The 144,179-nt window shown below is 40.4% G+C and overlaps 3 protein-coding genes across 5 annotated transcripts; all 3 read left to right on the top strand.

The window, feature by feature from the left end:
* Window positions 1-40,568: 40,568 nt before the first annotated feature.
* On the top strand, window positions 40,569-44,779 carry NPVF (neuropeptide VF precursor). The gene is made up of 3 exons (XM_049894662.1): window positions 40,569-40,706; window positions 42,032-42,435; window positions 44,728-44,779. Exons 1-3 carry the CDS (start codon window positions 40,569-40,571, stop codon window positions 44,777-44,779), a joined length of 594 nt encoding a protein of 197 aa, XP_049750619.1.
* Window positions 44,780-60,885: 16,106 nt separating this feature from the next.
* C8H7orf31 (chromosome 8 C7orf31 homolog) lies at window positions 60,886-121,816 on the top strand. 3 transcript variants are annotated; one of them, XM_049893764.1, is made up of 10 exons: window positions 60,886-60,970; window positions 61,763-61,921; window positions 78,519-78,695; window positions 94,636-94,707; window positions 97,448-97,477; window positions 104,739-104,920; window positions 107,418-107,506; window positions 114,135-114,309; window positions 114,602-114,693; window positions 117,564-121,816. In XM_049893764.1, exons 2-10 carry the CDS (start codon window positions 61,788-61,790, stop codon window positions 118,377-118,379), a joined length of 1,767 nt encoding a protein of 588 aa, XP_049749721.1. In that variant the 5' UTR covers window positions 60,886-60,970; window positions 61,763-61,787; the 3' UTR covers window positions 118,380-121,816. The 3 variants fall into 3 exon arrangements, with proteins under 3 accessions (XP_049749721.1, XP_049749719.1, XP_049749722.1); XM_049893762.1 differs by lacking the exon at window positions 60,886-60,970 and adding an exon at window positions 60,981-61,071; XM_049893765.1 differs by lacking the exon at window positions 60,886-60,970 and adding an exon at window positions 61,393-61,623.
* A 16,058-nt stretch (window positions 121,817-137,874) lies between these two features.
* On the top strand, window positions 137,875-140,287 carry LOC126081989 (cytochrome c). Its single transcript, XM_049894273.1, has 3 exons — window positions 137,875-138,008; window positions 138,941-139,117; window positions 139,231-140,287. The coding sequence occupies exons 2-3, from the start codon at window positions 138,949-138,951 to the stop codon at window positions 139,377-139,379; spliced, it is 318 nt and encodes a 105-aa protein (XP_049750230.1). The 5' UTR covers window positions 137,875-138,008; window positions 138,941-138,948; the 3' UTR covers window positions 139,380-140,287.
* Window positions 140,288-144,179: the final 3,892 nt, after the last annotated feature.

Below are 144,179 nucleotides of genomic sequence, written 5' to 3'. Positions count from 1 at the left end.
TAGAGGAATCCCCGTGGTCATGGTCCCCAAACCTTCTGTTGGCCCAGGACAGGAACCATTCCCGAAAACAACTCATCAGACATGGAAGCGACTGGACAATGGGTTGGAGAGAGATGCTGATGAAGAGTGAGCTACTTGTATCAGGTGGACACTTGAGACTGTGTTGGCATCTCTTGTCTGGAGGGGAGATAGGAGAGTAGAGAGGGTTAGAAACTGGCAAAATTGTCACGAAAGGAGAGACTGGAAGGGCTGACTCATTAGGGGGAGAGTAAGTGGGAGTATGGAGTATGGTGTATATAAGCTTATATGTGACAGACTGACTTGATTTGTAAACGTTCACTTAAAGCTCAATAAAAATTATTAAAAAAAAAAAGAATTGGTAATTTCCAACTCTCCTTGCCCCACTTCCACTTTCATTTGTATATCCTCCCTAAATGACTTCACATCCCCCTACACACACAGTTTAGCCGAACTCTCTATCACAAATAACTCTCAGATCTAGTATCTTTACCCCAGACTTCTCTCTCGAGCTCCAGATTCATATATCAGCAATCTATTGGGCACCTATACCTAGATGTCCCTTTGTCAATTCCAACTGGATGTATCTAAAACTGAATTGATATCTTATTCTCCAAAATGATGAATCAGCCTATATTCTGTGGCTTTATCAAATACTACGCCACCCAAAACTAAGGCCAGGGTCTTAGCATAAATTCTTGTCATTTTCTGATACTTTTTAATATATTTTAAATCTGCTCCCTTGCCTCCAACACCACTATTACTGCCCTAGTTCAAACCCTCATCATACCAAGCCTGTATAGCTGCCATAGGCTCTTAGCGCGTCTTCTGACCTCATTGTCACTTCCCTCCAGGCAATATTACCACTAGTGCCAGAGTGATCCTCCTAAAATGCAAATCTAATCACCATAGACTCCTGCCTAAAACCCTTTAATTTTTCCCTCCTTCTCCTGGATAAAACATAAACTCCTTACTATAATTTAAAAAATCCTTTAAAATCAGCCTTCTGTCTACCATCCCAAGCATATGTTCTGCTGCTTCCCTACCCTCCTTGCCCTATACTCTATGCTCTCTTGGACCTAGTTTCTCTCTCTGAAACTCACCATTCTGGCTCAACCCGTGTGCCATTCAACGTGCTCTTCTTTTATTGAAACACAACTTCCTATGTCTCTACCTGGTGAATTCTCGCTCATTCTAAAAGATTCGCCTCCTCTAAGCCCCTGGTGGATGTCCAAGATGCACCCACAGAGAATCTGCCACATCACGTTTGTGATTCTATTTATTTGTCTGGCCTTTGACTAGACTGAGAGCCCTTCGATGGCAAAGGAAAGGTCTTATTCATTTTTGCATCCCTAGTGCCTTTCAATGCCCCTGAGTGGCACAAATATTTAGTACACTCGGCTACTAACCAAAAGGTTGTAGGTTCAAGTCCACCCAGAAGTGTCTCAGAAGAAAATCCCAGCGACTTATTTCTGAAAAATCACCCAATGAAAACCTTACCGAGCACAGTTCTACTCTGACACACATGATGTCATCGTGAGTCAAAGTTAACTCAATATCAACTGGGAGTGCCTTTCAAAGAGCCTAGCACTCAAATGTTTATGAATGAAGGAAGGACAGAGTGAATGAATGAACTGTGGTAAGATCACAGTGTGTGAAGCAATACACACTAATCAGCGGCAAAAGTATTTTACAGCCGTGGTGGTGAAGACGGGAAATAGAGCTCTTCTCTCTGGCTATTAAGTGTCTTACATCAGATCCTTTCTGAAGCGTTAAAAGTTATAGCAATTTCCAGGAAAACATGACTGCTGATGTAAAATATGCCATGAGGGGAATATTTCCCCTCCTAAGATTTTCCATGCACATGAAAGGAAAAAGTGTACCTACTGCACATATAAGATGTTGTCATCTAGAAACCCGTGCCCTTACATTTCTCTAGGCCCTTATTTGCAAGCTAGTAAATGAGTTTTGTTGGCCAGGGATCTGTCCATGCACAAAGTTGGCAGGTTCTTAGCAGTGTAACAAGTGATCTCCTTGTCAGTACCTGGTCAGGCCCAGCTGTGAGACAGAGCAGGCCAGGATGGACCAGGCCAATCTAGCTGGACATGAGAACAATGTTCCATTCAAGCAAGGGAGCAAAGATGAGGACCCATGCCCACCGCAAAAGACAGATATTGGATTCTAGGAGGGCTGACGAAGAAGCCAAAAGGAGCACTAGGCCACACTTAAGGAATCCACAGGATGCTGAGAAATCTTGACAAGATGGACACCATGTTCTAGGATGGAGAACACACATGAGGGCAAAGGCAGAAGTCAAAGGCACAGGTCATAGAGGTCAAGGCACAGGTTCAAACTGGACCCCAGGGAGCAGGCGAAGAAGAGGGAGCTGCACCACAGTTTCCTGAAGAGGCCACAGAAAGACAACACCCACACCACAAGACAATGGGAATATCCTGAATACTTCCCCCTTTGCTTCTGGTAATAGAATAAATCTTTCATGTGGAGCTAATTTCATCCATCTCATCCACCCATGACTCCAGGGTGGATACATGTCCAGACCTGAGTCCCTTCCCCTCTCCAAGCTACTGGGGTCACTGAGGTGGTTGATTGAAAGTCTCAGGCTTCTGGCAGCCATGTTGCCTACCACATGGAGAAAACCTGTCTAAAGAATGAACAGACAGAGGCAAGTACAAGTGAGAAATGCAGAGATGGGCAGAGACTCAGTAACATCATTTCATCCCTAAACCAAGAGTCAGCCCTTGAATTCCTTTTAAAAGAACCTGGGATAAGAAGGAGTCATCACTCGCGGAGGCTGGCCAATATGGCCCACTCCTGAGAGCAAGCGGGACTTGGTAAGTGCTTGGAGCCAAATTTGCAGTGTGAGAAGAACAACGGAGCTTCTGAAAAATCCTCACAATTCTGTGTTTGGCCACCAAATTTTACGTTGAGATGTTTCTTTTGAGAGAGAAGACAAGTCTGTATTTTTGATCACTGCTGTTATCTTTTTTTCTACCACTTTGTTTTCTATCCTTTTTGCACCTATACTCAACCTTCTGATGAGAGGAGTGGTCGGCTTGGTCAAACACCAATACCTAAGACCAACTGAGGAGTTCCTGAGTGGTTCAAACTATTAATGTGCTCTGCTGCAAAGTGAAAAGTGGGAAGTTAGAGTCCACCCTTGAGATGCCTTAGAAGAAAGACCTGGAAATCTACTTCTGAAAGGTCAGCCACTGAAAACCCTATGGAGCACAGTTCTGTTCTCATGAACATGAGGCTGCCCATGAGCTGGTCAACTCCACGCCGACTAATTAAGACCCCTTAAAGCTACGAACCTTGATGCTAGAAGCCATCCTATGGATGCCCAAGTCCTCCTGTTTAGTGGAGGTGAAGGGCCTCCTAGAAGTCGGCAAAGGTCTAACCTGCCTAGGGGTTAACTCGGGCAAGTCTCCTTGAAACTAAAGCTGAGAATAGAGCTCTATTTAGTCCTGCTCTCTTTGGGATCACATAATGGTCCTGTATAATTGGCTTGAAGACATTCCCTGCTGTTTGTCTCGAAAACAAGTGGAAAAGAACTAGAGAGATGAGTAGTTATTTAGAGGTGAATAGCAAGGAAAGGTTGGAAACGTTTGATTTCATATATTGATACGGCCTTTGTGTTCCCAGAGTAATTACTTTGGGTTTACTTTTTTCTTAAGGTGCTTTGAGATTTTAAGGTTAATAAGAATTAATAATAAAATTAAGTACTAAAAACCAACAAGACTCTCAGGGGATGGAGTCAAATGAGAAAACACCAAAATCTTGGCGTTATACTGAATTGCAAAAAAACAAACCTCACAAGTTTTGTCAGCCCTTCTTGTGTCTACCAGAACTTCCCTGCTAATACCAATTAATCAAGGTGGGGATTCTCAAAGTTTGGGTCAAAGCCTGGAAGTTTCAGATGAGGGATCACATGAGCTTTCAGAGAAAATTACACATGTCCCAAAATTTCTTCATTATAAAACCTTCTTCTCAGTCTGTATTCCAGAAAATTTTGAATCACAATTCTGCAAGTTACAGATGAATAACCCTAATAGAGTCTGTGTCAGATATTTCATTTAAAAACATCATTAAACTGAAAAGGCTGAGACCAAATTGGAGAGGATGTTTGATTCTGTCCCAGTTTTCCACTGCTGCAAAGGCAGAGACCAATATTAAATCATTCTTTATAGTCAGTTCACCTGTTTTTTTTTAAGAACACAAAATCATTTTTGAAGGCATTTCATTTTTTTTTTTTTTTTCCTTTTCTTGCAAGAGCTTCATAGCATTGCCACACAGCTTGTGAAATAGAGGGAGAGGGTGGAAACCACATCCGGAAATAACCATCTCTCAGTCACTGTAATGGATTATAAATGTTAAAGGTGCCGTCGACTAAATTAGTGATGGCGTTTCATAAAAAGTTGTGTAAATCTTAAATGGAGGTAATGCTCTTTTCATTATACTTAGAGATGAGGAGACAGGCGAGGGGTGGGGGTGGGCAACACCTTGCTACAGTAGCTTTTCTTTTTTTTTTTTTTTTCTTGTGCCACCAAATTTAACAATTTGAGTACAGCAGTAGCCTCATATACTCACATAAACTGAGTTTTATTACTAACTGGAGCACATGGAAAATCATGAGACTAATAGAGCCAAACTTCTCACTATTATTCAATCAATTTGTTATTCCTTTCTTAAAAAAAAAAAAAATTTTTTTTAGAAGAGCCCGGTTGCATTTTCCCCGGCCCTAACCCAGCTTGTTTTTTTTTAACCCAACCAGTAGGTAGTAGGAAGTTCTTGTTGCTCCTTTTAAACTTGCAAATAGGATTCTCTGTCTCACAGGCCCAATCACCATTTCCAGGAGAAGATTTTTATTTTCAAGAGATTCTGTTTTTAATTGGCTACTTACATAGTCTATTTCAGAAAACGTTCTTATTTGCCGGCGTTCGCTTGCTCTCTATGGTTCAAAAGAGGGCAAATTCTACCTGAAGGAAAACAGCAATGGACATCTGAATGCCATTACCTGGGATAAGAATACTTCACAAATATGCGGGGGGGGGGGTGCGGGGGTGCGGGGAGGGAGGGCGGGGAGGGCGGGGAAGTGGCCCCCTTTAAGATCTCATTTCAGCCTTCCCTCCCCGGTGACTGTCGTAGTCCCATTACGTTCAGAAGCAATCAGGTGTATGCGGCGAATGCTTTTTAAGCACCACCAGACGAGCTGCAGCAATTTGGCTGTTTTCAACCATTCTCCAGATAAAAATATTCCTTTAGTATGAAGGCTCAGAGTTTAGAAAAATATATATTTTAAACTGTCATACATACTTCTAGTCACTCTTCCACCTTATGACTGAAACACAGCAGAAGCAAAGGCTAAGAAGGAGCCAGCAGATATTAAGGCCACTTTTCAATCTTGTGAGATTCCTAGAACGTGAATGCACATATAATGGATATATAAAAAGTCTGCAGTAAAGAGAAATACACACAGAAAAAAAACTCTACATTAAAACTTGGGTGCTTCTACATTTTAAATAGTAAAGTGATACATCCAAGTATTTCATTATATGTGAAATCTGTTTAACCATAATTTTATATAGCACCAAACCAAACCCAGTGCCGTCGAGTCGATTCCGACTCATAGCGACCCTATAGGAAAGAGTAGAACTGCCCCATAGAGTTTCCAAGGAGCACCTGGCGGAATCGAACTGCCGACCCTTTGGTTGGCAGCCGTAGCACTTAACCAACCACTGCGCCACCAGGGTTTCCTTTATATACCACATTATGTGAAAATCTGAGTTTGAGCAAAGTCTGCTTTTTTCTTCTTTAATTCTCCCAGAGATTCTGCTCGGAGATGGAGTTTTAGCTACTGAGAGACCTGACAGGGCCGCAGGGACTGGGCGGTCGGGTCACTATCGAGTCCCCTGAGCAGAAAGATCTCTTTTACCCTGTAGCTGTCGCAAGCTGTTGCTTTTTCTTAAGTAGAGTCTGCCCCCGCGTGGTGAAAGTGAGAAACTGCTCTTACTTCCCAGAGCCTGAATCGCCTTCCTCCTGCTTCTAGGTCATCAGAGGGCATGTGTCGGTCCCTGGCCTCTGAGGGAAACCAGAGGCTTTAAGAGGCAACCTTCAACCTTTAACCAGAATTCTATCTTTGAATGCTTTGCACTGCTTCTCACTCCTCTGTCTCCTTCGCCCTTTTTTAATTCCTCTCCTCCCCATTGCCTTCTTTCTTTTTCTTCCCCTCTACTCCTTCCCTCTTCATTGCCACCCACAGGATTATTTAGTAGCCTGATACAAACTATCTACCTGGGGAGAGGATCTAGGGTCTGATGTAGGAAATTCAGACAATATCTTTTCAATACATGATTTGAGAATGGAAACCCTGGTGGCGTAGTGGTTAAGTACTACAACTGCTAACCAAAGGGTCGGCAGTTCAAATCCACCAGGCGCTCTTTGGAAACTCTATGGGGCAGTTCTACTCTATCCTATAGGGTCACTATGAGTCGGAATCGACTCAACGGCACTGGGTTTGGTTTGGTTTAGATTTGAGAATAAACAGCTGGAGAATACCATGACATCAGAAAGAGCCTCATAGACACTGAATGAGAACTTGGGAGGCCTGGGTTTCACTGGCCTTGTCCTGTCTCTGGAGCCCTTATGGCACAAAGGTTAAGAGCTACAGCTGCTAACCAAAAGGTCAGTGGTTGGAATCTGCCAGCCGGTCCTTGGAAACTCTATAGGGCAGTTCTACTCTGTCCTATAGAGTCTCTATGAGTCGGGATCAGCTCAACAGCAACGGGTTTGGTTTTTGGTTTTGTCCTGTCTCTGGAATACTATATGAAAGCAATTTGTTTGTACCTAAACCAAGAACTATGGATATGAGCACGGCTCCACAGAGAATCAGGAGACAAGAAGACAAAGCAGATTCCTCTGCTTTCTGCAAAGAAAAGTAGCAAGGACACCTACCCATGATCTCTACTGGCTCCTCACCAGCACAAACACACAATCTGCTGTTGTTGTTAGAGTTTCTGTCGAGTTGATTCCAACTCCTGGTGACCTCATATATGCAGAGTAGAACTGCTCCATAGGGTTTTCAAGGTTGTGATCTTTCAAAAGCAGAATGCCAGGCCTTGTCTTCCAAGGCACCACTGGGTGGGTCAGAAATATCAAACTTTCAGTTAGTAGTTGAGTACTTAACCAACTGCACCACCCAGGGATTCCACCTACAATCTAAGTAATCCACAAACAGTGCTCAGTATGCAAATGCAACCTCCAGATAAGGCTTCTCATCCCCCTCATGGCTTCTTTCCAATCAATCCATCTTGGACATCATTTTCATCATGTCACTCCCTGTGGTACAGTGAATCGCTTTATATGGCCTTCTAGCCATGGTCTTGTAACTCCCACAGAAAGATTAGGTGGACTATGCAAATAGAGTGCTTGTGGGTCACCAAGGGGATTTGACCATTTTGCTAATGCAAATAAGGTGCATGGAACCTTGTAGGGAATTGGTCAGTTCTGCCATTCTGCAAGGCTTAAAGGGAGCCAAACCCAGAGACCGGAAGGGGATCTTGCTGCCATCAAGAAGAGCTAGGAGCGGAGCATATTCTTTGGACCTGGGATGCCTGCACTGAGAAACTCCTAGACCCAGGAGACAGAGAGAACTGTGATATTGGAGATGGCGCAAGAAGACGAAAAGTGATGGAAGAGAAACAGCAGCAACAGAATGATGTGGGGGGCTTTCTGGCCCATGGAGCAAGGTGGCTACAGTGGGCGTGCCAACCCACAGAGGAGAGAGCTGAGCACCTTCAGACAGGAATCTTTCTGGTGGAGTGGGGTGCCTCCAGGTACTTGTCAGTGGAACTAAAGAAAGAACAAGCAGGGCAGAGGCCAGGGCTGAGAGGAGCCTGTCATGAGGGGGCTGAGAGGAACCTGTCCTGAGGGGGCCAACAGGAGCCTATCCTCAGGGATCCAAGAGGATACCTGTCCTCAGGGTGCTGAGAGGAAGCCTGAACGGCTGAGAAGGGGTGTACATGGCAGAGAGAAAGTCCTGCTTGCTTGCATGGCCAAGAGCAGCTGAGAGAGTTGTCCTGCAGTGAAGAAGGGAGGGGATGTGCTCTCCACTTCAGGGGATACTTCCAGACTTTGCCTACATGCTTCCTAATCCTGATCCTGAGTTGTAGCCTGTTGATCCTGATTCTGAGTTGTACCTGTTACTTCCCTAATAAGCCCCACAATCATGAATATGGTCTGTGAGTCCTGTGTGGCCATCGTTAAACCCAGCAGAGAAGTAGAGAGTGCCATGAGAGGAACAGCTGGTGTCAGAAATGGTGAAAAGGTTGGAGAGTGGAAGTATGTCTGATTTCCACCTCATAGGAGTCAGCTTTGGGCTGACTGTTGTCCCTGAAGTTAGATAAGGTCTGACATCACCACACCGTTTTTATACTCCCCTACACAGAAATCTTCAAAGGTAGGGGTCCCATTGTCTTCAAAGCCCAAACAGCTTGTGCAGGATCCTCATCTCTCTCTCTCTCTCTCTCTCTCTCTCTCTCTCTCTCTCCCTCTCTCTCGGTCACATACACACGCACCTTCTCTCTGTGTGCCACTCTCTCACACACACACCCCCCATAGTTTCGATCTGTTTAAATTCTCTATTCCAGTCATATTTCTCTTCTGGCTTTGTCCTCATCTTTTTCTTGCCTCCAGGCCCACAGCCCTTGTGAAGTTTATATCAACCTGGAAGTCCCTTTTTATTTTGCAAAACTGAAACTGCATTAGTGCAGAGCTCAAGACATATCACTCAGGGAGATGTAAGTTGAAGGCACTTTCATACCCATATGAAAGCTTCATATTGAGATATAATACATATATTTTAATGCAACTGTAATTTACAGAGCTATTAATCTCCCAAGACAGGAGGTGGGTGGGGGTGGGGAGGATAAAGTGTTCATAAACTATGAAGGAAGAATTCAAGTGGCTTATGCTATTGCCAGAAACCTGAGATGGAATTATGGCCCCATAACTCAAAGCAAAGATGTCACCTTGAGGACTAAGGTGCACCTGATCCAAGCCATGGTATTTTCAATCGCCTCATATGCATGTGAAAGCTGGACAATGAATAAGGAAGACTGAAGAATTGATGCTTTGAATTATGGTGTTGGCAAAAAATATTGAATATACCATGGACTGCCAGAAGAACGAATAAATTTGTTTTGGAAGAAGTACACCCAGGATGCTCCTTGGTAGTGAAGATGTTATCGGGGGGACCAATACCTGGAGGAGGACATCATGCTTGGTAAGGTAGAGGGTCATGGAAAAAAAGAAAGACTTTCAACAGGATGGGTTGACACAGTGGCTGCAACAATGGGCTCAAACATAGCAATGATTGTAAGGATGGTGCAGGACCCAGCAGGGTTTCCTTCTGTTGTATATAGGGTCACTATGAGTCAGAACCAACTCAATGGCACCTAACAATGACATGAACTCAAATTTGCCTGCTCTTTCCATTCTCTAATGGATGTATTGGGGACTTGGGTTTTTGCTCAGTTACCCTGTTTACCCTGTAGCTTCCTCTTCCTTCCAATTGCTCCAAAAAGCCCCTAACTACCTCACGATTGGCCTCATAGGCAGCAAAATGTATTTTGTTCACCTGAAATCCAACCAAACCTATTGCCGTCGAGTCAATTCCGACTCATAGTGGCCCCATAGGACAGAGTAGAACCGCCCCACTGAGTTTCCAAGGAGCACCTGGTAGATTTGAACTGCCAACCTTTTTTGGTTAGCAGCCATAGCACTTAACCACTGTGCTACCAGGGTTTCCATTTTGTTCACAGTGGCAAGTTATTTGAGCTGTATCTTTGTTGGGAAAATGTAGAAAGCAGCCCCTATAGCCCTCTCAATCCCAGGACTCTTTCTCCACAGAGTCGGGGTAGGAAAACCTCTCTTCCACAGCAGCAGATAGAAATGCCACAAAGCACCAGCACATTACCTCAAGATTTGGCCATCATCACTCATTCTCAGGGGCAATAATATAACATATGACGTACAAAATCCCCACAGGTAAGGGAAGAACTAAATACCAGTCAAGTATTGTTCCAAATGCCCATTGCTCATCTTTTGAACAAAAATCTAAAACCGTATTGCTTCAAGTGTAATCTATATATCCCCTGCATCAGGATCATCTGGTATGAATGTTTGAAAATTCAGTTTCTTAGGCTACATCCAAGATCTACTCAATCAGAATCCTGGTGGCAAAGCCTTGGAATAAGCATGTGTAATAAGCGATTGAAGCCATTCTTCTCCACACTAACATTTGAGAACCTCTCTTCCAGGTATTCACTCTGATTTCTTTCATTGTACAAAATGCTGTATCCAGACACGTCCTACCTTAGATAAAATCATGGACTAGCTAAATGTACCTGAATTTCTGCTTCATGAACACATCTCTACCCCTGTACCTACTATCCCAAATCCCAGCCCTCTCCAACCTGTAAGCCTACAAAGGTATCAGTGCACTCATACTGCACCAGGACTCCCCTTGAGACTCTCCAGCCTGAGCTTATCCTACCTGTGTGATGGCTGTGTGAGCATCCAGGCTTTCCCCTCCACCCTTCTGTCCAACAAAATGTACCTGCTCTGTGCCTGGTTTTCCCAGGATTTGGCTATTCATTAGATGACAGTTAACTAATATAATCAGATGACTAATCCCTGCCAAAGGGTTGATAGGTCAGTATTTCTTATGCTTTGTCAGTGTTAAGAGGGATTTCTGGGGCAAATAAGGAGGGTTTGACCTTCCCAATCACACCATTTAGTCTAGCCTGTCTCTACCATTTACCAAAACCAAAAATCTAGCCCTGGTGGATGCCAACCAAGTTGGGAACAATGAATGGGACAGGTATAGCTTGTCAGCCATTGGTTTCCCAACATTTATTTGTCTAGTACTCACCACTATGAGTGCCAGTGTGGCAAGGGTCTAGTGAATGTTTTTGTATGTGACTACACATTCCAATGGATGCCACTGGCTTGATAACAATGAATGTGCCAGCGTAAGATTGCAGGCAATTTGTTAACCTCAGAATTACTTGCTGTATGTTTACCTCATGGGGTAAGTTGGAATCAATGTCCAGCATGTGATGTTGGATGTGAACACAGGACCGGGTGAGTGGCCTGTAGCTTAGGATAATAAACTTGCCAAACATAGAAAGCAAAAAAAAAAAAAAAATCCAAATCGGTTCCCATAGAGTCAATTCCAACTCAGGACAATCCAATGTGTTTCAGAGTAGAAATGTACTCCTTTAAGGTATTCAACGACTATGATCTTTCAGAAGTAGATCACCAGGCCTTTCTTCCAAGGTGCCTCTGGGTAGACTCAAAACACCAGCCTCTCAGCAGCTGAGTGCTTAACTGTTTGCACCACCCAGGGACCATTTAGTAGCAGGTCTCAAATTCTATACTACTTTATCTCTAAAATGATTGCATAATCCCCATTTATGACCAAAGAGGAGGACTTAAAAGTACTTTAACAATTGAAAAGTGGTATATAAACAAAAGAATTTATTATCATTTATCTCAAGACCAACCCTTATTCAAAGATACCATGGAAACTCTTTTCCTGGTTTTCACACTCCTGGCAGCGTGTAGAAAAAATGTGGTTAAGGTACTTCAGGCCAAGTGTGTATCAAATATGTCCTTTGATTGGTGAAGGTGGCTGTGGCTCCCAGAGATGGCCCTGCCTGCAGCAGCTCCTCCTCTGTGTCCTTCTCTGCCCATATGAAAGCTCAGAACCTTTTCTACCATGTGGATGTGGCCTATTGGGGATCATCTGGGGAGTTCTACCTCTCATTTTACCAAAAGGAAACCACTCCGGAGAAGTGACAGGAGGTACTAGTGGAGATATGACCAGAACCTGAATCTTCTGACTCCTAGCCCAGTACTTCACATCATCTTGAGGTCACAATTTCCCCGGTCCCTTAAGATGTCTTTGGGACATTTTTATGGCCCTTGGGGTTGTGCCCACCTTGCCTGCCCTAGTGCCTTGATGTCACCTATTTTCCTTATCTCCATACCTGTGACCAAATCACCCTCTGGACAGTTCTTCCCAGAAGGCTATTTCTTAAAAACAACTTGTAGGAGTGACATGACACTTCCAGATTTTGTACATGCAGAACCCACACCCTACACTTTGTTGGTTCTTATCCGTGTAGACTAATGCTTTCTCTAGTGCTTGATTCTGATATTTGGCTGCCTACTTATGGCCAAAAGCCTTGCACGTGGAGGGATAAATACTACAGAGATGGTGACATGGATGGGTGATTAGACTGTAATATATTCTGCTCTGAACTAAGCTAGGTTCTCACGTGGATAATGGGAAGAGATGGAAAGAATGGAAAAAGGCCTCGAAAGTCATGACCGACTGCTCCAGATAGGTGGTAAAGAACCCCAACATGGGGTGTCTTAACATGTTTGAGGAGTGTTCTAAAATGCATATTTCAAAAAGACTGAGCTCAAATCTTTGCCCTTTAGGCTGCATTAGAACATTGAAATGAACCCCATGGATAGTCTCTGTGCATGAACTTCTATGTACTCTGTACTCTTTTTTTTTTTTTTTAGCCTTAGAATCCGCTTGAATTTTGGGAAATGCTAATTAAACACAATGCACATGTTCTCTAGCCTGAGCCAGCCAGAGACACCTAAGAGCTGGACAATGCTGTCAAATAAATATGATGCACAACAACAATAGTGTCCATGTGTTACCAGTAAATTTGAAAACCAAATCTGAGAACATTTGGTGGCTTAATTTGCTTTGCCTATCCTCCATCTGTTGTTGTCACCAGGAGCCCAGGATGGGGAGCCTTTCTCTGTTCTGTGAACTCAGGCCAGCTGGAAGCTCCCCTTCTATAGGGAGTGGAAGGTGGAGTCTGCAAAAGAACAAAGGTCCCTGTCCCATCCTCCTCTGATTCCACCATGGGGCTGGGAAATCGGTGCTTTGCAAGAGCAGCTTGTCCCATGTGCTTCAAAACTACTTTTACATCTCCTACTTCTGTTTAAAATGTGCGCAAACTCCCAGGTTCACTTGTTTTATATCTTTCCACGCTGATGACTGTGGAGAAAAAGCGAGGTCACCTGGTAACAATCAGGCAATTGTGGTTTTTGGTTTTTGAGCTGAACTGAAGAATGTCATGTTTGAATTTTGCCCTTTTTTGTTTGTTTTTAACTGAATTAGTTCATTCTTTTCATGGCAAAACTTTTCATCAAATGCCTTGTACAAATTTGGTGTCCAGTGCCCTAGGTAAGCTCAGCTTTGCTTTCTGAACTGGGCAATGGAAGAATCACTCATCTTTGCCCCTGCCCTGCACCCCTCAGCCCATATAAACTTAACTTGCCTCATTCTTCGACAGGAATATCATGAAGGCTTCATATGTGCGGGGCAGTGAGCTAGATACCGGGGATGCAGAAATGAAAGCACTGTCCTCTGTCCTCAAGGAGCTCACAGACTGGTCAGAGCACATAAATTAATGAAACTAAAAAGCCCAAAACCCCCACTGCTGTCAAGTCAATTCCAACTCACAGCAACCCCATGGGGTTTCCAAGGCTGTAAATCTCCACAGAAGCAGACTGCCACATCTTTTTCCCTCAGAGCTGCTGGTGGTTTCGAACCACCAACCTTTCAGTCAACAGTCGATCACTTTAACCACTGTGCCACTGGGTTACAAATATTATGCTACAGATTTACATAGAGATGATGCTTTCCTGCAGCCACCAAGCCTGCTATGGGTTCAGCTAAAAGTTTGCCTGTGCTGAGGGACGTAGATTTGATTTCCTCACTTAGGAGTTAGAAGCACATTTTGCTGTGAACCTTCCTGTACAAGTCTTCAAGTCTAGAATAATCAGCCCAAACTACACATCTATTAAAGGAGAAGAGAGGTGACTCCTGGGTATGTTTATTTTAATGCAAAATTTTGTACCTCTTTTTCTGGATGCCTGCTTCCCTGAGTTATAAATGTGACAAAAGCAGATACCATGCCTTTCTTCACGCCATCTTCTTCTAACTTAAAACATTCGACACCACGGCAGGCACTCTGCAAACCTTCAATAAATATTAGATGAATCACAAAATTTTAGAGCTGAATTTTTTTGTAATGGTCTTTAGAAATAGTCCTAACTTGCCCTTGTTTTACAGATGAATTTCTTCACCCACTCATTCATTCGGTACGTATCTACCAGGCACTATAATGTACCAATGGACTGAGCTGCACTGGAGACACGGAAAATAACTAGCTCAAAGTGAAGCTATTAGAATTAGCAATAGAGCACAAGTCTTCCAACCTCACTGGCCTTCTCGCAGAGTCTTGAACACACCCAGATCTTGCCCAACATGGACCTTGGTTCTTTTGGTTCCCCGCTGCCCCAGGTCTTTGCAGAGCTGCCTCCTCAACCTTCCGGGCTCAGATCAAAGAGGCTTTGTTTGACCATCTTAGTTAAAGCCTCCGGTATCCTCCTGCCCGTGACCGATGACAAGTCAGCCCTTCCATAATTGAAATAACCAGTCCAGTATTCTAAAAATTAAAAACAAATAAAAATATCCTTAATGTTTCACTCTCTCAAAGTCTTACTCCCCTGAAGGAATGCTAGGAATACTGTGACTATCTTTCCTTTTAACTATGTCTAAATTTCCTTTCACATGGTTATTCTATCTTGTCTACTGTGGTTTTATATTTCTTTTTAAAATTTGAAATAGCTTCAAACTTTGAGAAACATTCCAAGAATAGCACAAATAATTCCCATATAATCTTGGCCCAGATTCACCAAATTTTAATGTTTTGTAACATTTATCGTTTTGTATACATACATGTGTACCTATTTGTGTTGTGTTTATGTATGTATATGTAAATTTCCCCTAAACTGTTTATGAGAAAGTTACAGACATAAATCCCTGAGTCTGTTTATGGTGACTTAGGTATTCTCTAAGGTTTTCTCTACCACGCCCCTCATTTCCTTCTCAGCCCTCACTGGCAGAATCTTTATCATCTACATTTCTACTAACAGTCTGTTCAAGGAAACCTAGGCCTTTTTTTTAATCATGCTTCTCAAAATTTTTTTAGCCTCTACTCATTACCCAATTCCGAAGTCACCACCATATTTCTAGGTATTTGTAACAGCAGCACTCCACTCTCGGTACCAAAATCCGTATTAGTATCCTATTGCTGTTGTAACGCATTACAACAAACTTAGTGGCTTAGAACAACACAAACTTATTATCTTACAGTGCTGGATCTAGTGGACAAGGAAAGCAGTCATAGTCCCCTCCACCCGGCACTTCCAGGGTCTAAGGTGTGCCTTAGATTACAAGGCGTGCAGGGATAACAAGGTGGCCGGACAGACTAGGCCGTGGTGGGGACACAGGGATGGCAGGAAGGAAACGGAATTGTCAGCCTTTATTTTTCCTCTTTCAAGCCCTTGCCCCAGGATCACTGCCTAAGTGCCAGTGCTACTTCCTTTCTCATATTCTTCCTGGTGTCCAGTGAGCACCAGGTCCCAGGGCCCCTACTGTTGGCCCTTGTACTCTCCACTGCTAGGGCGCCCCTGCTGGTCTACGTGCCTTTGGAGACCATTGTGCCTAGTGCCCCATCATCTTGACCAACCAAGTCAAGGTGTGGCAAGGGCAGGTGCATGAGTACAGTGGTTCTGCACTATGAGGCGAGGCTTTACATCCACTTTTGCTCTTGGATAGCCTCTGTTCAAGGTTTGACCAATGGCTTCCATTCACCCAAACTTCTCTATCAAAAAGCAAGGTCCTCACTGCTGACACCATTGATTTGGCTTTGGACAATCCCTGGCCCAGAATTTACTATTCCTGTCCTATTTTTGGAGCCCTGGTGGTGCAGTGTTTAACAGTTACAGTGAGTTATGGCTGCTAATCAACAGGTCGGCAGTTCAAATCCACCAGCTGCTCCTTAGAAACCATATGGAGCAGTTCTACTCTGTCCTATAGGGTTGTAATGAGTCAAAACTGACTCGACTGCAACGGGTTTTCTCCTGTTTTCAAAACATATCCCTGTGTAACTTTAAAATGTGTATTATCAGACGATTGTAATTGTTTTAAAAGTGAATAAAATTCCTCTTCTGAGAATCTCAAAATAATTTCTGGAGAAGTTTGGAAGGGAAATCTTGGATTATCCTCATGGATAAAAGAAAATCCATAAAATTAAAATGTTAAGAACTGGGGTGTTATAGTCCAGCCTCTGGCTGGCAGTCAACCCTCCTCATTTCTTTCTACATCTTTTTTCTTTTCCTTGCCATTGAATCAGCTCCAGCTCAGCAACCCCACGTGTGTCGGAGTGAAACTGCGCTCCACGGGGTTTGAATGGCTTATTTTGGGGAAGTAGATGACTGGAGCTTTGTTCTGAGGTGCCTGTGGGTAGACTTGAACCTCTAACTTTTCAGTTAGCAGCCAAGTGTGTTATCCATTTGCACCACCCAGGGACTCCTTGGCATCTTTAGTAAACTATTAGACCCATATTTTTAAATCTCTGAATCTGTGGTTGTTTCCTATATTACCTGGTTTTAATTTCTTCAAAGTGTCTATCAGTAGCTTAAATTTCATATTTATCTTTTTTTTTTTTGGCTTGTTTATTATCTCACTGCCTTTAGAATGCAAGGGCAGGAACTTGTTTGTCTTATTTACCACTTTATCCCCAGCACCTAGAACAGTTCCTGGTATGTGGAAGGTACTCAATAAATATGGAATAAATAAACAAAGGAATTCAGACTTCTGGTTTACTACCTATCCCACTGAAACCAAGCCAATGGATCCGTGCCCGGTGCGCAAGAAGCCAAACTCTCAGACGTTGGTTCTGAGAGGAAGAGCTTATTTTGCAGGCAAGCAAGTGGGAACTCAGAGGCATTGAGCTCAGGTTTGAGGAAGCACTCACATTTTGTTTATTTATTTTATACATATTCACCTAGGGATGGAGGAAGGCAGTGGGCAGGATCAGGAAGTTTTAAATATTCATAGTTTCTAGTGATTATTCATTACTAGGTGGGGCTAGGACTCAGCATGGAAGTGGCTGACAGACTCTTCACTGCAGACGACATATGTCCAGTGATTTTTGTTCCTTGATATGATCTTTTCATTCCTTGACATAAGTTCTCTAGTGTTATTGTGCACGTGTGGCAGCTCAGAGTCATCTGTCAGTCATCTTGTCTGTTCTGTGCATGTCTGATTATTCTAAGCCAGTTAGATCTGGACCAATCCGGGGCTCTCCAGAGGGTCTGCAAAACCACTTAGAGGAAACGAGAGATGCGGTGGGGGAGGTGACTAGACATGGTCTGATAATCCACGGAGTACTAACTTATTAGGTGTCTTCGGCCTCTAGGGTCCCCTAACACCACCTCATTATGCTGCGTCTGCATTCGGTAGCCTTTTGAAAAGGTAAGCATGGCAGATGGTAATGAAAATGGCAAATAGAAGCTCCAAATTTTTTGTCTTATAATTAAACCTTGATTGGGTTTCAGGACATTTGATCTCCCAATGCTTCCAATTATACACTATATAAAGTCAAACAAATCATCAAACCTTTCCATGCCTCAGTTTCCCCATTTAAAATACTCAAGGATCTCTAGAAGAATGGCTTCAGTGTTTACTGTCATCTTTGGGATCAGGCAGTGCTGGTGCACATCAATGACAGTTGTCTTGCTCTGAGGGTGACATCCTTGTCTCTGGGTAGGAGTGGAAGAGTGGTGATGAACAGTTGTAACTTTGCTTTCTTATTGCCTACTCAAGTGATTCAGAAATTCTAAAGATTCTTTGAAGGCAATTTCTCAGTTTCTCTTTAACTGGGATTCACATCATTACTCTGACGAGTTTTCCACACTCTACTCATCAGTTTTCTCATCTATAAAATGGGGCTAATAACACTTACATCATGGGGTTGTGGTGATAATTAATTAGGGAACCTAAGTCAGTGGTTCTCAAAGTGGGGTGCCTGGAGGAGAAGCATTAGCACCACCTGCAGCGTGTTAGAAATGCAGATTGTCGGGCCCCGCCCCAGACCTACTGAAGCAGAAAATCTATAATTTAACAAGTCCCTTAGATGATTCCAATGAACACTAAAGCTCGAGAACCACTGACAGAGTTAAATCACTTGCCACTCGGTTGTCCCTAAAATGCTTGCTTTTTACATATTCATTCTGATTCCTTAGCCACCCAAACCAACTTCAGCTAAGCTGCAGAATTATTTAGCCTCACCCCACCTGGCAGATGTGAAGAATGGGCAGCAGGCTTGGGAGCAGACCCTGCTTTACTAGACCCCGAGTGTAAATGCTTGTTTGGGCTGCTATTCCTCTTCTCCACAACTATCGCAATTTGTCCACGTTACCTCCATGTTTATATTTTTCTTCCTCCTTTATATTTTTATTTATCAAAGAGCTGTTTTAACACATCATTTTATGGATCCATGAGTAGATGGATGGTCACTGGCATGATCAGATTCTAAAGAAGCAGTAACACTGGGGGTGATACAAAGGGAAAAGCACATACTTGGGAATCAAACAACCCTCAACTCCCACCATCTGGATGGCATTGGTCTTGGTGGCCTTGGTGAAGCCTGAGTTTTTCACTTGAAAATGAGGTTAGCAACAGTAAAAGCCTCTGATTATTTTATTGAGTGTCTCCTAATGTGCTAGGCATTATGCTAGGCTGTTTTGATTCAGTATACATTATCTCATTTAAATCAAACCTGTGATTGTCTTAGTTTTTTTCTTTAAACATATTTTATTTAAATGTCTCTAACATTTTCATCATGATTTTGCAACACTCAGGGCCCCCCCCTTTTTTTTCAATGTGATCAAATGATAGAAAAGACATTTTGTGGGAAAACAGGATTTAATTAATAACTAGCCATTCCACGAACTCTGTTAGAATGCCTCAGTTCCATTAAGTGAGTGATATCAGTTGGAAAAAATGAGGCTAATTTTGCTGCAGGTTTAAAGAAAGTGGAAATAACGTCTAAATAAATAGTGGTGTATCTGTGCTTTGCTGTAAAAGTTCTTAGTTCATGCTTAATTGAAAAGGCAAATCACTATTGAATTTTGAAAATCCTGAAAGAGTTTTTAAAAGTAATTTAATGCAGCATTTTATGGTTGCTTTTGTAGTTTAGAATTTGCGATGGATATCGAGGGATGTATATGCCTTCTGATCCCTTAGATTTAATCAGACTTCTCGCTTGCTTGCATAATGGTTTATGGTACCTTTGATGATTTGCAGCCAACCTAGCACTTTTAATAATTTACTGTAAAAGCATTTAATTTTTAATGGACAAGAATGGGTTAGAGGTAACTTTTGGATCACTAAGTGCTCTCCTGAAGACTAGGGAAAAAGGAACAGTATATTTAAATTCCACACATTATTGGAAAACATGCGTCTTTTATTACCAAAATCAAATGCATAATTGAAGAGCATACCTAACCCAAAATTATTGTTCATGCTTTATTTAACTAGAAGATAGTACTGCTTTTGTGATTTTATCATAAGAACATTTCTCTCAAATTCTCCTTTTTTTTTTTCTTTATCTTCCAAGCTGTTTTTAATATTCTGTCCCCCTAGAAAAAGCATACCAGCCACAGGGTGAGCTTATACTTCATTTTGTTACATTTTGCTAATGAAGAAAAGTTCAACAAAAGAATGGTTTATAATGTCTGGAACGTAAAATAATATCATTTTCTATTCATATTCCTGCAAAGTTTTTCTAGGATCTCCATATAATGTGCATACCTAGGAATGATTTCACAACTAGTCTTAAAAATATCATAGTTTCCATGTGGAGAGAAAAATGGGAAGATGCCAGGATAAATATTAGTTTAAGACTTGATGGAGGACAAAACATATCTTGCCTTCAGAGGCACATAAAACAAAAAGTGTTGCAATTGCCAAATAATCCCTTTTTCAGATACACCATATGTAAAAATAAGAATGGCTTCAGAGATCTGCTTTCTGGGGAATCAACTAACAGCCTGCACTCCTGGAAACATATTCCAGTCATCTAACATTCTGCAGCTCACAGTCCCCAAGCTTACCCAGTAAAAGACTACGGAGACACGCTGATGGTCAAGGTCCAAGCCTGCAGGCTCTGTTTCTGGAGCACCTCTGGAATTTAGATTTCAGAGCAGTTGCAAGAGAATGTGAAACTCATTCTTTTTGTTTTGGCCCTCAAATAGTCTCGAGTCTAAACGCTGCTACATGGGCTTGGCTCCCAATAACCCTTGTTATTCAGCCAAGGAATTTATGTCCTATCAAAATTACCCCATCTAAAGGTGAAAGGTTGTGTCATCTGCATATCATGTTAATGAGTCTTCCTCCACTCCTGATGCTGCATTCTTCATCATATAGTACAGCTTCTTGGATTATTTATTCAGCATACAGATCGAATTAATACGGTGAAAGGATACAACCCTAACGCACCTTTCCTGACTTTAAACCAGGAAGTATCCCCTTGTTCTGTTCAAAAGATTGCCTCTTAATCTATGCACAGGTTCCTCATGAGCACAATTAAGTGTTCTGGGATTATCATTTTTTGCAATGTTATCCATAATTTGTTATGATCCACACAGTTGAATGCTTTTGCATAGCCAATAAAACACAGGTAAACATCTTTCTGGTATTCTCTGTTTTCAGCCAGGATCCATCTGACATTGACAATGATACCCCTCATTCCACGTCCTCTTCTGAATTCAGCTTGAATTTCTGGCAGTTCCCTGTCCATGTACTGCTGAAACTGCTTTTGAATGATCTTCAGCAAAATTTTACTTGCATGTGGTATTAATGATATTATTCAATAATTCCCACATTTGGTTGGATCTCCTTTCTTTGGAATCAGCATAAATATGGATCTCTTCCAGTCGGTAGCCAGGTAGCTGTCTCCCAAATTTCTTGGCTCAGATGAGTGAGCACTTCCAGCGCTGCATCCATTTGTTGAAACATCTCAATTGGTATTCCGTTAATTCCTGGAGATTTGTTTTTCACCAATGTCTTCAGTGCAGCCTGGACTTATTCCTTCAGTACCATGGGTTCTTGACCATATGCTACCCCCTGAAATGACTGAACATCAACCAATTCTTTTTGGTACAGTGACTCTGTAGATTCCTTCCATCTTCTTTTGATGCGATATGCAGATGACACAACCTTGCTTGCTGAGAGTGAAGAGGACTTGAAGCACTTACTAATGAAGATCAAAGACTACTGCCTTCAGTTTGGATTACATCTCAAAGTAAAGAAAACAAAAATCCTCACAACTGGACCAATAAGCAACATCATGATAAAAAAAGAAAAGATTGAAGCTGTCAAGGATTACATTTCACTTGGATCCACAATCAACATCCATGGAAGCAGCAATCAAGTAATCAACGCATTGCGTCAGGCAAATCTGGTACAAGAAACCTCTTTAAAGTGTTAAAAAGCAAAGATGTCACTTTAAAGACTAATGTTGCCTAATTCAAGCCATGGTGTTTTCAATTGCCTCATATGCATGCGAAAGCTGGGCAATGAATAAGGACGACAGAAAAAGAATTGACACTTTTGAACTCTGGTGCTGGTGAAGAATACTGAATATACCATGGGCTGCCAAAAGAATGAACAAATCTGTCTCGGAAGATGTACAGCCAGAATGCTCCTTAGGAGCAAAGATGACGAGACCTCAACTCACATACTTTGGACATGTTATCAGGAGGGATCAGTCCCTGAGAAGGACATCATGCTTGGTAAAGTAGAGGGTGAGCAAAAAAGAGGAAGACCCTCAATGAGATGAATTGACACAGTGGCTACAACAATGGACTCAAGCACAACAACGATCATGAGGATGGTGCAGGATTAGGCAAGTGTTTCGCTCTGTTGTACATAGGGTCACTATGAGTCAGAACTGACTCAACGGCACCTAACAACAACAACAAAAAATGAAAGGTTGAGGATCCAATCACTGTTTTCAGGCATGGTTTCCTGGGATGAATCTGTTGTTGTGTGCTGTTGAGTTGATTCCAACTCACAGCAACTCAATACAGCAGACTAGAACTGCTCATACGGTTTCCTAGGCTGTAATCTTTACGGGAGCAGATTGCCAGGTCTTTTCTCCTGAGGAGCAGCCATTGGGTTCAAACCACCGAACTTTCAGTTAGCAGCTGAGTGCTTAACCATTGCATTGCCAGGGCTTCTGGAATGAACCTACAGGTGCAATATTTAGCTGGTTAACAAGGGCTCTATTCTTCATCATCCCTTGGCTTCCTATCAAGGGTTCTATAAAGCAGCCCTTTTCTCTATTAGTCAGATTCTTATCTCAGCCCCAGCCAGTGAACAGAAATTTTTAGATCCAATCAGATGTCCCCTAGATTTGAGGAAGCTAGGAGTCCCTAGGTAGCAAAAATGATTAAGCACTTGGCTACAAACTGAAAGGCTGGCAGTTCAAACCCACCCAGAGGCACCATGGAAGAAAGGCCTGGTGATCTGCTTTGTAAAGGTCGCAGCCATGCAAATCCTATGGAACACAGTTCTACTCTGATACACATGCAGTTGCCATGAGTCAGAATCAACTTAAAGGCAACAGGTAACTGGTAAAGTAATTCATGATGAGCAGACAAGTTCAGGGGCACCTGAGTTTGGTGACCTTTACCAATCACATGCACTCATAGCTTTCTTTTCCCCACTTCCTTCTAATTCTTTCTGTCACATCACTGACACAGACTTTTGGAGGCAGAGAGTCCTTACAGACTGATCATCCAGCAATCCATAAATGTTTTGAAGGAAGGAACCACGAGCTAGATAATGTGCCCAAGGTTACATGGAACCTGGAAACTAGAATGCAGACCACTGATTTCTAAATGTTGTGCTTTTCCCATTGCATCATATGGTCTCACTCTCCTCTTGGTCCTAAGTCTTTCTTTCACTCTTACTCCCCTCCCCAGCTACTGTCCTCCCTTTTGCTTCTGTTTGAGACCTCCTATGGTGCCCAGGAGGTATCCATGAGTGTCACTTGGCTACAGTGGTAGCACTCATTACTAAAAAAGTTAAGGGAGTGGCAGGAGGTAGGGGACTAGTGGGTGCTCCCACTGTTCCTCCTCCTCTTCCAGTCTGGTACATTATCTCTTTTTTTACTTTTTAACAACTCCATCCAGCGAGCTCTGGCTTAACCCAAAGCTACAACTGCCAACCTAGTCTCTAAGAACAGAGACATAATTAAGTTCCTTGGACATAATAATTCCTCTTAATGTCCTTACTAAGTTGGAGGTTTGTGAATCATCTTCAAAAGAGAACAGAGAAATATAGAAAAGGGTGTTATAAATTTAGCCTTCTAGCCAAGCCTCCATCCTGGTGTGAGCCCTTACATCGCACAACTTTATGCCAGCCAAAAATAAAGTGGTAACCTTGGTCACTCCATGAGTATACAGCTGGAGTGGGATGGAGCTGTGGAGGGAGATTGTTATCTTTGTTCTTGTTCATCTTTTGAAAAATAAAAAAAAGGAAGAAAGGAAGGGAGGGAAAAATAATGCCCAAATCAGAATAAAATTTGTAAGCCTAAAACCTAAAGCATATAGGGAAAAAAAGTTTTAAGTATTATAAATAAAAAGGATAAAAGCACAGTATAGTCAAATCTATAATTCTATAAATCTATAATGCTAGGTTTTTAATGAAAGGTAAAGAGGTCTATAAATTTCAGTTTTTCCCTTGGCAGTTAAAAAAAAGGAAAATTCTGAGTTATAGACTATGAGTATAGATAAGAGAAATGTCTCTATTATGAATGGGTGCTAGAATTTTTTATATATACTGCTGATATCTATACAAAGGGGAAAACACACTGAATAACAGTCAATCTTGTGTTTGGGGCAGACTAAATGATTAACCATTTCATATCAGAGTCAATCTCAATCCAATCAACTGGGAGGAAATTAGTCACTATAATGGAAAAAGTGCTTAGCTGAAAAGGGTACATTCATTAATCACATATCAGCATACCATAAAGATAATTTTTCTGCTTAAGTTCCCAGGCTCTGCTTATTCACTCATTCATTCCTTCAGCAGATATTTGTTGAACTCTTACAACGAGCCAGTCACTCTACAGGGTGCTAAGATTAAAAGCATACTCTTTATAATAAAAGAGATTGTAGATTACCCATTGCCAAAAACTCATTGTCATCGAGTCATTTCCAATTCATAGTGACCCTATAGAACAGAGTGGAACTGCCCCATATGGTTTCCAAGGCTATAAGTCTTTATGGAAGCAGACTGCCACATCTTTCTCCTGTAGAGTGCCTGGTGGGTTCGAACTAATGATCTTTAGGTTAGCAGCCAAGTGCTTTAACCACTGCACCACTAGGGCTCCTTAGTTTATAGATCAGAAGGAGGAAAATTAAAAAATTTAATTAGCTCATGATCTGAACCTTGACAGAATTGTAACTGGATTGGGATGGAGCCAATGGACATTGTGAATCTATAAAAGAGGGGCAGAGTTTGCAGTGATTCCCAGGCTTAAGGAGAGCCCCTACCCCCACCCCTGCCCCCAATTTTTCTATATCAAGCTCAAGGGTTTACTTTCTGCAAACACACTTTATACCTGTATTGGCGGTCTGCACTCATGGACTTATTTTCACGCATGCATGTTTCAGGCTAAAATAAGAAAAGGCGATTGCATGTTCCACTACTGGACCTTCAAGATCCTGTTGAAAAAATTGTGGGCAAGTCTTACATTCATTATCACTGGTATCAACACTGCAATCATTCTCATTCCAAAAAGGTTGTCACTGTTTTTCACAATTCTACACTACATAGCTAAACCAAAAAACTAAACCCGTTACTGTAGAGTCAATTCTGACTCATAGCAACCCTATAGGTCAGGGTAGAACTGCTCCATTGGGTTTCCACAGTTGTAATCTTTACAGAAGCAGATTGCCACATCTTTCTCCCAACAGAGTGGCCAACCACCAACCTTTCAGTTATCACACTGGGTAGGTTCCAACTGCCAACCTTTCAGTTAGCAGCCAAATGCTAAACTGTTGCATCACCATGGCTCCTTCTTCTTTGTATAATGATCAACAGATACCATAGATTAAGAACCAGATTTCCCTTCATGCCTACTCCATGTATGTGAAATAGGATGTGTTGAATTATGTTTTTTTCTGTTTGTGAAAGAAGTACAATTTAAGTATCTTTTGTTGTTGTTGTTAGCAGCTGTCAAGTTGGCCCCAGGCTCATGGCAATCCTACGCACAATGGGATCGAATCTTGTGATCCATATGGTTTTCACTAGCAGATTTTGTAAAGTAGATTGCCAGGCTGTTCTTCCTAGTTTACCTTAGTCTAAAAGTTTTGCTGAAACCTGTTCAGCATCAGAGCAACATGCAAACTTCCACTGTCAGAGAGGCGGTGCCTGCATTTAGGGTGCAGTGGCTGGGAATTGAACCCAACCCAGGTCTCCCACATGGAAGACGAGAATTCTACCACTGAACCTCCCCTGTTCTCTAAGTATGTTAAGGAGCACTAAATATTAATAAAAAGTAAGGAAACTGAAAATGTAGATGGCCTAGATAACACAGTGAAAGATGAATCACTGACTCAGTCGGCCACCATTCCTGTGAACAGAACTTCAGAAAGTCGCAGATAAAGAAAGACTTCAGAACCCGTTACATGACGCTATTTAAAACATGTACTACCTGCATAATAGGCTGGAAAGAACTATTCAGTTGATGAAGGGAGATTTAGATCTATGACTTACATTATCATGATGAATCCTCTATTAATATTAAAGTTCTATCCATCATATTGGAAATTTTCCAAGAGAGTTTTTAACATTTCCCTGGTGGCTGCTTTAATACGTAAATTGCTGCCATTCTGAGAAGCTAGTGCAAAACCTCTACTTATAACTTTTTCTACCTTACATCTTTTTTCCACTTTATTCCTGTGCCATTTGAGTTCTTTTTACTTTTAGAAAACAAAATCCTCCCCCTTCAGATTATCTGAATTCCCATAGTTCTCACGAACAGTCAAGGTCAGCTGTTCAACATTGTTTCCTATTTACCTTTTGTTTGCTGATAGTAAAATGAGCAGTAATAAGAAGTCTGCTCTGTAGGCTTAGGAAGCTTGGCTCAAGCTGTTAGTACAAGCAATAAATACCAGGCATCTTATATTTTGTAGACTGTAAAATGTTGGATACCACAGCTCAGATTCTTTGGTCAGGGGCCACAGTCCACAAATGTCACATTTCATCAAAAACACTTGAGCAACTGTTGTTCACACACATGTCTAAAAAGAGAGAGTGATGCAATAGGGACATGTGGGAGAAGAGTTAGCATCTCTCAGTACTAATTTACCGCTTATTAAGAAAATTGCTGCTGCAGGCTCTCAAGTGTGACAATAATCTGGGAATCCCCTTGACCCTAATTACAGGATGCTCCAAATTCAACTACTTCTAAGATTTTGGGTGGGGATGGGGGAAATAGCAGGACAAGAACCATTCAGTAGGCCTGGTTTTCTTTCTGCACAAGAAAGGATAACTAGAAGATAAAAGTTCATCTTCTACCAACCTTCCAAATTTTGCTCCTTCTTCCCAGCTTGCATCCTACCCTACTCCCACTCACATACATTAAATCTTGAAGGTAGTGAGAATAATAGCAGCAGTAGTAGCAGCAACTGTCCAGGGTATATTTGAAGTTGAGAAAATACATTTTCTGCAGTGTTCTAGTATTAAAATAAGAGAGAATATATTTTCTAGCTTAGCTGTATAAGCTGTGATTAAAATCTTTAGTCTTTGAAAATGTCAATTATTTACTCTGGAATCTGTCTCATGATTGTTCCATTGTAGAAAAACAAGGTAACCAAGATTTTTGTTGTTGCTTAAACCATGCTTCTCTCTGAGGTGATAAAAACAACGAGCGATACCATCAGCACCCAAGATAATTGAGTAAAACCCAGGCCCATCCAGTGACCGAAACCAGGATGGTGTAAAGAGGCCTGCAAGACGTCAACAATAAGTCACTTCGTCATTATGTCCCCCTCAAAGAAGAATCAACATTCCTGGGGATTTCTAAACCCTGACCCTCTCCCTATAAAACCCTTTTGTAGCCCTCTTGGGGCAGACAGAATTTGGAAGAAATTTAACCCCCTCTGTCTCTTGAATACCAGTATTCAATAAAGCCTTCTTACTGCTTACCTCCTCCTGTCTCAATATTGGCTTTGCTCAGGCGGCTCGAATCCGCAATTTGCGGTAACATATTGACTATATTGTGGACTTCTAGAAGAACAAAGAACTCAGTCTTAGAAGAAATATAGTCAGAATGTTCCTTAGAAGCAAAGATGGTGAGACTTTGGCTCGATTACTTTGGACACAGCATCAGGAAAGACCAATCCCTGGAAAAGGACATCATGCTTGGTAAAGTAGGGGGTCAGCAAAAATGAGGGAAACTCTCAATGAGATGGATTTACAATGGCCACAACAACAATGGATTCAAACATACCAATGATCATGAAGATAGCGTAGAATTGGGCAATGTTTTGTTCTGTTATACATAAGGTCATCATGAGTTGGAGCCAACTCGATAATAGCAGCAACCACTAACTGACATTTTACTGGGAGCTTACTGTGATGACTTGGTCAGCCCCACTGAGCATTTGCTCCATTTTCTGTCTGGATGAACCATTCAGTAACTTCTACTGGGGCCACTGAACAGAGAGTAGTGGACACTGAGTGACTGTTCTCCCACTCCAAATTTTAGTTTGTTCCAGAATGTGACCAACCAGCACCACCCTTCTGATTCCAACTCTGTTTCACAGTTTACCCCTGTTCTCAGGCTCTCACAAAAGGGGAAGGGGTGAGAATAACCCAGAGCATCTTGTACTTTCTTGAGCCTCTGTAGTTAGAGGAGTGTAGAATCTCCCCCCCACAGAACAGCCTCAGATTTATAGATGAAGAGCACATACTGCTAGCAATGGGAGGGAGAAATTACCTGACAGATTTTTCATTCAAAAAACTTCATAAATTTTTAAATCTTACTCTTTCAAAATGAGCCATAAATGGGTCAAATGATACAGAATAGTAAAATGGATGTGATATGAATTCTTTATAATTATGGAAATGGTGGCTTCCTTATTGGTCACATGAGTCACGTAACATGTAATTCCCTGTCTTGGGTTATTAATAATGGATACGCAGTTATCAAATTGTTCTAATGAACACTTCTAAAATACTTTCTGTCACTGAAAGCAAATATTTTATTGTAGACAGATATACTTCTAGGGCTGAACTAGAATGTTTCATTATTACTGTTTCTAATTTAGTGTAAATACTGTCAAAAAATTGACAAAGAGCAATGAAGCTAATTACCAAAAGAATATATACTTATATTTGAGACTATCCACAAGAGTCTTCTTTTTACTATCTCCAAAATAAACACTCTGTGCTGATCTCTAACACGGTTCATTATAGAAAGAAATTTTTTTATTGTTTCCAAGGAAGACTACCCAAGTATCAGGCAAAAAAAATAAAAATAAAAAAGATGACAAATCTGCAAACTTAATAGGAAAAGAAACACTCTTGCTCCAAAAGCTGTGAACCATTCTACTCTGGGTCATAGAAGTTACGCACCCTTAGTAAACTCAGAGGGAAGACATGAGGTCAGCCAGGATCACCACAACAAAATAAAGGGTATGAAACATTTAGGAAAGAGACCCAAGTTAAAAAGAGTTAGGGCCATTTAGGGACCAAACCATCTGGTCTGGAAATTCTCAGGACAGTGCTTCATATCTGGTGCTGAGCAAAATGCTGGAAACAGGAGCACGTCCAAATGCCAAAGAGAAACACCTGAGCCGGGGCTTTCACCTGCTGGGGGAGAAGGGGAATCTTACAGGCTCTCAAAGCTGGCACTGTCTTTGATGGATATATGGAGAAATATCTGGGAATTGTGCCCTCAGCTGCCCCTGGGAAAGGATGATCTAGAGTTTGTATTGTTTTGTTTTGTTTTGTTTACCATCAAAGCCCCATATGAGCCACAAAAATATCACACAAGAACACCTGCCTGTGAAAACAAAAACCAAATGGCACAGATGAAAGCCCTGTCTACTGGTATCACTGGCCTAGGACAGAGACCTCCTTGGCTTCTTTAGAGAGAAATACCTGCACCAACTCAGACTGGTTACTTCGCCCTCTGACTACAAGTCAGAACTTAGTTTTTCACCAGCTAGGGAAGTAGTTTCCTTCTGCACTGGGAGTTAAATTCAAGGAGAGGAGCCCAGGTTCTCCCTCATACTCTTATCTACCCCAAATCCTTTCACAAATTTACAGTAGGGTCTTTATGTTAGCACAATGGGACCCACCCTGGCCAAGATGATTGGTTCAGGATAGGGCATTATCTAAGCTGGACCAATCAGAGTCTTTTCCTGGTATTCTGAATCTGGAACTGAGAAAGATACGACGGTTTCTCCTGGGGTGGCTGAAATTGAGGATATGTAAACTCAGAAGGTATTGGTAAATGGATAGAGAAGCAGAAAAATCCAGAGGGCTAATGAAACAGATGCATAAAGAGAAGTGAGAACTTAGGAGAAAGTCCTGATGGTGCTTTCAGTCCTGGGCTCCAGATGTTCTATAGGCCCCAATCCCACTCATAAGACACCCCAGTCTCCTTATAATAAATTCCTCGTTTTGTTTAAACACACTAGAAATTTCAACAACATGCAACCAAAAGAGTCCTGAGTAACATATCAGATAAAGGAGAGCCTAGTTTTACAGACCTGCCAATACAAAATCCCAACTACAAAACACAAGCATAGGAAACTACTCATGAGGCAAGGAGGTCCAAAGGGTGCCCAGAGTAGTTTCTCTGCTCTTACTGGGTATCAGGGCCTCTCCAGGACTCTGGGAATCCATTTCCCTGGATATTTATCCAAGTATGGGCAGGTTAAGATTTACATTAAGGGAGTTTGGAAGTGCCAAATTTAAACAAATCAACCTAAAGGATGTGAAAATATAGGGAAGACTGGTCCACTGAACTTGACCTAGAGATTGGGGCTGGGGCATGGACAGAGATGGTACTCACTGGAAGATCCACATTGCTCTCCTGGTTGAATGCCAACATCACTGGCTACGTCTATCAGTGAATCAGAAGGACAATTCTACAGAGATCACGAGCCAAGGCATGGTATTCAAACACTGCTCTGGTCATTCGAGTCTGTGTTTATGATAGGCTATTGCCCCCAGAAGCTGGTAAGCCTCCTGGTTCATCTAAATATGCTCTAAAACCCTTATCAGCTTTGCCTATATTCTTTGTATTATGTGTCTTAGTTATCTAGTGCTGCTGTAACAGAAATACCACAAATGGATGGTGTCAACAAATGGAAGTTTATTCTCTTCCAGTCTAGTAGGCTTGAAGTCCAAATTCAGGGTGTCAGCTCCAGGGGAAGGCTTTCTCTCTCTGTCAGCTCTGGAGGAAGGTCCTTGTCATCAATCTTCCCCTGGACTAGCAGCTTCTCAGCACAGGGACTCCCAGGTTCAAAGGACGTGCTATGCTCCCAGTGCTTCTTTCTTAGTGGTATGAGGTCCCCATGTCTCTCTGCTTGCTTCTCTCTTTTATATCTCAAAACAGATTGGTTTAAAACACAACTTAATCTTACAGACTGAGTACTGCCTCATTAACATAACTGCCGCTAATCCTGTTTTATCACATCACAGAGATAGCATTTACAACACATAGGAAAACCACATCAGATGGCAAAATGGTGGACAATTCACACAATACTGGAAATCATGGCCTGGTCAAATCGACACATATTTTGTGGGGACACAATTCAATACATGACATTATGGGTTCTCAGTGGAGAAATATCTGATTTCTTAAATATACCTGGTAGAAAACCCAATGTAGAATTAAATCCATTAGTTATTTAATGAGAATTACATTAATATTCATTTATCTCATTTAACCTCAATTAATACAGAAAGTTTCATTCCGGTTCTTGTCTTTTAGAATCAGAAGATTGTCAGAAAATCTTCCCCTTTAATTAAATTTATATCCAAAGTCACTGTAGGTTTAAAAGTAGGCTTTCAAGTGTTCCTTCACAGGCAGCAATAGCAACTTGGCTGAAGTTTTTCTGTTTGCTTGCTTGTTTGCTTTATTTGTCAAGGAACTGGTTGAGTTCAGCCAGCAGAACTGCCATTTCTGTATTTCCTGGCTATATCATGGACACATCGCTTTGGCTGTCCAATAAAACCAGGGTTGAAGGAAAATGTAACCCCCTCCTTGGTGATGAAGTCCAGCCAGTGTGACCCAAGTGATATAGGGACCAAAAGGGTATGAGGTAACCACATGAGGTCAGATTTGGGGCAAAAGGACAGGTTGTATTGCTAAAGCCAAAGGGCTAGTGACAAAAAAGAATAAAGTCGAAGTCAGATGTGTCAGTGCAAGGATGGTCAGAGCTAGGCCAATTTCTGCTCAGAACCCAGGCAAATACATGGCTGCTGTGAGTCTTTACAGAAGTTCTTACCAACAGCATTTAATCAGTTGCCATCGAATTGATTCCTACTCATGGCAATCCCACATGTTTCAGAGTAGAGCTACGCTCCGTAGGGCTTGATCTCAGGCTACTAACTAAAAGGTTGGTAGTTCAAACCTACCAGCCTCTCCTTGGAAACCCTATGGGGCAGTTCTACTCTGTCCTTGGAACCCTATGGGGCAGTCCTACTCTGTCTTATAGGGTCACTGAGTCGGAATCAACTCGATGGCACTGGATTTGATTTTCTTTTCGTATGATCTTTTGAAAGTAAATCTCCGGGACTTTCTTCCAGGCCACCCAGGGTCTCCTACCAGCAGCATTTAGGACCACAGAAACCACATGTCTCTCCTCCAAAAAGAAAAAAACAACAACCCGTTCAATATGTGCATTTCAGTTAGCAAAGCCCCCTTCCACTTCTCAGAGATGAAAGAGCATCTAAGCCAAAACCAAATTAACAATGAAGCCTATTTTTTTTTAGTTACACATTTGTTCTTAGCCTGGTATTTGAAATGGGAAAACAGTTGCCCTTGCAAACATCCTCTGCGACCCACATCGGTGTAAGTTTAAGCAACAGATTTTGTCCCCAGTGAAGGTGTGGCCAGGCTAGTGGAAGAGGGTGGCCTAAGGATTGGGCAAGGTCTTTCCTAAATTACTTGATGTTTTAAATTTTCTTTTTATTAAAACAACTCATCATTTGAAGAACACATTCTACATTTTAGAGGAGAATCCTTCAAAGCAAAGATAAAACAAGATGAAAAATCCAAGATATCAAAAGAGCTTTATAAGAAATTAAATTACACTTTATAAGAAATTAAATAGTTCTGTTCAAGTTGGAATGACAAGTGACTGCGTGCTTACTCTCAATATATCAAAAGCAAGACTGACCCCCCCCCCAAAAAATCAAATTCCAATAAACCTCTTGGTTTCTATTACCTATATATTTGTATAAAAAAGCTATGTGTTGTTTTAACTAAACATCTGGTTTTTGTCCCTCATGTATAGAATTCTGAGTTTTCTCGAAGCTTTGGCAAGAAGTACCACAACCCCCTGCCAGGCCAGTAAAAATCACACATTTTTCATGCAGGGAAAAAAATGTCAATAAAAATGAAACGTTAAAAAATTTAAAAGCCCAGCATAAGAAAACTGTGCTTGTAGGGGGGCTACTTCCTAAACAGCTTTCACAATTTCTTTAAAAAAAAATTAGAAAACACCATTACTCCATACCATTTGGAAGATCTAATGTGGATGTTGAGGGTTTGTTCAATATATTGTTCTAACATATGTCTTTTAGAAATAGGGACTTTGCCATTTAATCAACATTCTGGAATAAATCCTGCAAATTAATTTTTATAAATATTGAATGTTTATTATTGTATTGTACAAAGTGATTCTTTAAGTGACTTCAACTTGAATTGGATTTCAACTGCCTTTACTTCATGGGGGAATAATCTTTGTTTTGTGCTCGTGTCAGCACCTTCCAAGGCCCTGGCACTGTAATCTGTCCTAGTAAAAAGGAGAGAAGTAAATATAGTCCTGCTATCAAAATATGACAAGCTCATTAAAACAAACCACCCATAAATCTTGAAACAAAGGCACCACTACACAGTTTTAAAATAATTTCATCCAATTTGCATAGGGTGTAACAAAGGCAAGTATTTCTTTACCACATACAATGCTGAAATGAATTATGCGGTAATACCACCACCCACCTCTAAAGAGGGCTTGGAATTAGGTAGCAAATGGTTGCAAAATACTTTGCAAAGATGAAAGTGCAAAAGCAGACTATTATGCCCATAAATTCTTCTCTAGAGCACAAGAACTAGATTATGCTTGGGTGGAAAGGAAGAAATAAATACTGTAAAAAAGGCCGGTGCCCTGGAAGTGAACAGCTGAGATGAGGGTGAGGAAAACAGTTCTATAACGAGGTACCTCTGGGCATTAAAATTAACCGCCTGTTTGGTAGACTTTACCATTGTCTCAGGAAGCAGGGATCAATGTGTGGGGTGAGCTGCCCTTCCATCAATACTTAAATAGGAACTTGCAGCGCATAGCACAAAAACAACCTATTATTTTAAATATTCTACTAGTATCACCTACTCAATGCCTACAGCAAAAACATCCACAATGGTGGCTTAAAAAGACACTATTGCTGTTGTTAGCTGCCATTGAGTAGGCCTCCAGCTCACGGGGACCCCGTGCACAACAGAAGGGAACACTGCCCGATCCTACACCATTTCATGATCAGTGCGGGTCAGAATATGGTGATCCATAGGGTTTTCATTGACTGATTTTTGGAAGTAAATCACCTAGCTTTTGCTCCTATACATCTTAGTCTGGAAGCTCTACTGAAACCTGTTCAGCGTCATAGGAACATACAATCTCCACTGACAGACAGGGCATCAAACCCAGGTCTCCTGCCTGGGAGATGAGAATTCTACCACTGAGCCACCAATGTCCCTATACTGAAAGGATGACAAAAAAAAAAAGGATGTAGAGATCTTAAATCAGGTGGCAGGTGAAGAGAAGTGTCAACGATCAGTGGTGCTTGCTTATTTCTCCAGCTTTTCCAGACATGAAGCAGCCCAGTATTCTGTATTTAGCCTGAGCACTTCAGTCACACTTCTCACCTTACTCTTCCTGCCTCAGAAGAACCAAAACCAAAAACCATACCAGTTGCCATTGATTTCAGCTCAAACTGGCCCTACAGGACAGAGTAGAACTGCCCCATAGGGTTTTCAAGGAGTGGCTGGTAAATTCAAACTGCTGACCTTTTTGGTTAGCAGTCGAGCTCTTAATCACTGTGCCACAATCCCTTTTTACTTAGAAGGCAGATTATAGAGTGAGAGTAAAGGGGGAGAAAAGTTCTCTGGTTCAGGAAAGAAGCAGTACCTAACAGTGTGAGTGCAGAGTTACTGGAGGCCATGGTCTTTCAGAGTGACAGAGGAAGCAATGTGAAGAGAAAAGTGGAGACACAGATGGCAAGAGAACACCACAAGATTCATTCAAGAAGAGGGGCCAAGGAAAAGACACAGAGGAAGCTTAAACTGTCAGGCCTCGGGAGTGGGAAGGTATAAACTTTGCTTTCAGTTGTGAGCATTGGGGTGAGAAAGTTCTTTTCAACCAAGAGATGGCAGGTGGCATAGCACTTGGAAATTTCACAATTCATTTCAACAAACATTTATTGAACTTTTTACAAGGTACCTCCCTAGATGCTGGGAGTCATGTCTGAGGAAGAGATTCTAAACACAATACAGAGTCTTTCCCCAAGTTCTCAGAGCATAGTAACAGAGGCAGACAGAATTAAGTCTAACTGTGGTAAATCTTGCTATAATCATTTGAAATGAGCGCTAGGAGACCCCACCGATGGCCATATCCTACACCTCAAGGGAGATACAACTTCATTCCCCAACATCATTTGCTACTTCTCAATACCTACAAACCAAGTGGCTGCAAAAAAATTTACCATCTCCCGCTGTGTGGAATACGTACCTGCAGGGCTGACTCCATCACAGGCTAGAAATACCCTCAGTATATTCCAGAGACTTGCCAGTGAGACTCTCATCTAACTACTTGGAAATACTTTTGCTGTTACAGTTTGAATCATATCTTTCCCAAGTTGGTTCATACACATTAATCTTTAGTTTGTTCAGGAGTCCTGGGTGGTACAAATGGTTCAGAACTCAGCCACTAACCAAAAGATTGGTGGATCTGAGACATCTTGGAAGAAAAGACCCGGCAATACACTTCCAAAGTTCACAGCCATTGAAAACCCCATGGAGCTCAGTCCTACTCTGAAACACACCCATGGGATGAGGTTTGTTTAGTTTGTTTAGTTCAGTTTGTTCCTACCCAACTAGATCATAGTCTTTGCATAGGAAAATTGGGTAATTCTCAGTCTCTCCAAAATTCCTCCAGTGGCCATGTTGTTGTTATTGTCCCTTTACTCTTAGGGGATCTTCTGCATAAAATATAAAAATCATCTGTTTGGAGGCACTAAAGAGTTTCCAAGGCAGCCAGGATTTAAAAGGGCAGGCTCCCAGAGAGAAGGAAAGCTCCTCTGGATGAGTCCAACTTCTATAAGCTACTTTCTCTGGGTGGGGTTGCTGATTCTTAAGCTTTATGGCTGAAAACCTGAAGGAAGTATGCAACTAAGAGGCACAGAACCCCGCAGGGCCTTTGTCACTCCTGTGGAGCTGGGGAGGCAAAATTTGGATTTTTTGGCAGCTGAGACAGCAAGGATTTGGAGGGCTAAGGGACTGGACCAAAGCAGGATTCAAAGAAGCAAGCCCAAAAGTCTATGCTGGTTTCCCTCCAGGTATTTGCTGATTCTTAAGTAACATAGGTCAAGTGGTCAAGGAATCAAGTAAAAAACAGATCAAAACTGAGCAAGACTTTTAGTAGTCTCATCATCCTGGAAAACAAAAATTGGAGCCCAGAACCAAGAAGGAGGGGCCCTGGTAGAAAACCCCAGACTCTGACAACCTAGCGGTACAAATACAACAGAGCCTTACAAAATCCTAAGAGTCCCTGGATGGTACAAATGTTTACACGCCAGGCTGCTAACTGAAAGGTTGGCGGTTCGAGTCTACCCAGAGGCACTTCGGAAGAAAGGCCTAGTGATCTGCTTTTGAACAATCAGCCACTGAAAGCCCTATGGATCACAGTTCTACTCTGACACACATGGGGTTGTCCTGAGTCAGAATTGACAGCGACTGATTAGTTACAAAGTCTTAAACACATCCTCAAGTCAGCTCAGCCCAATTGACTGAAGTGATTTGCCCCCCATTTTAGCTGCTGGCCAGAGGCTAGGGTGCAGCTAGTTGGACATGGAAAGGTAATATGCAGCCAGAGAGGCCTTTTCTCCCCTCAACCTGAGGAGCCAGCAGGCCTCTGAAATCTGCCTGGTTAGAGACCCTAAGTTATTGTCAGCAAGCCCTCCTGAAACTGTAAGTCCCTTTTCACACCCTTCTGGTGTCTGAGGCACAACTGATGCACATCAACACAGCAAGATCCATCAGAACATACTGAACTCTTCAAGCTGCATGTTCAACTATAACAAAATACACTTAAACTCACACTCTGCTCTCTTATAACTGACTGGCCAGGCACAGTTCTCCATCCAGGAAAGCCTTGAATGTGAATCCCAAACAGGAGTCTGTTAAGATACTATGATTTCAGGATAAACCACAAGCCTAAGCTCTAATCATGTGTAAGTCACAGTAAAGAAAAAACTCTAGTCAACGACCAGAACTGGGAAAAGCAATTCACAAACTTCAGTTTTAGCTCATATTTCCAATGCTAATGAAAAATTTATTCATATATCTGAAAATAAATTTCTTTATCATCTGTAATAAAGACTATGATCTGTACAAACAAGGTCCTTCCCTCAGAGAGAGTACAGCCCAGTAGAGGGTGCAGCCAAGAAGCTGGGCAAGAGAGAGTGATGGGAGCAGTGATCTGAGAAGAAATAAGCTATTGGAGCATGCAGGGAGTTAAGAAAGACCCAAAAATGAGTAGGTGTAAGAAGGAGACAGGAGAGTGGAAGAATTAATTCCATACAGAGGAAATGCATGTGCAGAGGCCTGGAGACAAGGCAAAGCTCCCCCACTTGGAAGAACAGAAAGAAGTTTGTTATAAATAAAGCAGAAAGTTGATGCGGAGTGGTAAGAGATGACGCTGGAGAAATAGGCAGAGTACAGATTACAAGAGTGAGCTAGCTAGCTAAGTAAACCTGGCAGAAAGGGGAAGCCATTAAAAGGTTTTAAGAAGGAAAATCATAAATGTATTTTATTAAAATTCTCCTGGCTGCACTGTGGAGAATGAATTGGAAAAGACCAAGAAAAGGGTCTAAGCAAGAAATAATGGAGAAAGGCAATGGAAAGGGAGAGAAGTGAGCAGATTTAAGGGCGATTTAGAAGAGTTCAGACTTGATTGGGCAGACTAGTGCCATGATGAAGTTTTTGGACTGCTTGAGTTCAAGTCCTGGCTCTGTCACTTATGGGGAAAATTACTTAGTCCTTCTGCACCTTACTTTCTTTTTCTGAAGAGTGGGAATATAAAAGTACCTGCTCATGGAATATGAGGAAAGATAAATGAGATCATTCACAAAGTACTTAGAACAGTTCCTGAATCCCATTTAAATTTTTACTTTGTGTTGGCATTTTTTAGGAAAGGAAAACTATTCCATCAGATACTGTAATGGTGGACACATGACATTATGCATTTGTCAAAACCCATAGTACTGTAGGACACGGAGTGAACCCTAATGTAAACTTCTGGCTTTAGTTAAGAAGAATATATCAATATTGGTTCATCGATTGTAACAAATGTACCACATGATTGCACGATATTATTAATAGGAGAAACTCTGTGGAGGGAAGTGAGGGGTATATGAGAACTCTCTGTACTTTCTGCATAATTTTTCTGTAAACCTAAAACTGCTCTAAAAAGTAGTCTATTAAAAATAAATAAATAAATACTATGTGCTTTCTATCTCCTGACTGGACCTTGAGTGATACAGTTACAGTCATTGAAATGGGAAACATAGGAGGAAACACAGGTATTGCAAAGGTGAATTCCATTTGGGGCATTCTGGGATTGAGATGCTTGTGAGACATCCAAAAAGAACTGCCTGCTAGGAAGCTGAGCACTAAGGTTGGAAGCTCAATACTCAATATCTGAGCTAGAGGGAGAGACTTAGATGTTGAAGTCCTGTGACCTCTAAAATCTTAGTAAATGAAACATGTATTTAACTGTCACAAGTCAGTGAGATACTGGTTTTATGTTTAATCTTTCAAAAGCTCACATGTCTCATCAAAAGGTGCTAAACAAATTAATATCTATGTGTGTAAGTAGCAGCACATCTCATCAAAAGATTCATGGTGGTTTCAATTGTGTGTATGTTGGGTAATGTTGTTCTATATCTGTTAACGTTTTCAAGGTAAGGAAGGTATGGTTGAACAGAGCCAAGCCCTATACATATTAATAAGGTGACTCTAATCACATGCCACACTTGGAAGCCTAACCGGTGGAAGAAGGTAGTCATTAGTCATACCAGCTCCTCTGGATGCTGACTAGAATCAGAAAAACTCTGATGTGCCAAAATCCCAAATAAACCAAAAAAAACCAAACCCGTTGCCGTGGAGTCAATTCCGACTCATAGCGACCCTATAGGACAGAGTAGAACTGCCCCATAGAGTTTCCAAGGAGCGCCTGGCAGATTTGAACTGCCGACGTTTAGGTTAGCAGCCGTAGCAATTAACCACTACACCACCAGGGTTTCCAAAATCCCAAATAGTGGCATCAAAAATTGGTGAATTACAGAAGCGTCAAAGTCATTGGAGAATAACAACTAGATACAAACAAATTTTGAAGGAGACCCATGCTGGTCCCATTGCCTGTTTCTAGGATGTGAACTCAGTAAAGATAGCTTGCCCCTTGGTTCCCACATTTCTCAAAAGTTTGGATCTACTGACCACAAAAAAAAGGGAAGTTCCATCAGCAGTTTGCAAAGGAACAATTTGGAAGAGAAATATATTAAATCCCCAGGGAAATTAAACCCAAATAATCTAGTAACAGCCTTACAAAATTAACACTAGACCAAAGACTGAATTAATTGCCACCTGGGAATTTTTAGCTACCATAGACTAAAACAAATGAGACCAATGATGTAAGCTGCCGTAAAAGAAGCTGGAAAAGGTAGCGGCAAATGTGCTGTCAAGGCACCACCAGAGTCTACCCACTGTTGTTTTTAAACTTTCTGATTTGTTCTGAAGATCTTTAGTACACAGAAAGGTCTTCACAGCCCATCTCATACCTCAAATTATAGTAAGCTGGTGAGAGAAGCCAGAGGTGGAACAATGCTTAGGACAAAAGGCGTAATTTTAGGACTTGCTTATTTGTTAATTCTTCTCTGGAAGCAGCTGAGGTGTTGGAAATCAATGTGAGGCCTTTTTCCCCTGAGAAGGTTGAATGGGCCCGTGCCCGTGGGAGCGAAACATGGTTTCCCTAGAACCTAGCAGTCTAGTAATAAGGCAGGTCTTTAACAACATCAGTCACCTGCTCTGAAAGACACTCCGCTTGGCATTTCAGTAAATAAGCATTTATTTCTGCAAATTCTCTTCTTATGTCACAAAGCCAGTATGCCTGTGGCAATGATAAAAGTGGCAATGATAGATCACCTAAATAATATGGGCCAAGGGAGCAACAAAATCAGCATGTGTGTGACTTACCAAACCCCTGCTAGGGTCCTTAAGGGCTTTCAGGAAGAAGGCAGGATGCAGCATCTAGAAATAAAATCCTGGTGATTTATACAGATTCACCACATAAGGCCCACAGGGCACATTCGAAAGGCCTTGAACCGCCTCCAGCTTCTCCGGAGACAGCCAGTTTGTCAAAATGCCTATCGAATGGGCTTATGCACATCCTCCCCGTTACGGCTGACATTTACTCCTAAAGCTTTTTAATAACCAAACAGCATATTACAGAAAGTTAATTAATGGCATTTTATTTTGCTATTATGGTAACTTAGGATTCTTTTCACATTCTTAATCTTGCTTGACATTTTGAAAATGCTGTCTAACTCTTTCGTGTGAATTATAAAAAAAAAAAAAAAACTAGAACGCACTGAATATTTTTTTTCCTTCCCTCATGAATTGACGCAAACGCCAAACACAAAATAGTATTTGGTTAAGCTCAGAGAAATAAAGCATTCTGTTGGTTTGGAATCTTAATTACTATCACCCCAAACTCGCCTAATTAGAATCTCTTCCATAACGAGGAAAATTATTTTCAAAGTTAATGAATTTGCAAGCAGGAGCATTGGTGTCTTCCCGGAATAAATTACTCACATTTCTTCCATGCATATTTTCATTACCCACTCTAATTAATACTCATACCAAAAACATGTGAGCTTGATTTCACTGCTAAAGGAAACTTTCCTTTCTTTTTACACAGTATAAAAGACCACAATTTCCCCTCCTGTAGACACTGAACTGAGCATATAGACTTAATTTTGGATTTTTAGCAAGATGGAAATTATTTTATCCAGACAATTCATTTTATTGACTTTAGCCACTTCAAGCTTGTTAACATCAAACATCTTTTGTGCAGATAATTTAAGGATGTCCAATCTTCACAGCAAAGAAAACTATGACAAATTTTGTGAGGTAAGTTTTTTTAAAGCCTAATGTGACTAGTATTAATGATATAATATTTGTACTGAATCTTATGATTTTGCAAAATGTAAGGAATAAGTTGGTTTGTATATTGCATTTTGGTTAAAATTCAGCCTTGCTATGACAGTACATGGCTGTAACTTGCATCATTTAGCATGACAGCAACAGCCTGGCCTCTCTAATGACAATTTAAGTAGAGGACTAACAATAACAACAAGTTTTTGGTAAATCTATATCTAAGTAAAATGTTTATCTCTAGATGGTGGAATTCAAGTTATTTTTATTTTCTTCTTTATGCTTTTCCATATTGTCTAAATTTTCTGAAAGGAGCATGTATTATATTTTACAATCAGAAAGCATCATTTAAAAATCTCCATATGGACCATCTGTCATGGTAAAAACCAATATAACAACTAAACCCATTGCCATCAAGTCATAGCGACCCTATAGGACAGAGTAGAACTGCCCCATAGGATTTCCAAGGATGTAATCTTTACAGAAGCAGACTGCCACATCTTTCTCCCACGGTGCAGCTGGTGGGTTCAAACCACCAACTTTTCCAGTTAGCAGCCCACCGCTTAACCACTGCTCCATCAGAGCTCCTTCATGGTAAAAGTAAATCTAATTAAAGATTCATTGTATTTTAAATGATTCCTATAGAGCTGGTGTATCAGTTGTGTGGTAACCCACAAACCAATGGGTTCTTTACTAAATATATAATGTATAGTCTAATAAATATACAACTAGTTTCTTGAAAAATGCTTTTGCAGTAGAGTTCAGAGTATGAAGGGGTTAAAAAAAAAAAAATTCAACTTGACTTCCTACAACTATGCCCCAAAACCTAGCTAGCTAGCATCTCTGTTTCCATGCGTCCACCACTTTGATCATTAACGACGGGAAAAATAAGAGACATGGAGAGAGAGCAGGGAGGTTTCTCTAAAATCAAAATACAAAAATATACAAAATATTTCATAAACAAGATAAATCAAAAAACTGAAAGAGAATAACTGCAGCAAAACGTTTGCCTCATTTCAATACTTCATTATGTTCCCACTGCTTGAACGCATTGCTATAGTCACTATATATATTTTATTAATATTTTATAGTTGTCTTACAATAGTCTAGGGAATGAGAAACTAGATTGCGTTAAGAAGCTTAATACAAATTATTTATTAAAAAATTCTGCACACGAGAACACAAACTGTTTATAGCCTTAACTATTCTGCAGATTAAAGTCTGAATTTAAGTTAATGTGGAGTTGAAGTCTGTTGCTTGTAACACTAAGAAATTATTACAATGGTCATTTCTAATTATAGCTTAGAGGAGACTCCAAAGGGGAAAAGGAAAGAAGCCTCAATTTTGAAGAATTAAAAGACTGGGGACCAAAAACTGTCATTAAGATGAGCACACACACAGTCAACAAAATGCCACCCTCAGTCAACAACTTGCCATTGAGATTTGGGAGAACCATGGAAGAACGAAGTCCTGGGCCAACGTCCAACTTACCTTTGAGATTTGGAAGAAATATGGGGGGAAGTATCTTGAGACGAGTTCCTAATCTTCCCCAAAGGTTTGGGAGAATGACAGCAGCCAAAAGAGTCACTAAGACACTGAGTGATTTAATCCAACAATCCATAGATTTACCATCTGCCAATGAGTTACTTTACTCCATGACCTGCCAGCTCCAAGAAATTCAGAATCCTGACCAAAAGCACCCAAGGTAAATACCTAAAAACCAGTTTAAATACATGGCAAGTTATAGAGAGCTGGGCCAGAAACTTACAAATTGTTACATGTTTTCAAATAAGTGTCTAAGAAAGAGAATGGCAAGGATGCAGGGGAATAAATAACCTAGATGTTGAGAACTGTAGAGGGCCAGGTATAAGCATGGTTATATGTATATAGTCATAAGATGGTTTCTCCTAATCCACACAAGGCATTGTCTTAGTTATCTAGAGCTGCTATAACAGAAATACCACATGTGGGTGGCTTTAACAAACAGAAATTTATTTTCTCACAGTTTAGGAGGCTAGAAGTCCAAATTCAGGGTACCGGCTCTACGGGACAGCTCTTTCTCTGTCAGCTCTGGAGGAAGGTCCTTGTCTCTTCGGCTTCTGCTTCCTGGTTCCTAGTTCCTTGGAGATCTCTGCGCATCTTAGCATCTATCTTACCCCATCTCTCTTGTGCTCCTTTGTATATCTCAAGATTGTATATAAAATCTCTTTTACATCTCAAAAGAGAGTGACTCAAGATACATCCTATACTAATCCTACCTCATTAACATAACAAAGACAACCCACTCCCAAATGAGATTATAACCACAGGCAGAATTTACAACACAGATTTTTGGGGGACATAAAGGAACTGAAAAATTCAATGCATAACAGATATCAATGTCATGGTAAGTACATGCAATGACAGGATTGGGAGTTTAACCCTGTAATATATTGTCTGGCATTTGACCTCTCTAATATAGACGACCCCACATCCACAATTAGCAAGGATGTCATCTCAGTAACTCAAGTCTCAAATTCCAAACTTTAGCCAAACCTTTTTCTTTTTCCTGAATCTTGTTTTGTAAATCAATTCTGATATCACTCTTTGCATCAATTAGTAAGTATTTACATCAAGTATCAGAGCCCTGGCGGCGCAATGGTTCAGCACTCAGCTGCTAACCGCAAGGTTGGTGGTTCAAACCTACCAGTGGCCCCAGGGGAGAAAAGACCTGACAATGCGCTCCTATAAAGATTACAGCCTATGAAGCCCCATGGGGCGGTTCTACTCTATCCTATCGGGACTCTGTGAGTCAAAATCAACCTGACAGCACAGAACAACAACAATATATACAAACCAGAGTGCCACATACTATAAGAGATTCAAAATAAATTATAAGCCACTTACCTATTATTACGTAGGGAGCGTACATGTGAAAGAACATTTTTAAATATAAAGTGGAACGTGACAGTTTAGTTAAGACCTGAAGCAAGTGAGGTGGCAAGCTGTTTCATCTTATCAGCAAGACCTTCTCAGGAGATCCCAAAAACAAAACCAAAACTCATTGCCATCAAGTCAATTCTGACTCATAGCAACCCTATAGGACAGAATAGAACTCCCCCATTGGGTTTCCAAGGAATGGCTGATGGATTTGAACTGCTGACCTTTTGGTCAGCAGCCAAACTCTTAACCACTACACCACCAGGGCTCTCTTTTAAACTGCTTTATTTTTCTCAATAGTATTTTCCCCCATCTAGCATATCATATATTTGGTGTTCTTCCTCTTTACTAGAATTTCAGTTCTAAAGTTCCATAATTTTTGTTCATTGTCATAACCCCAGTGCCTAGAACTATGCCTAGGCACTCAATATTTGGTAGAATGAATAAAATGATACAAGAATGGCACTAATAAAGTCCCATCAAGTAGCCCCATCCCCCATAGAGGGGACTTTATTCCCACTGCCTGTGGGAATCTGGGGGTGTTTCATGAGTCAAGCTTTGAAGGGTGACTATTTTGAATATTCAAAGACTGGAGGGAGGAAAGAGCACATTTTCAGGCAAAGAAAAGAGTATAAGCAAAGGCAGTAAAGCAAGGTGAGCCAAGAACAGCTGGGGTTGAGTTTGGCAAGAGCAAAGGGTTTGCAAAGAGGAGATGGAAGAAGGCTAGAAGGGGACAGTGAGGGTAGAGTACAGGCCTTTGGACATTATTCACCAGGAAGGAACAGGAGAGCCACTGAAGTTTCTGCTGAGGTCCTGAGATATCACACCAAGGGAGAATTTGGCAACTAATTAGATATTGGGGAGCGGGGCAGTGGTGAGGGAAAGATGAGTCAACAGTAAGTTTTTGACTCTGAGTAGCCGTTACGATGGCAGGAACCCATCAGTAGTTTACTCATTTCAAGTGCAACACAATTCAACTCAAGTATAATTAGGCAATTAGGAGCACGGCCTGTATTCTGATAATGCTGTGACATGCTATTCTGATGGATGAGAACATTTTGTACTGCTTACATTTCAGGATGCTGGGATTCAAGAAAAGAGATGATGCAAAATTGAAACAAGAAAAATAAGAAATCTGGAGCCTTCCCCTGAACATGACATAAAGCTGTGGCCTCTAATCTGCCAACAGCTCTACAGCGAGAGAATGAATGAATAGTCACGGCACTCGTGCGTTGCACTGGGACGTATCATTCACAACAATTTTTCCTTGTCAGTACAGCTAGTCACTTAAGGAATAATTGTAATGTAATCTGGAAATAACTGTTGTCTAAATAAAAAAAAAAAGCATTGCAAATACTTAAGAAGCCTCTGGTAATGGTGAGAGACAGAGAAAGAGAGTGAGATGGACTGAAGCCACGTTACTAACTAGTTGCCATACAGTCGATTCAGATTCAGGGCAACCCTATGTGTATCAGAGTGGAACTGTGCTCAATAGGGTTTTCGGTGGTTGATTTTTCATAAGTAGGTTCTCAGACCTTTTTTCTAAGGTGCTCCTGGGTAGAATCAAACCTCCAACCTTTCGGATAGCAGCCGAGCATGTTAACCATTTGCGCCAACCAAGGATGTGAAAACCATGACACCTACACTTAAGAAAAAAATGAAATAGAAGTGCAAGAGTAGCCTGACAAATATTTTGATGAAAATAAAACAATTAACTGAATGGCATGGTTGACAAATAAGTGAGCATGTATAACAAATCACTTATAAACACGTTTTCCTGCACCTTTTTTTTTTTCCATTGTATCAACTGTTAGTGAATCTTTGACAGACTGAAATTTAAAACCTGTCGTGTCTCTGTGTAAATGTATAAGATAAAGAAAACTCTTAGATTTGGGGAGATAAAACAAAAAGGCAACTATTAACTCTTCTCCTTCTCCCTATGTATCTGGAAATATGCCTTCTGGCGTGTCTCTTTTCTTTGCATTTAATATTTCAAGTTTTGAATTCATAGAAAAAAAAAATCTAGTCACTCCTAAGCTAGTAATTTATAAACACAGTACACCACATCACAAATGCATAGTGATTTGACTTCAGTCATAAGACTATGAAGCCCTTAATCAGATACAACTGGTTTACTGAACAGTCTCTACTCCATAAGTTACAAAGAGGAAATGGTTTTCTTTCTCTCCCATCCTGCCCCCAGCTGTGCCTTGTTGAATCTCCTTCCCCTGCTGGGTAGAGAGATCCCTTAATGATACCCTGGACAGATTCCATAACTTCCTCAGTCACTTTTTGATATTAAAAACCTCACTCAAATCCAGTTGAAGACGTCAAACTCATAGCCAATGCCGTTTCCCCTCCCCCCTTGTTGGCTGGGCTGGTGGCTGGAGGGACCTAACGTGTGCAGGGGGCAAGGTCCCAATGGTTAAGCACTCAGTTACTAACTGAAAGTTTGGCAGTTCAAATTCCCTAGCCACTCTGCAAGAGAAAGACCTGGCAATCTGCTTTTATAAAGGTTACAGACAAGAAAACCCTATGAGGCAGTTCTACTGTCACATGGGGTCTCTATGAGTCGGAATCGACTCCACAGCACCTAACAACCCCTTCCTCACCTCAAAGGTATGATGGTGGGAGGGGAAATAGTAGGCCTCTGGGAGACAATCTCCCCTCCTGTCTTCTCCAGTGTGTTGTAGTAGGTGGAATGGGGATCAAGAGTCATTGTTTATTCCTTTCTATGTAATGTTGCTGTGCCTCTACAGATGTGTTCTTGGGGAAGTCCTGCAGGGACCTCTGCACTGCCCAGTCACTGACCTGGGAGACCTGCACGCTGCTGCTCCCTTCCAACCACCTTATCTGCACTCCACATCACCAGTTACTGCCAGAAAGAAAGGCTCAAGCTGGCTCCCTTCTCAGTGTCCACTTGATCTATAGACAATGCAGACATCCTTGCCCTGGCAAGAGCAGGACTGCAGGCTGCCCTGGGCTGCCCCACCACTACCCCACCTGTCTCCAACACTTTTTGCCCTTGCTAAGGAGGGCCAGGGGCAGATCAGCAAATCCACTGCCTACCAAACAGCCAGTCTGGAGAGGAAATGTCAGTCCCCTCTTCACAAAGACACCCCTGCTCTCTTTGGGTGATTTTCTGGCTTCGTAGGGGAAAGGCAGCTGCAGCAGGCCCTTCCGAGCCAAAAACTCACAACTACACATTCCCGGTGGTGCAAACAACTAAGTGCTTGACTGCTAACTGAAAAGCTGGTGATGTGAATGTGCCAAAGGAGCTTCTGCTTCTGAAAGGTCATAGTCATGAAAATCCTATAGAGCACAGTTCTACCCTGTAATACCTGGGTCTCCATGAGTCAGAATCCGACTCAATGGCAACTGGTTTGGTTTTTGTTTGTTTGTTTACATGGCTGGGAGGAGCACAGGCTGAGAAGGGGCTGGGTTGGCTCTGCCATCCCTTATTAAACCATATTGGGGTGTCTGGCCCCTGCCATTCATGGTTTTCATTACAATATAATACAGCTTTTCTGTATCTCCACTTTGGTCGGCAGTTGCCCAATCCTGAGAAACAGAGAAAATATCATGCAACACTAATAAAGCCTTGGCCTCTTGAAACTATCTTTCTTCTCATTTTGAGTAGTGCCATATCAGCAAATGAAGGTCCCAAAAGTTTGACTCCATCCACATCATTAAGGTCGATTCTACTTTGAGGAGGCAGCTCTTCCCCAGTCGTCTTTTGAGTACCTTCCAGCCTGAGGGGCTCATCTTCTGGCACTATATCAGGCAATGTTCCACTGCTATTCATAAGGTTTTCAACTAGTTAATTTTTTCAGAAGTAGACCGCTAGGTCCTTCTTCCTAGTCTGTCTTAGTCTGGAAGCTCAGCTGAAACCTGTCTGCCATGGGTGACCAGTCTGGTATTTGAAATACCAGTGGCTTAGCTTCCAGCATGACAGCAACATGCAAGCCACCACAGTATGACAAACTGACAGACATATGGAACAAGTCTACTCTGTTACGCCTGGGATCGCCATGAGTTGGAATCAACTCAATGGCAACAGGTTACCTCTTTAAAATTCAAGGAATGGGGAAAGAGGAGTGCAGAAATCTCCACTCCTTAGGTGGAAACTTGGCCAGATGCCATAAACTTGATTACTGCTCTTACGTAGTAGTCTTTTCACCTCTCTAAATCAAAAACACACAGTCTCATTTCATTTTACTCAGCATTTCAATCTGCATTCAGCCACTCATTTATTCATTCCCCACTTTTCCCATGCTGAGGTCTATAGTTTGGGGACAGGAGAGTGGTTAACTTCTGCTCTCTCTTCCAGTCTTACCTGATTCCCCATCGTGACTGCTTTATAGGACTCCACCAGGTAGAAGGGAGTTAGGGACGAGAGGCAATGGGATAGCTCTTACCAGGCTGGATGGATTCACTCTCAGGACTTAGCAAATAGGAACACCCACCATTGCTTGGGCCCTCTCCCTGCAACTCTCCTGCCTCCCATGATGCTTTCCACTCTCCAGGCTGGCCTCAGTGGTCAGCCCTGGAACCTGGCACCCACTCCATGCATGCTCATTTCTCTTCCGGGGTCCTCTCGAGTAGGGCTTGAAACAGCCTATACCTGGCCATCTGTGGCTAGCTCCTCCACACTTGGGCGTGCAAGCTGACCCCAGCACAGCTCCTCGCTCCTGCTGCTCTGTTTCTCCCAGCCACATGGGACACATTTCTCCATCATATGGAAGCCTCTGCCTGGCATACTGATGAAGGGGTAAGGGACATAGTAACACCCAACATCTGGGCATGAGGTAGGGGGTATTCACAGCAAGGCAACAACTCTATTCAAAGAATCTCTTCACAAACCCAAATCCTATCCTTTTATAGCCTCCAAGTGGGTGAGGAAATTGAGGAACAGTGGAACCACTTTCCAGACACTTCCTTCAAAAGCTCTGCAAATAGTGATACAGCTTTGGAATTTTGTGTCTATTAGATTTTGGTGTTTTGGTTAAAACTTCACTTTTGACATCCTTTGCAACAATGAGGAGCCTGGTGGCACAGTGATTAAGAGCTCAGCTGCTAATCAAAAGGTCAGGGGTTCGAATCTACCAGGTGCTCCTTGGAAACCCTAAGAGGCAGTTCTCCTCTGTTCTATAGAGTCATTATGAGTCAGAATTGACTCAACGGTAATGGGTTTGGTGTTTTTGGTTTTGAGACAGTGATAGATCTCTTTTCAGAAGTATTATCACAGCTGCTAAAAATGACATTTTCTCTGAATCATTACATATACCAAACCAAACCCAGTGCCGTCAAGTCGATTCTGGCTCATAGCGACCCTAGAGGTCAGAGTAGAACTGCCCCATAGATTTTCCAAGGAGCGCCTGGCGGATTGGAACTGCCGACCCTTTGGTTAGCAGCCACTAGGCCACCACGGTTTCCCATTACACATACACGTGTGCATTTTTCTGGATGAGTATTCACAGTTTCTGTGCAGATTCTCAAAAGGGTCTGTGATCCCATAAAGCTGAAGAATCTCTGCAATAGATTTTTATATCTAGAATTATTTTAAATTAATACCTAATTCAATTTGTAAATGAATATCGTTATCTGATTGGACATCTAAGTGGTGAGAACGTAATGAAAAAACACTAATTATTAGAATCCCTCAAGCAATTTAGCTTGATCTTTCTCCAAATACCATATTAAAAAAGTACCACAAATGAAAGCGAGGAGATAATAACTCTTTTCACCTAACAGTATTCCATTCTATACCCCTCCTCCGCTCTCTCAGCAGTTCAGCAGTTCCCTTCCCCATGGAAACCCCATGTGGATTGGTCTTAACCTAAGCCTCAGCCGGCCTGTGCAGGTGAGCAGAGCGTGAGGGCTAGTGGAGGAAAGCTAGTGATCAGACACTCATTACCAATACAGCAACGACTTTCATGGAAGGCGACGTCCATGTGATCTCAGGTCCACATTTCAAACATCATACTATGACAATGACCTTGAGAAAAAAAGTAATGACTCTGGGAGAAATTTTCCACCAAGAAAAATGAAAGGTCAGTGTTCACCTAACTGTGACCGATGAAATGAAATAAGCAAGAAAGTTGAGAGTGGTGGCATCCACTTATTTGATGTGTTTTTCCTTTTCTTTTTTACTAAAGATCTTGCTGGGGACATTATGTTACACTCTTCCTTTGGAACTTTTCATATATTTCATGAACATGCCAAACTACATGTTATTTCCTGGAAACATACACTTTCACGTTTCTGTGCCTTTGCCTGTGCTAATTCCTTTGGTGCAAAGGTTCATTTTCTACTTACCAAAATCCTTCAAGGCCCAGGTCAAATTTGGATGTAGCTGCATGTAACAGAAAACCTATATAACATTGTTTTCGTCAAGAGAGAAATTGGGTTTTTGTTTTTCGCACATACAAATGCCTGGAAGGAGGCAGTCCTGGGTTGGTGTGGAAATTCACGCTGTCATTAGGGATCTAGACTTCTGTCTTTGTACTCCACCATCCTTAGCACATGGCTCCCAACAGGCCATCACATCCCTACCAGGCAGCAAAAGCAAAGAGGCAGCAAGGCAAAGAGGCACTCTTCCAATATGAGCTGGCCTCTTTAAAGATCACCACCCCAACAACTTCCTCTTTCATGCCATTTGTCACTTTGATCTGCAAATGAATCTGGGAAATGTAGTTTCTTCATTGGAAACATTGTGCCACCCACTATTACTGTGGAAGAAGAGAACATCAATCAAGCAACTAGCTGCATCTGCCCAGTCTCCTCAAGGTCACTTCTTTGTACCATTCCTCAATTTAACACTTACTATATATATATATATATATATATATATATATATATATATATATATATATATATATATATATATATAAAACCAAGCCAAACCCATTGCCGTCAAGTTGATTTCAACCCATAGCAACCATATAAGACAGAGTAGACCTGCCCCACGGAGTTTCCAAGGAGCACCTGGTGGATTTGAACTGCTGACCTTTTGGTTAGCAGCCATAGCACTTAGTCACTACGGCACCAGTGCTTCCATATATATATTTATATACATACACATGTCTGTGTGTATGTATTTTATATACATATGTCTTAGTTATCTTGTGCTGCTATAACAGAAATGCCACAAGTGGATGGCTTTAACAAACAGAAGTTTATTCTCTCACCATTTAGGAGGCTAGAAGTCCAAATTCAGGGTGTCGGCTCCAGGGGAAGGCTTTCTCTCTCTGTCTGCTCTGGGGGAAGGTCTTTGTCATCAATCTTACCCCGGACTAGGTGCTTGTCAGCACAGGGACGCCAGGTCCAAAGGACGTGCTCTGCTCCTGGCACTACTTTCTTGGTGGTAGGTGATCCTGATGTCTCTCTGCTCATGTCTGTTTTTTATCTCAAAAGAGACTGACTTAAGACACAACCTAATCTTGTAGATTGTCCTGCCTCATTAACATAACTGCCTCTAATCCCACCTCATTAACATCATAGAGGCAGGATTTACAACACATAGGAAAATCACATCAAATGACAAAATGGTAGACAATCAACCATTAATGGGAATCATGGACTAGCCAAGTTGACGCACTTTTTTTGAGGGAGGACACAATTTAATCCATAACAACATGATTTTTTCCTTCACTGGACTAGGATTTCTCAATACCAGCACTATGGACATTTTGGACCACATGATTCTTTCTTGTGGGGGTAAGTTCTGTGCATTACAGGATTTTTAGCGGCATTCCTGGCCTCTACCCATTAGTTGCCAATAGCTCCCCACGCCCTCCAGCCCCATGGTAACAACCACCAAAAATGTCTCCAACCGTTGCCAAATGTCCACTGGGGGGCAGAATCTTCCCCAGTTGAGAATCACTGCACTAAAAAAAACTTTATATTCCTTCTTCAGCTTAATAACAATATTATGATACTTATCTGTTTAACCATTTCTGGTATACCCATTTTTTACGTTATATCAACTCATGGCACTGGGGTTGGGGGTTATCCTTTTTTATATGCAAGAAAGAATCTTTCAAAGATACCAGAACTAGCAGGTGGGTTTAGCCGAGGTCTGTCTGGCATCGAACTTTATGCTCTTCCTCCTGCATTCCCCCGTCTGCCCACCACCACCACAGCCACTTCCCATCTGGCCCTCAAATGTGTTAAGCATTCAAGAACATTTGCTGAATTAAGGCTTAAGATTAAAAAAAGAGAGAGGCAGAGTGCCCTGGAGGCCAGGAATAAATCCTCAGTGTTTTAAAACACTACACACAGATTTTTTTTTGGGGGCGGGGGTGGGAGGGGAAGGAAGGAAGGAAATGCTGGGACAACAAAGGTTTCTGTTCACTGTCAGATATGGGGAGACATTCATTTTAGAACTGCAAGGAAAATGAGGAGTTTGATTAGTTTAATTTTCCTGAGAAATGACTAGTCAACAATAATTCATATACTATCTTATAGCACTTTCCTTTGAACCTGAATGCTCCATCACATTCCTCTGAATAGCTCATTTTTACTTTGCTTCTTGTCTGTTTCCCTGGTCTTTTTATATCGCAATTAATAAAATTTAGAACCCTTGCACTTAACTTCTTAGAATATGTAATGATAATAATTAGTCAATTAGATGTCCAAAGATAACTAATAAGAACAGTTGCTCTAAAAATATACTGTGACTTTTTCCCTCAAAATACAACACTAATGTAGTACATACAATCCAATGTGTAGGTTAGGAAATGAGAAGTTAACCACCCATTACTCTCATTCTACATATAGGAATCAAGAACGAAAGGAGCCAAAAAAGAAAATTACTATTAGAAACAGGAGTGGAATTAAATTATAACTAGATCACTGTCTTTGTTAATATTCTCTATGTAGAGATAAAGAAACATTATTTTAATCCTGAAGAAAAACTATCTCAAAATTTATTTTACTTCTTGCCAGATTTCCAGGCATTTGCATATTGTGGTTAATAAAACATAGAATTATTGTTTTCTTTCTTAAAATATACAACAATACTAATTAACCACAACAATGTACTAACTTAATTTTCAAACAGCTTTTAAAATATTGTATAGCTTTTCCTTGGTAAATAAAAGTAGAGCACTGACACATAACCAATATTGCAAAATTATTCTTAACCACTAAAAAAAAAAAAATTTGTATAGCTTTTCCTTGGTAAAGAAAAGTAGAGCACTGACACATAACCAATATTGCAAAATTATTCTTAACCACTAGAGGGCATAAAATGCACCACTTTTATACGTAATTTTAAATTCTTAGAACAAAACAACTACCACCACCAAAACAACAGCAAACAACTTTAAGATCTTCTTGTGTTATGCTATACAATATGCTATACACTTAACAAGGCTCAGTTAACAATCTTAAATTTTTAAACTAAAGTACAATCACTAATTTTATAGGAGGCAAAAGTAAGAATCTCTTTTTAGCAGCCCAACCTGAGCACACCTATGATTTTGGGAACACTTATTAGCATCCGGTTGTTGTTGAGCTGATTCTGACTCGTGATGACCCCATGTGTGCAGAGTAGAACTGCTCCAGAGGGTTTTCAAGGCTGTGACCTCTCGGAAGATTGCCAGGCCTGTCTTTCGAGGCGCCTCTTGGATGGGATCAAACTGCCAAACTTTCTGTGAGTAGTTGAGCTCTTAACCATTTGCACCACCCAAGCACTCCTTTAGCATCAGGGAATCAGTACATATTCAAGGGAAGGCAAGGTACTTAAACCAAACTAAGCCAAATAAAAAAGCACCCATAGAGAATCAGTAAGATTCTTTTCACCCTAAAAGATCCTCGATGGAATGCAGAGATGCTATTTATTATTCAATTGATATAGTCACCAAAGTCACAAATCTATCAAAGGCTCAAATATTTACATTTGGATCTTTAATTTCTACATGTACTTTCTTTTCTCAAAAACCAAGGGTAGGCCTGGTTGTGACAGAGATGTTTTTAGTTTCCTCTTAATTTATCTTTTTGACCCAATTAACTTTTGCTTCCCTCCCAATTAATCCATTTACATTTCAGTAACTAAAGCATTACTTTGATTAGAAACCACAACCTCTTCGCTTTTCACTCTCATTAATGAAAAGGCTCCATGGTAAATTAAGCCTTCTGGATTTCAGCCTAGGTGGGTGACATTTTAACTACTGCCCCTTTAACCTTCTCCCTCTGTCAGTCTCAGCCATGTCCTACATCACCGGCAGTGAGAGGGCAATGGCGGCAGCCTGAGAGAGGAGCAGGCAGGGAGCCCAGGGTGATACATCACTGGGACGGTGACTTCCTCTGATGCATGGGTCCTTCACTTGCCAGTCAAACCTGCCAGGGCTTTTACCTTGTGGGGTTGTGCAGGACCTTACCCAAGACACTAAATCATTTCTGAAGTCTTGTTTCTTACCCTAAGCAAACCCAGTCTTCCCACTTTTCAGGTCTACGGGCACTGTTCACTCTCATACCAATAAACATGGAAAAGTAGTATAGAAAAGCTGGGGTGGAGCGTCGTAGGGCAGGCTAGAGGGTGTCACTTCTTTTGGACTAATGGAAGCAATGCACTTCTAAAATCAGGGCTAGCCACAAAAGAGAAAAGCCTTTCTGTATTATTACCTATTGTGGAAGTTACGAAGTAGCAAATTTGAAAGAAGCATCTAACAATTATATAACCCATTTTGTCCAATCAAGTGTCACTTATGTTGACCCCTTATGTGTCAGAGTAGGACTGTGCTCCATAGGGTTTTCAATGGCAGATTTTTTAGAAGTAGATCTCCAGGCCTTTCTTCCAAGGCATTTTTGAGTAGACTCAAATCTCCCAACTTTTGGTTAGCAGTTAAGCACATTAACTGTCTGCACCACCCAAGGACTCCAAATTTCTGTTCAGGGGGATGAAAAAATATTTGAAAATCAGTAGTGGTGATGGCTGCACAACACGGTGAACATAATTAATGTCACTGAATTTGTACACTTACAAATGGTCAAAATGTTATGCTAGAGCAGTGGGGTGAGAAAGGAAGAGGTGGGGTTTCCAGAACCTAAGAGCTTGTGAAGTCATCCCATATGGGCTGGGGTGCAGACTTCGGCGGGGGTGGGGAGGGGGCAGTGAGGCTTCTCAGCTAGTTCTCACACCTCTGAGAAGGGGACACTATGTAGCTGGTGTTTGGACCTCTGTAAGATGGGGGTATATAGGTGACTTAGGGACTAAGCCCAGCAGGGGAGAAGAGGAGGCCTAATCGATGCCCCTGCTGTCAGCTGCTGCTGGTACCACTGAGGGCCCAGACGAGCTGGTGCAGGGGAATGCCCGCAGGAGCTGGAGGCTCCAGCTAGAGCTACCTGCTACTGCTGGAAGGGGCAGCTGAAAAAGCAAGGAATCTGTTCTCCCCTCCTCCTGCCTTCCAATCTCTCTCCAGTTCCTCCCATTGGTAGAATCTAACCAAAGGTCAGCCAGCAAGAGTCCGGAAAATGTAATTTACAGAATCCCTGCCCTAGAATTTCAGGGAGAGTATAGAAGGGTGGGCTTGGAGCTGGAGGCAATAAGTAAACAACCAGCAAAGTCTATTCCTTTGACTACTTGGTATCTGCACATAGCTATTATACCCATATTTAGGCTTCAGTTTTTAATTTTATATTTAAACTACCACCTGAAAAAATGCAATTATTCTTCACATAAGTGAAGATCCTATAACCCTTTCCCTGAAGGTCTTAACAGTCACATATCCATTTATGGATGATGTTAATTCCTGTTCTAGTTTAGTTACAATCCCACCAAAATATTCTGTACCCTAAATACTAAATTAATATAAAAATAGAGGAAAGGGAAGCAAGAGAAGAAATTATGTAATACATACATAAAATCTAACAAGTATTTTAATTAGCTATCACTGCATAATAAACCATCCCAAAACTAAGCCATTTTAAAGAACATCTATTTTAATATCTCTCATGATCCTGCAGGTTGGCTGGGATCAGTGGGGCAGCTGTGCTGCTTTCATTTGGGGTCTCTCATGTGGCTGCAATCAGATGGCAGCTGAGGCTGCAGTTATTGAAAGCTTGACTGGGACACTGGAACACAGATCTCTGCAGCAAGATAGATTTATTTCATGGTGATTCAGGGCTCCCAAAAGCAAGTATTCCAGAAATTGGAACCCTTATCTGCTGATGCTGGGAATTGACAATGATACAGCCACTGTGGAAAACAGTGTGGCAGTTCTTCAAAAATTTAAAATAGAATTATCATCTAATCCAGCAATTCCACTCCTAACCATACATCCAAAAGACTTGAAAGCAAGGACTCAAGCAGGTATTTGTATACCAATGCCTGCTGCAGGGAAAACCCTGGTGGTATAGTGGTTAAGAGCTATGTCTACTAATGAAAAGATCGGCAGTTGGAATCCACCAGGCACTCCTTGGAAACTCTATGGGACAGTTCTAGTCTGCCCTATAAGGTCACTATGAGTCAGAATCAATGCAACGGGTTTGGTTTTTTGTTTGGTTCACTGCAGCATTATTCACAATAGCTGAAAGGTGGAAACAACCCAAGTGTCCATCAACAGATTTGGGGATAAGCAAAAACGTGGTATGTACATACGATGGAATATTATTCAGTCATGGAGAGAAATATAGTTCTGATACATGAAAACACAATGCTAAGTGAAACAAGCCAGACACAAAAGGCCAGATATTGTATGATCCCATTTATATGAAATATCTAGAATAGACAAACGGGAATGGAGAGTTACTGCTTCACGGGTACAGAGTTTCTGTTTGGGGTGATGACAACGTTTTGGAAACAAATAATGGCGATGGTTGCACAACGTTGTGAGTGTGATTAATGCCACTGGATTGTACACTTGAACATGGTTTAAACTGCAAATTTTATGTTGTGTATATTTTACCACAATAACTAAATAAAAATTTTAAAAAGCACGTGTCCCCAGAGGGAGAAAGCAAAAGCTGCCAGCCCTCTTAAAGGTTAGGTCTAGAATTGGCACTGCATCACGTCCACTGAATTTGAGCAGCTGACATGAGTCACAGATACAAGTCTAAACAGTGGGAGGCGTGGTTCACTGAGTGCCATCTTCACAGATTAGCTACCAGCAGGACCTAGAGAAAAATACACAGTATTTCTACAGTCATTTCTATAATCCATGAGGCCGTGATTTATATTTATAGCTTCCTTATTCTACTTCTATTTACTACTTAAAGTGCCCTGGTGGCACAGTGGTTAAAGTGCTCACCTGCTAACCTAAATGTTGGTAGTTCAAACCCACCAGCCGCTCCATGGGATTAAGATGTGAAGTCTGCTTCCAAAAAGATTACAGCCTTGGAAACCCTTTGGGACAGTTCTATTCCATCCTATAGGGTCATTGTGAGTTGGAATTGACTTGGCAGCAACTGAGGGTTGTTTGTTTGTTTGTTTGTTTTTGGTATTTACTACTTTACTTTCTATTTTCTTATTCTACTTATTCCGTATTCTACTACCTATTCCCATGTTCCCTTTGTCCTCAGTTAGTCAGGGTTCTTTATCTGGAGAGTTACCTTTATTCTAGAAGGATTGAATCTCAGGAATGCTGTCTTTATCGGGCTGCTATGTTGTTGTTGTTGTTGTTGTTGTCGTTAGGTGTCATCAAGTCAGTTCCGACTCACAGCAACCCTATGCACAACAGAACAAAATACTGCCCAGTTCTGCACCATCTTTATCATCGTTGTTATGCTTGAACCCACTGTTGCAGCCACTGTGTCAATCCATCTCATTGAGGGTCTTCCTCTTTTTCAATGACCCTCTACTAAGTATGATGTCCTTCTCCAGGGACTGGTCCCTCCTGATAATATGTCTGAAGTATGTGAGGTGAAGTCTCGCCATCCTTGCTTCTAAGGAGCATTCTGGCTGCACTTCTTCCAAGACAGATTTGTTCACTTTTCTGGCAGTCTATGATATATTCAATACTCTTCACCAACACCATAATTCAAAGGCATCAATTCTTCGGTCTTCCTTATTCATTGTCCAGCTTTTGCATGCATATGAGTTGGCTAAAAACACCATGGCTTGTGTCACGTACACTTTAGTCCTTAAAGTGACACCCTTGTTTTTTTTAACACTTGAAAGAGTTCTTTTGCAGCAGATTTGCCCAATGCAATGCGTCATTTGATTTCTTGACTGCTGCTGTAGTTTTCCATTAATTCTTATGGTTGAATATGGAAGTAACCAATAGGCATCCCAGGCAATCCCAAAGAATCCTCAGAATCCTCCTTGCCCCTACTCCACAGCAGCAACCCACTTCTGCTTAGTAATTGAAATCGATTATTCCAGTCAGTACAGTAAAACCCTTCTTTGCCTGTTGGTTCAGTGCATTGAGGAGCCCCAAGTGGCCAGTAACTCTACTATATTACACCACCTTCACCTATCTAAAAAAGCTATTAGCTCAAATGAGGTAACCATGAAAAGTGTAAGGCTTAGCAACACTATGTAAATGATGGAGCTCTGGTGGTGCAGTGGTTAAGTCCTCAGGCTGCTAACCAGAAAGGCTGGCAGTTCAAATCCACCAGCCGCTCCTTGGAAACCCTATGGGACAGTTCTACTCTGTCTTATAGGGTCACTATGAGTCAGAATCGACTCACCAGCAATGGGTTTGGTTTTGGTTTGGGGTATAAGTGGTATTTATTATTTTCTTTTAAAAGCATTCTCGTTCCTCACAATAACTATTTCAAACCTTCTCCACTATACTTGCCTTCTACCCCAATATCTCTTTCTTCACTCACAACAAAGGATCTGAGTTCTTTACGGTTTTCAACTTCCTGATCCATCCCTCCCCCAGTTTAGAAGTTAACCTGCAACCTACCCATCCTTGGCCTTTTTTGTCCTGTCACAGTGGAAGAGGCTTGTTGAGGTACTTATGGCTTCTAAAGCAACCGTGCTTGTCCCTCAATGTAGCACTTACATCATTGGATTATGACTGCTCACTACCCCACATCCCCATAGACTGTAAGTGCCCCATGTTGCCCTCCTTCTGGAACAATCCCTCACACATTTTAGGCAACTAGGGACTATGTACTAAATAAATATGTTTGATAAATGTATGTACCTATGTCATTTCAGTGTTCATTGCTAAATGACAACATAGTCCCTTAACCTATTCAAGTCAAAATTTTAATACTAAAATGCCATTTAACTCATTTGTAGTTTAGTTTTAAAGCCAGTAGAATATACTCTGGAGCCCTGGTAGCATAGTGGTAAAGAGCTCCCCTGCTAACCAAAAAGATCAGCAGTTCGCATCTACCAGCCGCTCCTTGGAAACCCTATGAGGCCGTTCTACTCTGTCCTATAGGGTCGCTATGGGTCAGAATCAACTCACAGCAACAGGTTTAGAATATATTTTAATTGTCATCCTGGTAAATACAAACACCACAATCAATGAGATTTTAAGTTTTGCCATTTAAAGTCACTTCATCTTCTATATCAGGAATCAGACCCCAAATATTTTCATTAAGAAAATACTGGTATCTGCCAAGAAGAGCTGAGTGGCTCGAAAAACTCATTTTATTTATTTTCACAGACTGCTTGGTTAAAGGTCACTATATACAAACTTAAAAAGAAAAATTATAGTGTATAATTCATGCTTTACATTTTTTATAAATTTCCTGCATATTCTTCACTTGAAGGTTAAAGGCCTAGTTGTGGTTTAGAATTTTTGTCAATCCAGACACAGTAAATACCCCACGCATACATTTTTTTCATGCCCAAATTTCATCTTCCCTGCTTGAAGGATTGCTAGTGATGCAAAAAGTAAACGAGGTAGTGAAAAAGAGGCCAACGTGTCAGGAGAAGGAGAAAGAAGTGTTCTGCAGCAACGGAGCCCAGTGGCCGTGATATACCTAAGTGTCCAACACTTTGAGCATCCTTGGGTAGGAGGCTACTTTGTGTCGTTGGGGTCACATACACATCACCTGCTGGTGGGGTAACAAAAGCTAAGGATAAGGAGTGCTGGTCAAACAAATAGACCCAATCCTGACATCCCAGAGAGCCTTTCTGATAGGGAGGCATTTTCCAAATTGAACAATTGTTTTACTAAGATCCGGCAGTGATTTTTCTCTTCTCTGTAAATTTTATTTGAAAAATGACAAAGAAAATTAATTTTCCTACTCTTTACGTTCATTTGACCTAAGATAAAGTTTCAAACCCACTAGGACCTGGAAGCTATCGCCACACACTATGCTCAGTTAAGCATGGGTTGCCACAACTTCCCCTGCTGTCACCACCATCCAGGGACATACCAACATATGGCTACAGATGTATCACCAGGTGCCTCTGATTGAATCTGTTGTGTTCATGGCTAGTGGTTAAGTGCCCGGCTGCTAACGGAAAGGTCGGCTGGAACCCATCAGCCGCTCTGGGGAGAAAGACATAGCAGTCCACCTTGTAAAGATTATGGCTTTGGAAACCCTAGGGGGCAGTTCTACTCTGTCCTACAGGGATCTCTCTATGGAGCAGTTTTACTCTGTACTACAGGGTCCCTGAGCCGGAATCAATTAGAGGGCAGTGGGTTTTGTTTTTTGCGTTTTTTTGTTTGTTTGTTTTTCAGTTATTACCTCCCAAGAAAAATCAAACCATGAGTAAATGGGACTAAAGTCAAGCATGGGGAAAGGTGGAGTATGGAAATACTGAAAGCCTGGGGACTTGAAATGGGGCTGGGCTGACAGGGAATTTAGTGGGAGAGATTTAATGGGAGATCCTGAATACCTAGGAGCACCAAAAGAGCAAAAAGGTTAGGGTGGACTTCTAAAGGAAAATAGAAAAAACAACAACGAAAAAAAGATGTTTAAAGGTGTCAGAGATAAAGGCAAATATCACCCAATTCACAAGTCTGTCTCCAGCAGGCTATTCCTGTACCCAGTCCAGAGGCGAGAGCCCCACCACACTCCCGTATCGCTAGACCAGGCACCTGGAAGGAGAAAATGAGGCAGCCGCGGCCGCCAGAGGGCGCGCGGGAGCGCGGCGAGGAGCCGGGGCGGGGCCGAGGGCCGGGTAGAGGCGGCCGAGCGAGTCTCGCCTCTGGACGGGGCGTCTCCCCCTCTCTGCTCACTTCCGGTCCCGCTTGTGATAGTTGCCTCGCCCGGAGCTCCTGGGCTGGTTCCCTCCGAGGCCCCTAAGGGGCGCCGTCACCCCGAAGCCCGCCGCCCCCGCGCAGGGATGCATTGTGCCATGGTCACGGTCGCCGTCACAGGAGCCCTGAACCCCGCCCGCGGCCCGTCGGCGCTTCTCCTCTCTCCTTCACCCGCACCTGCCCGCAAGCTCCCCGGGGCCGCAGGTGCGGTCGTCGGCCGAATTACACGCCCCGCGGAGGCCCATCGTCTCTGGGGAGGAGAAAGGGAGGCGAGGTCACTTGCCGCTTCCAGACTGATGTCCCAGGTGCATCCGGATCTCTGTGGAACCGCCCGGCAGGGCGATGATGGCCCGGGAGGGTCGGCCCCACCTCCCGGGGCCTGCGGTCCTCGCCGCGATGCCTCCTGGTCTTTTCTTGGACAGGGTGGGATTCTCACCCAAGCGGTGGGGACCCTGGAATTCCCTTTGGGCCCCAAAGCTTGGGATCTGCCCCTCTGTAAAGGAATTCTTGTTCACAATCCCCCGAAGCCTTTTAGAAGCACAGCTCTTGATCGCTTTGCTTGTTAGAAGGCCGTGGGGGGAGTGAGGGACAGGGCGGGGTGGGGGGGTCAGCTGAGTTTTCTTGAATAGTTGACGGTTAAATTTGAGGCAAGAATTCAGTTTCAGCAGATGCCTGCGAAGTAGCGGACTTGTATGGACCTACAGGTTGTCCATTCCATGTAGAGCTTAGAGTCCATTTAAAAATATCTAATATTTTGAAGAGTTTTTTCAGTCGAAATTCATTTTCATAGAAATTAGTTAAGTTGCTTTTTATTCCTGCAGTGACGTCTGAGAATCCAGTCCTTACACCGGCTTTAGGTGAGGAAGAAAGCCCTGATTTCTATGCCGCATTGGGCTGAACAGTTTAACAGTACAAAGAGTCTCTCCTGTCTGCCCAGAGAGTCGTGACCAAGTCGGCTGACTCCCGAGCCAAGCGTGCCCTCCTTTTCTTTTCCAGAGCGGTGCCTTTTTAGTCAAGAAGCATGGAGGTAATGCATGGCAGGTCCTGCTGTTGCGGGGAGCTTGAAGGGGATGACCTCCTATCAGACACCTTTTGCTCTAACGAAGTACACACTCCACTGCAAACACCTGCTCGCCCAACTGCCTCAGAGGACAGGTAAAACAAAACTGGAGAAGCAAACAAGAAAAAAGGATTTTTAATAGATCAGTGTATTTTTTGTACTTGAGAAAACCGATTTATCGTTATGGGGCTCTTCTGTTTATCACCATGAGCTAAACCCTGAAGTGTCCACAGCTGTTAGGAACTTGGTTAGGAACTTAGTGAGAAGTAAGTTGGGCTGTACTATAAAAAGGTGCTATAAAAAGATATCAAATTCTAGAACTTTAGAATGGTCAGTTCCTTCATTTGAAAATTAATGTTTTAATCAAAGTTTTTTTTTTTTTTTTAGTAGAGGAAACCAGTGTAGTGGTTCCCTTTCATCTCCTAACACCATCTGCTCAAAAATACTCACTCCCAGAATCTGTTGCTCATAGCTGCTTTCTAAATTTTTGCTCTACAAAATTCCCTGTAATACCCGGCTTATAGATGAGAACTACATCTAACATATAGTGTGCAATTACTATGAGTCTGCACTGTACCAAGGCCTTTGTATGTAGTAATGATTTTAACCCTCGCAACAACCCTATGAGAAAAAAAACAAAACCCGTTGCTGTCGAGTCAATTCTGACTCATAGCAACCCTATAGGACGGGGTAGAACTGCCTCGTAGGGTTTCCAAGGAGCCCCTGGTGAATTGGAACTGCCCACCTTTTTGGTTAGCAGCCTTAGCTCTTAACCAGTGTGCCACCAGGGTTTTCCTCTAGGAGAAGTACTGTTATTATCCGCATTTTACACATGAAGTAACAGATACAGGTAAGTAATTTGCCAAGATCTTGGGGCCAGTTTTTCTGTATTTACTTGAATCATTTGAGTAGGGGGTGCAGGGGGGAGGAGGGAACCTCAAAACACTGGGACAGTGAAAAAAAAAAACATGGTTTTGTTTGTTTTTAAATTTAACTTGGTCATATCTCTCATTTAAGAATTATTTCTTTAAAGCTTCAGACAGGAAGTCACCTCAGTGTAAACACTCCAAAAATGGGACATCATTCCATTTTTGAATGCTCCTGATGGTTAATTTTCTTTCTACTGAGACCATTTTTCCTTCTCATAATTTTGACCTGCAAATCCTAATTCTTCCCTCTGAAACCATGCAAATTAAGAATAATTCATCATCCCCCATGATAGCAGCCCTTCAAGTGTCTGAAGGATCTTTTGGCCTCTCTAAGAGTTCCCTTTGCCAGATTAAACGTCACTCGTTCTCTCAGACTTTGCTTTCTTCTAGCATCTAGGCTTTTACCATCTTGATCAGACTTCAGTGGGTCTGCTTTAGTTTATAAACATGCTCCTTATATTAGAAAAGAAAAAGGGTTTTTTCCCTAATTATAAAACTAACACATATTCCTTAAAAAAATTATTTCAAAACCACAGAAATCCATAAAGAAAACAAACTCCCCATTTTTCCAACAGAAAAAAAAAAAACTGAAATTAAAGCACAAGGAAGAAAACCTCTGGTGGCGCAGTGGTTAAGTGCTTGGCTGCTGACCAGAAGGTTAGCAGTTCGAACCCATTCAGCTGCTCTGAGGCAGAAAGATGGGGCAGTCTGCTCCTGTAAAGATTTACAGCCTTAGAAACCCTGTGAGGGAAGTTCTGCTCTGTCCTGTAGGGTCGCTATGAATGAAAATGGACTCGATGGGTTTTGGTTGGTTTTAGTTAACATCTAAATATGCATCCTCGCTGGTGTTTATTTATTTTTTTTTTTGTTTAAAGATCATATTATGCATTTTCTTGTAAATAGACTGGACTGTTTTCATTTAATGAAAAGGAATGTTTTTATATTGGAGAGAAAGAGGGCTCAGCTCACTTCTACTGCTGAGTCAGTCCTTGCTGCACCTGCTCCTCTGCTGTTACCTGAGTCCCAAGAGTGGCTCAGCCCAAAATTCCTGCCTAGATCCAGGGGTCGTCATATTAGATGGGGCTTTCCTGGATGCAGAAGAAACCGTTAGCAGATCGTGTGTGGTTTGCACATGGTTCCGAGCTCCAAACCTAAGTGTTCCAATGAAGATATGATCGTGGCCATCTTTGAAGAGTACAATCAGCCACATTCAGATATATATAATGAATGTTTTCTCCCAGTCTCCTTGCCTTTTTATTTTCATAAGGATATCTTTTGATGAAGTACATTTTTATCAATTTATGTCTTTTATGGTTAATCCATTTTGTGACCTATAAGAAATCTTTGCCTACTCCAAAATTGTGGAGGCATTCTCTTGTTTTTTATTCTGGAAGCTTTATAGTTTTAACTTTTCCATTTAGGCTTGTAATCTTTGTGTACCGTAGGGGTTAAGGTTCATTTTTTCCCCATATGGATATCTAGTTTTTCCAGCACCAACTGTTGAAAAGATTTTCCTTCCACATTTTATTGCATTGATACCTTTGTCAAAAATTAACTGTTGCCTATTTTTGTCTATTTTTGGATTTTCTATTCTTTCCCTTTGATCTTTTCTTCTATGCTTACACCAATACCATACTGCCTTGATTACTATAACTTTATAGTAAATCTTGAAATCAGATAGTGAACGTCTTCCAAGTTCCTTGTTCCTTTTTCAAGATACTTTTATCTGTTTTAGGTTCATAGTATTTCCATATAAAGTTTGGAATTAACTTGTCAATTCCTTAAGAAAAAAAAGTACTGAGATTTTCATTGGTATTACATTAAATATATACATATCAATTTAAAGAAAAGTAATATCTGAACAATACTGAGCCTTCCAATCTATCGACGGGGTATGTTTCATCATTAAGTCTTTAATTTCTTACAGCAGTTTCCGGTGTAGAGATATTGCACCTCTTTGTTAAATTTATTCCTAAGTATTTCGTCTTCAAATAGTACTTTTTAAATTTTTGTTTTCTAATTATTTGTAGCTAGTATATACAAAGACGGCACTGGGTTTTTGGTTTTTAGTATATACAACTGTCTTTTTAAATCTTGACTTATGTCCTGTGATCTTACTAAATTCACTTATCAGAGGTAGGCATTTTATTATAGATTCCTTATAATTTTCTAAATATACAATCATGTAGCCTGTGACTAAAGACAGTTTTATTTCTTGCTTTTCAATCTTTGTGCCTTTTGTTCTTTTTTTTCTTACTGCATTGTTAGTACTCCCAGTACAAAACCAAAAAGAAGTGGTGAGGTCAGGTCCTTGCCTTATCCTCATATGTAGGGGGAAAAGAGTATTTCACTGTTAAGTATGATTTTAACTGTAGGATTTTTGTAGATGCCTTCCATCAGATTTAGGAAGTTCCCTCCTATTCCTAGTTTGCTGAGACTTTTTATCATGAATGGGTGCTGAATTTTGTCGTCTGTTTTTTCTCCACCTGTTTTTGACTTTATTATTTTTTTATCCCTTATTCTATTACTGTGGTGAACTACACTGATTGTTTATCAAATGTTAAACTAACCTGTGTCATGGAATAAACTCTACTTTGTCATGATGTATTATCTTTTTTTATGTATTGCCAGATTTAACTTGCTAATATTTTGTTAAGGACATTTGTGGCTATGTTCATAAGGGATACTGATCTATAATTATAATTCTCTTTTCTTGTAATGTATCCTTACCTGGTTTGGTATCACAGTAATGCTGACCTCATAAAATGAACTTTAAAGTTTATTCCGCCCTCTTCTGTTTTCTGAAAGGGTTTGTGTCAAATTGGTATTATTTCTTCTCTAAATGTTTGATAGAATTCACCAGTGAGGGCATCTCAGCCTGGAATTTTCTCTATGGAAAATTTGTAATTACAATTCCCTTTCTTTAATAACTATAAAAGAAAACAAAACCCGTTACCATCAAGTCAATTCCGACTCATAGCAACTCTACAGGACAGAGTAGAACTGCCCCATACAGTTTCCAAGGAGCGCTTCCAAGGAGCACCTGGTGGATTTGAACTGCTGACCTTTTGAGGTTAGCAGCTGTAGCTTTTAACCACTATGCCACCAGGGTTTCCTTAATAAGTATAGAACTATTCAAATTATCTATTTCTTCTCAAGTTAATTTGTGTCTTTCAAGAAATTTGTCCATTTCATCTAAATTGTAAGTTTTATAGGCATAAAGTTTTTCTTAATATTCCTATGTTATCCTGTGTGTGCTTGTAAGATGTTTTGATGCCTATAGTGGGTTGAGTACCCCCAAAATGATAACCCAAGAATTTGTGAATGTGACCTTATTTGGAAAAAGGGTCTTTGCAGATGTAATTAAGTTAAGGATCCTGAGATGAGTAGGTCATCTTGGATTATACAGGTGGGCCCTAAGCCCAATGACAAGTCCTCATAAGAGTTATACAGAGGAGGTACACACACACACAGAAGAGAAGGCAAGTGAAGACTGAGGCATTGATTGGAGTGACATGGCCACAAACCTCAAAATGCCAGAGCAGCCACCAGGAGCTGGAAGAAGCAAGGGATGGATTCTCCCCTAGAGCTTCTGTAGAGAGTATAGCCCTACTGATACTTTGATTTCAGACTTTTACCTCCAGAACTGTGAAAATAAATTTCTGTTGTTTTAAGCCACTGTGTTTGTGCTAATTTGTTATACCAGCCCTAGGAAACTAACACCAGGTCTACACTTTAAGTTCTGATATTGGTAATTTGTGATTTCTTTTTTTCTTCATCAGTCTTACTAGGGTTTTAGCTGTTTTACAAATCTTTTTTTTTTTTTCTTTGCTGTTTTTCCAATTTATTTAGAAATATAGACTCTGAATTCACACTTACGCCAAGGCTGTGTCGGATGACAGTAGGGAGCACCTAAGATGAGCTGAGGGTTGGAACTGTTTTATTAATCTTTCCAAAGAACCAACTTCATGTTTTGAGGATTTTCTCTTGTTTCTGTGTTTTCTATATCATTGATTTCTGCTTTTTATCATTTCCTTTTTGTACTTAATTTGGGCTAATGTGCTCTTCTTTTTGTAGCTGCTTAGGAACATTGCTGCTTAGGACATTGATTTTAAAGCTTTTCTAAAATAGGCAATTAAAGCTATAAATTTCCCCTACTAACTCTTCTTTAGCTACATCCCACAAATATTAATAGGCTGTGTTTTCATCATCATTCTCTTTGAAATAACTTAATTCCTTTGTAATTCCTCTTTTGATCCATTAATTATTTTAAAATATTTTTGCTTAATTCTCACATATATGGGGATTTCTAGATATCTTATTTCTTAATTCTGTTGTGGTTGGCACATTTTTTTAGACTTTTTTATGGCCCAGCATATGGCCTGTCTTGGTGAATATACCAAGTACATTTGAAAAAAAAAATGTGATGTTTCTGTAAATTTGTATCAGGTCAAATTAGTTGGTGGTGTGGTTCAAATCTTCTATATCCATACTAACTTTTTGGCTGCTTGTCCTAGCAGTTATTGAAAGCGTTGTTTTTGTTCGGTGCCATTGAGTCAGTTCCAACTCATAGCAACCCTATGTACAACAGAACAAAACACTGCCTGGTCCTGTGCCATCCTCACAATCGTTGTTATGCTTGAGCCCATCATTGCAGCCACTGTCACTCCATCTCATTGAGGGTCTTCATCTTCTTCGATGACTATCCGCTTTACCAAGCATGATGTCCTTCTCCAGGGTCAGATCCCTCCTGGTAACAGTCTAAAGTATGTGAGACGTAGTTTTCACATCCTTGCTTCTAAGAGCATTCTTGTTGTACTTCTTCCAAGATAGATTTGTTCGAGATTTGTTCATTCTTTTGACAATCCATGGTATATTTTACAACTAAAAAAAAAAACAGTCATATAATATTAATATAATATACAATATATTTAATATTCTTCGCCAACACCACTATTCAAAAGCATCAATTCTTCTTTGGTCTTCCCTATTCGTCGTCCAGCTCTCATATGCATATGAGGCAATTGAAAACACCATGGGCTATTGAGAAAAGGGTTACAATGTCCAACTATGATTGTGGAAATAACTGTTTCTTCCATTAATTCTGTACATTTTTTGCTTAATTAGAATCTCTGTTACAAGATTGTGTCTGTTATTAGATACGAATTTAGGATTGTTATGTCTTCTTGGTGAATCGACACTCTTGTTGTTATGAAATGTCCTTTTATTTAGTAATACCCCTTGTCTTGAAGTCTGGTCTGTTTGATATTAATATAGCTTCCCCAGCTTTCTTATGCTTAGTGTTTGCATGGTTTGTCTTTTTACATCCGTTTACTTTCAACCTATGTCTTTATATTTAATGTATGTCACTTTTATATAGCAAAAATGTTAGGCCTTGCTTTTTTAATTGAGTCTAACAATTTCTGGATTTTAATTGGAGAGTTTAAGTTACTTACATTTAAAGTAGTTATTGATATAGTTGAATTTAATCTTGGTGTTTGTTTTCTATTTGTCCCATATGTTCTTATTCCTTTGTTTCTCCACTCCTACCTTCTTTAAGTGGGTTAATTACTTTTCATTATTTCATTTTATCTCCACTCTAGACTTTTTACCTATACCTCCTTATATATACTTGTGTGTATATGTGTATGTATAATATACCATGGACTGCCAAAAGAACAAACAAATCTGTCTTGGAAAAAGTACAGCCAGAATGCTCCTTAGAAGCAAGGATGGTGAGACTATGCCTCACATACTTTGGACGTGTTTATCAGGAGGGATCGGTCCCTGGAGAAGGACATCATGCTTGGTAAAGTGGAGGGTTAGTGAAAAAGAGGAAGACCCTCAGTGAGATGGACTGACACAGTGGCTGCAATGATGGGCTGAAGCATAACAACGATCATGAGGATGGTGGAGAACCAGGCAATATAGGGTCACTGTGAGTCAGCACCTAACAACAACGTGTGCATGTGTGCAACTTTAATTCATAACTCTCTACTTTGAATTAATTTTTACCACTTCACACATAGTATAAGAACCATACAACAGTTTAGTTGCCATTTACTACCTCCTATCTTTTGTCTTGGAAACCCTGGTGGTGTAGTGGTTAAACTGTTATGGCTGCTAACCAAAAGGTCGGCAGTTCAAATCCGCCAGGCGCTCCTTGGAAACTCTATGGGGCAGTTCTATTCTGTCCTATAGGGTCGCTATGAGTCGGAATCGACTCGATGCCACTGGGTTTGGTTTTTTTTTTTTTTTATCTTTTGTCTGTTGTTGCCATATATTTTACTTCTACATGTTATAAATCAGGTAATACATTGCTGTTATTTTTTCTTGTAACAGTCAGTTGTCTTTTAAAGAAATTAAGAAAGAAAACTCTTTCATATTTACTCATATATTTACCACTTCTGGTTTTTGTTATTCCTTCTGTAGATCTTAATTTTCCTGATTTTACTTCCTTAGACTGAAGAAATTTCTTTAGCATTTCTTATCGCATGAGTCTGCTTTAAACCATTCTCCCAGCTTTAGCTTATCTGAAACTATTCTTATTTCACCTTCATTATTAGTCCATTTTCATTGGATATAGACTTTTAAGTTGATAATTTTCTTAAAACACTTTGAAAACAATGGGACCATATTGTATATAATTCAGTTTACCCCCCTCTGGCAGCTTTTATGATTTCTCTTTATCTTTAGTTTTCAACAGGTTGAAAACAGTTTGTACTTCTTGGATCTGAGTTGTTTTTTATCAAGTTTGAAATTTTTTTGTCTATTTCTTCATATTTTTTTATTCTCCATTATCCCTCTCCTCTCCTTCTGAAACTTCAGTTACATGTATGCTGGACTGCTTGATACTGTCACATAGGCCATTAAAGCTCTATTCTTTTTGTTTTGATATTTCTCTCTGTTTTAGTGTGGGTAATTTCTATTGACCCATCTTCAAGTTCACTGATCCTTTCTTCTGCAGTGTCAAATCTTCTGTTAAGCCTTTGCAATGAATTTTTTATTTTAGATGCTATATTTTTCCAGTTCTAGGATTTCCATCTGGATCCTTTTAAGAATTTTCACCTCTTCCTTGACATATCCCCATTCATTATATCCATCTCTTCCTGTAAATTGTTTAACATACTTATAATAAGAAAAAAATATTATATATTAAAATCTTTGTTAATTCCAATATCTGTGCTGTCTTTGGGTCAGCTGTTGACTTTTAATCTTTGATTATTGGTCACATTTTTCTGCTTATATCTAGGAATGTTTTGTTTACTAGACATTGTGAATGATATATTGTAGAGACTCTGGGTTTTATCTTCCTCTGGAGAATGTGAATTCTGTTCTAGTAAGCCAGTAAATTACTAGTGTGGGGTTTTTATGAAGATGAGTCAGTCTTCCCCCTTAGTTTTAGGTAATAGTTCTTAGTCCTAGGATCTCTTAGTCCTAGGATGTGTGGCTTTTCTAAGGTTCTGGTTGTATACCACGCCCTTCTAACTTGGCAGGATTCTATCTTAAGATTTTGTCTCCCCAGTACTGGTCACCTGTTGAAATCTCTGATCAGATATTTAGCCTTCTGAGTGTTGCTTTTCATGGGCTTTCTTAGATTATTTCCCATTAATGTGCAGCTGTCAGCCAAGAAGTTTAGGGAAATTTTAATGCGTATTTGGGAACTCCTTTTTCTGTGGCTCTCACCTTTCCTGGATTCCCACCTTAATTTCCAACCACTCTGGCAGCCTGAAAGCAGCCCAGTAAGTCTGCCTCTTTCAGCTTTATCTCTCCTGACGTGCCATAAACTAGGGATTGCTTTCTAGGGAAAAGCCAGTTAAATGTGGTTCTCACCCAGTGTGCTCTTCTTCTTTCAAGGGTGGTATCTCCTTTAGTTTTTACCGTATCTGATTTTTCTCCAGTATCTTCAAACAGTTGGGTTTTTAAAATATGTTATCTAGAGTTTATAATTGTTGTCATCAAGAGAGTTAGTCCAATGCAAGCTACTCTGGCACACACCATGACTGGAACGGGAATTTGTGTAATGATTGTTCTGAGAGCATTCAGAATAAATTTTGAGATATTCCTTGAGATAACTGAGGATAACCTTCAGTAGTGTTTCTATAAAGCATACTGTCTCCATCAGAAATAGCAGACTACTAACCTCTACCCCTGACTTCTAAACTAGAATCTGAGTGACAATTTTTATCTGTTCTAGGTGGTGTATGACTGTGAATATTTCATTTCCCAACCCCAGCCACTTACACCAACATATAGTCTTTCACAGTCCGATTAGCCTCATAATCTCTATTTGGTTTGTGGAATAGAGAATGTTTTCTCTCTTTCCAGATAGATAGAAGCTAAAGCATTCATAAGCGAAATGGCCTGTAAACATGAAATTAGGTAACTAGAAACAGAACCCAAGCTTGACACTTTCTAGTTTTAGAGTTGTTGGACAATTGATCTTCCTTGGTAGTTTCCTTATTTGTGAACTAGACCAAGTTCCTTTCACCTCTACTATCTACCTATTTATCACAGGATTTCAAGTACGTTCCAATTAAAAGCCATTAGAGCACATATATAAACAGCCTTTCCTACTTTCTAGGGTACCTGAGCAGAATTTCCAGATTTTATTTGGTTGGCAGAATATATCTGGCCATGGCTGCTTGTTTATAACGAAAGAACACTAGAACAGTGGTTCTTAGCCTCTTTTTTTTTTTTGCCTTCGCAACCCAAATGATAATGTTTACCTGTGACTCTCAGTGGTGATCATAGCTATTAAATAGGATAAGTTTTGTACGGTTTCCTAAGATCTATCTATGACGCCACCTGTTTCTCTCCTATTGGTCAAGTAACACCTTGGTTGAGAATCACTGTCCTAGAGAACACTCAAGTGCTCCCCCGTACTTTGTTCACGCTCCATTCCAGCACATATGCCACCATATTGTATTTTTCTCAATGTCTATTTATTCCACCAAAGCAATGCTTCCTACACCACTTGTCTAAAATGTAGATCCCTTGGATCACCCCAAACATATTGATCAGGATCTCTGGGATTGAGGCCTAGGAGTCTGCATTTTAACAAGTCCACTAATTCCTTTGCAGATAAAGTTTGAGAACTACTGCACTAAACATAAGTTTCTTCAAGGCAGCGATTGTCTATTCATCGTTATTTCCCAAACCCTCCTTTCCAGACCACCCTAACAGGTAGGAAGGGTCACAATTTTATCTTCTTCTCTTCTCAACGGACCCACTCCTGTAGTCCTTCCTTGCCAAGTCTCAGTTCAATTGCTAATGTTCATATCACTCACTGGGAATTCATTATTGTGATGTGTACTTTGGAAACTCTTTGGTTTATGAGGACTTTTTTTTGTTGCAGGTGACAAAAAAAAAAACAACTCAAACTGGCTTAAGTAAAATGGTCATTTGATTTGTTGGCTCATGTAAGTGAAAATTTCCCAGCATTATAACTGACTTCAGACACAGGTCATATAATGGCATGGGGGCATCTTCAGCTCTTGGTTCTGCTTTCCTTTGTGTAGGCTTTTTTCTTGGGCAGGCTCTCCCCAGATTGTGATAAAATAACTGCTAGCAGGTCCACGCTTACATGTGGCAGCTTTCCAAGGCCAGGGAAAGGGAAAATGGGAGAAAAAACTTGAGAGGACTTTTATTAGCTTATCTTGGGATGTTTGCCCATCCCTGGACCATTCACCAAAGGCCCGGGTCATGGGTCCCACCCTGAGGTTCTGCCCCACCCAAATCACATGGGCAGGACAGGAGTGGTTCCCCGTAAAGAAGACTGGACTCTGTTAGCACAAAAAGGGGTTTCAGGCAAACAGAATTAACAGATGTCTACTTCTTCTTGCATCTCGATATCTGACTGTTTTACTCCATTGAGACTTTGGAATTGTCATATCTGATTGAATTCACTGTGCCCTGGAAAACACTCATCTAAGATTTTTCACTGAAATTTAGATCTGCTCTACCTAAATGGGCCTATTGTTGGTGTGTGATTAGTTCTAAAACTCTTTAATTGGCAAGAAATTTAAGGGAAGCATCTTTGAGGAAATACTGCTTTTTATTAATTGACTATAAAATTAAATACAACATGTGTTCAGCTACGTGTAAACTACAAGACGGTATCATTTGAAACAGTATCTAGGTACAACCAGGCTCCTGACTCCTAATAACTAAAACCTTGCTTTCCTTTTATTCTGTGTGAATTCTTTCATTTTACAGTCCCCAGATTGGATGCCAGGATGATCATGTATTCTCAGAACCTCTCCTCTTAACACCTAGTTCTCTTAAAAAGAAGCTAGACAGCTACAGAAAGAGAAGATTCTCTCTTCTCTTAATGTTATTTGTCTGAACTTCTCTGGAAAGTGTTAGCAGGGCAACGGTGGTACCTCTAATCTATCACTGCTGAGGTTTGCTTTTTCAGACCAGGTTCAAGGTCCATGGCTACTAACTTTAACTTCAAGGTATCTCAAAAATCAACACAACACAACAAAATCAACAGGAGAGGTGAGCACAATTGGACTAAACCAAAAGCAAAGAAGTTTCCTGAATAAACTGAATGCTTCGAAGGCCAGTGTAGCAGGGGCAGGGGTTTGGGGACCATGGTTTCAGGGGACATCTAGGTCAATTGGCGTAATAAAATCTATCAAGAAAACATTCTGCATCCCACTTCGGTGAGTGGCGTCTGGGGTCTTAAATGCTAGCAAGCAGCCATCTAAGATGCATCAATTGGTCTCAACCCACCTGGAGCACAGGAAAATGAAGAACACCAAGGACAAGGTAATTATGAGCCCAAGAGACAGAAAGGGACACATAAACCAGAGACTACATCAGCCTGAGATGAGAAAAACTAGATGGTGCCCGGCTACAACCAATGACTGCCCTGACAGGGAACACAACAGAGAATCAGTCCCTGATGGAGAAGGAGAGCAGTGGGATGCAGACCTCACATTCTCATAAAAAGACCAGACTTACTGGTCTGACCGAGACTAGAAGGACTCTGGAGGTCATGGTCCTCAGACCTTCTGTTAGCCTGAGACTGGAACCATTCCCAAAGCCAACTCTTCAGACAGGGATTGGACTGGACTATAAAATAGAAAATGATACTGGTGAGGAGTGAACCTCTTGATTCAAATAGACATGAAACTATGTGGGCAGCTCCTTTCTGCAGTGGAGATGAGAAGGCAGAGGGGGACAAAAGCTGGCTGAATGGACACAGGGAATACAGGGTGGAGAGAAGTGTGCTGTCTTATTAGCGGGAGAGCAACTAGGAGTACATAGCAAGGTGTATATAAATTTTTGTATGAGAGACTGACTTGTAAACTTCCACGTAAAGCACAATTTAAAAAATCAAAAGAAAACTCTTGGGTTTTAGCAATTATCCTTCACAACGGTAGGAATAATCCTGAGTCCCAGCATGGCTAAGTAGCACTCAGCAACTTAACTTTCTAAACATTGATGTACTTTAAGGGGCACTATCTTTTTTTATTTTTTAATATCATAATGTAATTTGAACTAAGTCGGCAATTTTAACAGTGATGTAAAATGATTTCCTTGCACCAGCCTACTTTTTATTTCTTCCCAGAATGGCTAACACAGTCTAGCTCCAGCACTGGTCTGCAGACACGTACATCAAAATCACCTGAGGAGCTTTGTAAAAATACAGATGCCTAGGGCACAGTGGTTAAGAGTTTGGCTGCTAACCAAAAGATCAGCAGTTTGAATCTACCAGCTGCTCCTTGGAAACCCTATGGGGCAGTTCTGCTCTGCCCTATAGGGTCGCTATGAGTTGGAATCGACTCAAAGGCTCAATCTCTAGACATTCAGGCTCAGTAGGTCTGAGATGGAGAGAGGGAATATGTATTTCCTGAAAGTTTTTCAGCTTATTTTGGGCTGATAGGTTAAGTGGGGGTAGCAGAAGGCACTAAAAACAGTAGGAAAACCAGGATTATGGTTCTGGTTTACCCACTGACCAAGGGCAAGTTAATCTTTATAATTCAGTTACTTTATTCATGTGTTTGTTTTGAAACAATTAGAGTATTTACTATTTTATATAATCTGACTTGCTCTTCTTTAAAAATACTAAGTCAATAAATGGGTGGTATCCTTTGGTATTTCTCCTCCTGAAAATTTAAGAGTGGCGTGAACAGCTATTCAGAATCGTCACAGATCCCTATCTGTTTTTCATTCAGCTGACTTCTCTCTAGCAAGTTCTTTAGCTCTTCAGGCAAACAAACATCAGTTAAGGAAGTGCTTCATTACACGTTCCCATTCTGCTTCTGGAGTCGTTCCATTGCTTTCTGATTCCTGGACACTTTTCTTGAACATTAATTCTCTACCAGCTGAAAAAATGGAAGTTATGTTGATTTTGAGTTTTCTTTTAATCTTGCCTTCTAGTAATTACTGGCTAAATTCAGCCTCTGGGTTTGTGACTTGGTGCTCAGAATACTGTAAAGTGACTTCAAAACCAGATACTGGTTTATGGATAGGGAGTAGTATTTTTCTCAAAAACAGGTAAAGATTTAATTTTCTTTGGCTACAGGTTACAGCACTGATACTTTGATTATTATTTTCTTTGTTTTAGGGATGTGTTTTATTTAAGCTTTACAAATACTTAGTAGTATTTATTTTAATGGGTTCTTTCTATAAAATGCTGTTAGCATTAAAGCTAAGGGGGAAAACGTGAGACTCTAAAGTAAAAGAGAAATATGACTTATTTATGCTTTGCCTTTTATTTTAAATGGTTTCCTGCAACTTACTAGCTTCAGATGGATGGCAGCCTAAATGACTGATTAACATTTTCTCCTGGCTCATCTTCCTGGGATAATGTAATGTACAGGGGTCAGATGTTGAGAAATTGACTCATTTACGATTTAAATATAACTTTTACAAACTTAGATATTAAAACTTCGGTTGTCATTAATCAAATGTGTTTAAATATTTTTCACTTGCCATGTCCTCCAAACGATGTCTATAAGTCATATAGTCATAGAGCTGCTGGGGGCCTTAGATGTCTGCGAGTGGAGTGTCCCTTCTACAGCACCTCAAATCAATGGTTGCCCGGGTGCCCCTTGACTAGCTAATGCAGGGGCTGGCAAACTTTTTCTGCAGAGGGCCAGATAATAAATATTTTAGGCTTTATAGTCTCTGTCACAAATACTCAACTCTACCATCGTAGGGTGAAAGCAGCCATAGACAATGAATAAATGAATGGTTTTGGCTGCATTCCAGTAACATTTTATTTATGCAAACAGCCTGTGTGTTGGATTTGGCCATAGTTTGGGTAGGGACTGTAGTTTGCCAACCCCTAATCTATTGACCTTACGAGATAATACATTTAATTTATAAGATACTCCCATTTCCTGGATGGAAATATCTCCATTCAGCAGATGTTTACAGGGGATTCCATTAAGCCAAGCTCTGTAGTGGTACAAAGAAGAAGGAGCTCCACAGTCCATATCTCTGTCTCTGTCTCCGTCTCCAAGCTCTGAGTTTCTGACTGACTCTCTGTTACTCCCAAGGTATAGTCTAAAGGGCTGATACAGCCTCTCAGGATATTGTTTCCTTCTCTTGTTTCATCTCTTACAACTCTTCTCTACTGAGCCCCAAATTGCTGAATTCCATATCAGCTGTAATTCAGCTATTTTCTCAGCCCTTAAGTTCCACTTGAATCTTTATTCCATGTCTTGGGAAATCCAAAGCTTTCGCTAAAATTTATCCAAATTCCCAGGATGGGGGTAGAGGTGAGGCTTTAAAGTCTGTTGGTCATTTCTGACTATGAGTTCCCGGTTCTGTTGACCACCACATTGACCCAGAAGTGAAACCCAGTATTTTCTCAATTTCCTTCAGATACGGTCCACACAGAGCATTTATGAATATGATAAACTTCACTGAGCAGTTGGGGGTCAGGAGGAAGAGTCACGTCACACCATACTACATGTAACTTAAAACCCCTAATATGCCCTAACTTCTGTATTCATCAGTTCTTTAACCATGGGTCACTAGGGGTCTCTGGCTGGCTTTTCACCAAATGCAATCTCCAGCCTCCTCCCATCTTGCTGGCTCCTGTCTTCTCCCTCTCCCTTTACTCCCCTTCCCTCTCCTCTTTCTACCTCAGGAGTAAAAACACAAATAACTCCCACTGCAGAGCAGCTTCATCCATCCTTTAGGTTGCTTGGATTCTACCAACACCAATACTTTTAAGATGTTTATCTCTACACCAAATGGCCTGGCAAAATATTTTATCAAACAAAAATAGTTCCCTCTCTAAGAGGGATTTCAAAGCCGACATTTTCAAGATTTTTCAATTCCATAATCTTTCCCATCTTCAGGACTTTTTGCATTCTACTCCCCTTGCCTAGAATATTCTTTCCTCTCTTCCACCTAGATAACTCATCATTCATTAGAGCTCATCTTCAGCAGGGATTCCTCTAAGAACCCTTCCTCTAGAGAGGATCCTGTCTGTCTTGCCAAGTGCCTAAGAGACCACGTTAATCCAAAGTCAAGTCTTGGGCCCATGCAAACTTGAGCAAAAGACCACTCTTCTAACTCACCTTTAATGGAGGAGTGTAGCCTTCTGGGGGCCCAGCATATTGTAGGTATGGTCTCCTTTAGATTCCTATCTGGCCCTGAACTTTAATATCTGTACCTTTCACTCCCCAAGGCCCTTAAAACAAAAGTATGAATTTTCGAGAATTGGTGCTGCTCTAAGGGCAAAGGTAGCTTCTGCGCTTCTTTACCTTTCTGGGTTCCTATTTTTCCTCTTGTGTAGGCCTGGTATCCCTTTCTAGTATTGACAGCAATTCATTGCTTTTAAGAAGATGTTTTCTTTGTCAGCATTTTTATTTATTTTCATTGAGAGCGTTGGTGCAAATAACCTGGCTTTCCACCATTGGAAACTAGAAGTCATTAAATCCTTCCTAATTAGGAAGCAGATCTTTTGCCAGATATATTCTTCAGTGTTTTGTGAGACCCTCTCCCTAGCCAGGGGCTTTCATTGTGGTGTATTGGGCTGCTTGCGTCCTGGCTTATTCACTCATGCCCGCAGTCATTGAACAGACTCTGTTGAGCACTTTCTATGTGTCAGACACTGGGGTAAAGCACTGTTAAAACAGTAAACAAGATAGGGTCCTGCCCTTCACTCCTTTGTTAAGAAAGAGTAGAGAAAAATCATCTGAACTATTCGTCTTCAATATCAGGCTAAATACTACCAGCCAACTGAGGAAATTTTCATGTCTCCAACCTACTGAATAGCACTATTGTAAGGGATGGGACTATTGAAGACCTCATTTCTATGGAAGGTAACTTGAATAGGACAATGCTTCTAAAATTTTAGTGTGTGTTAAGAATCACCTGGAGAGTTAGTTAAAACAGATTACTGGCCCCATCCCCAGATTCTGATTCCTAGGTCTGGGGTGGTGCCTGAGAATTTTAATTTCTAACAAGCTCTCAAGAGATGCTAATTCTGCTGGTCCAAGGACCACACTTTGAGAACCACTCTTACAGAAGCTCTAGGTAGAATTTAGGATCAAGTAGCTTCTCCTTCACAATACTCGCCATTAAAAAAAAAAAAATCTATAGGCCTTCAAGAATTTGATCTGATTCTTTCAAGGGTCCCATGATGTCCAAATAGCCAGTGTGTATCATAATCTACCCTACACTGAGAATTCTATGTTCCAACAATGATAAAAAAAATAATAATAATTATGAAGCTATAGGAACTTGAGGTATTTCTGACGCTATTTCAAAAGTCTCTCTTTTTTCACAGGTATCAGGAGTTAAGGGAGTCACTCCAACAATGCAGGCTTCCCTGGGGTGCCGATAGGGAATATGGTGGGATAATACCAATTTCACTCCCCGAGGAACACAGGCCAAAATGTGAACCTCCTCGTGTCATGGGTAAAGGACACCAACATTATGGATTTGGTGGAGAACCCTGGCAAAGGTAAATAAGCTTTCTGCCATTTACAGAGAGGTCTTTATTATCCATTTTTCTTTGTTTCTATTGTGAATCCTTTCTTAACTTAAATAGGCCTCTAAACTTATTTCATCCACTATTTAGAGAAGAGACAGATGGTGTCAAAACCCATAGGACTATACAACACAAAGAGTAAAACCTATTGTAAACTATGGGCTATAAAAAAAAATAGTTAATAATAATGTATCGGTATTGGTTCATCAGTTGTAAGAAAGGTGCCACACTAATGCCAGATATTAACACTAGAAACAGTGCAAGGGAGGGAGGGGGTGTATGGGAACTCTTTGTACTTTCTGCTCAATTTTTCTGTAAACCTAAAACTGCTTTAAAAAACAAAGTCTATTGTTAAAAAAAGACGCAGATGGGAAAACTAATTATAATTTCTAATGGTGAAATCATTTTTAAAAATCTGTTCATGAAGCATTTTGGTGTCCTTAGAGATTTTAAAGTACTGTGATCAGAAATTTTGATTAATCTAATTCCCTTGCTTATCCCATCTTACCTAAAACTAAATGGAAATATTCCTGAGAGAAAGATATTAAATTAAAAGTATTTTTCTTTGAGCAAATAGTTGGTCTAATTTGTACAGATGTTCTTGGTTATTGGAACTTTTGCTTTATAATGTATTCAGCAATCTTTATTGCAGTCATTAGAATCTATCAAGGCATTATTTTCAAGCGTTAAAATATTTCAGTAATAATTTATAAATCTTAAAATCACTCCTTCAGAAACTCTATTCAAAACACAGGTTAAAACTGAAGAAAAGGAAAAAAAAATCTGAGCAGCAAATTAAATGTCACATTAACTATTTACTAAAGATTATGAAGGGGCAGTGGTGGTTCACTGGTAGAATTCTCACCTTCCATGCAGACTGCGTGACCTGGATTCAATTCCTGCCCAATTCACCTCACGGACAACCACAACCCACACGTCAGTGAAGGTTTGTATGTTGCTATGATGCTGAACAGGTTTCAGCAGTGCTTCTAGACTAAGAGGGACTAGGAAAAAAAGCCGGCAATCTACTTGCAAAAGTCATTGAAAACCCTATGGATCACAATGGTCTGATCCCCAACCAATCATGGGGATGGCGCAGGACTGGACAGTGTTTCATTAAGTTGTGCATGGGGTCACCATGAGTCAGAGCCAACTTGTCAGCAGCTGACAACAATAAAGATTATGAAATTCCTCAGCGCAAAATCCGTTTATCAAACCTTTACACAGAGCCTACCTATTCCTGCTTTATCTAACAATCCTGGCTACCTGGTTTACTAAAAATATAGTTACCTGGTGTCTTCGTTATCTATAACAGAATATATCATAAGTGGATGGCTTCCATAAACAGAAGTTTATTCTCTCACAGGCTAGTAGGCTAGAAGTCCAAATTCAGGGCACCAGCTCCAGGGGAAGGCTTTCTCTCTCTGTCAGCTCTGGAGGAAGGTCATCAATCTTCCCCTGTACTAAGAGCTTCTCAGCACAGGAACCCCAGGTCCAAAGGACACATTCTGCTCCTGGCACTACTTTCTTGGTGGTATGAGGTCCCCCGTCTCTCTGCTTGCTTCTCTCTTATATCTCAAAAGAGACAGACTTAAGACACAATCTAATTTTGTAGATTGAGTCCTGCCTCATTAATATAACTGCCTCCAATCCTGCCTCATTAACATCATAGAGGTAGGATTTACAGCATATAGGAAAATCACATGAAATGACAAATGCTGAACAATCACACAATACTGGCAATCATGGCCTAGCCAAGTTGATACGTATTTTTGGTGGACGCAATTCAATCCATGACATTCCACCCTTTGGCACCTCAAAATTCATGTCCTTGCCACATGTAAAGCACATTCACTCAAAAGTCTTAAATCAACCCCAAGTCCAAAATCCAAAAATTCCTCTTCATCTATGAAATCTAGAATACAAGTTATCCGCTTCCAAAGTACAATGGTGGAACAGGCACAAGGTAGACATTTCCATTACAAATGGGAGAAATTGGAGGGAAAGAAGAGGTAACAGGAACCAAGAAGTCAGCAGAACACACTGCATTAGCCTTCAAGGCTTGAAAATAATCCTCTGTTCTCTGAGACTATTTAGGCAATGACCCTGCCCTCCAGACTCCTGGTGTTAGCCACACTCTCTGGATTCTGGGTGGAGGCCCCTGGGCTTCAGCTGTGCCTTCCAGGCCCACTGGAATGGCAACTCTGCTCCCTAGCATTTGGGTAGCGCCATTCTTCTAGTCCATCTGAGTGGCAACCCTACCCCCTCATCCCTGGCAGTCACCTTTCTTCTGCCCCTTGGGCATGGCATCCCTGCCCCCTTAGCTTTTGGACAGTGGATCTGGGCCGATCCCGTTGGTAGTCGTGACAGGCAGCCCCATACTCTGGAACCAAGTTGGTGAAGATCTGATTCTTTGAAACCTAGGAGGCTGTGGTCCACCCTTTGAAGCCCCAGAGGCCACGTCTCCACCCTTACAGACCCCAGCGGTGGTGGTTCTACCCTTGGAGACCCCAGTGGTGGTAGTTCTATCCTGTGATACTGAGGCAGTTCTGCTCCCTGTGTTCCTTGTCTCTTCAGCTTCTGCTTCCTGGTTCCTTGGCGTCTTGGGCCCTCTGGTCTCACCGTCTGTGTCTGCCCTGCTGGGGCAAGTGTTCCAAAGCTCTTCTGCTCCACAGATAAGTTCCTGGAGGTACCCAACTCTGCCAGTAAACTTCCAATGGAAGGCATTCAGCACTCATGCTCCATGGGTCAGCAAGCCTAGCTCCACTGATAAGTGCCAGGAAGCCTCCTGTGCCAGGCACTCAGCTCTCTGCCAGGAACCTCCTGCACAAAGGCACTCAGCTCTCTTGCTCCCTGGGTTGGCTCTAGCGTTGTCTCGCACTGGTCTTCTGGTTCTGTCGCTGCTGTTTCTCTGATGCTGCTTCTCGCCATCTGTGCCACCTCCAGTGTAATAAAAAAAATAATAATAATAGCCTTCCTCATTTCCTTCTGAGTCTTCACCAAAATTGTCTTTGATGTCCATAATTCCACCAACCATCTCTTCAAGGCAATCTAGGCTTTTACTATTAAAAAAAAAACTTTAAAACTCTTCCAGCCTCTATCCACTCAATTTCAAAACCGCTTCCACATTTTAGATATTTGTTAGAGCAGCACCCCACTCTCTCAGTAACAAATCCCACCTTAGTTATCTAGTGCTGCTATAACAGAAATACCACAAGTGGATGGCTTCAACAAACAGAAGTTTATTCTTTCACAGTCTAGTAGCCTAGAAATCCAAATTCAGGGCATCAGCTCCAAAGGAAACCTTTCTCTCTGTCGGCTCTGGAGGAAGGGCCTTGTTATCAATCTTCTCCTGTACTAAGAGCTGCTCAGCACAGCATCCCTGGGCCCAAAGGACACACTGCTCCTGGCACTACTTTCTTTTGGTATAAGGTCCCCCTGTGTCTCTGCTTGCTTTTCTCTTTTATATCTCAAAACAGCTTGATTTAAGACACAACCTAATCTTATAGATTGAGTCCTGCCTCATTAACATCATAGAGGTAGGATTTATAATACATAGGAAAATTACATCAGAAGACAAAATGGTGGACAATCACACAATACTGAGAATCATGGCCTAGCCAAGTGGACACACATTTTAGGGGGACACAATTCAATCCATGACACCTGGTTTTTTGTTCTAAAGCAGTTAAAAGAAATAAATTAGGAAAGGAAAGCACAGCTAGATACAGGCACATTAATGGTCGGGACACTGAGCAACTGACGACCAACCTTACTGGAGGCCTCAGCAAGGCAATAAAGAAGCAGACAAATGAAAAGATCTAACAGTCTGAGACCAATTAGAAAGATTCAGACATCTGATACACATTATACATAGTGAGGACCTCAAATTCATTCGTTCATTCAAAAGATTTTTTTAATACTATTTTTTTTTAGATAAGTAGTAACTTTGGTGAAGGGTAAGACCGTACACAATACTGGGGAAATCAGCACTACTTGACCAAGGCAAAGTCATAGAAACTTCACAGACACATCCAAACTCCCTCAGGGACTGGATTGCTGGGCTAAGGGTTGGGGACCATGGTCTCAGGGAACATCTAGCTCAATTGGCATAACACAGTTTATAAAGAAAATGTTCTATATCCTACTTTGGTAAGTAGATTCTGGGGTCTTAAAAGCTTATGAGCAGCCAGCCATCTAAGATACTCCACTGGTCCCACTCTGTCTGGAGCAAGGGAGAATACAGAAAACCAAAGACAAAAGGGAAAGATTAGTCCAAAGAACTAACGGACCACAACTACCACAGCCTCCAGACTGAGACCAGCACAACTAGATGGTGCCTGGCTACATCACTGACTGCTCTGACAGGGATCACACTAGAAGGTCCTGAACAAAGCTGCAGAAAAATGCAGAACAAAATTCTAACTTACAAAAATGATCATACTTAGTGGTCTGACAGAGACTGGAAAAACCCTGAGAGTATGGCCCCCAGACACCGTTTTAACTCAGTACTGAACTCACTCCTGAGGTTCACCCTTCAGCCAAAGATTAGACAGGCCCATAAAACAAACAATAATATGCATAGCAGAACCATATATAGGAGACTAAACGGGCACACCAGCCCAGGACAAGGACGAGAAGGCAGGAGGGAACAGGAAAGTTGGACGAATGGAAATGGGGAACCCAAGATCGAGAAGGGGAGAGTGTTGACAAGTCACAGGGCTGGCAACCAATGTCACAAAACAATTTGTGTATTAATTGTTTAATGAGAAACTAATTTGCTTCATGCAAAGCACAATTAAAAAAAAAAAGCATTTCTGCCAAAAAAGATTTTTTTAAGTCTCCACTTTCATGGAAATTACTTTCTAATATACCAGTAGATTCGTAATATCTTTGTAAAGTGAATGTTGTTACCCTGATTTTGCACATGAATAGACAGAGATCTCAAGAGACTCAGTACCTTGCTTTGAGTCAGACAATTATAAAGTTGTGGAACAGGGATTTGAGTCCAGGCCTGTTTGACTCCACAGCCCAAACAAGTTCATTTCACCTGCTAATTCACTCATTTACTCATCTACCCATTTACATGTCTATTCAGCAATTTAAGTATAGCAAGCATTGTTCTAGAGACAGGGAGTATAGCTCCTGATGGAGTTTACAGCTGTCGTCCCCGAAATTTGTACATTGAAAAAAATGCATAATATTCTAAAAGCATTAGAAGTCAACTCACAGAATTACCCACAGATAAAAAAAAAGCGAAGACTAGTTTCTTAAGGGAAATCCAGCTTGAAATGAGAGGTTTGTGTTTGGCCCCTTGTTGCATGCAGCCCTAGGACACTGGGAGAGGAAATATTTGTACCAATTAGAATGTCAGCCAGCTGTGTCAGAAATATAGGTTAATGCTACTAAAATTATTTTTTTTAATTTTATTTTAAAAATGGCATGAACTTTGATGCTGTTCTTAAAACCTTTGTCCTGCTTATATCCGTACATCTCTCCAATGTTACTTCCTTTTTCTTAGAGAAAGATATCTAGAATCATGTTCTACATGGAGGTTATTTGTGTAAACTTTTCTGTAATTAGTCAAATTTTTATAATGACAGTGTATCATTTCCATAAAAATCACAAAACAGTCCCCTTTAAAAACAACCACATGTATCAAGTACTTCTTTATGCCACACATTGTGCTAAATATTTTATAGCCCTTATCTAAATTTTTTTTTATCTAAATTAAATTACACTTGCTTTTTAAATTTTACTTTGCAAATAAAACTACTTTCATTCTTTTTAAAATTAAATTTTAATTACAGAAGTTATTCATTTGTATGGGTTAGGATTTTTCTGTTGCAAACAACAGAACCGACTCTGGCTAGTTGAAGAACGGCTTTATGAGAGGATGTTAGGTTAGCTCACTGAACTGTCGGAAGGGCTAGAGAAATAGGCTAATCGCTACGCTTTCTAGAACAACAGGCAGACTCAGCCCCAGGACTAGCCTCATCAGAGAACGTGCCCCTGCTTAAACTGGCACCTCTCCTGCCACCTAATTAGCAATATGGATGTCCCAGACAAAGGCCACTCATGTCCAAATCAGAGTCTAGTAAATATATGGATGATTGGTAGAACTTAGGGCACCCATTTGCACCCTGGCTTCTAGGGAGGCTGGGAAGTAGAGTTTTCTAGATTTTACCTAGGAAAGTAACAAAAGTAAAGACGATAAGACAGTTGAAAGTGACAGTTGACTGCCGCTCTAAACAACATCAACAGTATTAACATGCTTTTTTATTCAAAAAGTGGCCCATGGACCAGCAGCATCAGCATCACCTAGGAAATGATAAATGCAGAAATTTGGGACCAGCCCCAGTTTTACAGAAACATTTTAACAAGATGCTCTAGGCAATTCTAATAAGGTTTTCTAGACAATTCTAACATGCAACAAAGTGTGAGAACTGCCACTCTAATGTAAGAAAATGTAACAATTTTTCATAAAAATACACTCACCTTTCCAGGAGAGACCCAAAGCCTCATCAGTTTCTGCATCCAGCTCCAAGTCCAGGATCTCTGAGTGATGTTTACTCTTCTAGTTCAGTCATAATCTCATCCCGATAGTCTAAACCTTTGTGCTTTAATGAAATTAATTATCAGCAACATGCCCTATATGAAGTAATAAAGAACAGAAAGAGGAAAAAAGATTAGTGTGTGTGTATATATATATGGATGTTCACATAAAACCCAACCTATTGCTATCAAGTCGATTCCGACTCATAGTGGCCCTATGGGACAGAGAAGAACTGCCCCATAGGGTTTCCAAGGCTGTAATCTTTACAGAAGCAGACTGCCACATCTTTCTGCCATAGAATGGCTGGTGGATTTGAATCACCAACAATTTTGCTAAGCAGTCAAGCATTTTAACCATGTGCCACTGGAGCCCCTTGAATACACATATACATGCGTATATACATATCCATATATATCTACATGCACGTACACACAAACACACACACATACAAATATATACAATACACATACACATGTATATCACCATGGAGGAAAATATGGGAAGCAACTACTGTCCACATTTCTGCAACTGGTCAAGAGGCTATTGTTGGTGATGCATTTTCCTTCCTCTACTATCATTCCAAGTTCGTTTGACCTCAGCCAGTACCTCAGCTGGCAAAGTTCATTATTTGATGGCATGATCCAAAATTTTGTTCCTGGAAGGTCTGACCCCTTGGTGGCTCTGTGTGCCTTAGTTATCTAGTGCTGCTATGACAGAAATACCACATGTGAATGGCTTTAAAGAACAGAAATTTATTACAGTTTAGGAGGCTAGAAGTTTGAATTCAGGACACTAGCTCTAGAGGAAGCCTTTCTCTTTCGGTTGGCTCTAGGGGAAATTCCCTGTCCCTTGGTTCCTTAGTGATCATCCTGTGGCTTGGCATTGTCTTCCCCCATCTCTGCTCTCTTGCTTGCTTGCTTAATCTCTTTTATATCTCAAAAGAGACTGACTTAAGATACACCTACACTAACACTGTCTCATTGATATAACAAAGAAAACCCTTTCCCAAATGGGATTATAACCAGGGGTTAGGATTTACAACACATATTTTTGGTGGACACAATTCAATCCATAACAGTCTGTGTTAGGCTTCTATAGTATTTCATTAACTTTATACCACTGGAGGTAATATACTAGGAGATGTCCAAAAGATTCCTCAGGCTCCAGTAATACTCCTTTCCCCCATCATGGTATAGCAGCAACCCTCTTGCCCCTTGATAATCAGGATCAGTCACCTCAGCCTACTTGGTATAATCCTCTCTTGCCTATTTTATTCAGAGTTATAAGGAGTCTAGAATTACCGTAGCAGTTCAACTTCCAATTCAAGGGGATTGTTGTTGCACCCCCTGATGGAAGCATTTCTCCCCTTGACCTCCAAACCAGTGGAGCCCAAGTTGACGGGGGAGGAAGCAAAAATTCTCAAGTGTAACAGTAATTTTAGAGTACTAAGGGCTGTTTCCACTTCCACCCTTTGGTTGTTAGACCCATGCATTCTGGCTGTAGGGAAAACAGGAATATTTATCGGCCACTGGTTCAGAGCATGAGCCACACTCTATAAGACAACGCTCAACCATAACTGAATCTTTAATAGGCCATTCTACTCTTCTGAAAGTATGGTAAGACCAGTGAATCCTTTGAATTCAACCATTGCCTTATTTCTTTTGTGGTAAGTTAAGTTCCTTAATCAACAGTAATATAGTTTAAGATAGCAAGTCAGTGAATAAGATATTGAGGAAGTCCACTGATGATGTTACTGGCAGAAGAATGGTGAGAAGGAAAGGAAATCCATATTTAGAAATGTGTGTGTTTTTTTATGTAATCAACCTACCACCAGATGGCTGATTAGCACACCCAAGAATGTGTTATACTAGTAAATGCGTAGGGTAGATCACGTCTGCTGGCAAACTCAAATGTGACAATAGCCAGGTCAGTTTTGGTAAAGAGAAGTTCATGTTGCTGAGCCTATGCACAATTTCTCTCCCTGTCCCTGTGATAACTTTGTTTATGAAGCCATTGAGCAGGCACTGGGGTAACTGGAGAAAGCCTGATTGAAATGCAAAGAATTGGTCATTTTTTGGAGGGATCCCAGAGGTCATGGCCCCTGGACTCTCTGTTAGCCCAAATCTAAAACCATTCTCGAAGCCAACTCTTCAGACAAAGATTAGACTGGACTGTAAGACATAAAATGATACTGGTGAGGAGTGTGCTTCTTAGCTCAAGTAGACACATGAGACTATGTGGGCAGCTCCTATCTGGAGACGAGATGAGAAGGCAGAGGTAGACAGGAGCTGGTTGAATGGACACAGGAAATACAGGGTGGAGAGAAGGAGTGTGCTGTCACATTGTAGGGGGAGCAACTGGGGTCACATAACAATGTGTATATAAGTTTTTATATGAGAAACTGACTTGAATTGTAAACTTTCACTTAAAGCACAATGAAAAAAAAGAATTGGTCACTTTATCTACCTAATTATTATCAAGGAGCCCTGGTGGCACAACGGTTAAAGCGCTCATCTTATAACCGAAAGGTCAGCAATTTGAACCTACCAGCTGCTCCAAGGGAGAAAGATGTGGCAATCTGCTTCTGTAAAGATTACAGCCTTGTAAACCCTATGTGGCAGCTCTACTCTGTCCTATAATGTTGCTATGAGTCAGAATCAACTCAACAGCAACAGGTTTTAATTATCATGAACATCCTCAATAATGGGGTTCTTTTGGTGAGCATTCTTCTGAGGTACAAATAACCCTCACACTCCTGGGCCAATCTCAGAGGATGGAAAGCAAATTTCTTTCAGTCTACATTAGGTAGATTAAATTCACAGTACAGACTCATTATAAAAATATAGGGTGGCTATTCAAAAGATAAGGGGTAGCCACAAGTGACAGTTGAACATTACAACATTAAGCGTTACAGATAAGGTCTGGTTCCCGTTGACCTCTGCTCCTCCCCCTACCCGATCTGAGTTTCCTTCCTAGAGGTAATCCCTGTTGCTACTCTGGTGTGTCTCCTTCTACACCTTTAGTTATACATTTACACAATGATAAATGGACCCATCGAAAATGGTCTTATTTTGTGTGTGGAATCACTTGATAGTATTAGGCAATTTGGGTTTTCCTTTCTGTCTACAGCCTACAAATTTTCCCATGTCAGTAAATATAGATCTACCTCATTCTTTGTAATTTCTCATAATGTTCTACAATATAGATACATCATAGATTATATAAGGAGCCCTGGCAGTACAATGGCTAAGCACTCAGCTACTAACCAAAAGATTGGCAATTCTAACCCACCCAACCTGGAGATCTGCTCCCGTAAAGATTATAGCCTAGAAAATCCTGTGGGGCAGTTCTTCTCTGTCTCATGGGGTTGTCGCTTTGAGTTAAAATTACCTTGACAGCACTCAACAACAACATAGACTATATAACCATCCTTGTAGTGTTTCCCTTTTTGTTCTTGTTGTTGCATTAACTATACTGTAATGAACAACCTGTACAAGCTTCCTTGAACTTGCTGGGTCACAATGTGAATATTTCTAACTTTAGTAGTTGCCCAAATGCTTTATATTCTTATGTCGGAGTCTAAAAGCATCTATTTCCTTACACTCAGCCAATTCCATTATATCAAACTGTATAGTTTTTTCCCCCACGTGTCCGTCAGTTTGTCGTACTGTGGGGGCTTGCGTGTTGCTGTGATGCTGGAAGCTATGCCACCAGTATTCAGATACCAGCAGGGTCACCCATGGAAGACAGGTTTCAGCTGAGCTTCCAGACTAAGACAGACTAGGAAGAAGGACCTGGCAGTCTACTTCTGAAAAGCATTAGCCAGTGAAAACCTTATGAATAGCAGTGGAACATTGTCTAATATAGTGCTGGAAGATGAGCCTCCCAGTTTGGAAGGCACTCAAAAGATGACTGGGGAAGAGCTGCCTCCTCAAAGTAGAGTCGACCTTCATGACATGGATGGAGTAAAGCTTTCGGGACCTTAATTTGCTGATGTGGCATGACTTAAAATGAGAAGAAACAGCTTCAAACATCCATTAATAATCAGAACCTGGAATGTATGAAGTACAAATCTAGGAAAATTGGAAATCGTCAAAAATGAAGTGGAATGCATAAACATCGATATCCTAGGCATTAGTGAGCTGAAATGGACTGGTTTTGCCCATTTTGAATTGGACAATCATATTTTTTTATAGTCTACTATGCTGGGAATGACAGCTCGAAGAGGAATGGTGTTGCATTCATTTTCAAAAAGAATGTTTCAAGATTCTATACTGAAGTACAGTGCTGTCAGTGAAAGGATAATATCCATACAGCTAGAAGGAAGGCCAGTTAATAGGACTATTATTCAAATTTATGCACCAACCACTAGGGCCAAATATAAAGAAATAGAAGATTTTTATCAGCTGCTACAGTCTGAAATTGATCAAACATGCAATCAAGATGCATTGATAATTACTGGTGATTGGAATGCAAAAGTTGGAAACAAAGAAGAAGGATCAGTAGTTGGAAAATATGGCCTTGGTGATAGAAACAATGCTGGAGATCGAATGATAGAATTTTGCAAGACCAACGACTTCTTCATTGCAAATACCTTCTATTACCAACATAAATGGTGACTATACACATGGACCTCACCAGATGGAATACACAGAAATCAAATTGACTATATCTGTGGAAAGAGACAATGGAAAAGCTCAATATCATCAGTCAGAACAAGGCCAGGGGCCGACTGTGGAACAGACCATCAATTGCTCATATGCAAGTTCATACTGAAACTGAAGAAAATCAGACCAAGTCCACGAGAGCCAAAATATGACCTTGAGTATAACCCACCTGAATTTAGAGACCATCTCAAGAATAGATTTGATGCACTGAACACTAGTGACTGAAGACCAGACAAGTTGTGGAATGACATCAAGGACATCATCCATGAAGAAAGCAAGAGGTCACTGAAAAAACAGGAAAGAAAGAAAAGACCAAGGTGGACGTCAGAGGAGACTCTGAAACTTGCTCTTGAGCGTCGAGCAGCTAAAGCAAAAGGAAGAATTGATGAAGTAAAAGAACTGAACAGAAGATTTCAAAGGTCCTTTCAAGAAGACAAAGTAAAGTATTATAATTACATATGCAAAGAGCTGGAGATAGAAAACCAAAAGGCAAGAACACGCTTGGGGTTTCCCCAGCTGAAAGAACTGAAGAAAAAATTCAAGCCTCGAGTTGCACTAGTGAAGGATTCCATGGGGAAAATACTAAACGACGCAGGAAGCATCAAAAGAAGATGGAAGGAATACACAGAGTCATTATACCAAAAAGAACTAGTTGATCCCAGTTTGAAGAGTGGCATCTGGGGTCTTAAACACTAGCAAGCAGCCATCTAAGATGCATCAGTTGGTCTCAACCCACCTAGATCAAAGGAGAATGAAGAACACCAAGGACAGAAGGTGATTACGAGCCCAAGAGACAGAAAGGGACACATGAACCAGAGACTACATCATCCTGAGACCAGAAGAACTAGATGGTGCCCAACTACAACCAGTGACTTCCCTGACAGGGAACACAACGGAGAACCCCTGAGGGAGCAGGAGAGCAGTGGGTTGCAGACCCCAAATTCTCATAAGACCAGACTTAATGGTCTAACTGAGACTAGAAGGACCCCGGTGATCATGGCCCCCAGACCTTCTGTTGCCCTAGGACAGGAACAATTCCCTAAGCCAACTCTTCAGACATGGATTGGACTGGACAATGGGTTGGAGAGGGATGCTGGTGAGGAGTGAGCTTCTTGGATCAGGTGGACACTTGAGACTATGTTGGCATCTCCTGCCTGGAGTGGAGATGAGAGGGTGGAGGGGGTTAGAAGCTGGCAAAATGGACACGAAAAGAGAGAGTGGAGGGAGAGAGTGGGCTGTCTCATTAGGGGAAGAGTAATTGGGATTGTGTAGCAAGGCGTATATGGGTTTTTGTGTGAGAGACTGACTTGATTTGTAAACATTCACTTAAAGCACAATAAAAATTATTAAAAAAAAAAAAAAATTAGTTGATATTCACCCATTTCAAGAGGTGGCATATGATCAGGAACCGATGGTACTGAAGGAAGAAGTCCAAGCTACTTTGAAGGCATTGGTGAAAAACAAAGCTCCAGGAATTGATGGAATATCAGTTGAGATGTTTCAACAAACAGGTGCAGCACTGGAGGTGTTCTCTCATCTATGCCAAGAAATATGGACGACAGCTTCCTGGCCAACTGACTGGAACAGACCCATATTTATGCCTATTCCCAAGAAAGGTGATCCAACCAAATGTGGAAATTGTAGAACAATATCATTAATATCACACACAAGCAATATTTTGCTGAAGATTATTCAAAAACGGCTGCAGCAGTATATCAACAGGGAACTGCCAGAAATTCAGGCCGGTTTCAGAAGAGGACGTGGAACCAGGGATATCATTGCTGATGTCAGGTGGATCCTGGCTGAAAGCAGAGAATACTAGAAGGATGTTTACCTGTGTTTTATTGACTATGCAAAGGCATTCGACTGTGTGGATCATAACAAACTATAGATAACCTTGCGAAGAATGGGAATTCCAAAACACTTAATTGTGCTCATGAGGAACCTTTACATAGATCAAGAGGTAGTTGTTCGGGCAGAAAAAGGAGATCCTGATTGGTTTAAAGTCAGGAGAGGTGTGTGTCAGGGTTGTATTCTTTCACTATACCTATTTATTTAATCTGTATGCTGAGCAAATAATCCAAGAATCTGGACTATATAAAGAAGAGGGGGGCATCAGGATTGGAGGAAGACTCATTAACAACCTGTGTTATGCAGATGACACAACCTTGCTTGCTGAAAGTGAGGAGGACTTGAAGCACTTACTAATGAAGATCAAAGATCACAGCCTTCAGTAGGGATTACAGCTCAACGTAAAGAAAACAAAAACCCTCACAACTGGACCAATGAGCAACATCATGATAAACGGAGAAAAGATTGAAGTTGTCAAGGATTTCATTTTACTTGGATCCACAATCAACAGCCATGGAAGCAGCAGTCAAGAAATCAAAAGATGCACTGCATCGGGTAAATCTGCTCCAAATGACTCTTCAAAGTGTTGAAGAGCAGAGATGTCATCCTGAAGACTGACCCAAGCCATGATATTTTCAATCACATCATATGAATGTGAAAGCTGGACAATGAATAAGGAAGACCGAAGAAGAATTGATGCCTTTGAATTGTGGTGTTAGTGAAGAATATTGAATATACCATGGACTGCCAAAAGAACGAACAAATCATGGAAGAAGTACGGCCAGAATGCTCCTTAGAGGCGAGGATGGTGAGGCTGTGTCTTACATACTTTGGACATGTTGTCAGGAGGGATCAGTCCCTGGAGAAGGACATCATGCTTGGCAGAGTACAGGGTCAGCGGAAAAGAGGAAGACCCTCAACAAAGTGGATTGACACAGTGGCTGCAACGATGAGCTCAAGCGTAACAACGATTGTAAGGATGGCACAGGACCTGGCAGTGTTTCGTTCTGTTGTGCATAGGGTCTCTATGAGTCGGAACCAACTCAACGGCACCTAACAACAGCAACAACAACATAATTTTTGCTGCTGTAATGAGTATAAAAGGATATTTTGTTTATCAGAATGCATTTCTCTGGATTTAGTTATATTGAGGAAACCCTGGTGGCCTACTGGTTAAGAGATACAGCTGCTAACCAAAATAAAGGTTGGCAGTTCGAATCTACCAGGTGCTTATTGGAAACCATATGGGGCAGTTCTACTCTGTCCTATAGGGTCGCTGTGAGTTGGAATCAACGGCAGCTGGTTTTTAGTTAGGCTGGACGTTTTTTCCTGTGTTTACAGGCCATTTATATTTCCTTTTCTGTTCTTGGAAACCCTGGTGGCATAGTCATTAAGAGGCACAGCTGCTAAGCAAAAGGTTCGCACTTCAGATCCATCAGGTGCTCCTATAGGGTCACTATGAGTTGGAATCAACTCGATGCTAATGGGTTTGGGTTTTTTTTTGTTGTTCTTTCTGTTCTTATTCTTTGCCCCTTTTTATTGAGTATTTGTCTTTTTCTTACAGGTTTTATTAGCTCTCTATGTTGCTGTCATTGTTAGGTGCTATTGAGTCAGTTCTAACTCATAGTGACCCCGTGTTCAACAGAACGAAACAGTGCCTGGTCCTGCACTATGTTTGAGGCCATTATTGCAGCCACTGTATCAGTCTATCTCTTCCTCTTTTTCACTGACCCTCTCCTTTACCAAGTATGTCTTCCTCCAGGGAATGACCCTTGCAGATAACATGTCCAAGGTACATGAGACAAAGTCTCGCCATCCTTGACTCTGGCTGTACTTCTTCCAGGACAGACTTGTTTGTTCTTTTAGCAGTCCATGGTATATTCAAAATTCTTCAGCAATAGCATAATTCAAAGACATCAATTCTTCTTTGGTCTTTCTTTAACATTGTCCAGCTTTCTCATGCATAAGAGGCGATTGAAAATATCATGGGTTGGGACAGGCACACCTTAGTCCTCAAAGTGACATCTTTGCTTTTCAACACTATAAAGAGGTCTTTTGCAGCTTATTTGCCCAATGCAATACGTCATTTGACTTCTTGATTGCGACTTCCATGGACATGGATTGTGGATCCAAGTAAAATGAAATCCTTGACAGCTTCAATCTTTTTCTGTTTACCATGATGTTGTTTATTGGTCCAGTTGTGAGGATTTTTTGTTTTCTTTATGTTGAGGTGTAATCCATACTGAAGGCTGTGCTTCAAGTCCTCTTCATTTTCAGCAAGGAAGGTTGCATCATCTGCACATCAAAGGTTGTTAATGAGTCTTCCACCAATCCTGATGCCACGTTCTTCATATGGTCCAGCTTCTTGGATTATTTGCTCAACATACAGGTTGAATAAGTATGGTGAAAGGATACAACCCTAATATACATCTTTCCTGATTTTAAACTACACATTATCTCCTTGTTCTGTTCAAACGACTGCCTCTTGGTCTATGTACAGGTCCTCATGAGCACAATTAACTGTTCCAAAATTCCCTTTCTTCACAACGTTATGCATAATTCATTATGATCCACACAGTTGAATTCCTGTGCGTCTTTAGAGTTTTAATCCATCTGAAATTATCTTTGTGAATAGTGTGAGATAGAGACCTAACTTTTTTTTCCAAATGGATAGTGGATTTTTCCTGCATTATTTATTGTAAAGTACATCCTTTTCCTTTAATTTAAAATGCTACCTTTTTGTATGCTGAATTTCCATATATACATAGTTATGTCTTTTGTGGTCTCACTACTACACTGTGTTAATTTTTAAAATGTTTAATCTTTCCTTTCCTTTCAGAAAGCTTCCTATTGAACAATTCTATTATTTGACGCAGAACAAAAAAAGTAACGTCTATGGAAATGATTCCTTGTAAGTTTAGGTTTTTTTTTCTTTTTCCCTTAAAAAAAAAAACTTACATGAGATGAAATAACATTTTTAAGTGGAAGTGAGCTATATGATAAATAATAAAATGCCTTAAAATGAGGACTTTTGGAGAAACGAAATGTATTTTTTAAAATAGAGATCATTACTATCAGAATCTAAGATCAAACAAAATAAAACCATTCAAAAAACCCACTAATAGTTTGTAGTATTTAAATAAGTCAAGGAAAAAATATACAATATGAAAGAGTAATATCGGAAGGGATTTTAAAAGGTCACTGTAGTCCATTTCCCTGCCTTTGGCCTAGTTACTCAACCGTAACAGACAAGAATCCATTACATTTTTTAAACGTTCATTGCAGATTTCACAGCGCCCCCAAGAAAAATTTTAATCAGAATTTTATGCCAGCAGTTTGTATGACAATCTACAAATAGCTCTTAATAAAACTGCTCCCTAAGCCTTCTCATTTTTCCATAAGGAATAAAACCAAACCCATTGCCACTGAGTCGATTCTGACTCTTAGTGACTGTATAGGACAGAGAAAAATTGCCCTGTAGGGTTTCCAAGGAGAGGCTGGTGGATTCCAACTGCTGACCTTTTGGTTAGCAATTGAGCTCTTAACCACTGTGCCACCAGAGTTCCTGAATAAGGAATATTGGTTATTAATTTATCCTTTGCTTACAGAGGTGTTATTTTCCAGTATATTAATTTTTTTACTCATTGAAATTGCTTGTCATATTTATTAAAATAAAGCCATACTTTTAATTTTCAGATAAAGATAAAACACTGACAATATTGAATAACAAAAAATCACTTCTTTACCTTTAACTATTAGAATTGTTCAACCAAAATAACTAAACCCATTGCCATTGAGTCAATTCCAACTCCCATACGGTTTCCAAGGAGTGCCTGGTGGATTCAAACTGCCAACCTTTTGGTTAGCAGCCGTAGCACTTAATCACTATGCCATCAAGGTTTCCTTAGAATTGTTAAAACCAGAAAAACAAACCTACTGCCATCGAGTCAATTCCAACTGATAGCGAGCCTACAGGACAGGGTAGAACTGCCCCATAGAGTTTCCAAGGAGCAGCTGGTGGATTTGAGCCGCCAACCTTTTTGTCAGCAGCCATAGCACTTAACCACTACGCCACCATGGTTTTCTTAGAATTGTTAGCAATCTGTTAATAGGTAAGAAGTTATATAGATTTTTGCCACTAGAGGGAGCCAAAAAGACATGAATGTGTCATTGCTAGGCCACCAGCCTTAAAAACAAAAACGAAACCCATTGCCATTGAGTGATTCTGACTCAAAGTGACCCTATAGGACAGAGTAGAACTGCTACATAGAGTTTCCAAGGAGCAGCAGGTGGATTCGAACTGCCCACCTTTTGGTTAGCAGCCGAGCTCTTAACCACTGCAATGGCAGTGCCCGTATGCCTTTGGGATTAGTAAATTTTGCAAAACAGATGAGGAACATGGCAGTAAATTGATGTACTGGCTCAGATTAAAGAAGTGCTATCTCTGAGCATCTGTTATTTTCATTTTATCTTTTCAAATTTTTAAGTTTTTTTTTTTAAGTTTTATTTTTCATTTTTGGATCAAATCAAGTTTAGGCATATTGTCAATATCATGGCAAAATTTGTCACTTGAGAACAATTTTAGATGCCAATTTAATGCTTTATATATAGTAGCCAATCTAGTAACTCTAGATCTCTTGGATTGCTGTACTCATCCACTCCCCAACCCCCAACTCAACCAGAAATATGGCTGGAAGACAAGACATGCTTTTTTTAGTCCAAGCCCACAAACTCAGAGTCCAGTAAAGATATAGACCTTTAATGGTTCACGTGAATTCTGTTTATAGGATAATAAAATCATATAGCTTATATACCACTTTCTAGTGATTTTTCTCTATAAAATTAAACAGTATGTTTAATGTTACCGATCCTTACTATCAAATTGACAGCATTTTGTTCCTTTTTTGTATCTAAAATCTTAGAATCTTATTTCATAGGCTGAAATTAATTATTAAATTCAAATGTAAGTGGATGGCTGTTCCTCCCTGGCATAGTATGGACTTTGTTCCAGGACTGCAGTGTAATTCCTTGGCGTACAAGTCTCAGAGTAATTAGTAAACATAACCTTGGAATGAACTGGTTCATAAAAGACGTGCTTCCGGGAATTTGGACAGTTTTATTCCAGCTTCTCTGTCGACTGGCAGCATTTATTATCATGGGTACTTAACAGCCTGGGCAAAGGGGGAAAGCTCATGCAGTTCTTGCATTTCCTCTCCAACCAGGCCACGCTTGGGTCACTTTAGGTCATGTAATTGCATCACATGCGTGATGTCAGGCTCCCTCAGAGCACCCCAGCTACTGCCTGACTATGAAAGTGAATGTCAGTGAGAACCAGAGCTCTGTGATGGCTAGAAGTAGTCAGCCCGTGTACCTTCACGGCCAGAAAGAAATGCAGAAGGTGTGGTGAGTGGGGCTGAGAATAAATGGAAAGGAAAAAAAAAATTAGTAGACAACTTAGATATGTAAATATCATCATATTTTTCTGTCTTGTCAATATTCAGTGTTCCAGAAAGTGAACCAAGAATGTAATCTTGATGACACTACCTTTGAAAATGGGATACATCTTTATTTTTAAGTATATTTCTAATAGGAATATAAACTTTAACAAATCCTTAATATAAATTATAATTTGTTTCCTGTTTTTATTCTAGGATTCCCAAACCACCTAATGCTATGGTAGAGTGAGTATACAACTTATATTTTCTTTCCATATTATAATCAAGAAAAAATATTGGTATTCTCTATGTCTTAGACAAGTATGAGGACTAATGAGACTTTTCATGAAAGTTTTTTTTTTTTTAACAATTGGGAGGAGAGGCTGGTGCAGGTACGTCTCAGTTATCTACTTCTGCTCTAACAGAAATACCGCAAGTGGATTGCTTTAACAAACTGAAATTTATTCTCTCGGTCTGAGAGGCTAGAAGTTCAAATTCAGGGCATCAGCTCCAGAGGAGAGCTTTCTCCCCCTGTCAGTTCTGGGGGAAGGTCATCAATCTTCCCTTGTACTAGGAATTTCTCAGTGCAGGGACCCCGAGTTCAAAGGACACACTCTATGCCTGGCTCTTCTTGCTTGGTGATCCCTCTCCTCTCTGCTCAATTCCCTGTTTTTCTCAAAAGAGACTGACTTAAGATACACCCTAATCCTGTAGATTAAGTCCTGCCTCGTTAACATAACAGCCTCTAATCCTGCCTCATTGACATCGTAGAAGTTAGGATTTACAACACGTAGGATACCTATAGGGTCGCTATGAGTCGGAATCGACTTGACGGCACTGGGGTTGGCTGGGTTAGGATAATCACATCAGATCACAAAACGATGGAAAACCACACAATACTGTGAATCATGTATGGCCTAGCCAAGTTGATATACATTTCTGGGGGGCACAATTCAATCCATAACAAGTTCCAAGTATTATTGGGATAATGATATATTTTATAATTATAACGGTATTATTAATTTCCTCCAATTATATCTCCTCTCAATCTTTTTTTTCTCAGTTAATGCAAAAGACCTGCTCAAAAGGCTGTTAAAGTTAAGACCCAGTTTGTTGTCATTGTTCGTTTTTAAAAACAACTGTGTGAAGAATCCTTCTGGATTTTTCAAATTATCTTCTTAGCAAGATAGGCTTTTTATTTTAGAAGTTTTATATTTGTAGAATTATTGGGAAGATGGTACAGAGAATTCCGTATACCCCACACCATTTCCCCTGTTAACATCTTACATTAGCATGGTTCATTTATCACAATTAGTAAACCAATATTAATACATTATTACTAATTTAAATCCATACTTCATATTTCCTCAGTTTTTCCTTAATGTCCTTTTTTCTGTTCCAGGACCCTATCTAGAATACTATATAACATTTAATCCAAGGAATCCTTACATTTCTCTTGGTTTTGATAGTTTCTCAGATTTTCCTTGTTTTTGATGACCTTGGCAGTTTTTAGAATTATTGGTCAGGTATTTGCAGAATACCCCTCAACTGAGATTTGTCTGATGTATTTCTCATGATTAGACTGCATAATGTTTTGGGGAGGAAGACTACGGAGGTAAAGTGCAGTGTTTGCCACATCACATCAAGGGTACATACTATCAAATATATCACTGTTGATGTTGACATTGACCATCTGTTAGAGGTAGTGCTTGATAGCTTTCTCTACTATAAAGTTACTCTTTTGTTTCCCACTTTCAGTAGTGTACTCTGGAAGAAAGCCACTATGCACAGCCACTCTTAAGGAGTCTGGACTTATGCTCCACCTCCTTGAGGCAGGATATCTACATAAATTATTTGGAATTCTTCTGCATGGGAGATCCATTTATTTTATTCAGTCATTTACTCAGATCACTATGGGCTCATGGATATTTACTTACACTTTGGTTTATAATCCAATACTACTCTTCTTTTTTGCTCAGGAGTAGTCATTGGGAGCTCTTTCAGCTGGCTCCTAAATCCCTTTGTCACATCCCATCATTGTGAGGACTTTTTTTTTTTTTTGTCACTTACTTACTTTTTCATACTACAAAATTCTCCAGGCTCATCTAGTATATTTCCTGCCCCAGTGCTAAAAATCGACCATTTCTCCAAAGACCCCTGATTCCTTTTATGGGAGAATGGTATCAGAAACCAAGATCTGGTCACTAGATGTGCTTGGTGCCACTGGAATCTCACCAATCTTAACTGAATATATTAAGCTGAATATTAAGAACATAAAGACTATTAAAGTTAAGGCCTAGTTTTTTTGTTTGTTTTAAAACAACTATGTGAAGAACCCTTGTTAGAGACTTTTCAAATTATCTTCTTAACAAGATGAAAAGTAAAGCCCTTTTTATTGGGTTGTTTCCTTGGATTCATGTTTCTGCCTGAATCCCATTAAGCCCCATAGTCTCTTCCTTTGACCTGAGCTCCTCAAACTTCCCTTCAAAGTGCTGTGTAACATCTTGGTGAAGGATACAATGCAGATTAAGTCCGGAGACAGCCCATGCCTCCTCTAACTAAATGATTCATAAAAAAGGAACCCAATTCCTGTGTTTAAGTATGTATGTGGGTAAATGAGTGCTTAACATTCTGCCTTTTCCTTATTATTTCCTTTCTGTTTAAGGGTGTTGCCTGATTAGGGTCCATGCCCTGGAGCAGTCGAGCCAGTAGAACATACTCCAAGTTAGAAAGAGTGAGAAAGTTTATTAAGGAGATTTATACATCAATAATTTTTTATTTTATACATCTTCAGGGACCTAGCAGCAACACAGGCTGTCTGTATGGAATCCCAAAGAGCAGTTTTACATTACAGCTTATATAGAATCTTAACAAAGGTTACAAGTGTCTTTGTAGTCCCCTGCCAGACATTTCTTTATTAGGCTAAAGATATTCATATCAGATACCTGGGCTCTGATTTTCCTGTGGGTTTTAGGCCACGTGGTCGGACATAACAAAAGGTTATTTTCATCATTTTAAAACAAAGAACAAAGTCATTAACATTTGGTCAAAACAAAGTCATTAACAGAGGTATGTGAAGGAGGAGGCAGGCAGAACAAGAAGAGCTTATAGGTTCATTATGGCATTAGTTATGTCAAGCTCTCAGTTGCCCATTTTGAAAAAGGAGAAAACATGCTGGGGAGTATTGGGGTCACAAGAGCTTAAAACACAAAGTAAAAAGCAATCTTTATGAATCATTTAATATAATAAGAGGGTAATTATTTTCTATATAGTCTTAATTTAAAAGAAGAAAATATATTTTGGTCATTTAATACAGTTGTACCCACAACTTGAATGGGAATGGAAACGTTCAGTTTTGAAGGTAGAGTTTTGCAATTTTTTTTTTAATAACCTTTTTAATACATACAAGAAATTGAGTTAAATCTCATACATTTCTCAACACACACAGTTCACAGCTTTCAGGTATTAGAGTAAAATATGTTTCCCTCAATTGTTACCATATATCTTTTTATACTAGTTGCTGGGAAGTATACATTTCTAGAATCCAGTGGAAATAGAATCTTTGCCTCAGTGATCCCAAATGATCAGAATTACTCAAGGCCTCTCCCTGCTTTCTTACCTCCCCCACCTTTTACCTCTTCCTCAGGAAGCCAGGATCCTAGCTGCAAACTGGAACCAGATTTCAGGGCCTACATATACGCATTTTGCACATTTACTTTCTGTCCAGGGGTCCAGTCATCAGAAGGAAATGGCTCATGGAATTATTTTGGTTCTTGTGTACACATGCACACATGTGTGAGAGAGAGATTTAATACGCTTTCTTACCTTTAGAACTTGTTTTCTAAATTAACAAGTTAAACCACCTTCTGGCCATGTCTCTGTAATAAAAAAAAAAAAAGGATATAATGAAAACAAAATGTAATGGCATTTGTTCAGGAAGTTCTGTCAACCATCAGATTAATAGGAAATCAGACCGCCTTGCCTGGCCTCTGGCCTGGTACAAGTTAGTGTTTACCTTGTTGGAAGATTCTGATAAAGAATGCAGATAAAGCACTTAGCATGTAAGCGTTTTATTACTGTTGTAGTTGTTAAAAAACAGTTAAAGGCAGTGCCTGCTCACTCAGCAGCAGTTGCAGTGTCTAATGACCTCCCGGATTACCTACTGAGATATTTTCTGTAGACAGTGGATTGGTATGACAACTTTGTAAAATATTCATACCACATTTTCTTAAACTACAGTCAAGTCCATGGGAAATGGTATCAGAGGCTCAGGAATTAGTCCCACTGATCCCACATCTTAGCAGCTCCATCTGGCACATTCTGAGAGGAACCCAAGAGACTCAAAATGAATTTTCTACACAGATAAGTTAATTAAAAAACTTAGCACATATTAAAACAATCATTATATTTCAACTTACTCCATAAGGAATTATATTTCAACTTACTCTATTAGCAACTCTTTCTAGTATGCTTCGTGACTACATACTGGTTATTGAACAGTATGTAAACTCTAGCCTATTTCACTCCTCACTGTCCTCAGAGTCTTTTCTCCTTGTCAAGGTCCCCTGCTTCCTGACTACTCTTCCTTAAAATGAATAAGGCAAGCCCCCAAGGCTTTGAATGTGCAAGACTCTCCCTTAGAAGATATTTTGTACGTCAAGTTGATTTTCGACTCATAGCAAGTCTGTGTGATAAAGCAGAACCACCCAATAGGGCTTTAGACTGTAATCTTTACAGAAGCAGATCACCAGGTCCTCCTCCTATGGAACAGCTGGGTAGTTTCAAACCGCCAACCTTTTGGTTAACAGCGGAGCACTTAACCATTGTGCCACCAGGGCTCCTGGCTTTATACTAGAGCACAGCAAACTCCATCTTTTTCTTACTCGAATAGACTGAGCATTCTCTCCATGCACACGAATATGTCCTGGCTTTATCTACACAAATGCAGTTTACTAAAACTATAAATGCCCACTTATTTTAAGCATATTTGTAAGGAAGGGCAAATTAATTTGAGGGGCTCAGTTTACTATAGAATCCACTGAGTTGGATATTGGAAAACATCTAGAACAAATGAATGTCATTTTGTGGTATATAAAATGACATTCATCCAGTATTAGTTTATTTTGCTTAGTTACTACACAGCGTTTTTGGCCAGGGCATCACTGGACCACAGGGAAGTCAGCTGGAGTTCAGCAGTGCTTGGTCCTATGTTCTCACAGAATCACAGCTGTGACTGTACCCAGCTATCAGACCTTACACCATGCTGTGTCATAGTTCATAAGGCATTTTTTAAGCCAAGTAAATAAATTGAAAAAGTATTTAGTGACTAGCAATGAAAAAAATTCTATAACGAATTCAAAATTGTCTTCCAGTAAGAGACTTTATGACAGGGACAAGAAAACTGAATCAGTTTATACACACACACAAAAGGAGTTAACTGGCCTCATGAATGACTTTTGCCCAGAGCCCAGACCTCTTGTGGTATCCATAAAAGACCAGGAACTTTGCTAAGAATTTTGAATGGCTAGGTATTTCAGAGACCCCACCGAAATGCCAAGCAAATTCAATTCAGTACAGATTTGTATGCGCCATGCTGAGTAAGCAGGAGAGACCTGGATTTGGGGCTGGGCTACTGCAGCATGTTATCTGCCAGTCAGAGTATCTGGGCTTGGAAGCAAAGCTTCATGATACTACTTAAGATACCAAACCCTGTGCCGTCGAGTCGATTCCGACACATACTACTTAAGATACCTTAGTGAATTTGCCATTTTAGCTGTTGGTCCATGAAGCTGTTTCTTCCTGATACTTTGATTTGCATGCCATTGAGACTATATGGCAAAAAAAAACAACCAAAAATGCTTGGGATTGAAAAATACGATGGAAAAGCAATGAGGTATTTTAAACTAAGTGTCTTATAGAAGCTATTCTCACATAGTCACACCGTATACAGTTATTTGCAGAAGCTATTCTGCCAATTCCTAGATAGAAATAGTGTGAAAGGAAAGACTCTATAACAAGACTCCAACACTAACAATCATGGTATAACCTGTGGGTTTGTTTTGGCCTGGTAAATGTCAGCATTAAACAGTGTTCCCATAGCTTCTGTAGATTGACTCTAAAGAGTTTATAGTCTTTCTGTAGCTCTCCGCCTCTAAGTGCACCCAGCACCCAGATGTCTGTCACACGCAGACTTCTCACTGCGTGCCTGTGCTCTTTGAAGATTGGAGGCCCACCTGGTATCACTTTTTCCTACTTTCATTTCCAATTCTATCCTTGTATTTAGTTTAGACAGCTTCTACAAGGATTTCTTTAACTTCTGCCACTTCTCCAGATGATAGGAAAATTATATCCCTGAGGCCTTTTAACTTTTTTTTTCCTTTAATGTACTAGCTATTTTTGGCTTTTTTATTTCTAAACAGCACTGCGTATATCAACAGCCTGTATATTTTGTTAGTTAATTGCTTAAAGAAATAAATGGCCTGGGTTGGAAGTTCGGTGCCACTTTGCATTGCTGAAACTGGATGCTCAAAACTGTTCCACAAATAATTAGAATATCCTCTAATCCCATTAAAGCAAGAGGCAGGAATTGAAAGCAACTAGAAATTCTTCCTGTAGCATTGTCAACACCACACAATTCAGGTGTCTTTTGCTTGATATTTTTTGTTGTTGTTGGATTTATTTTATTTCTTATTGTGGTAAATACATGTATATATAGGGAGCAGGGGCAGTTCAGTGCAGAATATTCGCCTTCCATGTGGGAGACCTGGGTTCAGTTCCTGGCCAGCACACCTCATGCACAACCATCACTCTTTGATCAGTGGAGACTCTCATGTTGCTCTGGTGCTTACCAAGCTTCAGCGGAGCTTCCAGACTAAGATGGACTAGGAAGAAAGGCCTTGCGATCTACTTCCAAAAATCACCCAGTAAAAACCCCTTGGATCACAACAGTTCATCTACAACCGGTCATTGGAATGGCACGGGACTAAGCAGCGTTCTGTTCATTTGTGCATGAAGTCACAATGAGTAGGGGGTGATTCCACAGCCGCTAACAACAACACATATATATGGAACAAAACATTTGTCATTTCAACATTTTTTTACATGTTCAATTTAGTGATATTAATTATGTTCATCATCTTGTTCAGCCATCACCACTGTTTCTACATTTTTCTGTCACTCTTAGTGCTTCATATTTTTTATGCCAATTATGAAACCATTATTTATTCCCTGATAAATAATTCAAGTATGATTTATTAAAAAAGTAAAATTTGTTTATTTGTCTTAGGAAAGTTTCATATGTTTAATGGTATACATGGCACTTATATTCCACCAGAATGCCAATTCCGTGAGTAGAGGGACTGCCTGGTTCACTGTCGTACACCAGGGCCTAGAACAGTACCCGGCACAAAGAAGGGCCTCAATACATAGCTGATGATGAATTTTTTGACTGTATTTTTTCCATTCTGTTTTGTTTTGCCTTGTCTTGTTTGCTCAACGAAATCTTAAGAGAAATCTGCTGCCCGTATCCGGTTGAACACCCCTACAACACCCACATCTCTCGCTGTGCCATGTTCCCGACCTTCACATCACCCAAGGAGCTCTACACTGGCATTAAAGCCCGCAGCCAACAGCCATTTCCCCCAACTGTGCCAACGAAGGCTTACGATACAATGATTTTGAAGACAAGAGGTAAAATGTGATTTGGGATTAGAACAATATTAATTTTTTTTATTATTGGAGTTTATTCAAGAATAAAATTAAAGAAAGCAAGTGGCACAAAGGACTGTACTTATCAGTTGAGTGACTCATGTGACTCATGTGTAGATGAGTGAAGACGTGATTCATCAGTAGATGAGGAAAGTGATACTCGGCCGTTGCTGCACATTACTATCAGTCCCACCATAGTCAGCTTTAATCAGATTCCCCACAGAGGCTCCTAACCTTTCTACTTTCTACACGATGCCCTCCCATCCCTCACCCCACTGTGGGAAAATCAGGAACCGGAATTGATTGTTTTTATTCTACTTGTATTTTCTGTTTTTATTTCCTTCCTGCTCTGTCATTCAGTTTAGCTCTTTAAAATTCTGTCCTAGCTCAGGTGATCAGCACAAGGGACGGTGTTCAGCTCAGCTCATTAGAGTCTTCACGTGGGGATAACAGTGGAGATTAGCCTGGAAAATTCTTACTGAAAGGAGACTCAGAAAGTAATGGGAGCAGTTTGTTCAGTTCCTCTTAACACCTCACGATCTTCTCCCAGATGCAAACCTGGGGGTCTCCTGGGATGTGTTATATTAGAGAGGGCGGTAATCACATAGACCAGTCATCACGTTTCTTCCACACCAGACACTTCAGCTTTTGTAGAGGAGGGCTACACATGTATGAAAACAGAAGGAACTTCTGGAGAAAGATTGAGGATACTAGAGAAGGGGGTAACTGAAGGTGACAGAAAAGGTACATGCTAGGCAGAGGTAAATATTTGTTGAATGAGTTTAGGCTATGAGGTAGTAAGACCCAAGAATGGACCTATGATGCAGTTCCTCTGTACATCAATATCTGGACCAAAATATAAGAACAGAATACTGCCATGATTAACATCAATGTCAGTACCTGACTGGGACACAGTAACATTTTAAGAGACCATATAGAGGAGTATTAAGAGCTTAGACTCCAAAGTTTAGACTGCATGGGTAGAATTTTGGCCCTGCCACTTACTCACTGTGGACCACAGGAAAGTTTCTTAACCTCTCTGCCTTCACTTCCAAATCTGTAAAATGGGAACATTACTACCTTCTTCATGGATAACAGATAAGTGTTCGCAGTTATCACTTTTATTGCTGTACTATCATGATTCCAGTATAGGTACACCACTGAACTTTTCTGTTTAGTTCATTACCTGTCAGTCCAGTTGGCATTACTAAAAGATGTGAAAGCTGTATCAAATATATTGACCATTTCATATTGAGTGATATGGGGGAGGGGAGTATGGAGCAAAAGAACTAAGAGATATGATTCCTCAACAATTGAAATTTTTGAAGCTTGTTAGGCTCACTGTCAAATTAGGTTTCTTTTTCAATTCCTGAATTAGAGAATTTCTGATATTATATGAAGTACATACTGTTAGCAAGAAATCACAGAAATAGGTGTTAAATTTATTTAAAAAAAAAAAACCTTTTTTCAGTGCATTTGTAGATAATGGACTGAAGAAACAAGTTACCTGGTTGACTACTCTACCACTCTTATAAAACATCTTTTCAAGTACAAGGACTGTATTAGGTTTCCTACTCTTCCACTTATTTTAACTCTTCTTTATTAGAAATAGGAACCCTGGTGACACAGTGGTTAAGAGTTCGGCTGCTAACGAAAAGGTCAGCAGTTCAGATCCACCAGCCGCTCCTTGGAAACCCTATGGAGCAGTTCTACTCTGTCCTATAGGATCACTATGAGCTGGAATCGACTCAACAGCAATGGGTTGTTTTTGTTTTGTTTTGTTTTTTGGCAGCGGGGGGGGGATTAGAAATAAGTAGCATACAGGCTAAGAGTGCTGGCTCTAGAGCTAGATCGCCTGAATTTACCTTTTTGGTAAACAAGCACTAACTACATTTGGAAAACTCTTGACACTAAAACTAAAGTGGGGAAAAGTCAAAACAGAGAGTATAGAAATGTATTTGCTGAGCCTTCCAAGACCAGAAAGAAGATCCAGAAGATTTTCCATAAGGATATCCCTGTCATTAACAAGAAGGTAAAGTCATAGTGCCCCCAATACTGCTGGGGTGGCGCAAATGGTTACGTGCTAGATACTAACTGAAAGGTGGTTCAAACCCATCCAAAGATGCCTTGGAAGTAGGGCCTCGTGATCTACTTCTGGAAGATCACAGCCTTGATAACCCTATGGGAGTAGTTACTACTCTGAACGCACGGATTTGCCGTGAGTCAGAACTGACTCAACTAATAAAACAATAACAGTACTGCTGAGAGTACGAAGGTCAGAGACTGTGTGCGGCCTACACTCTGCTCATTAAGGGAGCAGGTTGCAACTCAAAAGGCACAACTATCCATCTATAATATGCACTAGCATTCCTCTCTACCTGATATTAGCTTGTTTCTATTTATTGTATCCATAAATCTCACTGGTTAGAAGCCTGTTCTTATTTCTTCAGCATAATAATACTTTTCCTGAAATTTTCAGGTAATCCGTATAGATACGAACTGGTTGATTTTCCCTCAGATTCAAAGAAGAAAGCCTTGACTTGGCCTGGTCAGGGTGTATATTATGATGTAAGTATCTTTTTAAATGTGTGCTTAAAGCAAAGTAAAAAAAAAAAAAAAGAAACATTTTTATTCAATGATTTTATAAACATTCAAAAGATGGACTGTTTTTATTTTCTATCTAGATGAAAAACTTGAGATTTTAACTGTGATATGGGTTTTTTTTTTTTTTTCCTTAGCTGATTTCACATACTTTTGAGAGTTAGGTAACATTTATCCACAGTTACGTAATGAAAATGTTCCCACAGAAAGATGATGGAGGAGGGCGGTGTTTCCCTATGTATTCCCCCAAACCTATTCTGATGATTCATACTATATCAAATAACTCCAAAGATGCATAGAGTAAATGGAGATTTTCAGAAAGATTTACAAGCTATTGCACTTTGTTGTGACTGCCCCAGCCATTATTAATACATTTGTGTTAAGTCAGAAATAAAAGAAAATAAAACAATACCTACCATTTATTGAGAAATTGCTATGTGCTAACGACTTTAGATATACTGTGTCATTTAGCCCTTAAAATAACCACATATAGTTAACATATCAACATTCCCATTGTATAGATAAGTAAACTGAGGCTCAGAGAGTTGGTGACTACCTCACGAACACAGAACTCAGGTTTGTGAGACCCCACTCTCTACTCTTAACCTCTCTCCTGCAGCTCCACATGAATAAAAAGATAATATTTTAAATCACAAAGGAAAATAGTTACTAACATTTATTGACCAGTTACTTTATAAGAGGCAGTGCCAAGTGTTTTCCTCTTATTATCTCCTTGTATCCAACAACCTATGCAGTAAGCAAGCAGTAATTTTGGAAGGTTAGTAACATGTGAATTTAACCTAGAAAGACCATCATGGCATGCCAGAGTATGGTCCCTGCAGTGTCACATAATTACCTATGCAGTAGGCAATTTCCTGTTTCTTAAAAAAAAAAAAGTATACATCAAGAAGAACCCTTACTAGACCAGATGGCTTCACTGGGGAATTCTACCAAACATTTAGAGAAGAATCAACACCAATGCTGTTTAAACATTTCCAAAATATAGAGAAGGAAGGAATACTTCCTAATTCATTCTATGAAGCAAATATAACCCTGATACCCAAACCAGACATAGACACCACAAAAAAAAAAAACTACAGGTCAGTTTCTCTTATGAATATAGATTTAAAAATCCTCAACAAAATACTAGTGAACAGAATCCAACAGCATATTTAAAAACTCATACACCATGACCAAGTGGGATTTATTCCAGGAATGCAGGGATGGTTCAACATCAAAAATCAATCAATATAATTCACATCAGTAGAACAAAGGAATGACATGATCATTTCTGTGGATGCAGAGAAAGCATTTAATAAAATCCAACACCCTTTCTTGATGGAAACCCTAAAGGAGATTGGAATAGAAGGGAAATTCCTGAGTATTATTCAAACCATATATGAAAAGCCAACAGTAAACATTATACTTAATGGAGAAAGACTGAGAGCTTTCCCCTTGAAATCAGGAACAAGACAAGAGTGCCTGCTTTCACCACTTATATTCAATATTGTATTAGAAGTCCTAGCCAGAACAATAAGACAAGAAAAAGAAACAAAAGGTATCCAGATTGGAAAAGAAGAAGAAAAATTATCTTTATTCCTGGATGATATGATCCCACATATAGAAAATCCCAAAGAGTCCACAAGAAAATGTCTAGAGCTAATAGAGGAATTTAGCAAAGTTGCAGGGTACAAGATCAACAAACAAAAATCAGCTGGGTTTCTAAACACCAGCAACAAGAAATCTGAAAGGGAAATTAGGGAAACAATTCCATTTATAATACCATCTAGGAGAATAAAATACCTAGGAATAAATTTAACCAGGGATATGAAACCTATAAAATTCTGCTGAAAGAGATTAAAGAAGACTTAAATAAATGGAAAGACATTCCATGTTCATGGATTGGAAGACTTTATATTGTTAAGATGCCAGTACTACCCAAAGTGATTTGTAGATTCAATGCAATTCCAACATTCTTCTTTACAGAAATAGAAAAAGCAATCCTCAACTTCATATGGAATGGCAAGAGGCCCCAAATAGCTAAAACAGTGTTGAAAGAGAAGAACAAAGTAGGAGAACTCATACTTCCTGATCTGAAAACATGTTATTCAACTACAGTAATCCTAATAGCCTGGTACTGGTATAGACCAATGGAATAGAATTGAGAGCTAAGAAATAAACCCATACATCTGTGGTCAACTGATTTTTGACAAGGGTGCTAAGTCCATTCAATGAGGAAAGAGGAGTCTGTTCAATAAATGGTACTGGGAAGATTGAATTTCCACATGCAGAAAAATGAAACAGGATCTATACCTCACACCATACAAAAAAACAAATTCAAAATGTATTAAGGACCTAAGTGTGCAAATTAAAACCATAAAATTCTTAAAAGAATAAGCAGGAGCAATGCTGTCAGGCCTAGCTTTCAAAAATGGATTAAAATGGATTATCTAATATAAAAACAAAAGCATAAACAGCAAAAGACAAAATAAATAAATGGGAACTCATAAAAATTTAAAACTTTTGTTCATCAAAAGACTTTACCAGAAAAGTGAAAAACAAGCTACCGACTGGGATAATATCTTCAGAAACCATATATCCAACAAGAGTCTAATAACCAAAATATATGTAAAACTTTGACAACTTAACAACGAAAAGACAAATAACCCAATCATAAAATGGGCAGAGGACTTGAATAGACATTTCACCAAAGAGGACACTCCAGTGGCCACCAAACACATGAAAAGATGCTCAGCACCATTAGCCATCAGAGAGATGCATATCAAAACCACAATGAGATACCATTTCATTCCCACTAGGATAAAAAAAAAATAGCTAAGATTTAAAAAAGAAAATAAATGTTGGTGAGGATGTGGGGAAATTGGAACCCTTATCCGTTACTGGTGGGAATGCAAAATGGTATAGCTGTTGTGGAAAACCGTGTGTCAGTTCCTCAGAAAACTATCATATGACTCAGCAATTTAACTCCTAGGTGTATACTCAAAAGAATTGAAAGCAGAGACTCAAAAAGAGACTTGTACACCAGTGTTCATTGCAGAACTATTCACAATAGCCAAAAGGTGGAAACAACCTAAATGCCCATCAACAAATGAATGGATAAACAAAATGTGGTACACACACAATGGAATACTACTCAGCTGGTTGGAGAAATGAAGTCTTGACACATGCTACAGTATGGATGGAGCTTGAAGGCATTATGCTGCGCAAAATAAGCCCATCACAAAAAGACAATTATTGTATGACCTAACTTATGTAAAAAGATAAAAAAGGCAAATGTACAGAGACCAAAGTTTATCTGTGGTTACCAGGGGTGGAAGGGTGTGGAAAAAGGGGGTTAACGGTGATGGAAAAATCTCATTAAGGGTAGGGTTGCACAGCCAGTTATTGTATTCACTGTCAATAAGTTGCACAACTGTAGAAAGTTGAATTGGCAAAAGTTGTATGATAGATATATTTAAAATAACAACAACAACAAAAAAAATAGAGTAGCTGCTAAGGCTGCTTATATACAACCAAATACCTTATGGAATTTGGTTCCTTGGTTTGCAGGTTTAGGGTCATGGTTTCATGGGACATCCCAGTTAACACGTTAGGTGCTACTTTTTTAACTCCTACTTCCTTGTATAGTGCCTGGGCTCTTAAAAGCTTGCTAGCAGCTGTCCAAGGCACAGTTGATCTCTATTCACCTGGAGCAACAAAGGAAGGGGAGTCAGAAATAGGAGGAGGATATGGAACGTGTGACTAACTGCTGCCGTGAACAACTGCCACCTCTGCCATGAGACCAGAAGGACTGGATGGTGCTTGGCTACCATTACTGAACATTTTTAATCAAAGATTTCATAGAAGAATCCTAATCAAAAGGGGGAAAATACAAAACAGAATTTCAGTTTCTCATGGAATCCACACTTTCTGGAGCCATGGAGGCTGGATGAACCCCTGAAACTACTGCCCTGAGATGATCTTTAAACCTTAAACCAGAAATATTCCCTGAGAAGAGATGAATCTGTTACACATTTTATATGGTGTTGGAGGAATGCCTAATACTTTAGAGAGCAATTTGGGAAATACTAAAAAAGCTGAAAATGCATGTAAACTGTGATCCCAAATTCCATTTCTAAGGATCTGCTTCACAGAAACTGTTGCCCACATGCACAAAGAGACAAAGCTGATGTGTACATTCTAATAGAAACCTTGTGTGGACATGTTCTCATTTCTCTTTGGTAAATGTCTAGGAGTGGAATTGCTGGGCCGTAGATTAGATGTATCGTGTGTAATTTTATCATAAGAAACTGCCCACAATAGCATTATTCAACTTTCCCAAAAAGTAGAAAGAAAACAAATGTCTGTCAACAGGACAATGGAAAAACAAATTATGGGATATCATTATAATGGGATATGATTTAGCAATAAAAAAGACTGCAGTACTAATACATGCTACAACATGGATGAACCCTGAAAACATTATGCTAAGTGAAAGAACCAGTCACAAAAAAAACACACAATGTATGATTCCATTTATAAGAAAATTTTTTTAATGTGCCCAGAAAGATATGTATTTGGATATTCTTTGCAACATTGTTTGTATTAACAAAAAATGGGAAGCCACAGAAATGTCAAAATTAATAAATTTGATACATTTATATACAAAAAAAAAATTTCCTGAAGTCATCTTAAAAGCTAGCAATAAAAAAAAAAAAAACTTAGCTTAACTAGTAAAAAAAGGTCTGCCTTGAGCATTATGCTCTTTTAAGAATTGTCTATATGGGATCAAACTGACAACAGCAACTCTTAAAAGACTAGATAGGAACTTTAGGGAGCAGCGGGTTTATGTTAATGAGGAGCAACTCAGAAGAGGAGGATGAGAAAGGTTGCACAACTCAAAAGAATGACTGTATTGTACATGTAGAAACTGTTGCACTGGTATATGGTTTGCTGTGTACACTCTCAATAACAACACAATAAATTTTTTAAAAAACCATCTGCTTCACAGGATCTTTTCATTCCTTCAAGCAAAATCTATATCTAAGCAACCCGGAATACAGGAAAACCTGTGAAAGCCGAAACCTGTGTAAGGCAGAAACCTGTCAGTGAAGGAACATTCAAATACTTTCCACTAATAAAGAGCTATAGAAAAGTGATAAGACTGCACCTCTCAAGGGCAGAAAACTTTCAAGACCCAGAAAAACAAGGCTGTCACAGGCTTCACTCTATAAGAATTTATTCTAGAGACCACTTCATTGATACATGTTCTTACTGCCAAAATCCCCAGCTCTGTAGTTCAGTTTCTTCTTTCAATTTCCCTCATTTTTACCTGCTCATTAAAATTCTGCCTTCTTCATTCCACACCCTTCTCAACAATCTTGAAAGTTCCCCACTGCCCAAATGTAAACCTAGATGCTCCGTGGATGCTTCACCATCTGGCCTTACTTCCTCTCCTGCAGCCTGGCTCCACTCACTGGTCCTTGAACACAGGTCTATCCTTTTTCAGCTCTTCTTCCCAACTAGGGTTCAGGCTATTTCTCAGTCCTGGAATGCCCTCCCTCAAGGCCTCTCTGCTTATCTAAAACTTACTAAATTTTCAAGGCTCAGCTCAACTCTCATTATTTCTGTGTGTAGTAGCAAGAGAGTCAACTCAGGAGTCCTAAATTCTAGTTTGTCCCCTATTTGCCATTTACTCTAAGTGCCATTGGGCATACTGCTTTCTTCTCTGAGCTTCAATCATAAAATTTATCTGTATAATTCCAGTAAAATCTGTCTACAAACTTCACAAGGTATGAGGATTAACTGAGATATGAAAGCAGTCTGAAAACTAGAAAATGGTGTAATTTATAAGGCATGATTACGCCAGCACAAGTGGTTTCTTCTGCCTTTCTACAACACTTACTGACTATAACCAGTAATGTCCACATGTATTTTATTTCTCATCTAAATTACAAGCTCTTTGAGACCAAAATGTTTTATAATATGTATATCCCCCACAGTGCTTTTATACATACATATTTTTTACTGACGTATTCTTCTCTCTAATGATTAATCTCACTTTCTTAATATCCTAATTGGTCTTAATTTCCAAACTTGCAGTCATACTTACAGCTCATCCCTAACTTTAATCAAGTTTTGCACTTTCCTGGATGAAAAATTAAAAATAAAATAGATACTGAGCTTGATGCTAACACCTCATAACTCAAGTGGTATCATTTCAGGCAGGGAAGGAAAAGTAGGAGACACACAATTTTGGCTAAACTTATCCAAAAGCAGACCTAGGTGTCCTTTGAATTGCTAATAAAATGTCACAGGAGGTAATATGTTTCCAAGGACATTTCTTGAATGTACATTATCAGAGTCCCTGCTAAGACAAAAGACTTCTAGAAAGGACCTTATTGTTTCATTGATTAAAACATTGCATTTAACTCTGCATATGGCTACAGTTGGCAGAATGTTAGTAAGTAATGAAGGAGTAGTATCCAACTTCAGCCTAGAACTTCCTTTGCCCCCTTTCCCTGCCAAGATAACGGATAGGCCTTTATTCTACTAGATGTCATTAAGAGCAATAATCTTTATGTTCATATTCTAGTTTCCCAAATGTGTTGAGAAAAATAAGCCAGTGTTCTACCCAAAACCTCCTAAAACCTTCGCTCCTAACACTTCATTAAATTCGTGGGATCCTATCAACTCTCTAAAAGAAGCCAACATACAAAGAAATCTTGAGAGGTCCCACTGGATCACTTCGTACACTCATGATTTTACAGGTATGACTTCACTTTGAAACAAGTAGAAAGAACAAAACAGGAATATTTAACAATGCTGTTACAAGCTTTCCTCCTCCAATATTGCTCCCTGTTTCTCAGTCTATGCAGGGATAAGAATCAGGGTGGGTGGCATGTTTCTCTTAGTGGGTAGCTGGGAGGTAGAGTAGGTTTTCATTTCATTGGTTCTCATTATATTACAAAGGGGAATGGGTATGTTTTCCTATAAAAGGTAATTTAAATGCCATTCTTCATTTACTCTAACAGAATAATAAGACATAATGTTTCCATTAAGGTCTGGGGCCCATGAATCCCCTTGAACTGGATGATTACCATGAAAAGGAGGTAGCCGACTTCACTGGACAGATAGGATTTGACCCAGAGCCTGTAAGTAATTACAGCCAACTCTCAGTTATTTATCAGGGGAAAGTATCCAGGGCCTGGGCTCCTGTTTGCTTTGCCCACTTTTTATTTGATTCATGGAATAATAGGGAAATTTTTACTCGTTTTAAAAGTTAATTCTGAACTGGTTTGAATTCCCTTGCCCACTATTTGGAAGAACAAGAGAGGTGTTTTTTCCTCCTCACAGTACTGTTTTTACAGATTTTCTACTACGCTACTGTTGCTAATTTACAAAGGGATTGGTTTACAAAAGAATAGAGATTAATTATTAATTTAATGAGATTCTTAATATATACTGTGAATCTCTGCATATTTGTATATCTTGTACATGACCATTGCTTTTGAAGAGATAAAGGCTTCCTCCTGTTATGCACAATAATTGAGAGTTGGCTGAATTACAACCAAAAGCCAATAAATTCTCTGCACGTAGTACTAGATATTTCTTAATTATTACATGAAATGGCCTAAACGAAATTTTTTAGTAGAAGGAGTGATAATATGATGGCTTAATTATGTAAATGAAATGAAATTACCTATTACTATGCATATATGTTGTTTTTTTGGGGGCCTAAACTTTATACTCTAAAACTACAAAATTTTCAAAACAAAATTAATATTTTCAAAGATGTAAATTGTGCAAAGACACATAAAAAACAACTGTAAGATTACTTCAGTACCAGGTGTATTTAGATTGAGCTAAACACATTCATTTTATATTCGCTTCAGTATTCCCTAAGGTGGTATAAAATCACAGAACCAGAAGTAGTTCCATAGACTGTGCTTTATCACTCACTGAAGAGTTTTTAATGTTCTTTATTTTTCACTTGCAACAAGTACTCTCTAAGGCTATAAAATATTACATGTATACTCTGACATTGTCAGGTGTATTCAGTAAACTGCCCAGATTTGACCCTGTAGGGTCTAGCTACTCACAAGGCAGCTTTATAATTTTTTACAAAGAAATACATGTACAGTTATACAAAGTATGCTTGCCAAGTATATGCAAGATTATTGTGTAAGTAAATCAACATTTAAATATTGACTAGTAACAAGATAAAATACACCTAAAAAAGTTTGACGTTCAAAAGAAAGTTTCAGTAAATTCTTTGGGTTTCTGACTGAAACATAAATAATGGACTCTGGGGAAGCTAATGAAAATTTCTTTTATAGTAAAATAAAATGAAGGTACTAAAAACTACTTGCACAAAGGGATACCATCAAAGTAGGATATGGTAAGCCCTATCCTTTTTTTGTTTATGACAAACCTAACAAAGAGCTAGGTGGTTTTATTCTTTCGTTCGTAGTATCTACCCAAACCTGATTAGCCACAGGTATTCAGTATAAAAACTCATCTAACTACAGATAGTTTCTAAAAAGATGTTCCTACATGCATTTTTTTTAAGTCCAAGCTATGGTTATTATTTTCTCATCACCTTCATTTCTGTTATCTCTGCTGTCAATTCCATCATTATACATTCCTTCTTAGTATTTGTTATTTTTATTAACATTATTATAAACATTTCAAACATATACAGAAGTTGAAATAATTTTATAGTTCGCACGGATTTACTCACCACTTAGATTCTACCATCAACATCTTGCTTTGGTTTAAGGATCCCAGGTGGTACAGTAATTAAGTGTTTGGCTACTAACCGAAAGATCAGCGGTTTGAACCCACTGGCCACTCCACGGGAGAAAGATGTGGCAGTCTGCTACCATAAAGATTACAGCTTTGGAAACCCTATGGGGCAATTCTACCCTGTCCTACAGGGTCACCATGAGTCACAGTCGACTCAACGGCAACGGGTTTTGGTTATATTTGTTTCATCACACATGCATTCATCTTTCCATCTTTCTATCCATCTATCAATCCCCTCTATTACTTTTTATGCATTTCAGAGTAAATTGCAGACATCAGCATACTTCACCCTTAAACATTTTGTTCAGCATGCATATCATTAACCAGAGTTCAAGATTTGTTTGTGGTTTTTTTATTTGAAGGTAAAATTTATATTCAATGAAACTGCACGTATCTTAAGTGTACATTCACATAGTTTGTAACCTAAACCCCTATCAAGATGTAGAACCATCATCCCAGAAAGTTCCCTCATGCCCCTCCGCAGTTATCTCCTGCCCTTGCCAGACATGTGTCTGTTACTAGCACTTGGAGTACACTCACTGCTTTTGCAGCTACCAGACATGACTAACAATATTTATAAAACACCTCAAAGAGAAGCACAGAGAGGACAAACTCCTCTTAGACCAGTGCTGCTCAAAACATAGTGAGCACATCACCTGCCTCAGCACCACCTGAGGTACTTCTTAATAATGCAGATTCCTGAGCCCCATCGCAAGCCTTCTGGATCATAATCTCAGAGAGTCAGGCCTAGGAATCTCATTTTCTGCCAACTTCAAAGGTGACTCTGAGTCAGCTAAGGTTTAAGAACCCCCTGCCTTGGCCTAATGAAGAAGGCTTTGGCTGAGATTTAAATAACTGCACATTACTTTTAAATCATGAGTTGGTGATGGGTGGAAGTTTTGTTCTTGTGACTATTTTATGTCTCTGGGAGTGTGAAAGCAATGAGTTCCTACATAAAGGAGCTTCTTTATAGATAAATAAAATATTTGCTCTTTCCATCTTAGGAAAAATCAGTAGAGGAGATAAGCATATGTTTATTACCACCCAAATTTTAATAGTCTTTAAATAAATATCAAAGAACACTGCAAAGTGCTCTCCTACACCATCCCTTGTTTACTCAGTGGAAACGGGTATGACTTTTGATCTGCCATTTGTAGCAACACCCTCAAAATGTCAGATTTATTAATTAATTGATCTTCTTATCCTACCACTACAGCAAGAAAAATTCCACCCTGTCTTAAAACCCGTCAGACCCTTGGAAGGGCGAATTGCCAGACTGATTCATGACCAACGTCCTCTGGAGCCTACTGTCCAGGAAAAACCACCTTCCTGTCCAGATTGTACTCCTACAGTTTTGTGTGCTTTTCACACCTTTATACCCAGTTCTGAAGAAATGAGGGCACTTAATGATAACACACGGGCCGGTGTGACCCATAAAAACCAGGATATTGAAGAGAAGATTAAGGAAGAACAAAGCTTGCTATCCACCTATGCACTTCCACCTTGTTACCCAACCAAAGATCTGACTGACATTTATGACATGAAACCATTTCCAAAAATCACAGATACTAAAAAGACAGAAGATTTGTACTGGAGACAGCTAGCATTAAAACCCCAACCTATACCTTACCCTAAAGCAAACAATTACATTCACTATGAACATTTTAAATCTGATCAGTATACAATGTGTCAAGATCCTACTAGCCCTAGTAAGCCTAGTATTTTACAAAATAAACAAGGCACAGAAACCTTCACTTTAGAACAGTTTTTTGGTAAGCCAGAAGAACATCAGTTGGTCTTAAACATGGAAAACAACGAAGAAACAAAACCTATTCTGGGTTGGATTCCTAGAAGTGGAGTGGCCAAACCTCAAACCAACCTGCTGGACCTTAAGAACTCTTTTTCAAAATCTGGTGTACGAAAACGTTTCCATAAATCAATTCTAGATGACCATAGAGACCTCAGGGATAAGGAGCATTCAGGGATGAAACACCAATTCTATGGCCATAATTCCTATTATTTCTACAATTGAAATTTTCATGCATCCCTTCAATACCCATCCTCTTGCAAGAAAAGAAAAAAATGTAACAGAATTTCCTTCTTGTTGCTGACTCTGTTTTCAAGATAAGCCATAATGCCCTGGTTAATGAAGTTGATGTTTTCAGGAATTTAAGTTAAGACCTGGTCAGAGGAACCGAGAAAAGGTGATGTTCTGACTTCTTGAAAAGTTTGATAATTTGGCAATAAAATATTAGAACTATAAAATGTATAGTTTTTAATTTCATTTTCAAATTATACTCCAAGTTTTCCAGAATCATGAAATGCAATGTGTACAACAAAGCCTACATCATCGTTTTACAAAAATGAAAATTTGAAAAAAGTCAAATACCCAATAATTATCAGATGTATATACAAACTATAGTACCTTAGTAAAATATGTGAACACTATCCCTTTGTAAAGGTAAGTGTTTGCACAAAATAACATTAGGTGGAAAAGACAAACTCACATGCCCAGTTAACTGAATGATGGGCGACTATACAAACTAATTATAAAATAAATATGTGTACCATGTCCACTTATATAAATGAGTTGACAAAATCACAGTAAGTGGAAAAGAAGAAACCCAAAATGCTCTGTGTGCACACATTACAACTGCAACAAGGTGAATATGTTTCCTTCCCTTTAACCTGATGAAGAGTAACAATCATTTCTTTAATACAGATAAAATGATTTTACTGTGAAGATCTAGCAATGGCTTTAATTAGTTACTGGTGAGTTCTAATTGTTGCAGGAAAGGATGGTTTAATATCAGTTATTCTAAAGCCAAATTCATCACTTTTTAAAGGTGTCCACCAAGAGTTTAGCAAACCCCCAAAAGCAAGTCAACTCATTTACTGAGCCAAGAGGTACATTTCCCACAGAGTTTATCATGGAAAGTTCATGAGGAATTCTACGAGTATCTCTTTGAAATTTGTTTTTCTTGTTTTATGACCAACATGTCATTTGATTTCTTTAAAACCGTTCTTGGCTAAAGTTACTGAGTTTTTCCCAAACTGCATTCTATGCAGCACTAGTTCCAAGAGATTTATGTATTATGGGAGGCAAAAAGTTGTTGTTGTCAGGTGCCGTCAACATTCAACCATTTCAGGAAGTAGCATATGATCAGGAACCGATGGTACTGAAGGAAGAAGTCCAAGCTGCGCTGAAGGGACTGGCAAAAAGCAAGGCTCTACGAATTGATGGAATATCAATTGAGATGTTTCAACAAATGGATGCAGCACTGGAAGTGCTCACTCCTCTATGCCAAGAAATTTGGAAGACAGCTACCTGACCAACCAACTGGAAAAGATCCATATTTGTGCCTATTCCTAAGCAAGGTGATCCAACTGAATGCAGAAATTATCGAACAATACCATTAATATCGCACTGAAGTAAAAGTTTGCTGAAGATCATTCAAAAGTGGCTGCAGCAGTTTATCAACAGGGAACTACCAGAAATTCAGGCCGGATTCAGAAGAGGATGTGGATCGAGAGATATGTCAGATAGATCTTGGCTAAGGGCAGAGACTACCAGAAAGATGTTTACCTGTGTTTTATTGACTTTGCAAAGGCATTCGACTATGTGGGTCATATGCTACCTCCTGAAATGGTTGAATATCAACCAATTATTTTTGGGTATAGTGACTCTGTGTATTCATCTTCTTTTAATGCTTCCTGTGTTGTTTAACATTTTCCCCATAGAATCCTTCAATGTTGCAACTCAAGGCTTGAATTTTTTCTTCCGTTCTTTCAGCTTGAGAAATGCCGAGTGTTCTCTTCCCTTGTGGTTTTCTACCTCCAGATCTTTGCATCTGTCACTATAATACGTTATGTTCTTGAGCCACTGAGCTGCCTTTTGAAATACTGGTGGCATAGCTTCCAGCATTACAGTAACGTGCAAGCCCACACAGTACAACAAACTGACAAATGCATCGGGGGGGTAAAAAGTTACATAACCAAAACCTAACCTGTTGCCGTAGAGTCAGTTCCAACAGTAAGATAATATTGGGGAAAACTGGAGCCAACAAAGTCAATCATATGACTTGATCACAGGATTCTCCATAGCCTTTAACATGTAATGTGCACTGGAAATGTCTCAGGTGACAGGGATATAGTATACATATTTCTCAAACTATTTTGACTCTTTTATCATACAGCATATTATTGGACTAGAATTCCAAAGAACAGACTGGAAGATGCAGTTCTGCAGTATAGGAATTTGGGGTTTTAATTGCACATTTTCCCCTGGGTTGTGAGGATGAAGAATTGTATTCAGATTATGGGTGTTCACTGTGCCCACCTTCATGCAGAGGTAACCCAGCTTTCTCTTCAGACATCTTGGTCATCATCCTCAACTTTCCTAAGAGGATGTCATCCCTATTCCTAACTTTGCTGATTGTTAAGGTGAATGGATCTTGCCTACTTGGTGACAGAGAATACGTACACTACAAGTACTTGTCCAAGACATGAATTCTGTGTCATTCAATGCTCATCCAGAGCTCAATTTTGAAAAGTATTTATGGAGTATTCCAGGTTAAGATAGAAGGAATTGTTTTGGCTTATGGTGATGGAAAAATCACACTAAAGGTGGGGCTGCACAGCTGATTACTGTAACTGCTGTCAATAAGTTGTACACCTGTGAAAAGTTGAATTGGCAAAAGTTGAGTGATAGATATGCTTACAACAACAAAGAGTAGCTGCTGAGGCTGCTTACATACAACCAAACACCTCATGGAATTTGGTTCCTTGGTTTGGAGATTGAGGGTCATGGTTTTGGGGACATTCCAATGAGTTAGCCTAATAATGTATTTAGCGCTTCTGTTCTACCTCCTAGTTCACTGTGTAGTGCCTGGGGTCTAAAAAGCTTGCAAGCAGCCATCCAAGGCACAACAATTGGTCTCTATTTACCTGGGGCAACAGAGGAAGACGAGAGTCAGGAATAGGAGGAGGATATGGAATGTGTAGCTAATTGCCTCCGTGAACAACGGCCTCCTTTGCCATGAGACCAGAACTAGATGGTATCTGGCTACTATTACTGAACACTTTGATCAAAAATTCTATAGAAGAATCTGGATCAAAAAGGGGAATTTTATCTCAAAAATAATAAATTGCAAAAAAAAAGAAACATCCTTCCCTGAGTACTTTGCCTGAAAAAAAGACAATATTTTATTGACTCATAAAGGCCTCCCAGCCTCAAACAGAGGTATTCATAAACGTCTTAACAAATTAACCTAATTAAGATTTCTTATTAAGCGCACTGCAATGTTATGTAGTAATAAAATTATACTTGCATTATGACAAAATGGGTGTGTTTAACAGTAAATGCTATCTAATTAACAATATGTAAATGACTATAAAAACTCTAGAGGCAATCTAGGAAGTACAATTCTCTTACAGCATGTTTAATCCAACACCTTCATATCCGTTAAATTGATGTCACAGTAAATCACACAAATGAAAGTTGCAAAATCTAGCTTACATTGAATCGATGCTTGTCAGGTGGGTGGTGCTGGAGCAATTGTACATCCATAAGACTTCTCTTGGACTTCTGTTGCTACCCACACACAAAAACTCTCATACAAAAAAACTCCTAACCTACAACTCAGTTCAGCAGGATCGAAGGATACAAAATAACCATACAACAGTCAGCTGTCCACACCAATCTTCCACAGCATGGAAGATGCCAAGAAGAGAACAAAATGAGTAATGAACTTTGTATTTTTTTATTTCCTTCCTTTATTGAAATTACTTTGATGGCTTGGCAAAGACAATAAGCATAGGGGTTATAAGTTCAGTCTTAGTTTAGAGCCAAACCTGGGTAGAACCCTGATTTTAACATTTACCTGGTGACTCAGGCAAGTTACTTCAGTTATGTAAAATGGAAATTATGATAGTATCTGCTTCATAGCATTGTTGTAAGGATGAAATGAGGGTAAGCATGTAAAGCACTCAGTAAAATATCTAGAATAAAGTAAGTGCTCAATAAATGTTTAGCTATTCATATACAGTATATCTTCAAAAAGAGTTTAAATATTTTGCTAAGTATGATCCCTGTGGTGAATATTGTTATTCCCTTTGGCCATCCAGCCCTTGAAACACCTTCTAGTATTTGAGGAATTCCTTAGCTTATGAATTCATGTCTGCCATATATAAAGGCCAGAAACCTCCTTTACATCTAGGTCACAGAGCTATCAGACATGAATTTGAAAACCGGGGGTTGTGAAGAACCTATTGAGTAAAATCCGTTATGGCAATGTTTCATTCTGTTGCACATAAGGTCACCATGAGTCAGAATAGACAACAGCAATAGGTTTGAGTTTTTGGAGTTTAGTTGGGGATGTAAAAATCCTATCAACAAAAAAAGATCTCATCATCAATACTGAATGAAAGTAAACACATTTCTTACTGAATAGGCACAACAGAGTACTTGCACATAGGTCGTCTGCAAGAGACTATGAAGTGAGAACAAAATCTCACAAAATGTATATATATAAAAAAAAAAAAAGCCCATTGCCATTGATTCCGACTCATAGTGACCCTATAGGACAGAGTAGAACTGCCCAATGGCCTTTTCAAGGAGCGCCTCATGGATTTGAACTGCTGACCTTTTGGTTAGCAGCTATAGCTCTTAACCACTATACCACTAGGGTTTCCAAAATTTATACAGCTAAGCTAAATTATAATTCTATACCATATATTTTTAGCTATCATATAACGTGATATTAAAACTGATAGTACCCTATTTCCCACTGACAACACAATTATCATTTGTCGTTTGGATCTATGGTATCCTGTTTTCCACAGGAAGATTTGATAGCGCAGTTAGTGAACGGATCCCTCTTGGTTGAATCTGTTTTTTCACATTCCTTCACCCTAAATCTCATTTGGAAACTAGGAAAGCCATTTGTTTTTAATCGTGATTTAAGTGAAAGTTTACAAATCAAGTCAGTCTCTCATACAAAAACTTATACACATCTTGCTATGTAACCGTAGCTGCTCTGCCCCTAATGTGACAGCACACTACTCTCCACCCTGTATTCCCTGTGTCCATTCATCCAGCTCCTGTCCCCCTCTGCCTTCTCATCTCATCTCCAGACAGGAGCTGCCCATGTAGTCTCGTGTCTACTTGAGCCAAGATGCTCACTCCTCACCACTATCATTTTCTGTCTTATACTCCAGTCCAATCCCTTGTCTGAAGAGTTGGGGAAGCCATTTTTTAAATTAACTGTCATCATCTAAAAGGGTAATAAAACTTATCTCCCAGAGAAACAAATGGCTACACCTATGTTAAGCTCCTAAAGTGACAGGGAAACTGGAACTCTACCTTCTTAGGTATTTACATTTCAAAAAGGATGAGGCAATAAGGAGTCAGGCCCTTTACATCTTCCAAAGAAACACTCTTAGAGGGAGAGGAGAGAGGTAATGGTCTCTTTGCCATTTGTAAACAGAGAAAATAATTGTTTTAAATAATATTCTAGTTCTTGGATTGGATTGTAGAGTAACTGATTTTTATTATACGTAAAATAAATGAAATATAGCCAGGCATCCTACATTAAAAACACGAAGGATAGACTACAACGTAAGTTTTAAAAACAGGTTTAAAAAAGCCACAGCTGAAGGAAAATTGTTGAACTGGAGGGTGGTTTTGAGTAAATTATCCAGAATGTAATATGGAGAACAAAGCAGTAGGATATGCAAAAAAGAAATTAAGAGTTATGGAGGAGGTCTACCACAAGCCTATTTAGAGTTCCAGAAGGATAAAAGGGAGAAACTTGGGAGAGGGCGTATTTGAAAATATAATTCTGAAAATTTTCCAGAGCTGATGAAAAAAAAAAAAAAAACATGAATCTCAGATTTAGGAAGCACAATGAGTGCCCAGCAGGATAAACAAAATCTACATTAAGACACATGGTGATGGAACATCAGAACTCCCTAGACAAAAAGAAGACATTAAAAATAACCAGAGATAAAAGTGAGATTACCTACTAAAGAATCACAGTTAGATTCATGGAAGATTTCTCAATAGCAACAATGAAAACAAGAAGCCAGTAGAGTAACATCCTCACATGGCTGAAAAAATAGTTGTCAAGCCAGAATTATATACCTTTAAACTATCATTCAAGAACGAGAGGAAAAAATGTTTCAGAAAAACAAAAGATGAGAGTTTATCACCAAAAGACCTTTACTAGAGAGCTTCTAAAGAATGTATTTCAGAAAGGTGGAAAATTATCCCAGAAGGAAGATCTGATTTCAGAAGGAAAGGTGAAAAAAGTGGTAAATATGTGCATAAATCTAATGAAGCATTAACTGTGTAATGGAAGAAAACCAGATTTCACAGTGTCTTCAGCCTGACTTTTTACTGGGTGGCAAAGAAAAACCTCAAGTTTTGAACTTGAAATAAAGAGTTCTGTTGCCTTCAATTACCTGGCGAAACCAAACACAAATCCTCTCCGGAGGAAGATAACATCAACCTAGGCATCAAATTATCCCTACAAACAGGATTTTCAAATAAAGTGTTCAATAAAGAAAGAACATTAGATACACAATATAAGTGAGAACTGCAGAAGCAAGAAAGACATCACGGTGACTCCAGATTTTAGAATTATTAGGCAGACTGTAAAATATCTATGCTTATTATATTCTAGAGGTAAAAATTAACCTTGTGAATTTTAGAAGGAAACTGGAAACTACAAAACAAAGACAAGGCAGCTTTGAAAAAAAAGTAGAAATTCTAGAACTGAACAATAATAAAAATTAATAACGCTATGGATAGTTTTAGCAGCAGTTCAGTACAGCTGAAGAAAGAAATGGTAACTGAAAGATTGGTTTGAAGAAACTACCTAGAGGAAAGCACAGAGAAACAAAAGATTGGAAAATAAAGAAGAGATAGTAAGAGACATAGAAGATACAGTGATACTGTATAATGTATATTTAAGTGTAGTCTCAGGAGGAGAGAGAAAAAATAGAGTAGAAGCAATATTTGAAGAGTTGATGGTTGAGAATTTTCCAAAAGTGATGAAAGAGAATGCAGTGCAGTTAATTAATATGGCCCTTCTAGGAAACCTTGGTTGCATAGTGGTTAAGTGCCACAGCTGCTAACCAAAAGGTCAGCAGTTTGAATCCACCAGGCGCTTCTTGAAAACTCTATGGAGCAAGTTCTACCCTTTCACTATGAGTCGGAATCTACTGGATAGCAACAGGTTTGGTTTGTTTGTTTGTTTTTTGTTAGCCATGCATGGACCTGTAACTCCCACACAATAACTGGGTGGAACTATGCAAATAAGGTGCTTATGCCCCACCAAGGGGACTGGACAGCCTGCTAATAATATAAATAAGGTGCATGGAACCCTTGTGGGGGTGGGACCATGCAAATAAGATGTATGGAACCCTGACAAGGGAACTGGTCAGTTTTGCCATCCTCCTATGTTTAAAACGAGCCAATCCCAGGGGCTGGAGGAGGGACCTCACTACCATCAAGAAAGAAGAGCCAGGAGCCGAGTGTATTCCTTGGACCGGGGTTCCCTGCACTGAGAACCTCCAAGACCCAGGAGACAGAAAAAGAGAGCACTGTAACACCAGAGACAGCATGACACGATGAGAAGCTGCAGAGGAATGGCAGCATCAGAACCAGGACTGGTGTGAGGGAGTGATGGGCTTCCCAGCCCACAAAGGAAGGTGGCTACAGTGAGTGTGCTGACCTATGGAGTGAGAGAGCTGAGAGCCTTAGGGTAGGAGGCTTCCAGGCAAAGTGGGGTGCCTCCGGACACTTGCCCACAAAGAAGAGTGCTGAGCATCTTCAGGCAAGAGGCTTCCAGGTACAGTGGGGTGCCTTTGGGCATTTATTGGTGGAGCTAATGAGCTTTGCAACACTTGCCAGAGCAAGGCAGAGTCCAGGCCTAAGTGGGGCTAAGGGCCGAGGGCCAAGAGAGGGGGCCTGTCCTGAGGGGGATGAGAGGAGCCTCTACTCAGTGGACCAAGAGGAGGACTGCACAGCCAAGAAGAGCTGAGAGCTGCCCTGCACTGAAGAAGGGAGACTTTGCCTACCTGCTTCCTGATCCTGATTCTGAGTTGCACGTATTACTTCCCAAATAAACCCTATAAACGTAAGTATGATCTGTGAGTTCTGTGTGGCCATTGCAATGAATTATTGAACCCAGCAGAGAATGCTGTGGGAAGGGCAGCTGGTGTCAGAATTGGTATGAAGGCTGGAGGTTGGAGGTATGTTTGACCTCCACCTCACAAGAATCAACCTGGGCTCATGTGGATCTTGATTCTCTCTCATCTCCCTTGTGAAGTTGGATGAGGAGATCTGAGGATGCCCTCACACCATTTTTACTGAAAAAAATCCATTAAGTTACAAAACCAAATGAATCCTAAGACTGTAGAATACCAAAGATAATACCTAAAAGCAAAATGAGAAAAAAAAACTGACATTATAAAAACTATTAGATTGATAGTAGAGTTCTCAACAGCAACAGTGAAAGTCAGAGAAAAATACATGAATAGTGTCTTACTTATCCAGTGCTGCTATAACAGAAATGCCACAAATAGATAGCTTTAACAAACAGAAATTTATTCTATCACAGCTTAGGTGACTAGAAGTCTGAATTCAGGGCACCAACTCCAGGGGAAGGCTTTTTCTCTCTATCAGCTCCGGGGGAATGTCCTTGTCATCAATCTTCTCCTGCATTTAGGAGTTTCTCAGCCCAGGAAACCCAGGTACAAAGGGTGTGCTCCACTCCTGGCTCTTCTTTCTTGGTGGGAGGAGGTCTCTCTCTCTCTCTCTCTGCTTGCTTCTCTCTCCTTTTATCTCTTGTAAGATAAAAGGTGATGCAGGCCAGGGAAACTCCTCTCACATTGGATCAGGGCTGTGACCTGAAGTAAGGGTGTTGCATCCCACCCTAATTCTCTTTAATATAAACTAATCTTGCCTCCATCCACGTCATTAAGGATGACTCTACTTTGAGAGGCAGCTCTTCCCCAGTCATTTTTTGAGTGCCTTCCAACCTGGGGGGCTCATCTTCTAGCACTATATCAGACAATGTCCCGCTGCTATTCATAAGGTTTTCATGGCTAATGCTTTTCAGAAGTAGACTGCTGGGTCCTTCTTCCTCATCTGTCTTAGTCTGGAAGCTCAGCTGAAACCTGTCCTCCGTGGGTGACCCTTCTGGTATCTGAATACTAGTGGCATAGCTTCCGGCATCACAGCAACACGCAAGCCCCCACAATACGACAAACTGACAGACATTAGTGAGCTGAAATGGACTGCTATTAGCCATTTTGAATCGGACAATCATATAGCCTACTATGATGGGAATGACAACTTGAAGAGGAATACTGTTGCATTCATCGTCAAAAAGAACGTTTCAAGATCTATCCTGAAGTACAACGCTGTCAGTGATAGGATAATATCCATACGCCTACAAGGAAGACCAGTTAATATGGCTATTATTTAAATTTACGCACCAACCACGAGGGCCAAAGATGAAGAAATAGAAGATTTTTATCAGCTGCTGCAGTCTGAAATTGATCGAACATGCAAACAAGATGCATTGATACTTACTGATGATTGGAATGCGGAAGTTGGAAACAAAGAAGGATCAGTAGTTGGAAAATATGGCCTTGGTGATAGAAACAATGCCAGAGATGGAATAACAGAATTTTGCAAGACCAACGACTTCTTCATTGCAAATACCTTCTTTCACGAACTTAAACAGCGACTACACATATGGACCTCGCCAGATGGAACACACAGAAATCAAATTAACTACATCTGTGGAAAGAGACGATGGAAAAGCTCAATATCATCAGTCAGAACAAGGCCAGGGGCTGACTGTGGAACACGCCATCAATTGCTCATATGCAAGTTCAAACTGAAACAAGAAAATCAGAGCAAGTCCAGGAGAGCCAAAAGATGACCTTGAGTACATCCCACCTGAATTTGGAGACCATCTGAAGAACAGATTTGACAAATTGAACACTAATGACCGAAGACAAGTTGTGGAATGACATCAAGGACATCATACATGAAGAAAGCAAGAGGACATTGAAAAGACAGGAAAGAAAGAAAAGACCAAGACGGATGTCAGGGGAAACTCTGAAACTTACTCTTGAATGTCAAGTAGCTAAAGCAAAAGGAAGAACTGATGAAGTAAAAGAACTGAACAGAAGATTTCAAAGGGCCTCTCGAGAAGACGAAGTAAAGTATTATAATGACATGTGCAAAGAACTGGAGATAGAAAACCAAAAGGGAAGAACACACTTGGGGTTTCTCAAGCTGAAAGAACTGAAGAAAAAATACAAGCCTCAAGTTGCAATAGTGAAGGATTCCACGGGGAAAATATTAAAAGACACAGGAAGCATCAAAAGAAGATGGAAGGAATACACAGAGTCATTATACCAAAAAGAATTAGTCGATGTTCAACCATTTCAAGAGGTGGCATATGACCGGGAACCAATGGTACTGAAGGAAGAAGTCCAAGCTGCTCTGAAGGCATTGGTGGAAAAAAAGGCTCCAGGAATTGATGGAATATCAATTGAGATGTTTCAACAAACAGATGCAGCGCTGGAAGTGCTCACTCGTCTGTGCCAAGAAATATGGAAGACAGCTTCCTGGCCAACTGACTGGAAGAGATCCATATTTATACCTATTCCCAAGAAAGGTGCTCCAGCCAAATGTGGAAATTATAGAACAATATCATTAATATCACAATCAAGCAAAATTTTGCTGAAGATCATTCAAAAATGGCTGCAGCAGTATATTGACAGGGAACTGCCAGAATTCAGGCTGGTTTCAGAAGAGGACATGGAACCAGGGATATCATTGCTGATGTCAGATGGATCCTGACTGAAAGCAGAGAATACCAGAAGGATATTTACTCGTGTTTTATTGACTATGCAAAGGCATTCGACTGTGTGGATCATAACAAATTATGGATAACCTTGCTAAGAATGGGAATTCCAGAACACTTAATTGTGCTCATGAAGAACCTTTACATAGATCAAGAGGCAGTTGTTCAGACAGAACAAGGGGATCCTGATTGGTTTAAAGTCAGGAAAGGTGTGTGTCAGGATTGTATTCTTTCACCATATCTATTCAATCTGTATGCTGAGCAAATAATACAAGAAGCTGGACTATATGAGGAAGAACGGGGCATCAGGATTGGAGGACGACTCATTAACCTGCGTTATGCAGATGACACAACCTTGCTTGCTGAAAGTGAAAAGGAATTGAAGCACTTACTAATGAAGATCAAAGACCACAGCCTTCAGTATGGATTGCACCTCAACATAAAGAAAACAAAAATCCTCACAACTGAACCAATGAGCAACATCATGATAAATGGAGATAAATGGAGAAAAGATTGAAGTTGTCAAGGATTTCCTTTTACTTGGATCCACAATCAGTGCCCATGGAAGGAGGAGTCAAGAAATCAAAAGACACATTGCATTGGGTAAATCTGCTGCAAAGGACCTCTTTAAAGTGTTGAAGAGCAAAGATACCAAGCCATGGTATTTTCAATCGCATCATATAAATGTGAAAGCTGGACAATGAATAAGGAAGACCGAAGAATTGCCACCTTTGAGTTGTGTTGGCGAAGAATATTGAATATACCATGGACTGCCAAAAGAACGAACAAATCTGTCTTAGAAGAACTACAAAAAGGGTGCTCCTTAGAAGCAAAGATGATGAGACTGTGTCTTACATACTTTGGACATGTTGTCAGGAAGGATCAGTCCCTGGAGAAGGACATCATGCTTGGCAGAGTGCAGGGTCAGCGGAAAAAAGGAAGACTCTCAAACAGGTAGATTGACACAGTGGCTGCAACAATGAGCTCAAGCATAACAAGGATTGTAAGGATGGCTCAGGACCGGGCAGTGTTTGGTCCTGTTGTGCATAGGGTCGCTATGAGTCAGAACCGACTCGATGGCACCTAACAAGAACAATCTTTCCTCATTAACATAACAAACAGCTTACCCCCAAATGGGACCATAACCACAGGCATAGGGTCTAGGATTTACAACCCATCAAAAAATGAAGAATAACTTGCAGTACCACTGGGTGGGATTGAACTGCCAACCTTTAAGCCAGTAGTTAAGCACTTGACAATTTGTGCCACCCAGGGACTCCTGAATGAGAATAGTATTTAAGAACCTTAGCCTGTAAGGTCAGTCTGTTTAGGATCAAACCCCAGTCTTACCATATACTATGTGACCTTGAACAAATTATCGTCTTCTAGACCTGTTTCTTCCATTGTAAAATGGGAATAATAACAGTGCCCACCTTGTGGAGTTGGGAAGATTAAATGAGATTAAGCCTGGAAAATATTAACCCATTGCCTGTTCACAGCAAGCCCCCAGTAAACATTAACAATACTAATCATTATAACTTCATCCTCCTGAATTTCTGCTTATTCTTTTCCTACTTAGCTTTTTGAGACCCAGATTTTGCATAGGCCATAGCACCTGTTCCTTTTCTGGATGCCTGGAATACTTTTTACTCACTTTTCATTGACTATAAGTTGACTTGTACTATAATAAAAATAACACGATTCATAAAAATAAAAATTAAAAAATGAAGGATAACTAATGGACAACAACTACCACAGCCTCCACCAGACTGAACCCAGAACAATTAGGTGGTGCCTGGCTACCACCACCTACTGCTCTGACAGATACCACAATCGAAGGTCCCAGACAGAGCTGGAGAAAAATGTAGAACAAAATTCTAACTCACAAAAAAAGACCAGACTTACTGGTCTGACAGAGATTGGAGAAATCCTGAGAGTATGGCCCCCAACACACTTTTAACTCAGTACTGAAGTTGCTCCTGTGGTTCACCCTTCAGCCAAAGATTAGACAGGCCCATAAAACAAAACGAGATTAAAGGGGCACACCAGCTCATGGGCAAGGACAAGAAGGCAGGAGGAGACAGGAAAGCTGGTAATGGGGAACCCAAGGTCAAGAAGGGGCAAGTGTTGACAGGTTGTGGGATTGGCAGCTAATGTCACAAAACATGTATATTAATTGTTTAAAGAGAAACTAATTTGCTCTGTAAACCTTCATCTAAAGCACAGTTAAAAAAAAAAAAAACAGGATAATCAGATCACAAAATGGAGGACAAGCACACAATACTGGAAATCATGGCTTAGCCAAGCTGACACATATTTTTGGGGGATACAATTTAATCCATGATGGATAGCTTCAATATACTAAAAGAAAATAACTGCCAAATGAAATTATACATCTGGAAAGAATACCCCTTAGTAATGAAAGAGAAATAAGACCACTGTGATCTACCAGTCAGTGGGGGCTAAGGGACTTTTACTCAAACTTTCCTCTGAGTGTAGCAAATGGGACCACAGATTCAGGCTGTAGTAATTACTCCAGATCTTGTGTGTAGTTGGAGTAGAAATACACAGTAATTGGCAGAATCCTTGCTTTGGCTCCCTAATCCATGAAGAAAGAAAGGTTCCAGTAGAAGTATGTTGCCCACTCTCTTCCAAACAAAAAAATAAAGTCAATACTACATCTGAGGGTTGGCGGAAGGGAGACAGGTATTAGTGCCACCATTAAATACTTGAAAGATGCAGGGGTCATTTTCCAGTAACATCCCATTTAAATCACTTATTTGGCTTATTCACACATTTGCCACTAGCATATCCATACTGAAGATGTTTTTGGAGTTGGCTTGAATAGTATAGGCTGAATTTGCAAAGTCTTGCTAAGTTTGGTCTTTTAAAAACTTATATAGTTTGCCAAATGAGACTACTTAAGGAGTACACCTGAATGCTTGTTGTTAGGTGCTGTTAAGTCAGTTCCAACTCATAGCAATCCTATGTACAACAGAACGAGACACTGCCCAGTCTGGTGCCATACGCAGGATCACTGCTGTATGTTTGAGCCTATTGTTGCAGAGGAAGACCCTCAACAAGATGGGTGTGTTAATCCATCTCCTTGAGGAGCTTTCTCTTTTTTGCTGACCCTCTGTTTTACCAAGCATGATATCCTTCTTCAGGGATTGATCCCTCCTGACAACATGTCCAAAGTACATTAAAGGAAGTCAAGCCATTCTCCATTCTAAGGGGGATTCTGGCTGTACTTTTACCAAGACAGATCTGTTCGTTTTTCCGGTAGTTCATGATATATTCAATATTCTTCACCAAGACCATAATTCAAAGGCATCAATTCTTTGGTCTTCCGTACTCATTGTCCAACTTCCACATGCATATGAAGTGAATGAAAAGACCACGGCTTGGGTCAGGCGCACCTTATTCCTCAAAGTGACATCTTTCCTTTTTAACACTTTAGAGGGGTCTTTTGCAGATTCACCCAATGCAATACGTCATTTGATTTCTTGACTGCTGATTCCATGGACGCTGATTGTGGATCCAAGTAAAATGAAGTCCTTTACAACTTCAATCTTTTCTCCTTTTATTATGAGAAATATTATAATCCAATTGTGAGGATTATTGTTTTATGTTGAGGTGTAATTCACACTAATGGCTGCCGTCTTTGATCTTCATCAGTAAGTGGTTCAAGTCCTCTTCACTTTCAGCAAGCAAGGCTGTGTCATCTGCATATTGCACGTTGTTACTGAGTATTCCTCCAAACCTGATGCCACATTCTTCTTCATATAGTCCAGATTCTTGGATTATTTGCTCAGGATACCAAATGAATAAGTATGATGAAAGGATACAACCCTGACGCACACCTTCCTGACTTTAAACCACGAAGTATTCCCTTGTTCTATTCACAACTGCCTATTGGTCTATGTACAGATTCCTCATGAGCACAATTTAGTGTTCTGGAATTCTCATTCTGCACAATGTTATCCACAATTTGTTATGATTTATACCATTGAATGCCTTTGCATAGTCAACAAAACAGGTAAACATCCTTCTGGTATTCTCTGCTTTTAGTCAAGATCCGCCTGACATCAGCAATGATGTCCCTCTCTCCACATCCTCTTCTGAATCCGGCTTGAATTTCTGGCAGTTCCCTAAGTACTGCTGCAACCATTTTTTAATTATCTTCATCAAGATTTTACTTGCATGTAACATTGTGGTGCAGTGAATTACTTGATATGGCCTTTCTAGCCATAGTCTTTATAACTGCCACCAAATGACTGGGTGGGATTATGCAAATGAGGTGCTTATGACCCATGAATGAGACTGGATAACTTGTTAATAATGTAAATAAGGTGCATGGCCACCTTGTGGCCTAGAGTCCATGCAAATAAGGTGTATGGAACCCTAACATGGGGATTGGGCAGTTTTGCCATCCCATTGGGCCTAAAAGAGAGCCAATTCCACAGCAGAGGAGGACTTGACTGCCACCAAAAAAGAAGAGACTGGAGCAGAGCGTGTCTTTTGGACTTGGGTCCTGCACTGAGACCCTCCTAGACCCAGGAGACAGACAGAATAAGCTCTAACACCAGAGATGGCAAGATGGCAAGAATCAGGGGCAGAGAAGCAGCAGCAGCAGAGCCATGAGACCAGCAGGAGACAATGCAGTGAGCTTCCCAGCTCCCTGAGCGAGAGAGCTGAGCTCCTTTGGGCAGGACGCTTCCTGGTGCAGTGGGGTGCCTCTTGGCACTCACCAGCAGAGCTAAAAGGACTTTGTAACACTTGCCTGAGCAGGGTAGAGGCCAGGCCAGTCCAAAAGGCCCAAGGGGTCATAAGGTCAAGGACCAGACAGAGGCCAATATGTGGGCACAGCTGAGAAAGAGGCTGTCCTGATCAAAGAACTGTATCCTGAATTGTAACCTGTTAGTACCCTAATAAACCTCATGTAACTTTTAGTATGGTCTGTAAGTTTTGTGTGGCCATTCCAATGAAATACTGAACCCAGCAAAGAAGTAGAGAGTGCTGTGGGAAGGACGGCTGGTGTCAGAATTGCTAAAAAGGCTGGAGGACCACCCCCAACCCCACCCCACCCTTGCCTCACAGGAATCAGCCTTGGGTCATTGATGCTAATGATTCTCTCCCCCTTGTGAAGTTAGTGGAGGTCAGATGCCCCCACCATGGCATTTTTACAGATATTACTGGTATTGTTTGATAATTTCCACATTCTGGGAGGATCACCTTTCTTTGGAATGGACACAAATATGGATTTCTTCCAGTTGGATGGCCTGGTAGCTGTCTTTCAAATTTCTTGACAAAGACAAATGAGCATTTCCAGCGTTGCATCTGTTTGTTGAAACTTCTCAATTGGTAGTCCATCAATTCCTGAAGCCTTGTTTTTCACCACTGCATTCAGTGCACCTTGGAATTCTTCTTTCAATACCATCAATTCTTGATCATATGCTACCTCCTGAAATGGGTGAACATTGATCCATTCTTTTTGGCACAGTGACTCTGTGTTTTCCTTCCATCTTCTTTTGATGCTTCCTGTGTTGTTCAATATTTTGCTTAGAATCCTTCAATAGTTCAACTAAAAGCTTTAATTTTCTCTTCAGTCCTTTCAGCTTGAGAAGTGCTAAGCATGTTCTTCCCTTTTGGTTTTCTAACTCCAGGTCTTTGCACATTTCATTATAATACTTTATTTTGTCTTACCAAGCCACCCACGGACTGCCAAAAGAACAAACAAATCTGTCTTGGAAGTACAAACAGAATGTTCCTTAGAAGCAAGGATGGCAATACTGTGCCTTACATGCTTAGGACATGCTGTCAAGGGGGATCAGTCCCTGGAGAAGGACATCATGCTTGGTAAAGTACAGGGTCAGCGGAAAAGAGGAAGACCCTCAACAAGGTGGACTGACACAGTGGCTGCAACAATGGGCTCGAGTATAACAACAATTGTGAGGACGGTGTAGGACCAGGCAGTGTTTCATCCTGTTGTGCATAGGGTTGCTGTGAGTCAGAACTAACTCGACGGCACCTAACAACAACTACAACAATTGAGCCATCCCTTGAAATCTTCTGTTCAGCTCTTTTACTTCATTGTTTCTTCCTTTTGCTTTAGTCACTGGATGTTCAAGTGCAACTTTCAGAGTCTCCTCTGACATCCATTTTGTTTTTTTCTGTTTTTTTTTAATGACCTTTTGCTTTCTTCATGTGTGATGTCCTTGATGTCATTTCACAACTCATCGGGTCTTCAGTTATTAGTGTTCAATGCATCAAATCTATTCTTGAAATGGTCTCTATCTTGGTCCCCTCCAAAAGCCACAGGGTCTTGAATTAAGTGTTTTGATTTCTGCTCGGATTTATAGGAAAACTGTGGCAGCAGTGTGAGAGACTACAGAGAGGGAATTGAAGTCAGGAGACAGAAAACAACAGAAATAATCCAGTCAAACAGAAGGATGAGTAGTCTGAGCAGAAATCATAAAACCAGTGGTTTGGAAGTGATCTAAGGTAATCTAGGTCAACCTTCTACTATCTACTGCTTAAGTTGGGAGTGGGAGAAAAGATCTTAGAATGTAAGCTCCACTAGAGAAGAAGTCCTCACTGATTTACTCCAGGAACCTAGACAAGTGCCTACCACATAATATGCTATTCAATAAACACTTGATGGGACGAATGTGGCAGTGCTATATAGAGTATGCAGTGCCAACAGTTTGCGCTCAACTACTAACCAAAAGGTTGGTGGTCTGAATCCAGCCAGCGACACCATGGAAGAAAGGTCTAGTGATCTACTTCTGTAAGATCACTGTTCTGTGCCATTGAGTTGATCCTATATGACAGAGTAGAACTGCCCCATAGGGTTTCCTAGGCTATAATCTTTATGGAAGCAGAATACCAGGCCTTTTCTCCTGTGGAGCCACTGGTGGGTTCGAATCACTGATATTTCAGTTAGTAGCCAAGCACTTAACCATTGCAAGACCAGGATTCACAACCATTGAAAGCCCTATGCAATTCTACTCTGAAACACATGGGGTTGTCATGAGTCAGAATTGACCCCATGGTAAAAGAGTTTTTTAAATATAGGAAAGGAGAAAATTTTATCAGAACTTCGCAGCTGAATTTGAGGAGAAAGGGAGGAGTTGAGAAGAAACTCACAAGTGACAGAACTGAGCACGTTGGGAAGGGGAGCCAGTTTTGGAGGAAAAGTATGACTGGGAGCTATGGAACTGTGGAGTTTCCAAGTGGTGTAAATGGTTACTTTGGTTGGATGCTAACTAAATGGTTGGAAGCTCGAGTCCACCCAGACACGCCTTAAAAGAAAGGCCTGGATTTTACTTTTTTAATTCGAAAAACAGCCATAGAAAACCTTATGCACAGTTGTACTCTGGATATATATGACGTCACCATGAATGGGATTCCACTGACAGCAGCAGTACTGGTGATCAAACTTGCATTTCTAATATAGCCCCAACCTCATTAGCTTACTTTAACATGACCTTTACCTAGAAAGGATGGAAATTTCCAAAAATCCTCTAAAATACAAAACCAAATCCGATGCCCTGGAGTCAATTCTGACTCATAGCGACACTTCAGGATGAAGTTTAACTGCTACTGGGTAAGAGCTACGGCTGCTAATCAAAAGACTGGCATTTGGAATACAGCAGGCGTGACTTGGCAACCATGTGGGTTAGTTCTACTCTGTCCTATGGGGTCGCTATGAGTCAGAATCAACTCCACTGCAATGGGTTATAGGGTTTTCAAGGCTGTCAATCTTTAGGAAAGCAGACTGTCACATCTTCCTCCCGCAGAGCTGCTGGTGAGGTCAAACTACCAATCTTTTGGTTGGTCAGCAGCCGAGCACTTTAACCACTGTGCCACCAGAGCTCTTCAAGAATCCTCTAATGATCTAAAATTAATGTTTCTTCCTAGATGCTGCCCGCACCCTCCACGGAACGCACACAAATTGGAGGAAAGGAAGTTGGTAGAAAAGCCTGCAGGTGAGGGTTCAGGGCTATAGTCTTGTCCCTGCCGCAATTACAGCATCCTCCCTAGTCTTGGGGCGACCATCAAAGGAAGATTTGGAAGAAGATAACTTAAAGTAATAGCGTGGAGGTGGAAAAAAACAGACACAGGATCATGTCCAAATCGTGTAACTTCTGGCTCCAGACCCGCCGTCTGAGGTGCTGCTGGCGCCAGCTGTGGAACTATGACCCAGTCTGGGTAACGGTCGCCAGCTTAAAGGATGGCAGCCAGGAGACGTCTAAGTAAGTCAAAGTTGGGGCGGCTCCCTCTGAGAAGGCAAAACACTGTCCTCAAAGCGTATTGCGTCACGTGCCGAACACCCGTTTCCTTAGCCCCAGATCCACCTCTGCGACTCAGCTCCACGAGCCGCACCAATGTACGCATACGCACAAAAGCCACGTGCGCCTTTTCAGCCCCTTCCGGCACAACCTTTACGTCGTACGTTCAATGGCCTGTCGTAAAGGCCAGGCAAGTGAGGCCTCGAGACATAGGGCACTCACGCGGCACAGCCTACCCTGCTAGCCGGCAGGCGCGCGCAAGTCCCTGAGGCAAGCCGGGTAGACTGGAGCCAATCAGGCGCGCTGACGTCACCCCGGAGCTGCTGGCCGTGCCGCACGCCGGGACGTGGGAGGGCGTAGCGGGTTTGGTTGCACCAACACCGGTTCATAGTCCCGGACAGGCGTGTCCTTGGAGTTAGAGAGCGGGACGTCCGGCTTTTGAGCGGTGACCTTCGAGTTGCGCGCGAAGAGATAGTGGTAAGCACGGGGCCCCGGAAGGCTCAGCGGGTAGGAGGCTGAGCCGTGAGGGGCACACACCTACGTGGCGGGCGCGCGGGCGGCTAGAGGTCCGCGTCCGGGACTGCCGGGTGGAGCCCGTGTGGGGCAGGCAGGACCTGGAGTGACGACCCGGGGCTGTGGTCAGGCAGAACCCAGTGGGCCAGGCTGGATGGCAGCGGAACCCCATCAAGGTAGAAACAGGGATTCGGCCAAAGCCTTGAAGGCCCGAAGGCGGCTTGAATGCGGATCCGAAGAAGACGCAGGCCGTCGCGTTTTCGGTGCCGAGGGACCTTGAAAATAGGCAAGACTTGCTCCCCGGTGAGGAGGAGTAGGGAGACAGCGGCACTTCTCGTCTTCCTTCAAAGAAAATAAAAGCTGCTTTTCCTTTCGTAAGGGATCATTTTTTCAGATCAGTAGTGGCTGCCCCCGTTAACCTGCTGAGGCATCGCAGTAAGGCGGTTTTCATCTTAGTTTCCTTGAAAGCGGCCTGTATGGGTGACCTCGTGATGGCTCCCGGGGATCCCAGAGCTGGGAGGGTGAGCATGTCCCTGGGGGGAACCTCGCAGAGCCCTCACCTGCCCCTAATTCAGAATTGTGATACTTCTGTGACCTTGACTTGCTATCTTGAAACTGGTGCTTGAAATGGGTTTCATTTTGCTTACTTGGGCTTTAATCTTAAATCCCTTACACACATACAGAAGTGTGTGTGTTTGAGTCTTTTTTTTCTAAACAGTGTTTTGATATTAAAGAGCCTGTTGGGAGTGTACTAAGTAAAACAAGATTCAACCTGGTATTTAACATCATAGAGTAGCAATGGATTCATAATTAAGTGACTGGAGTGGTCATTGGTTTCCACTGTATTTGTTTCTTGGGGGAAGAATTACTAACTTGGAGCTTTCATTCACTTTTAGAATTCAAAATGGGTGATGTCGAGAAGGGCAAGAAGATTTTTGTTCAGAAATGTTCCCAGTGCCACACAGTGGAAAAGGGAGGCAAGCACAAGACTGGGCCAAATCTGCACGGCTTGTTTGGGCGGAAGACTGGTCAAGCCCCTGGATTCTCTTACACGGATGCCAATAAGAACAAAGGTAAGAGGGGTATGGTTGTTAATAACCAAAAGTACAATTGCATGACTTTAGCTTACAGTAAACCCTTTATCAAGAATGTGAAATATTTACTCAGTGAATCTCTCCTTGCATAGGTATCACCTGGGGAGAGGACACACTGATGGAGTATTTGGAGAATCCCAAGAAGTACATCCCTGGAACAAAAATGATCTTTGCTGGCATTAAGAAGAAGGCAGAAAGGGCAGACTTGATAGCTTATCTCAAGCAAGCTACTAATGAGTAATAGTTGGCCACTGCCTTATTTATTACAATAGTAATGTCTCTTGACTTTTTTTACATGTACCGTATTTAAAGTGATCTCATACACCAGAATTCAGATCATGAATGGCTGATAGAATGTTTTTGTTGGGCATTCCTGGAGTAAATAAGATTGGCTGTGGTTAAATAAATACGATCTAACTTTTTAAATTTTGATAGTAATTTCAGTTCAGCAAGTGGTATTCCTTTTCCCTTTTAAAGATGTGTTTGCACTTGAGGCTAAATTGGATTAATAGTGGTCGATTTTTCACAAAGATGGTAAATGCCATCTCACAACCTATAAGAGATTAATTTTATATTTAGATTTATATAATTGGTGACATGGATATATTTAAATAGTGGGGAAACTTCTTCACTGTCTAATGGAACAGAGCAAGACTGTATTTCAGTTTGTAGTCATCAGCCTATTTAAACACAAGGGTTGGAGATAAGTTAGTTATGGCCACTTTATTGTTTTGCTCATAACTATGTCAGTCTAATTAAAATTCCCTGTATCTAAAGTGTTGCCTTTTAATTAAGAAAAGGCATTGCAGTGTGGTTTGTTTATGATATCAAAAAAGAATATTTAAAAAAAAAAAGTAAAGACTAACACTTCTCACATACTGTAGATGATCTAGAAGGTCAGATCCTTTTAAAAGTCAGCATGATGAGATATAGTAGCAAGTTGGATTTTAAATTCTTTACCATCTAACACTAAGTTGCAATTCAGGATTGTCTTTAAGCAGCTATTCAAAAACACATAAAACTGTTGAACCACTGTATACGTGTGATTGGTTATGGTGCTTTTATCAACTTGTTAGAAGGATTAAAGTAGAGGCAATATATTATAGGCACAAGTTTGTAAATTGGTCATCAGGTTTAATGTAATTAAAAAATAACATTATAATTTTTTGAATGTGCTTGATTTAATGACTCATGTCAAAATCATAATGGTTAAAAAGTGTAATAGCTCTGAAGACCCACAAAGCAACATCAATAATTCAGTCTTAGAGTTAGCTTGGCCAGAATAAGAACTACAGCATTTACACAAGATGTGGGTAGAAGAGTGTGCCCTGGTCAAAGTTTTGTGATAACGTAACAGTGTATAATTACGTACTAAATTATTTTACACACAGTTTTTTTTATACATATTGAGAGTAGCCCCTGGAAATTTTATAGAGAAGGTGAACTAAACTAAGCTGTAAAGAATGGTGAGAATTTCTCAGTGAGGGTAACAAATCTGTGCTGGTGGAAGAGTATTTATCTTTGTGGGATAGTAAGGAGACTGGGAAGAGAAACTGGTCAGTTATTTCAAAAATGATGGAAATTATTAGATAGGCGTTAAAGGTCTGAGTAATTTGTAACCAGTGAGCCTTATTTTCAGTCAAAGGGAAGATGAGAAGGTGAGGAGATCAGTCTGGACACAGATGGCAGAAACAATCTGGAAGGCAAAGGAGAGCCCACTGTAAGTCATATGAAATCCTAGCCGGAGTGCTAATGGTGGGGGATTAAAAATTGGATCCAGTAAATCCTTCAGAGGTAAAGCCTTTTAGCAGATCTTAATAACTGCGTAAGTTAATGGTATTCAGAGACAGGAGCAATTAGCTTTTAAAGGATAATTCTAGACCACCACCGAAAGTCTTGGCAGGCCAGAGAGTTCATTTTCATGTATCTTGGGAATAATACAGAAAATGAGCATGGTTAATGAGTACAAAAACTTGATCTTAAGAGTTACTGGGACTTTCATTTTGGTCTACAAATTTAGAAACTTAATTTTTATCACTTAACCCAGAAGTGATAAAAAAAAAAAAAGTTTTCAAGCCTTTATAAATTAGCTACCATCAAATTGACAGTACCATCTTAAGATGGCTGGCTGATTGACTCAAACCTTGCTTTAGAGCCTGGATTGATCATATATACAGAGAATATCAGTAATAAATAAGTTTAACTTTTTACAGGTTTAACGTTTTCTCATATTTACATGCCTCCTACATCAACTAAGGCTTATGTTGGCACAGGTAATTATGGAGTACCTGCTGTGTTTCAGGGCGAAAATACTGCTGGTGATTTATAACATAAGTGGTCCTGTAGTTAATTCTAGAGCAGGGCTTCAGACCAGGTTGAACCACTGCTGAGAATTTGCGTTTCTATCCTAGATAGACCGAATCAGAGTCTTCAGTTTAACAAGATCACCAGGTGATTCTTATATATAATAAATTTTGAGAACCACTGCTCTACTAGTGGTTCTCAGAATTGGCCCATAATCAGCATTGCCTGGCTACTTGTTAGAGTTGTACCACTTGTTGAAGGCACCACAGGGAACAGAAGGGACATTCCTAGCTCTAAAGGGTACATGCCCTCTTGGAAATAAAGAAAAACACAAAAAGCTAGCACTGTATATGCATTCCTAGTGCTTCATGTAGGTAGGTTGGTGAATGATATCAAAAGAGAGAGTGGAAAATATTTAAGGGGTTCCAGGTTTCTTCCTAGCAGCACTTACATTCAGTTTTATGTAGAACATCACTGTCCCTTAGAACTTCCTACAGTAATGTCTTCTAGGTCTGTGCTGTCCAGTGTATGGTGGCCATTAAGCACATGTGGCTACTAAGCCCTCGAAATGTGGATAGCATGACTGAGGGACTGAAAGTTTTCACTTCATTCAGCTCATGAATATTCAACTCATGTAGCCACACATGCTAGTGGTCACTGTATTACAGCCCAGATCTAGAACTGGAAGCAGTGTAACCGAAATGCCTCCCGGGACTCACCTTAATCTAGGATTCTTGGAAGTACACCGTCATGCCCTTTGGAACATGGATTTAAAGTCCTGCTCCTAAACCTGATGTATGTTATCTGTATAACTTCAGCATATTTTCAACCTATTCTAAGAAGTTTACAGTTTATTTTAGGTAGATGGCATTCTGGTAGTAGCTAGGAATGTAGCTTCTTATCATTGTTTACCTGCACTTTTCTATAATTTCTTTATATTGTATGTTTTAGTTTTGACCATAGAAAGTTGTAAATTTAACAGCCTGTGACAGAATTCACATGGAAGAATGTAAAAGAAGAGGCCTTACCAAGTGGCGTGGCCTTAGTGAATTTATTAGTCCAGGGTCTGGCTCTTTGTAGTTTACTAAAGGCAGGCAGGCAGTTTCACATCAGGCAAAGTCAGATAAGAGTAAACCAAAAATCAATTTACTTATGATGAGAAACATTCCTTTCTAATGCTGGGCTCTTTTGATTCCACTTCCTCATGTCAGACTACCCTGAAAGTCGACTAAGGCTGAACATGAAATGAGAGCTGTGATTCATACGGGCCAGGCTGATGCCCAGTGGAGCATCATCTTGACTGCTACACTGACCAGAAAGTCTCCCAGGTCTTTCTCCTCCAAGTGTGCTCTGGATGTATACCGAGCTACAAAGCCACTGCTTTGGCGGCATTTTTTTTCCCCTTGTGCCCCAGATTGACCATAATCCTGGTGTTCACATAGAGTTCAATACAAGGTATTAAGTTCCCACTGGCTTGGTAACACTTGAATTCCAGATTACCTTAATTGGAGCTTGAGGCATTTTACTATATTTATCAAAGGGCAATGTATTTCCAGGTCTTGGGGGCATTCACTGGCAGTCTCCCTGTGTATTACTAACAAAGGTATAACTTTCCATACACAGAAATACACGATGAGGAGAGGACCGATGTGTTGTGATTGATAGGTGATTGACAGTTTTTGGAAATGGCCTGGCAAAAATGCCAAGAGATGGACTGACACTTGATAGCACTTTGGTAAAATGAGATACTTTAATCATTTTTTAATGAAGTCTCAGCATAGCTGAAAGAAACCTTAGCGATTTCTTACAATTCAACTGTGCTATTTAACAAATGGAAGGTGAAAATTAACCTGTGCTAGGTTTACATAGCTGATAAGCAATAGCTGAGACCAGGACCAGGATACACTGACTTCAGTTCTGTTTTAGTTGAAACTCCCTTTTCCCAGACATATTGAATGACTTGGCTTTTTTCATCTTCCTATATTTGTTAGAAATGTGACTGTTCTTTATTGGGGCCTTTAAATAGTGTCTGTAGTTTGAATGGAGCCCTGGTGGTGCAGTGGTTAAGAGCTCGGGTGCTAACCAAAAGGTTGGCAGTTTGAATCCACCAGTTGCTGCTTGGAAACCCTATGGGCAGTTCTCTGTCCTGTAGGGTCGCTATGAATCAGAATCGACGGCAGTGGGTTTGGCCTTTTTTGGTTATAGCTTGCACAGTATACTTTGAAAAAGGATCATTGCACTACTTACATGTGATATGATGGTGAGAATGCTGGGTTTGGGATTGTTCAGAGTAGGGGTCAGCAAGCTACAGCCCATGGGCCAAATCTGGCCAGACACTGCATTTGTCAATAAAATTTCATTTGAACACAACTGCACTCACTCATTAATGGCTGCTTTCATGTTACAACATCAGAGTTGAGTAGTTGTGACAGAGACCATATGGCCCAGAAAACCTAAAATAGGTATTTGTCTGGCACTTGACAGAAGTTTTCCAGCTCCGGCTTTAGAGCTTTGTTCTGCCAATCTGTGATTAGACACAACCTCATTTTTGCCATCTGGAGAATAGGAATAATCTCTACCTCATACTTCAAACGCTGTTGAGCATCTTACATGTGAAAGCACTTGACTCTGGAAAGACTGAAATATTTATTTTGTTCATTTTATATCCCTGTCAAATTCCTTGAAGGTCACCTGGAAAAATACTACTACTTCCAAGGTTAACAATGACCTAATTGTC

This window comes from Elephas maximus, chromosome 8 (genome assembly GCF_024166365.1).
Source record: "Elephas maximus indicus isolate mEleMax1 chromosome 8, mEleMax1 primary haplotype, whole genome shotgun sequence".
Taxonomy (NCBI): Eukaryota; Metazoa; Chordata; class Mammalia; order Proboscidea; family Elephantidae; genus Elephas; species Elephas maximus.
This window is presented reverse-complemented; position numbering and strand designations above follow the sequence as displayed.

Excerpts from the sequence above, each read along its gene's own strand:
- NPVF (XM_049894662.1), top strand. The coding sequence starts at position 40,569 with ATGGAAATTATTTTATCCAGACAATTCATTTTATTGACTTTAGCCACT. Across the intron at positions 40,707-42,031 it reads ACTATGACAAATTTTGTGAG|CTTAGAGGAGACTCCAAAGG; the intron begins GTAAGTTTTTTT and ends TTCTAATTATAG. Across the intron at positions 42,436-44,727 it reads CCTGACCAAAAGCACCCAAG|GATGCTGGGATTCAAGAAAA; the intron begins GTAAATACCTAA and ends CTTACATTTCAG.
- C8H7orf31 (XM_049893764.1), top strand. The coding sequence starts at position 61,788 with ATGGAGGTAATGCATGGCAGGTCCTGCTGTTGCGGGGAGCTTGAAGGG. Across the intron at positions 78,696-94,635 it reads GGTGGAGAACCCTGGCAAAG|AAAGCTTCCTATTGAACAAT; the intron begins GTAAATAAGCTT and ends CTTTCCTTTCAG. Across the intron at positions 104,921-107,417 it reads AATGATTTTGAAGACAAGAG|GTAATCCGTATAGATACGAA; the intron begins GTAAAATGTGAT and ends TGAAATTTTCAG.
- LOC126081989 (XM_049894273.1), top strand. The coding sequence starts at position 138,949 with ATGGGTGATGTCGAGAAGGGCAAGAAGATTTTTGTTCAGAAATGTTCC. Across the intron at positions 139,118-139,230 it reads GGATGCCAATAAGAACAAAG|GTATCACCTGGGGAGAGGAC; the intron begins GTAAGAGGGGTA and ends CTCCTTGCATAG.